Source organism: Drosophila hydei, unplaced genomic scaffold (assembly GCF_003285905.1).
Source record: "Drosophila hydei strain 15085-1641.00,03,60 unplaced genomic scaffold, DhydRS2 tig00000001-arrow-pilon, whole genome shotgun sequence".
Lineage (NCBI taxonomy): Eukaryota > Metazoa > Arthropoda > Insecta > Diptera > Drosophilidae > Drosophila > Drosophila hydei.
Window position 1 is genome coordinate 6,846,498 of NW_022045643.1, and position 108,368 is coordinate 6,954,865.

General features: G+C 38.4%; 10 protein-coding genes across 14 annotated transcripts in view; 5 read left to right on the plus strand and 5 right to left on the minus strand.

Moving 5' to 3' along the window:
* Positions 1-13,132: 13,132 nt before the first annotated feature.
* On the minus strand, positions 13,133-16,480 carry LOC111592263 (UDP-glucuronosyltransferase 1-1). Its single transcript, XM_023304356.2, has 5 exons — positions 15,725-16,480; positions 15,472-15,666; positions 15,202-15,415; positions 14,914-15,142; positions 13,133-14,839 (listed from the first exon to the last, which is right to left on the minus strand). Exons 1-5 carry the CDS (start codon positions 16,177-16,179, stop codon positions 14,025-14,027), a joined length of 1,908 nt encoding a protein of 635 aa, XP_023160124.2. The 5' UTR covers positions 16,180-16,480; the 3' UTR covers positions 13,133-14,024.
* Positions 16,481-16,595: 115 nt separating this feature from the next.
* On the plus strand, positions 16,596-19,179 carry LOC111592264 (sideroflexin-2). 4 transcript variants are annotated; one of them, XM_023304361.2, is made up of 5 exons: positions 16,596-16,676; positions 17,162-17,511; positions 17,574-17,839; positions 17,962-18,500; positions 18,566-19,179. In XM_023304361.2, the coding sequence occupies exons 2-5, from the start codon at positions 17,499-17,501 to the stop codon at positions 18,723-18,725; spliced, it is 978 nt and encodes a 325-aa protein (XP_023160129.2). In that variant the 5' UTR covers positions 16,596-16,676; positions 17,162-17,498; the 3' UTR covers positions 18,726-19,179. The 4 variants fall into 4 exon arrangements, with proteins under 4 accessions (XP_023160129.2, XP_023160125.2, XP_023160127.2 ...); XM_023304357.2 differs by lacking the exon at positions 16,596-16,676 and adding an exon at positions 16,962-17,071; XM_023304359.2 differs by lacking the exon at positions 16,596-16,676 and adding an exon at positions 16,962-17,065.
* A 2,804-nt stretch (positions 19,180-21,983) lies between these two features.
* Positions 21,984-39,263, minus strand: LOC111592290 (dual specificity protein phosphatase Mpk3). Its single transcript, XM_023304393.2, has 5 exons — positions 38,111-39,263; positions 23,863-23,980; positions 23,098-23,299; positions 22,894-23,029; positions 21,984-22,826 (listed from the first exon to the last, which is right to left on the minus strand). Exons 1-5 carry the CDS (start codon positions 38,547-38,549, stop codon positions 22,336-22,338), a joined length of 1,386 nt encoding a protein of 461 aa, XP_023160161.2. The 5' UTR covers positions 38,550-39,263; the 3' UTR covers positions 21,984-22,335.
* A 6,107-nt stretch (positions 39,264-45,370) lies between these two features.
* Positions 45,371-47,472, plus strand: LOC111592259 (UPF0489 protein C5orf22). The gene is made up of 2 exons (XM_023304347.2): positions 45,371-46,146; positions 46,207-47,472. Exons 1-2 carry the CDS (start codon positions 45,636-45,638, stop codon positions 47,106-47,108), a joined length of 1,413 nt encoding a protein of 470 aa, XP_023160115.2. The 5' UTR covers positions 45,371-45,635; the 3' UTR covers positions 47,109-47,472.
* A 554-nt stretch (positions 47,473-48,026) lies between these two features.
* LOC111592292 (protein canopy homolog 4) lies at positions 48,027-49,099 on the minus strand. Its single transcript, XM_023304395.2, has one exon. It carries the CDS (start codon positions 49,003-49,005, stop codon positions 48,349-48,351), a length of 657 nt encoding a protein of 218 aa, XP_023160163.2. The 5' UTR covers positions 49,006-49,099; the 3' UTR covers positions 48,027-48,348.
* A 274-nt stretch (positions 49,100-49,373) lies between these two features.
* On the plus strand, positions 49,374-50,375 carry LOC111592255. Its single transcript, XM_023304337.2, has 2 exons — positions 49,374-49,523; positions 49,576-50,375. The coding sequence occupies exons 1-2, from the start codon at positions 49,476-49,478 to the stop codon at positions 50,338-50,340; spliced, it is 813 nt and encodes a 270-aa protein (XP_023160105.2). The 5' UTR covers positions 49,374-49,475; the 3' UTR covers positions 50,341-50,375.
* On the minus strand, positions 50,361-51,334 carry LOC111592291 (protein Gemin2). The gene is made up of 2 exons (XM_023304394.2): positions 51,024-51,334; positions 50,361-50,965 (listed from the first exon to the last, which is right to left on the minus strand). The coding sequence occupies exons 1-2, from the start codon at positions 51,237-51,239 to the stop codon at positions 50,396-50,398; spliced, it is 786 nt and encodes a 261-aa protein (XP_023160162.2). The 5' UTR covers positions 51,240-51,334; the 3' UTR covers positions 50,361-50,395.
* Positions 51,335-60,240: 8,906 nt separating this feature from the next.
* On the minus strand, positions 60,241-84,800 carry LOC111592273 (endochitinase A). Its single transcript, XM_030222973.1, has 5 exons — positions 84,701-84,800; positions 74,435-74,493; positions 66,294-66,400; positions 63,734-64,018; positions 60,241-61,699 (listed from the first exon to the last, which is right to left on the minus strand). The coding sequence occupies exons 3-5, from the start codon at positions 66,297-66,299 to the stop codon at positions 60,512-60,514; spliced, it is 1,479 nt and encodes a 492-aa protein (XP_030078833.1). The 5' UTR covers positions 66,300-66,400; positions 74,435-74,493; positions 84,701-84,800; the 3' UTR covers positions 60,241-60,511.
* Positions 84,801-90,346: 5,546 nt separating this feature from the next.
* On the plus strand, positions 90,347-98,922 carry LOC111596875. Its single transcript, XM_023311323.2, has 4 exons — positions 90,347-90,914; positions 92,472-92,638; positions 92,726-92,975; positions 97,487-98,922. Exons 1-4 carry the CDS (start codon positions 90,860-90,862, stop codon positions 98,632-98,634), a joined length of 1,620 nt encoding a protein of 539 aa, XP_023167091.1. The 5' UTR covers positions 90,347-90,859; the 3' UTR covers positions 98,635-98,922.
* A 5,910-nt stretch (positions 98,923-104,832) lies between these two features.
* The window catches only part of LOC111596874, a 4,675-nt gene continuing 1,139 nt past the window's right edge, over positions 104,833-108,368 (plus strand). The window contains exons 1-6 of one of the 2 annotated variants that reach the window (XM_023311320.2): positions 104,833-104,911; positions 105,044-105,114; positions 106,662-106,761; positions 106,922-107,052; positions 107,855-108,004; positions 108,073-108,368. The exon at positions 108,073-108,368 is cut by the window's right edge and continues 1,139 nt beyond it. In XM_023311320.2, the coding sequence (XP_023167088.1) occupies positions 105,063-105,114; positions 106,662-106,761; positions 106,922-107,052; positions 107,855-108,004; positions 108,073-108,368 (729 nt within the window). In that variant the 5' untranslated portion in view covers positions 104,833-104,911; positions 105,044-105,062. Of the gene's footprint in view, positions 104,912-105,043; positions 105,115-106,661; positions 106,762-106,921; positions 107,053-107,463; positions 107,577-107,854; positions 108,005-108,072 lie in introns of both variants that reach the window. The other variant, XM_023311321.2, reaches the window with a different exon arrangement.

A 108,368-nucleotide genomic window follows, 5' to 3' on the forward strand; every position in this document is an offset into this window, starting at 1 on the left:
CCTCTCCCCCTGCCTCTATCCCTCGCTGTCGCTCCCTCTATCACCTCAGGGCATGCGGGCAATTTTCGATTGTTCCCCTACGCTCATTTAACCTACTACTGCCTTTTGATTGATGTCGGCCCAATGTCTGTCCTGTTGTTGCCCAAGCCCTGCCAGTTATTGATTTATGTTTTATGTGTTCTGTTAAATTTCGCACAATTTTCGCAATGCGTTTGACAACAGTTGATGAACGTTCCGTCCGTCCGTTCGTCTGTCCGTCTGGCCATTTGCTGTCCTCTGTCATATGTCGCTTTTGGACTCAGCCTCTGCAGCCTCACAAATGTAATTACCCAAAACGGGCGCAAAAAGTGGGCGTGTCTGCAGCTGGCTAGGTCATTGCAAGGCACAGAGTTTTAGCACTGCCTCAAACTCTCTATGCCTAGCCATGGCAACTGTCACTCTAATTGACATGGCCTGGACAGGGCCGGGAAGGGTTTCGACTGTCACACATATGCTGCCGTGGATGAGCCACTGAGCGCCTTACTTGTTGATGGCACTTCATTAGGCTAAATGACATTTTATAATTAGTTTTCGAAAGAAAATTTGCTCTGAGCAAAAACGATAAGAATTAACAATTAATTAATTTATATTTTAATAATTTATTATATATATATATATTATATGTGTATATATGTATATATATATTATATGTGTAGTTTAATGTGCATGGAGAGGGATGTATAGATAAGTAGATAATGTAGCGTGGAAGTCAATGAACTGAATTATTTAAAAAGTATATTAAATATGCAAATATTATATAAGCAATACAGACTTTTTGCTCTTGGTCTGAGGATCTTAGTTGAATTAATGGCTTTGAGAATCGCATAGAAAAGCGCTGTTCCGCAGGAAAAAAATGCAACAGAAACAAGAAAGGAGAGAGAGATTAAGTCAAAGTTAAAGCGAGTAAGAAATAAAGCATCATTCAAATTAAAAAAGAGAGAGAGCGCGAGAGAGAGTGAATCAGAGTGAAAGGGTAAACACTAAAGTATGTCAATAATAACAGAGAGGGAGAAAGAGATAGAGAGAGAAAGACAAAGAGTAGCCGAATAAAATGCGTTAAATTATAGCTTAAAAAGAGACAGCAAATTGAGAGCTTTACAAATTTCGGCTATATATTTATTTCAATTCAAAAAAATGATGAAAATCGCATAGAAGAGCGTTGTTCCAAAGAAGTAAAGAGAAGCAAAAAACGTGACAAGAGAGCTACAGAAATTATGTCATAGCCAGAGTAAGTAAAAATAAAGTAAAGCAAAATGACAGAAAAGAAGACTTGGAGAATCGCCTAGAAAGGCGATTTGCAATTAAAAATGTAGCCATGAAGTAAGTTGTTTAGCTTATAAAGTAAGCTCAGACTAAGCCAAAAATAATTCAAGCTATTTCTAAGAACTTCAAATGAAACTGAGGAAGCATCAGAGTCAATAGCTTAATTTAAGAACTTGTCCTGTTTTAATGCGTTGCTTGTTAAAAAAAATATCCCAGCGAACATTAAAATTATTTAGTGTCTACTTTAGCACTATCTACTACAGCCTACTAGAAGATATAGCTCTCAGATGTCGTTTCGAGGCTCTAATGATGCACATTTCTGCTGTTTGATTTTACGATGAGAAGTTTCCAGCGTTCAATTAGTTTTGGAAAACCCTGTAAGCTGTGCGGCTTAAGTATCGAATTAGCTTTTACAGAAAAGGAGAAAAATTAAATATATATTGCCTTCTTTTCAATACTTCGCTGGCTTATCTGGCTGGCATCGTGTTGTATTTTTTTTTTTTTGTTTTTGGCATCGTTAATCTCGCCATAAACTTGGCCAGACGCAATTTTGAAGGGCCTAATCGTTTGATGATAAACCTCTGGACACGAAACTCTCTTGTAACTGGGAATCGTAAAATCAAAGAAAGGCGGCCAAAAATCAGCCCAAAATAAAAAGCTCATAAAATGTGCCAGCAAATCGAATGGCTTCATTTTGTAGACAAGTTTGATGTGAGGCAGTCTCTGTGTGTGTGTGTGTTGTATAGACTTTGAACGATTTCAGCCTAATAAGCAACAATTGGTCGTTGCACACTCGAAGCTAGCAATCGATGGAACAACTCGACGAATAATTTTTATTTTTGTTTTCATTTCATCTCCGCTTGAGTAGGAGTTGCATTTGGTTAAATGCGCGAGGGGCGCGTTTATCAAAATTAATTGGAAATTTTTTCGTTGATATTTAACGACTTCTGCGTAAAAGTCATTTTGGAAAATGAGGCACGGACTTCAAACGGGGCACGAGTTGCACATGTTCAGCCCGAAGAGATCGTCTCTCTCCCTCTCTGCCTCTCTCATGCTTTTTGGATATATTTTGAATGTTTCTTCGGCTCGGCTGTCACTTTAATGGTCTTACAATATAATTTCCTGTCAAGTGCCAGCCGGATGACCCCAAACAGACAATTCATAATTGTTTTTCATCATTTGCTTATAAGCGCCTCCCTCCCCCACCCCCGCTCCGCTCCAGCGACAAGTTCATTTGAATTTTATGACAGCCACATAAATATTTATGAGCAGCACTTACAACAAAGTTAATTTATTTAATAGTTGCACTGTCTACAATGTTTCGGCTCAACATTTTTACGAGTATCAAAAGAAGCATATAATATTTTTTAATGAGCAACGCACACACACACACAGAGTCTGTGGCGCAATCTATATCTATATCTAATTTATGCCCCGCTCATAATTTATTGAAAATATTTTGTGCTTTTTAAGTTTTCTCGCTGTTATTTGTTTAATTTGTTGTTTCATTCGCTCGGCTGCACCCTTCAAAATATATAAATAAAATGCACGAATTGTTGCTCATTGAAAAACTTGAAGAAAAAGAAAATAGAAACAAAAAAAATATTATTGAAATTAACGAGAATTCGTTTGCTTGGCCAGAAAACCAATGAAGTGTGGAGCTGATTGGGAATTTTATTCTGATTTCCAATCGGGCATAAACATTAAATTTGGGAATTGATAATATTTTCAAGGCAATAAACGAATCATTTACGAGCCAAAGAAATATTTACACAAAAGAAATAAAGTTCTTTCTAAATAAATAAAAAGCAATTGATGCGTAAAATAATTATTTATTTATGAGCTGAGATATGAAGAAATGAAAAAATGAATAAATCTCAATCTCAATCTCAATCTCAATCTCTATCTCTATCTCTATCTCTATCTCTATCTCTATCTCTATCTCTATCTCTATCTCTATCTCTATCTCTATCTCTATCTCTATCTCTATCTCTATCTCTATCTCTATCTCTATCTCTATCTCTATCTCTATCTCTATCTCTATCTCTATCTCTATCTCTATCTCTATCTCTATCTCTATCTCTATCTCTATCTCTATCTCTATCTCTATCTCTATCTCTATCTCTATCTCTATCTCTATCTCTATCTCTATCTCTATCTCTATCTCTATCTCTATCTCTATCTCTATCTCTATCTCTATCTCTATCTCTATCTCTATCTCTATCTCTATCTCTATCTCTATCTCTATCTCTATCTCTATCTCTATCTCTATCTCTATCTCTATCTCTATCTCTATCTCTATCTCTATCTCTATCTCTATCTCTATCTCTATCTCTATCTCTATCTCTATCTCTATCTCTATCTCTATCTCTATCTCTATCTCTATCTCTATCTCTATCTCTATCTCTATCTCTATCTCTATCTCTATCTCTATCTCTATCTCTCTATCTCTATCTCTATCTCTATCTCTATCTCTATCTCTATCTCTATCTCTATCTCTATCTCTATCTCTATCTCTATCTCTATCTCTATCTCTATCTCTATCTCTATCTCTATCTCTATCTCTATCTCTATCTCTATCTCTATCTCTATCTCTATCTCTATCTCTATCTCTATCTCTATCTCTATCTCTATCTCTATCTCTATCTCTATCTCTATCTCTATCTCTATCTCTATCTCTATCTCTATCTCTATCTCTATCTCTATCTCTATCTCTATCTCTATCTCTATCTCTATCTCTATCTCTATCTCTATCTCTATCTCTATCTCTATCTCTATCTCTATCTCGATCTCTATCTCTATCTCTATCTCTATCTCTATCTCTATCTCTATCTCTATCTCTATCTCTATCTCTATCTCTATCTCTTCTCTATCTCTATCTCTATCTCTATCTCTATCTCTATCTCTATCTCTATCTATCTCTATCTCTATCTCTATCTCTATCTCTATCTCTATCTCTATCTCTATCTCTATCTCTATCTCTATCTCTATCTCTATCTCTATCTCTATCTCTATCTCTATCTCTATCTCTATCTCTATCTCTATCTCTATCTCTATCTCTATCTCTATCTCTATCTCTATCTCTATCTCTATCTCTATCTCTATCTCTATCTCTATCTCTATCTCTATCTCTATCTCTATCTCTATCTCTATCTCTATCTCTATCTCTATCTCTATCTCTATCTCTATCTCTATCTCTATCTCTATCTCTATCTCTATCTCTATCTCTATCTCTATCTCTATCTCTATCTCTATCTCTATCTCTATCTCTATCTCTATCTCTATCTCTATCTCTATCTATCTCTATCTCTATCTCTATCTCTATCTCTATCTCTATCTCTATCTCTATCTCTATCTCTATCTCTATCTCTATCTCTATCTCTATCTCTATCTCTATCTCTATCTCTATCTCTATCTCTATCTCTATCTCTATCTCTATCTCTATCTCTATCTCTATCTCTATCTCTATCTACTTGAGACCCGGCCAAAATATAAAGAAAAATAAAAATCATTTTTTAAAGTGCGGATACCAAACACTGCAAGGCGTTGCCACAGTCACAGCCAAGCAGCCAGCCAGTCAGTCAGTCAGTCAGCCAGGCCGAGTGGCCCAACCCAAAGCCAAACTGAAACTCGAATCCAGACTCAAGACTTCAAAACTGTGGCCCGCAGCCTCCAGTCGCCGGGGCATTATCTGACTGTCATGGATAATGATCAACCGTTGGCCACCGCCTTTGCCTTTTAATTAAACGCTGAAGCCGCAGCTGAAGCGGGAGTTGGAACAGGCCGTAGACGAGTCTTCCAATCGAGTTTGTGAGTCGTGCAGCGCGTCGGCTGCCTCTTTGACGCTTTTCATTTCGGTGTCATACTAACCGAACAGGCAGCCAAGCGAGCCAGCGAGTCAGCGAGGTAGGGATGATAAAGCGGGGGCATGCCACACAACACAGACTCATGCCGCTTGCCGCCTCTCATTCAGTCATTGCTTCATTGTCCATGCGCACATCACTCAACGGGCACGCAGCAGAGAACCCCCTAGTTGAGAGAGTGTGTGTGTGTGTGAGTGTATGTGTGCATCTGTGTATGTGCTTCTGCTTCGCCCATCCATATTCATCTATCCAACCATCTGTCTAGCTGTCCATGCCCAAAGTCTTGAAAATCAATTTTCTGCTGCGTTTCAAAAGTTTTTCTTTGTGGCCCATCTTTCGTCATTTTATTATTAAAAAAGAGAAACCAAAAAAAAAAACGCAAATGAATAAAAAAATGTTTAAATTTTTAAACGTAAAAATTGATTTGTTGTGCAATGCGAGACCAACAGACACACAGACAGACAGAAACTGCGAGACAATGCCAACACTTATATGACCATTCCCCACACATGACCCCGCATTGTTTATTAAGCTTATTTGTAATATTTCGTGAAGAGCCCCTTTTGAATGTGTGCAAATGAATAATGAATAACATTCAATGTATTCGCATTGGCTATGCATGGAACATAACTAGTTATAAGGTCTTTAAGTTCAATTTTATTTGAAATTTTCTTAATGAATATAAAAAAGTTTTGAAATAAATGAAAATAATTCCAATATATATAAATATACTTTATTTTAACATATATAAATATAACATTATATTAAAAATATATAAAATATATAAAAAAGTATTGAAATAATTGAAATATATTTAAATAATTCAAATATATATAAATAAAATATATAAATCAAATAATTTAATATTTAAATAAATATGAAATAAAAATTTGAAATAAGTCAAATATATATCAATAAATGTAAATATTAAATAATATAAAATAATGAATTTGGGTAATATATAACATAAATAAAAATATATAATAAAATATTAAATAACTATAAAACAACTTTAATAATTAAAATATATATAAATAAAATATAAAACCATAAAATATTTAATAATATAGAAAATATATGAAAAATATAAACTAAAAATATATTTAAAAAAAAATTAAAAATTAAAAATGAATAAAATGTTTATTAATAAATGGGTTATATAATAATTGAAACTATACGTATAAAATAATAATTAATCAATTTTATACTGAATCATAATTAATCAATTTATATATTTTAAAAAATATTTAGATACTACAAAATATAAAATATATATATTAAACATCAACATATAAATTCTTTTGCTCAATTTCAAAACTTGATATATTTTTTATATATTTAATTTGACAGAAAAATAATTGTTTAATCTAAATCATTTTTAATAAAGTATATCTAGAAACAAGTGCTCATATTTAACTAAATTTCTTTAGTATTTAATATCGAAATACATATAAAAAAAATACATATTTAACCCATATATTGTACCCAAGTAGAACCCCTTTAATTCTGTTTCGGGTCTACGAACTTCTCGCAGTTCTCATATTAATTATATTCACATTAAGCCTTAATTGCTTTAGCCACACACTTAGTTGCAACAGATCAGATGAGTCATTATCATATATGTTTGCATATTTAAATGAAATCATTAAAAGCCCCCTTTGACCCCTCTCGAGGGTGCCGCTTTTAGGCAGCCGCCTCTGGTTGCCTCTACACTTCGACTTTTCTGCTTTCGTATTAATTTTTTTTCGGTCTTTTGACTGGGCGTTAATGACTTTTGCGGCTGGTCGTGTTTTTTATTCATCTCGGCGAAAACCAGACAGATTTTTTTTCTCCTTGCCGACAACAGCAAGAAGACAAAGCTCGCTTTTTGTTGTGTGCTTGGGCAAGAGAGTCAAAAAAAGAACAGATATAAATAAAACACGCTGTGGGGCAAGCCCCAAGATATTTTTTAGTAAGTTTTAATAGCCGCTGCTACAGTTTGACTAATTTCAATTGTACAAAAATTAATTGATACCAGAGGGCAAGTCAACAGGGACCGCAACTGAGCAGCTCATCTCCACTGCAATTATTTGTCATTGCTGTAAATCTCAACTTGCTACACCCACGAATGCGTCTTCATGTGCCACACACCGGTTGCCGCCGCTGCCGCTGCCGCTGCCGCTGCCACTGCCTGCGCCCCTGCCTCATATGTTAATAGCCTTATGCGTCACTTGCATCCTGGCGCACTGCAATCCGCCAGACGTTTTCCTTGTCTGCGTGGGCGTGTCCCCCGGCTGGCCTGACTCTTGCCTTGCGGCTTTCTGATTTATAACATTGTTTACACGGCACGCCAAAAATTTGATTTACTAGCCTTCGGTGCCGGCCACACATGGGCCCATTTGATTGTCATAACTCAAGACTCACGCATGCGCAGAGCCCCTGCGAAACTCCGAGCTGATGATGAATAATGAAGACATATGCAGGCATCTGAACACACCAAGAGGTGTTTAAGGTAGCCTACGCTTTTCTGATGTACTGATGTACGTTGATGCCATGGCAAACTGTATTTTACTCAAGATACATAGTAGATAGATAGTAGATGGCTGTTCAGTATGCCTGCTTCTAGCTGAGTTCATTGCTCAATTTTACATTTATGTTCATGCAACTTTGCCTAGATTTTAAGCTTTGTTTTGAGTAGGGGCATATGCCACTGGTGGCATTATGAGTTTACTAAATTATAAAGTTGTCCAGGATATCATATGTTTTAAGCTCCATTTTGATATAAGAACTTTACTAGTTTTTTACTAAGGGCTTACAATTGTTTTTAATGTAATAAAAGTTAGTCTCTTATAATATGTGATTACTATAAAAATATATGATGTCATTTCACCTGATCAATCATGTATGTAAATACCCTCTTTCTGCCTGAATTCCCTTTGCTAAATTCCCATTTTAAGAACTTTCATTTCCAATATAAAAAATTTCCACTGAAAGCATCGGCTTAAGGCAGACTTTAGGCATGAATTACTTTGAGTTCATATAAAACTCAAACTTTGCGATCTTAACTATGATTTTAACATCTTTAGAAAGCTATAACTACTTAACTATAAACTACTACATTAAAACTGAAAAAAGTAGAAAGGTTTAGGCTATCTGTATATCTGTAATATAACAAAATTTCTGCTACTCTATATAGGCTTAAAATACTTTTAGAAGAGCAGAGTAAGTCTAAGAGTAAGTTATGCCAAAGCAATTCAGATTTCTTAGTTAGCAAACTGTAGTTAAAATAAAACAAATCTGAGTTTAAGCAACATTATCAGCTTACAGCCAAATTACATACGGCAGACCTTGTTTTTGGCCAACTGACTGACCAAAATGAAAGCCCTTTAGCTGCTCTTGCCTACGCCCACACACGCACACACACTTTTTGCAGAGCTGCATTTGGCTTGGCTAACGAAGGAAGGTTTTTCCCGTTGTTTGGCTGAGTGGAAAAGCAACTTGAAAGCTCACTCGAACTGCTATCGTTAGCTGGAGCAGAGCAGGAAATGTACGAGTTTCCGCAAGGAGCGCTCACCAGGCATTTCAAGTACGTGTGAGTGTGTGTGGGACTGGGTAGCTGTGTGGCTTGCATCCGTTGCACATATAGAGAGTGAGGCAGAGAGGCAGAGCCCGCACCCAGTTGCCGACTGCTAGATGCAGATAACAGGCATATACGTTGTCAAGATTTGCTTTGATGTCTTTTTCATGTACCGACTGAATCGAAACGAGCCCGAACCCTGCGCCGAGCGGTGCCGAGGGGCGGTCGCTTTTTGGGTGCGGCTGCTTTTTGTGTCCATCTCTGTGTGGGTCGACGACAACAATTAAAAAGTGACGGGCTGCATTGACGGGGCGGTGTCACGGTGCTAGCTGCGAACCTAAGTAGGCAGCAAATACATTTATGTACAACAACAGCAACAGCAACAGAAATAAGCTGGGCAAATCTTCGTTGCGCTGTCTCTATCTCCCTCTCTCTCCCTCTCTCCCTCTCTCTCTCTCTAAGCATTTCAATTGCCTTTGTTGTCGAACAAGAAATCCCCCCTGTTAAAACGCTTTGAAGTCGAGACCGTCTCTCTAACTGTACATTTATCTGTAGCTGTTGCTGTCTCTGTTATATTTTTGGACCAATTTTATTAGCAAAGGGTTGGCCGAACGCCCGCTTTGAAGTTCAAGTATAGCGACTGAGCATTATAATTTCGATATATATATATTTATTTGTATATATACATATATAAATACGCATGTGCACATCAAACATGAATACACGAAGCGTCGTCAAGCGTCACAAATTGAAATATCACATAAATTTGCCATGCGGCCGTCGCGCTTTGTAATAAAAGTAAATAATAATTTAATAAAAGCCGCAAAAAGCATTTAACGCTCGACGGCAAAGAACAAAGGCAAACACAGCCAACAGGCAACAACTAAGGCCAAAAGGCCGCCGACAACAGCTGGCGATTGGCGGATGGCGGATGGCGGATGGAGATGCCGATGCCGATGCCAATGCTGATACAGATGAAGCTTCAGATATAGACAGTGCAGCACCTCATGCCTTCCACATTCGAGGAGCGTGCGAGCGCCCTCTATGTGTCAGTCATTCAAGTGGCTTTTAAACGCCGCCGCGCATGCGCTCTGCTGGCCCAATGCCTGATCGCTGGCTTTGTGTGTGGCGGTGGCTGGAGACCGCTTCAAATTGATTTGAGCGAGCGCAAAGGCTATGGACAGTTGATAAGAGCGAGCCGACAGCGAAGTTTTCGCACGGGTGGCGCGGACATCCATAAAGACAGACGGACAGACAGAGACTCGGACCAGCCAGCTAGCCAGTCAACGGTTGTGGGTATGGCGGCACATCAAAAGCTGCAGACCAGAGACGCCTTCGGGCCAAGCTAAAATGAGCACATGCACATGAAACTGTGCGAAGAGGAGGCGGGGCACACACACACACACACAGATACTTTGCAGTGCGGGCGATCGAGCGATTCAGCGCGTCCAGCTGCTGGGCTAATCAAGCCAGCTCATCGCAAAGTCTTTAACAGTTAGCTGAGTCGACACGTGGCAAATGCATTAGTCGATCAACAAATGGCCATTTGATGGGCAACTGGAATGCGCCGAGTAAATAATTAAAAATCAATTACAATTGAATACATTTTTGTTATTTCATCACGTTGATTAGGGATATCAATGAATGAACGAATGAATATCTAATGAATGTTTGTTTTAGTCTGTTAATGAGTTTACAAATGGTAGGAAATGAAATTATGAAAATCAAATTAAGAGTAGAAAGCTTAAAAGATGATTTCTGGTATGGAAAACTGCTCAGATAACTGTCTATATATATATATATGTATGCTATGTATAAGGTAGCTTAGGATAATATTGAGATATAAATACACAAAGAAAATAATATTTAATATAAGCTCAAATATAACTTATTAAATACTTAACTTTATGAGAATCGCAGAGGGCGGCAAGAGTGAAAATAAAGCAATTTTCTTCAATGCTCAAGCAGCTGCAAGTTACAAACACATGTAAGCAAATGAATATGCAGAGACATTGATGTAGCTATATATATGCATGTCCTTACATACACACACATACATACACATGCATACATACATTCATACATCCATTCATACATAGATATATTTTGTATTTATTTTCATTTATTAAATTCCCCACAAAGAACGCCTGACACACTTTGCACTAGGAGTCACAGCACTTGACGCGCTTGAATTCATGAGAATCGCATAGTAGAGCGCTATTAAAGAATGCAATTTATTCATTACCAGAATAGTTTTCATGCATGTAGTTAAAGCAGACTTGGCTGATATTATACTGAAAAATAAGTAACGAAAAAAGTGTATACGACTAGATCATACCCTTTAATATTAACTTTTTACAGGGTAGCTGCACTTCGCACACTTCGATTTATTCTTAATTTGACTTTTCACATGTCCTCTGACTTTTTGCTATGTTGTGTTATTTTTGTCTGCTGCAACAGCTGCTGCGGCTGCTGCTGCTGCTGTTTTGTATATATTTTAATTCTGATTTCTTTTCTTTTTTTTGTAAACTGTGAACATTTATGCAAATTTTGTTGTTGTTTTTGTGTGTCAACAGCAATCTGTGGGCCTCGCAGTGGGCAGCGATCGATAATGCAAATGGGCAACAACAGCTGGCGATGTTTTTTTGTGATTGCTGTGAGAGAGGGCGAGAGCAACTGTATCTGATGGCTGGTCGCACAGGGCTCAAATTGTATGCAACATGAACTTTAATTTGTGTATTATGAATTTTGAATATGAAGCAAAGGCAACGACGAGAATGTGACTGCCTGCCACATGCTGCATGTGCGGCTTTCTGTTGTCCCGTCCAGGTCCTGTAAGCCCGGCTCGGGCAACTTTGTGCCGTTTGCTTGTTGCGTAACTCAAAAGTAATTAAATTGCAAACTGCACACAATGGGGCACACACACACACGCACACACACACGCACACACACACGCACACACACGCACACACACACAAGCACACACACAGAGAGAGACAGAGTTGGAGAGATTTGTAGCATGTGCGTGGGATTTGGCCAGGCAAAAGTCAAGTGTTGCAGCTACAAAGTGTTGAAAGGGAATGAAGCGAGCAGAGAGCAACGGGCAGCGGGCAACGGACAACTGGCAACATGTTGACAGCATTCCCCCTTGGCCAGTTCCTGTCTGGGGCAAAAAGTTATAGTTATGATGATTGTTGATTTACAGTTTAAAGTTCTAGTTGCCGTTGCCGTTGCCGTTGCAGTTGCCGCTGCCATGCTCCCTTTGTGGCCGCATGTAGCATGCAATTAATTTTGTAGCTTGTACTTCAAAGGCGCCACAAGCCGCTACGCATATTGCAACCGAAAAGGGCAGCTGCAGCAAGCGCGGGCCGGGGAGCCACTGTCAATGGGTCTTTGATGCTGCCACATGCCACCGCAGCCCTCTTTAACATTCAGCATTTGTCGCCCAGCGCTGACAGGCGCCCTAATGCTCGGAGCTGGCTAAGGGGCGCCGGGTTTTCGATCTCTGTTCCCAGCGGTAATCTGAGAACTTTGGTATGTCTGCGCTTCAATGCATTTGCTGCTGTCAAAGTCAAGACTTCTGCTGCGTCTTCTTCTGCTTCTTTTTGTGGTTGACAGCGTTGACATCCCTGCCGCAGCCAACCAACTCCTTGCAGCCCACCGTGCGACCTTCAACGAAGCCGTCGCCGTAGTTGCGATCTAAGCCAGATTTATATTGCTCCGTCTATTAATGAGATATGCTGCACATAGCGCTGGAGGTTGCGGTTGCCGTGCCACCTTGCCGAGCTGCATATCAAATTTCGCACAGATCTAACCAAAAATATGCGCATAAAAAGGCTTCGGGACTAAAAGCTGAATGGCAGTTGAGAAGTCAGTGGCTGCCTGTGCCCCTGCCACATAAGCGTGCAGCATAATTACACTTTTATTAACATGCAACAAGAAGGAAGCCAACTGAATAATTGCCCCAGCTGTGGGCGCTTTAGTTGGCTGTGCCACCCAAACCCCTAACGCACCAGCAACTGCCAAAACCCACTTCTGCCTGCCCCCTAACCTCGCGCTGCGCAGCTTTGTGTGCGCTGCTCTAGGCATGGCTTGAATGTTGAATGCAAACAGGTGCCAAGGCAGCTCCTCATTTGCACCCCAGCTATTCCCAGCTGCATCCGTACCGTCGCAACGCATCGCATCGCATCGCATTCACATCCTTTAGAGACACTTGAGGCGCACTCGGCTTAAATGAAGTGCACACGCCGTCATGCACATCAAAGCGCGCCGACAGACGACGCCGCCGCTGGGGCAGCTAATTAGACACGCCTCCATTGGCATCGCCGCCCGTAATTAACATTAACTGTTACTCACACTTGAATGCTACCCGAAATATATATAAAAAAAAACAACTCACTGTTTTTTTTGCTTTATCTTTTTTAATAATATCCGCTGGCTGTTGTTTTTATGCTTTGTTGCACAAGAGCAGGAAAAAATCGAGGGAAAAAGAAATCAAAGTAAATAAAAACAAGCGATCGCAAAATAATGTTCATTTCGACTTGTACGGCTAAATTAAGGTGCTACCAGCTAAAGTTAATGATTAGTTTGAATACCCTGTACTCTGAGCAAGAGCGGGAGTTTGAATCTGAATAGGAATTATGCAAGCCCGGCACACACCTTGATAATGATAGACGCATAATATATGGCAGCTAAAGTTATCCAACTTTCAGATTGAGATTATCTATTATAAATATCAGCTTCCCAGCTCCTTCGATCAATCGAACAAATTATTTAAATAAAACTGTCACAACACATTCATTTCACTTGCAATATACATATATATAATATTTCTTGAAGCTTGCTTAAACATTGAGATTAAAAAATATACAAATCAGCCGAACTAAATACAAATTGCAATATTTAGTTAAATTCCCTTTCACGCACTTGATTTCGTTAAACGAATTTAAATTACAGTGCGAAGTATGACAATAAACAAATAAGAAATAGTAAATAACAACCTTAGCTGCGTATTGGTTGCTATGTTGCATCGGACAGTACACTTAATGTCGTAACTACATAGAATATCGTTTCTGAACTCATATCACGGCTACTTTCTAAGCTAGATATAATATAAAATAACAGAAAAACATTTTCTGGGTGCACAACAACAAGAAATCATTCTTACATTAATAGATATATAAGAGATATTAGATACGACTAAATACATATCTTGCCTATACATATATGTATGTCTGTATAGCGATAAGGTTTGAGAAATCTAGAGATATATCGTTATGTCCTGCCAATAGCTATCCTTATGGCTATAAAAACGCGTGTTCCATCTTTTCTTCGTGCGATGCTTTCTGTGTTGTATAAACTCCCTGATTGACGTACAGATCCAGAGCAGGCGCTGCAGCAGTCGGTGGCGGCGGGGTCAGATCCAGCGGAGTTGTCGAGTTGCTAGAGGGCGTTGTCGGTGTTGTCGAACTGAAGCTGGAACAGCTGGAGCGTGCCGACAACGATTGTGCCGAACGCGTTCTCCTCAATGGCTCTGTGGAGCGGGCGCTTGCACAGCTGCTGGGATCCCCATAGCTGTGCACGCGTCCCACGGTCTTCAGCATAGTGCGATACGGTTGCTGTTGCTGATCCTGTGCTGCTTGACTGTAGTACGATCGACGCAGTATACACCAAGTGACCACAAATGGCACCGTCAAAATCCCAAAAATGCCCAGCGCTATAATCAGAAGCACGTCCAAGGCTTCAGAACGCCAAAAGTTGAGCGTGTTGGCATGAGACTTTAGGAAATTTGCACCACCTGTGCTCAATATCAGCTCAATGTGGCTAAGCGCTCTCGATGAAGCTTCTGAATTGGCAACACCTAGACGCTTCTTCAATTCACCCAAATTCTGTCCATAGCTTTCATTTAGCGTAAGCTGTCGTATGCTATGAAGCAGTGCATCATAGGCTAACGCATCGTAGGCGACTGTTAGTGCAGCGCCTTTCTGCTGCAGCCGCTTGGCCAGCACCTCCTGCTCGGCCAGTATGGGTATGGCAAGTATGGGCGTATCACCCGCAATGGACTCCCAAACGCTGAGCTGGCCGCAGCTGCTAATAAAAACTTTGACCTGCTGATGAGCTGTAAATCAAACAACTTTGGTTACTACAATTCAAGGAAAGGAAGCTGACGAACCATACTCGGCTATAACTTACCCAGTATGGCCTGCTGGGGCCACCAGCTGTTGATCATTATATTATCTGGCAGCGGCTGCACAAACTCCTCCACCTCCCATTTGAGCAGAAAATGAAATTCCTTGAGATGCGCAAAGACATCCAGCAATATGGACAGCTTTTCGCTGGGCAACTGAGCTGTTTGCACTTCCGCGCCAAGACTCATGTAAATTACACCACTAGACGCAGCCTCCATAAACGAAAGCACATGCTAATAAGCAAACAACCAACAATTAGTTTTCCAGTCATAATAAGAACAAATTAAATTACATTTGGCACTTGCAGCTCTTGTGGCTCTAGCAAATGTAGGCCGCCCACTTCCAGCATATTGGGTAAATAGGCGCGAGGGTAATCCATAGCAGGATGCGAGTTGATCAAAGCAAGACTCAAGTTTTTGCTCAAATCTCGATAGTTCGGCAGCTCACGCACCAGCAGCTCGAAGTGATTTGAGTAAACGGATTGCTGCGAGATCAGGTGGAAAAAGCTGCAAAACAGAATCAATCAGGCGGGCTATGAATGGAAAGTCTGTCTCCTACTCACTTGTAGGTCAAACGCTCGAATGTGCTCATTAGCATGTTTGCTACACGCTCCTTTGTAGTCATGCGCTCCGTGTAGGGTAGAAAGTTGCTCGGATCGAGAGAAGCTGATTGAGGATTGCCAAACATGTTGTTGAGCCATGAATTGGCACCGGTGGGACTAATTGCAACGGTGGGCACACCATAGTAATAAGCGAGGCTGTAAGAAAATTCAAAGTTTAGACAATTCCATATATCATTCTGCTCTCGCCACCTACCCAAGTAATGCGTCACTCAGAAACAAATCCACGATAAGTAAATCAAATTTTTCTCCGCTGGTTAGGAGCTTTTGCACCTGTGCATCCGAGAGTAGCAGGTCCACATTTGTGGTTCCCGCATAGATCATACGGGTGAAGCGTTCCATAACGCTCTGAGCGTGCATCTGTTCCGCCTCGAAGCTCATGCCCATGTCTAGCCAATTCTGCTTTAAATCCTGATCCTCAATGCGTATCTCACGTATTCTGTTGAGGGCTGCCCCAGCATCCATCTCTGCCAATGCATGCGGGCTTATCAGCGTAACCGAATGATTCTGTGGACCGGCCACCAGTTGCTGCAGCAACCGACGTCCAAATAGATAATGAGATCTCCAGACGCTGGGCAGCACGGCCAGGATGTTGGCTCCGGTTGCATGGCTGCAAAGCAGCCAAAGCGACAGCAACTGTAGCAGTCGCATCTTGCAGTGCAATGAACCTCGACGTGTCCTCGGCTACGGACCTGTTTTAATTTTCCGGTTTTTGCAACCAACTTCCTCCCTTTCGTAGAGCCGTTGCGGCCTTTCTATTATTATCTGCTGCTAGTGCTGCAACAAGACTTCATTGTCGCTACGGTTGCACTGAAGTCTTACACAATCCTACATTGCGCTTAAGCGCTTTGTTAATTAATGCAAATTGGTTAAAAATCGCGAAATTTGTGTACAAAATGCGCAACGAAAGTGAAAAGAACAACAACAACAATGGAAATACGAATGTGCGAGGGCTACAAAGACTCATGCTCACGTCACTAGTGAATGACAAATTTATACGTTATCGATGAGTAATAAGTAAGCAATGTATCGATACCATCATAGTATAAATCTACCTGATGTAGGTAGCTTGCTTTAAGCGTTTTACCTGAAGATAAAACCATTTCTGTAAGAGCTAAAAAAATTAGCTGCATCTGTATTTTAAATGTGTTAGTAAGTCACAAAAGTGACTCCGTAAATTTTTTAATTTGCACACAGTATGTCTCATTTGGTATAAATGCATCCATGGTATTCATTAAAAACACGTGAACAACACTCATTTTTATACAAAAACAATAGATACAAATTACCAATACATTATTCATGTGATTAATCAAATGACTGTCATATTGCCCAGCCTCTTACTAATATCATTAACCGTTATTATTTAAACTATGATTATGCGCACTTTACGCTGTGGTAAATAGTCTCTATCGATAGTTATCCGCCTAATCGGCTAATCGTTGGATAAAAAATAAATAAAAATAAGAGTGGGCCAAAAAACATGCGAATTAAGATACAATAGAATGTATTAAGACAGATTACTGCTTGTGTGAGTGTATGTGTGTGTGTCTTTTAGTATTAAAATGTATATATATATATATAAATTATATATATAACTTTGTCAATTACCCAATTGTTAAATCATCAACAGATGTATGTGCTAAGTAGGTAGCAGCCGGTGGGGTGTCTACAACAACACCTCTGAAATTTTATTGGAACTGCGCCAGCGAAAAAAAAAAACTGCAGCATTGAACCGCATTGAATGGCGGAATTTTAGCTGAGAACGAAACACCTGCTTGCAACTTATCAGAGTCAGCGAGCGTCGGCCCTAAGTACACACAACTCGAGTGTAATTGTAACTAAGTGGCGTACGGATAGGATACGAGGCAGAAATAGGGGCAATATATCACGCATAATTTAAAGCAGCGACGTCGACAGCGAACTTTACGTAATCGCAAATAACGGACTAAAGTTTAAATTCCAACGACATGGCGGAGAAATGTGAGTTGTCTCTCGAAATTGAAGTAGATATTTGGAATTCTGAACGCCATTTCATATCGTAGCGCTTACCGATGTGGAGAGTCTGTTTGATTTGAAGTCGTTTACGAGTCGCTTTCAGTACTATGCCTGGATGACGGACCCGCGCACGGTGCTGGTCTCCAGCGATCGTTTGCTGCAGGCCAAGCAAATAGTGGAGAGTTATCGTGCAGGCGAACAGTCGCCCAAGCTAACACCAGCTGACATGAAGTACAATTTAAAGCTATATAGCTCAGCATTTCATCCGGATTCGGGCGAGCTGCAGAACTTTGCCGGTCGCATGAGTTTTCAGGCAAGTCGCGTGACAGTCAGCTGCAGCCATGCTACCTATACATTTATATATAGCGAACTGCTGTCGTCATTTCTACTGATATGCACTTGCCAAATAATGCTCTGCATCGCTTCTTTGTTTAGGTGCCTGGGGGCATGTTGATCACGGGCGGCATGTTGGCATTCTACCGCACCGTGCCCGCTGTGGTGCTCTGGCAGTTTCTCAATCAATCCTTCAATGCGATCGTCAACTATACAAATCGTAATGCCAATTCACCCACCAGTGTTACGCAGCTGGGTCTGGCTTTTGTTTCGGCAACTGGTGCAGCGCTAGTTGCCGCAATTGGCTGCAAGAACTACTGGGCGAAAAGGGCAACGCCATTGTTGCAACGCTATGTGCCGTTTGCGGCTGTTGCAGCAGCGAACTGTGTCAACATTCCCTTTATGCGTCAGAACGAGATACTCAACGGCATTGATGTAAAGAATGCCGATGGCGAGATTGTTGGTCAGAGCCGCTTGGCCGCCATTAAGGGCATCAGCGAGGTAATCATATCGAGAATTACAATGGCAGCACCAGGCATGCTGTTGTTGCCCGTCGTCATGGAGCGACTGGAGAAACTGCCAGCCTACAAGCGCATCAAATGGATAAATGCACCCTTCCAAACAATCATGGTGGGCTGCTTGTGAGTAAAATACAGATGTTTTCCTAATTATGTGAATCAGACTAATTTGGCTTTGGTGTTTGCAGCCTCTGTTTCATGGTGCCCACGGCTTGCGCGATTTTCCCGCAACAGTGCAGCTTGGATAGCAAAACAATGAGCACCTTCGAGCCGGAACTCTACAAGGACATGGTCAAGCGCACTGGTGGCAATGTGCCTGAACGTGTCTACTTCAACAAGGGTCTATAAGGCGCTAAAGAGCTTCGAATCGTCTGCTAGACACTTAGACAATAAATGTGTTAATTGTTGCTTAGGCATTTATAGAAACGCGCAACGCAATTGTTCCTGGTTCCTTGTCACATGGGAGTAGTCAATGTTCCAAACTAAATGATATCGTAATTTGTGTTTACTGTGAACTTTTTAGCATAGTGAATATGTCTTGTAACGTATGGGGCTCTGTAAGCTAAAGTGAAAAATAATTTGATGCTAAATTTTAATTTAATATACAGTTTAACGGCTGAAAATGTGAACTAATCTAAGCTAAGTTTCTCAGCAAGATGCAGGTTGACTCGGAACATTTTATAATCTTCAAATAACTTCATTGACTTACTAATTCTAATCTGTTAATTGCGTGTTAAAACTAAGTCAGTAGGGCAGCACTTAAAATAAATAACAAAAAAATAAATTCACAAAAATAATATGAAAACAAAGGAGTTGCGGGCTTATAAACGGTTTTATTAGGTATATTGTTGTATCTTGTATATATGTATATATATATGTATATATATATATACCTATATATATATATATTTATATATATATATGTTGTAATTAGCAAATGTTTGCGGAATTTCTTCATTGGATTGTGTTGTAAAATTTACAAAATGTGCAAAACACAACTAGTTAGATTATTTGTTCACTTTAAATCTTGATTAATTACGTGGAGACTTTCGTATTTATTGTACGATTATTTATCGGGCATTTAAACATAGTTTGTGCTCTTGTACTACAACAAATGATCGCATTTATCTTTGCGTTTTTAAATGTACTTTTTGTGTCTTTTTTTTTTTTTGTTTTCTTGATTTTTTGGACATTTTTTAAGGTACAATTTGAATTGATTTTTTGTTTTTTTTTTTTATAGTTATTTGTTAAAAATGTTGGCACTGTCGCAAAATACTAAACATTGATGAAAAAATTCAACACTCAGATGTACAATATGTAAAATTGTGTGTTTCACTTAAGTGTAAAAACTAATTCACGCCCTCAAACGGTGCGAGGGCCGCTCTATAACAACTCTGCTGCCTGGCAGCCAATTTCGTTTTCAATATTTTTTCCATGCACAAGTTTTGTTTTCTCTGTGTGGAGTGCCATTGAATCAGCAAACATTTAATTATCATATATTTATTAATAATTAATAACTTTTGCAAAACTGTCGATACACACAAATATACATTTGTGGAACATTTAAAAATAGTATTTTTAAAATTATTTTTCGTTTTTTGTTTTCATTTATTTACTGACTGAGGCATTCAACAATTAAATCGCTTGGATTGCGCATAAAAATTATTGCAAATTTCATTATTCAATTGGTATATATGTTGGATTTATTTGTTTTATGTGTAATGGGGCTCGTCCGATCAGCTGGAAAAGCTTCGACCCAATATATATTTCATTTTGGTATACGTCCAATTGTGTGCACTTTGTCGACTTATAATGGAGGAACTCTTTCCGTTTTAGCTGCCTTTACAAACGTTGCACGAAAAATTCACTTAAATTTCAGACTGTTTTTTGTCATCAACATTTCAGGGAATATGCCATGAATAATAATCGATGCCCTTTGCAATTTGATAGGGTTTTAAATGAATTTAATATCTCGTCGCAATATTGCGTATACGCCCTGCTCTTTCAGAAGCCGTCTACCATAACAGAGAGTTAACAGCATCGCATATTGTTTAACATAATGTTAAAGAATTTATGCAGCAGCTATTTGAATATAAGTTTTATTTCGACAGATTCTTTTGCGTACTTCTTTGTATATCTCTTCTTCATTATAATCTTTACCTTACTCAAACTTTTTCTTCAGCTTCTGCACATTTCTCTAAGATATTCTGTACAAACATTATATATTACTTTTCTTTCAGCAATTCAAAAAATCTGTGCATTTTCGAAAAGTATGCAAAACTCTCTCTCTCTCTCTCTCTCTCTGGCTCCGTTTTAATTTTAATTTTTTTTAGTTAGTTTAATGGATTTTCATTCCTTTAAAAACCATTTAAGCTTGTTTTGTGTCTTGTTTTTTTTTTCTTTTATTTCTTTGCGCACAGCCTTTTTTTTCTCAAAATTTTTCTGGTTTTTCTTTGTTTGTGTGATTCATATGTATTGTATATTTATTGTTCATACATATATATATGAATATATATATATATATATTTCTATTATGTAGTTTATATATTTGTAAACCGTTTTTCGTGTTGACGACACCTGATCATTTTTTGTACCAACTTTGCCTGACTGCATATACATAAGTATACATATATATCTAGGTATATATATATATTTATTTAACAGTATATGTTCATGTACATAAGAATCCATATATTACTTCAAGCCTGCTCGCTTTGGAGTACTTCAAGCCTTTGCATATTTCAGCATTTTTAGAATATCATTTTCAAATTGTTTTCTTTTCATTTTTTTTTTTTTTTTGGTAAAAACTCTTAAAAACTAGACCAAAAATTAAACAAAGAGCAGCAGCCGCTTTAGTGGGCGTGCCTCTTAGATGTTTTTGAATCTATACTTCAACACCATTTCCCGGCGCTTCTAAAACCTTAGAAAAATAGCCAAACCCTGTTGCTGCTAACGACTTTTTGTTTGTTTCATTTTGTTCTTTGTATTCTTGGTTGAAATAGAAAAAATAATAATAATTCTTTTCTTTTCTTTGCTTTTAGTTTATTTCTCATTTTAGTGTTTAATATTTCATCGCCTCATTGCCAAATTGAAAATCTGTTTTCCTTTTACATTTAGATGACTTGGCTTTCAGTAGTTCGTATTATAGAATATATATTTTATAAATTGAATTCTTGTTTACGTGTATATAACAATCATACATTTAAAATTTATAAACGTTGGTTTTTTAGTAAAATTAAAAGAAGCCATGCGCATAAAAACAGATTTCTCATTTTTTTTAAGTTTAAACTTTATAAATAACGCGTTTCGTGTTTTTCATTTTATTAATATTAATTGTTTGTTTTTGTTTTCATATTGAACTTGCTTTTGACTTGGCTTACGAATTAAATACAAACATGTACATAAGGTTCATAGAAGTATGTATACAGTATATATAAATATATTTCATATATATATATTTCCATTTAGTTGTGTGAATAAATTTCAAATATTATTTTCATTTTTCATTCCCTTCAGATCTATTTCTTTTCTTTTTTTGTGTGTTAGACTTATAAATTTAACTAGAAATTATATTTTAATTTTATAATTATATTATTTTATATTCTTTATAAATGTATATGTATGTGTGTGTGCTTGTTTTGTCTGTGTGTGTATTCGACAACCAAAGTAGGAAAAGGAGTTTTGTCTTCTGCATAGTTCCCAGCTATTACGGCTCCTCACTTGCCGCATCCACCGCGTTGGCTGGCACCAGCTCCACCACTGAGACAGCCTCGGCCGTGGTCGTTGTGGAAGTGGATGAGCTGGTGGTGCTGGCCGGTGACATGTTGTCAGCATTGCTGCATGCCAGCCCCATCGGCGGCGGCGAACTGGTTGCTGTTGCTGTTGCCATTGCTGCTGTTGTTGTTGATTCCTGACTTTGACTGGGGGGCAGCACAAAACTCTTTCCCATACACTGGTCTCATTTAAGACCCGTATCCGACGATGGCGTCCAGCGATCAAACTCAATGCCCGAATCGGGTGAGACGCCAGTTGCTTTGGCCAGATGCGCGGCCATAAACCCGCCCGTTTGCATGCACTTGCAGTCGGGGGCAATGCAATTGCATGAGAATTTCGAGCCACGACCGCAGCGCGCAACCAGGCTGGGATTGCCAGAGAGCATAGTGGCCGAGGAGCAGCCAGCTGTGTTTCCAATGATATTAACGCTGTTGCCCTCATCCATGGCCTGCCCATCGCAGGGACTCAAACGGAGCTGGCTCTCAAAGGATTGCAGCTGCTGCATGAAATGGAAATTGGGCGAGACGTCCGATTTGCGAGCACGCACCAGCATGAAGGCATCATTCAGGCTGAGCGCCCGTGTGTGCATCAAATAGGCCAACGTCACCGTTACGGAGCGCGAGACACCTGCCAGGCAGTGGACCAGCACCGCCGAATTAGCAGAGCGCGCCTCCTCTGCAAGGCAAAGAGAGTGAACCAGTTGAGAATTACAAGCAAAATAATGATAATTTAGCATACGCACCTATAAAGTGTATGGCAGCTGGAAAATGCATCGCCAGATCCTGGGAATAATGATCGGTAATGGGTATTTGCAGATATTTAATAATGCCCAATTTCTCAAACTCATTCGGCAAATCGGGTGTCACATTCAGCACGTACTAAATGGGGAAATAGCAAAGATTTAGATCTGAACTCAAATGTAATGTATTGGGCCTATATATCATACCTTAATGTTGTACTTTTGCAAAGCATTCAAGTCGCTGCTGTGCGTGGAATTGCCCAGAAACAGGCCGGGCACTATCTCAACGGGCGCCTCATTGAAATTATGATGGTGATGGTGATGATGATGTGAGGTGCTCTCGCAGTCCGAGGACTCGGCGGAACTGCTGCACGCCGAATCGGAATGTGGCGTGGAAATGCGTAGCGACCTGTAAGTGAAATGTAAAGTTTATTAGATCAAAATTGTGGCTTTTGAAGTGTTAATAGATAGGACATATAAAATGTGTATATTAGATAAAGTATTGTCTCTATTTCCAAACTCTATCAAGGAATTTGCCACATAAAATATATATAAAAAAAACATAAAATTGTTTTCACATTAAAATTATTTATGCAAAACTTGTCTTAAATGTTTCCAAATTTACAAAATAAATTTTAATTAAATATATTTTAATCTGCTTTCATCGTACTTTGAGATCTTTTATTGCTCAAACTATCTTTGTTTATATTATCTCTATCTCTCTCTTTAGCGCCCTCTTATTGTATGAGATTCGCATAGAAAAGCTCTGCTTAATTCTTTATCTATTCAATTCTATATTTCTCTACGCTTCTATTTTTGGTTTACACTAAGCCAGGTCAGAATAAAGTTAGATTCTAAACAATCAATTAGACAAGACTCAAATTAAAGCTTCATCGCAATTGACTTAAAAAATAGTTATATTATTATAATTAATTATACACTTAGTTCCGCAAGTGGCTATGGTCTACTCACTTAAGACCCATTAACTGATCGGCCTGTGCATTGCGACTAGATTCCATTTCTTTGTTGTGCGCCTGGTTATCATCCTCACACCACTCCGGAAAGCTTTGGCGAAAACTGGAGAAGCCATCTGAAACCAAAGTGGAAGAGAGAGAGAGAGAGAGATGTTATAAATATGAAACTTTAGATACATATGCAAACTATAGATACAGATACAGATAAAGATATAAAAGAATCAACTTTTAAGTATGCTTTTGAACTATGCGCGTGTTTTGTTTGGCTTTTGTACGCTTGAAAAATATTTCGTTATGCTTAGCCAAGTGTGTCCTTTTGCTGTATGGGTAAGACAACACCTATTCAACACAAACACACACACACCCCAGCCACGCCTCTGCCACAACAACAGCACTTGCCCCATCTACCGGTGCGCTGAAGCGTGCGTGAAATTCTTGCCGTTTGCGTGGCTCATTCATAAAATACGACTTTCGTTGAACGTCGCTGTCGTAGATTCCAATTAGAAACGGAAGTGGCTGCCATACGAGACGCGACTCGCGACGCAAAGGAAAATGGGGCACAAACGGAAATGCTCTTTCTATATGTTTGCAAGCCGGCAACCGAACTGGCGCAGCTGAGCTGGGCGAGGGGCACAACATTATGATGACTGCGTTCACTCGCTGCGAATTGTCATAACACAAAACGGAAGCATACAATTTCCTAGATGGCGCATTATAAATGCGATTCCGCATTTGAAATTGAGCACCATCAACAGCAGCAGCAGCAGCAAGAGTAACTCTGCTATCAGCCAGTGGACCAACGGGTTGTATACGCGATCAAGTAGTCGTCGTTAGCTTAAGAGAGAAGCGCCGCGCTTTCAGCTAAAGGCCAATAGAGACTAGCGCACTAGAAGCAACCAAATGAGTCCAAACTCAAAACTGCATTTGATAGCAATTTCAGCAGCAAAGAGCTGACTAACTGAAGACAAAATTCTTTGAAATTCATCTGACTTGTCTGACTTGAAAATCGTTTTTTTTTTTACTAATACTTTAAATATATATCTCTGTCATTAAGATAATAATTCATTAAAATTGTATAGTTTGCTTAAGTCATCTTAAAAACTAAACAACTTTTTCATATAAGAGCTAAATTTTAGACCTATAATTCCTATGACAGCTATATGATATAGAAGTCGGCTGTTAGCCAAATTATTGTACTTATTAAAGAAATTCAGTTAAACTAATATATAGTCTGTTTCATTAAGCTATCTTGAAATTAACCAAAGTTATTCATATAAGAACTAAACTTTAGACCTATTATTTCTCGGGCAGCTATGTGATACAGGCAGAAGTTGCACCTATAAAGACTTTTAATAAATATAATGAATAAATAATCTATTTATATGTTCATAAAAGAACTAAATTTGAGAGCTATAAGTCCTATGGCTATCCGGCCTAGTATTCTGAGCAAATTCCCAAATCTATACAAAACTTTCAATGCTGTGATCTGAGTCACCATAGAACAGACACGCAAACAGATAGCGCAATATGACTATATAGACACTGATCAAGTATAAAGTATTTATTAAAAGCTAACAGAACACAAAGACTATATTTGGCCAGGCCAGGAAATTGAAGGCTTCTCAAACTTTTCACACAAAACTCTCGAAAGGTTAAGCTAAAATCGATTCGAGTTTGTCAAAATTAAAATCTAGTTGAGAAACTTGCAAACTTTTGCTATATATATATATATATATATATATATATATATATATATATATATATATATATATTTGTGTGTGTATTTATCTTTTTCTTTGGCCATCTTGAAGTGCTTTCTGGCCACTTCACATAAAATATATGCTGACAATAGAAATTTTATAAATAGAAATTTATTTGATATTCAATTGTTTCTTCATTGTTGTTTACTGTTTGTCGCTTTCCATATTTTTGCGCGTGTTGCGCTTCCTGTTTTTGACTCCACGAACGAACGACCGAACAATCGGACGGGCGTACGTACGTACGTGTCCGGTAGCACGGTTCAACGGATTGGCGTTCCACTAAAGGGCACACTTTAAGTGCAGTGCGTCATACGCCTGGGATGAGGGCGCCAAACGCAGAACCCAACCGCAGTTCCAAGCTAATTAGCCTAGCGCCCAAATTGTAAATAAGCTACCCAAAAGGGTAGTCCGCTAGCGAACGGCCATATTCCAGCGATACAAACTGGAAACCACCAAGTCGACCGCTTGTCTAACTGTTTACGCGACAAAAGCTCGCCTACGTCATTTCCGCTGGAACGGCGAGCAAGGGGTGGGCTAGAGGGATGGGCACGCTGGCATTGGGGAGTAATAACTAGGTAAATGTGAATGAAATGAATACAGCTCCAATGATTACGTGGGCGTGTATGTGAGCGAGTGCGTGTGTATGTGTGTGTGCGTGTGTGTGAGTCTGTTTTTGTATCTCAAGTCAAAGCGGCAGCTATGTTAGCAAAAAGTTACTTAACTCACGTTTTTATACCCTATAAAAAAGGGATAAGAAGGGATATGCTGAGCTTAAGGCCAGTCAAACTTGTTTTTAACATGCATAATTAAAATATATACATATATATAAATTAATTAATTGAATAAAATACAAATTTTAAATATTAAATATATAATAATTTAAAATAAATAATTTAAAAAAAAAATTTAAAAAAATAAATATTTGTCTTATTTGTATTTTAAAAATGTAAAATTTTCAATAATAAAATGTTATCATATATTTTTTTCATTTCAAATTTTTAAAGAGTATTTTCTTAGTCGTTACGATCTGCTTTTCATATTTTTGCTCACTTTTTTATATGTGAATATTTATTTTATAACTCACGCTCACAGCACACGACGGACGGTCAAACAAACAAACAACTGGAGAGAGACGCGGTAGATAAGCCTCACCAAGGCAGAAGACAAAACAAACAAATAAAATTAAATATTAAATAAAAGTAATAAAATAATAAAAAAAGCAATTCGCGGCGAAAAACAATGAATGAACAACAAGAAAAGGTGAGCGAGCAGAAGTCTAGATAATTGCACGACTCGCAGATACCCTGCACGCAAACAAGCTTAACAAGTTAACTCGCTGTGCGAGCCTACCCCGCTGCACACTCATTGCGCCCGCAGGGTATTTGGAAACGAGCAATTTTTTTGTCGTCCGCCAGTTGTAAAAACTTGCATGTATTATTTATAATGTTATTTCGGCTTTGTTGTTATTGCCTTAATAAATAAATAATCCAAATATTGCGCTTAGCATGACAAGCACATCCCGTGGGCGGTGGCTGCAAATATTCCAAAAAAAAACTCGCCATGGGTGGGTGTTTCTATATATATTTATATGTGTGTGCGTGTGTAGAACCAGGTGTTTGACAGAGCGGGAGAGTTGTAAGCGCAGACAGTTGAGGGGTTGGAGCTGCTCTAAGCTTTAGTTCAAATCCGGTTTTAAAGACCACAAAAGGAACGAGACAATAAATAGGCAATATGTATGTATTTTAAGTAGTTTCAGCTCACAAATTGTTAGTGTCATTTATTTATTTTTTGTTATTGTGTTATTTGTCGCTGTTTTTATGGTTTTTGTTTTGTTATTTTTTTCTACTTTTCAAGTTTTTTTTTTTTTTTTGTTAAGTTTACATTTTTCACGTTTTGAAGGTCGTTTCCACTGTGCGCGAATCTTGTCATTGTTGTTGCTGCTGCTGCTGTGATTATTGTGTGAACTCATCAATGAAACAATACAGAATTGTGGACAAATACACACACACACACAGTTACAGTCTGTTTTATATAAGGCTTGTGCACAGGTGTGGGGGGCTATGTGATAAGCACAGATATGCAATCACATATATGCATATAGTTATATATAATATATACCTACATATACTATGAATCTAGACAAAAGATATGAATGGTCGGCATTCGAGACAATTGCGAAGAGCGATAAGAGATAACGACCTTTGAGTTATTCGCAACAGTTACGTTTGAGCTACTGTGAGCACTCGAAAATGAAAATAGTTTGTTGACTTAAACTCATGAAAATCGCATAGAAAGGTCAAATTAAGTAAAGAAAGAGCTGCCAAGCACATAACCTAAATCTCGAGCGTTGAAAATAGAGACTGTATACATGAGAAGCGCATAGAAAGGTCATGTTTATTAAAGAATGCTGAACTCTGCGTACCCACAGTTTCCATTTGATTATATTTATGTCATATTAGATATAATATGATCTATATATGTTTCCACATCAACAATAACTCAATTTGATGCTATAAATTTGCTGAAGATTTATAGAGCATTCACTTTAAAAATAAGACGTAAGACAAAAGGAAACAGAAGATGCTCGAAAGGCATGGCAATAGGTCAGGCTTGACATTTCGCTGTGTGGGCAGTGGCTCGTGTTCGCGCTCAATCAATCATGTTGTAATCAATCAATCAACTCGAGCCCGAGTTGCACGAGTATTTAAAATGTCAACCGGCTGTGGGCTCTTTGCTTAATGGGAATTTCTTGCGACATTATTTTAACATGAATGAGAACCTTTTGAAACGAAACTAAAGTATGCTCAGCCCAGAAGAAAAGTTTCTTCTGCAATGCATTAAATAATTTCCCCATCACAAGCGGAAGTGGCAGTCATTAATATTTTCGCCTTTTAGCTGGCGCTCATTTCCATTTACCCCCAGTACTCTATTTGTTCTCGGTCTTTTTTTGTTTTGCTTTTTATTATTGCTTCCCCACAATTTTTCCCCTCGCACTTTGTTTATGCGAGCAGCTAAAAAAATGTTGCTCCAAAAATAAAGCAACAGAAGGCAAAACTGGAAAATTTGGGGCGTCTGTGGAAATGTAAACAAAATGGGGCCACATCGGTTTGGGATGGTTTTTTTCTCATTTTTTCTTTAACTTTTATATATTTTGATTCTTTTTTCTTTCTGTCTTTGTGAGTGTGTTTCTTTCGTAACTCACGAATACTACAAATGTGGGGTTGGCTCCTCTTTTTATATATATATATATATGTATAATGTCTGCCATTCCGTCAGAGTCTGACTCATTGACAAATAGCATTGAACTGCAGGCGATGTTCTCGTCGTTGTCTTTTCATTCATGGAGCTCGGAAACCAGACGTGCTATATACCCAGTTATATATAAATATATGTGTATACACATGCATGTGTATATGTGTGTATGCGTATGTATTTTTAGTACGCCATTGTGAAACACATGGTCGACTGCATTTCTAAAATGGTGGCTGGCGCAAGGGGAGAATGGGGGGCTGCTGCTGCTGTATGTTATAGACATGGCCACACACATGACGTATGCGTTATATTAAATTCTCTCCTTGTTTTATTTGAATGCCGCAGAACACAAATCCTTCTGACAAACACGTGAAATCCGCAGCCAAAACAGACACGCACTTTGGAAATACCAAAAAAAAAAAAACAAAACAAAAAACCATTTGGAATGTTATTTGAAATTTATTTTAGCGGAATTCGTGGTATGCGCACGGTTTTTATACACAAGGCATGTGCAGCTAAATCCCAACCAAATTCCACGTAAGGAAACTCATTTAAAATTCATTTAATTATAATGAGCGGAGAGAGGGAGAGAGAATTGAAGTAGAATAATTATTGAGTTCCTTATAGCAATTACTTCAAATTGAATATTAAATTTAGATAAAATTTATTTTATCAACTGTTTTATACCACTGTGCAACGGTGAGCACTTGACGTCGACAACGCAGTTACAACAGCAGCTTGCAGAAGCTGCCGACAACAACATCGCCCACGCTACCAACAACAACAATAGTAAAGAGAACAAGCACAGCCGCTTAAACCACCTACGGATATAAAACCAAAAATGAACGTTGCTTAAAATGAATGCAGCAACAACAACCAAAACAACAACAGTAAACCAAAATTCTAAATAAACCAACGCCCGCGCGTACTAAGTATTTTGTATCGAATGATGAGAGGAGAGAGACACCGAACGACAGTGAGAGAAGACAAAGGGACAATATGAGCTGAGCGCTGAGCTCGGAATTGAGCAAACTGTTAGCATAGACTAGAACCGGCTCACAGCTTTTTATGCTGCTGCCGCCGTTGCAGTTATTGGACTTTGGGCGTGTACACCTGTTATACACACACATACACACGCGCGCAAATAATTGCAGAAATGAAAGAAAGAGTTTGCCTTTACATAAGCCGCTTGCCTTCATAGTTGGGCGCCCAAAAGCCAAATGCTTTTATGAATGAATGCGCCACGAAAGTAGAAAAACTATGCGCACATGGTGAAAGAAAGAAAGAATGAAAAACACTAAAAAGAGAAATACAAAGATGGACAGACAGAGAGAGAGAATGAGAGATAAAGAGCGCAGGCTATGGTACATAGGAGCAGCGCTTAGCACGCAACTATTTGTTAAACAGCAATTTTGAATTGAAAACGTGACTAGCACACACACCCACACACACACACGCATATACACATGTATACAGTAACAAGCGAAATACATAGCTGTAATAAAACAAGTACGAAATTTGCGAAGACACGACTAAGAAATACTCTATGCGGAGCAGAAGAGTTCCACTTAGAGTAGTAGTCAATAGAGCTCGCAAAGTAACATTAGTGTATATATATATTTTAGTTTAACATGCATACACACTCTTCTCAAACTCACTATACCCTTTTTCGCCATTGGCATATTGGGCAATTCTTTCATTCCATTTTCATTCCGTTTCAATTCCACTCCATTCATGCATTGAATTAAATTCGCTTTTAGTCAATTTGATGCAATTTGCACAGCAAGTCTGCTGAGAGCATTGGAATGGGACTGGGAATGGAATTTAAATGGGGGAAGGGTAGCTATATAACTAAACACACAGTGAGCGGACGTGCGACATAATTTTTAGCTACTTTGTTGCTGCATCATCTTCCGCATAGCGAGCGGGTTGAACAAAGTAAGTGAAGCGTTCGTTCCACATTAATGCATATGCTAATCGGACCACTAAGTGGGCGAGTGTTAGGGGCGAGCGATCATTAAATAAACTCATTGAGTAGCACATTGTTTGAGGAAGTTGGAACCACTGTTATAATGTAGACCGCGTGCTTGGTAGAGAACGTTGCGGCTTTTTGTCCTGTCAAACTGTGGAAGCCATACAATCAAAATGTAAATAGGCACAGTCTCTATGAACCGTGGATCTGTCTGCCCAGCTTTCTAGGCCAGCTATAAATAACAAGAAGCCGAACCGCAGCTTTCAAGGTATTAGCCAAGTATCCTGAGGCAGCCTTTTGCCTTTTTTGTTCTGTCTAAAAGCTGCCGTACATTATTAATTAATTATGTATAATTTTGCCAAGCTACGCAATTACATGAAATTTGGCAACGTTGGTTGCGCCCCCAATCTAACCCCACAAAAAAAAAACGAAAGAAAAACATACTAGAAATTTTACAGTGGCTGTTAAAATTATATATAAATTGGAGAGAAGAGGAGCGGAATGGAGAGAAATTGCGTATAATTGAAATTGCGCTCGCTGAGAGAATTACAGTATCTTTGTATTTGTGACTGTAACTGTATCTACAGCTGTACAACTGTTGAATACACATACTGACAAATGTTCATACGTATCTGTATCTATAGCAGTAAATCTGTATCTGCAACATTTTGAGCATATTTTCGGCAGTGACAGGAGGAGCGGCATATTTCCTCCCTTCCTTTGACCGGGGAAGTTTTTGCAAATGGGGTCAAGTTTAATGTGCAGCTTCCTGTTGCTGCTGCGCCAGTAATTGCAGATGGATTTGCTCTCGGCGTGGAGCAAGCAACAAGTGCAGCAACTGACAAAGAGAAGCAAAGATTGTGAGCGTGGTAAGGGAGTAAAAGAGAGAGAGAGGAAGAGAGATAGAGATACCAACAGAATAGGAGTTACATTTTATATCAAATTTATTGATTTTCTGTTTGCATTGGACGCACTTGGACACTTCCGTTACAAAGAGAGCGCCACGCGCAACAGGAAATCATGGGCATTGATCGACTATGAGATATCCTATGTTCAACAATTATTGTAACTGGATACTTGAAACATGTTTAAAACATAAATAAATAAAACTGATGTAAAATGGCAGGCCTTCTGACTAAGAAATACCCTGCAATTTGAAATTAAACAAAATCTACCTCAATTTAGCTTTAATCAAAATTATTATATTTTTACTTAAGGAAATTTGTACAAAACTTATTACACTAAGAGCTGGGTATAAAAGTCGTATTGTTTACAGCTATAGCAGGATAATGGTCAATACATAACAAAGGGCCAAGCAACAATAATAACAACAACATTCAAACAGTAGCAGCTCCCCTATAACATTTAATCAGAATGCGCCGCCATTGGACAACGTGCTCAGAATTTCATTTCGAAATGAAATGCCACAAAAGACAGGTAACAAGCAGGTGGTGGGGCGGCGGGGTGACATGCCGCTGGGTCAGGGCATTTATAAATATTGCATGCAAGAAAGATGAAAAACACGAGAAATGGAAAAGTGAATGTGCAACAAAGGTCCTGGCAGCAGCTAAAAGAAAATGTCATCAGTAGAAAAATTTCAAGAATAAATATCAATTGCGTTATTGGATTTCCAATTATTAAGATTATGAAGCTCGGGGCAAAACGTAAGTAATTATTATTAAATGTTGCCTAGGCGCAAAAAGATTGATATTGCTTCTTTCTATTTCTCTTTCATCTGTCAAACGTAAAATATTTTGCTCTTTGAAGTTTAACTTTAATCTTCAATTCTAAAAGCTTAGACACCTTTTATTTTGCTGTACTGTGTGTATGCACAATGCTTTACATTTTTCAGCTCTTTCTCATTCTTGACTCTAGTTCCCGTTATATTTCTCACCCATCGCATTGCCTATTATTTCATTAATTTTATGTAGCGCATACAACAACAACATGAAAAACAGCTCAAAACTGCATTTACTGTTCGCATTAAGTGAAGACACGAACCTCATACACACACACACACACTCATGCATGGATAGAACTACTGACAAACAGAATTATTGTAGGAATTCAGCTCCTCTCTTGCGTTTATTCTGTCTGCCAGTCTCTCCTTGTCCGTTCTTCTTGCTCGCTGTCCGTTTGTCTGCTTCTTCTGGTAGCCGCTGCTGCTGTCTCGTTTGGAATACGCTGCTAATTTGCACTTTGATGAAATGCGTTCATGTTGTTGTAGTTGTTGCTATTACTGTAGATTTATGCATGCAGGCGCGCAAGGCGGACGTCGACAGCAGCCTTTAGCTCCATTTCATTTCGATGCCGACTTTACTTATGCACATATACATATGTATGTGTATGTATGTATGCACAAATGTGTACATATCTCTTATTCCTTTTCGCCCCATGGAATCAAAGCAAAAATTCAATCGTTGTTGTCTTCGTTTCTCTTCTTTTTTCTTTGTCGTTGTTTGATGTTGTTTTTGTTGCTTCTGTTGTTTGCTAATTCCAAGAATACAACAATTTACGCGTCCAGCTCCCCCGCCAAGGCAGGCGGCAGCAGTTGGGTAAAGAGAGCAAAGTATAAGACGAAGTCGTCGTCATCGTTTGTATTTCGCAATGCGCCACTGATTCTTCGACTCTTTGACTCTTTCCAGTCTTGCGCTTTTATGTTTATGTTATGTGCAACACACGCCCTGGAAACTTCCGCTGAATTCAAGTGAGGAACGCCGAGGTATGCAGCACAACAGACCCACGAATCGCCCTCGCAGCGCTTTGACCGGAAGTCGCTTGTCGGCTTTATCATTTTTAGTCTTCTTCTTCTGCTGTTGTTGTCGATCATCAATTCTTGCAAATATTTGCGCCATCTACACACACACAAGTGTGTGTTGGTCTCAACCTCCGCCATTGCAGGTGGCTCGCGAGACAGAGCTTCAATGTGGGTCTCGCCGTTAGGCGGCTGTTTAATTAAAACCCACACAAACTTTGACCCAAATCCGGTGACAACAACAAAAACAACAAAAATGTTTGTCTCTGTTTTCGAGCAGCCGTAGGCCGCGTCTAATTCGACCAAAAGAGCCAGCCAACTGTTCCGTTCCAGCTGTCCAACGTGTCTCCAAAACGTTGTCAAATGCTTTTTCGAGTGCTTGCTGGACTACCTTCATGTGTGTGTGTATGTGTTTGTGATTGCTTAATAAGACGCCAACGTAGCGATGCTGTCTGTCGTTTCGTTCGTCTGTCTGCGTCTGGACACGTTCACGTCCATTTTGCACGTGGGCAGTGTTTTTGTGGTTGTTTGGTGTCAACACAAACGAACAATAATCAAGCGCACAGTGTGACAATTAAGTGAAAATCTTGAAGATTCAATACACAAGGCAATGTTATGGTTCTGTTATATATGTGTGCAATGCGGGGTTGTAAGGACATACATTTATGTAAGTATGTATGTGTATGCATGTAGATGTTCCCTGCTGCAAGTTCACAGTTTCAAAATCTCAACAGCAAAATGAGGCAATGCCAAAGGCAGCTGCTTTGCTGGCAGTTTTTCGGTGAAGGCAGACCAGTTGAAAGCTGTTGTTGGGAGAAGAAGAAGATGAAGAGGAAGAAGTGAAGGAGATGTCGAATTTACTAGAAGGGGGCAGCGCAGTTTCTTCTGATGAACTATCATCAAATTGTAATGAGGCAGGCGACGGCCTTGGAAACAGATATGAATACGAATAAGAGTGTATGTGTGTGTGTGTGTATTGAGTTGTGAAATGCCACGTGTTGTTGTATGTGGAAAGCAAGTAGAAAACTTGTGAAAATTGCTTAGGCCCAAAAACAAAATTAAAGCAACTTGTTCACAAATGAGGCAAACAACTCTCCAATGAGCCGCAAGCAGATAAATACATATACATAAATACATATGTGCATTTGTCTAAGTATGTATGTATGTATGTATGTGTATGCATGCAGTGGATAGTTTGTTGGGGAAAATGCGAATGCGGCGGCGACGACGACGTTGACGACGACGCGTGGAAATGCATACCACAGAGTTGTTTTTATGGCAACGACGCGACGTCGCTGCGCTTGCGCAGCAGCCGAGTTCAATTTCTATAAAAGGGTCGACTCTGCAGCAGAGAGAAGTCGCTGCCAGACAGACGCAGCAGACTAGGCAGACTCTGAACAGTGGAGCAGCTTTGTATCCGCATGGCTATAAAAAATCAAGATGCAAGAAGAAGAGTCAGACAAGTTCTTCGACGTCGCCGCTGTCTATAATTTTAACTCAACTTCCAACTCCCCAATAAAAGTGGTGGCGGCGGCGTCAGCGTCGGCGGCTGCGAAGACGACCGCAACGCATCGTTCGTTGACTTTACGTTTGCTAGGGCCAGGGCGAGAGAGAGAGAAAGAGAAAGAGAACAGAAGTGAAAGAGTGAACGCAAAAGGAGCGTAAATGATGATGTTGATGAGCAGGGTTTGAAACTTTGCTAAATATAATTGAATTAAATTTCATGCAACGGAAGCGCTTAGTTTACGAAACTTGACTACTGATGTGCACAATTGCGCTCTCTCCCCCACACACATACACACAGACAGGCATTGGCTCTCTTCGCATAACTGTGACACTTGGCCCCTATCTTAATTGTTTTAATTCCGAGAAATGCATACAAAGTGGCATTTAATTAAAATGAATTTCGCAGCAGCAACAGCAGCATTAATGCACAGTGCATCCGGCTGCCATAATGAACTCGCCTCGCATACAATCCTGTCAAAAAGAGAGAGGAGGAACGAGAGAGCCGCATAATAGCCCGATTTAATTGCATTTCAAGGTCAATTAGCGGCATGAACTTTAAGGGAAACTAAACAATCGGTTTATTCCCCCTGGCAAACAGGACGCTAAACTGTTTGCCAACTTGGTCACAACTCAAAAGCTTCTATTGCCGTTGCTATGCTGCCGGATGTGTGCGAAAGAGACAAAAGCTTCAGTTTGTAGGTTATGTAAATGTTTCCAATGGACGTTGGAATACTAGAACTTCCTGTGATTGGAATTCGTTCGATTTTTCATTTATAACTCGATAAGGATCAGCAAAGTATATAATAATATAATTATAACTGTTTTTAATAATATAGTCTTTCCATTTCCCACTCTATAACTGTCCTATATATACACAAAATCTATTATATTCTGTTTTTAGCTAATCATTATTTTTGAAATTGCGACCCTTTCCGTTCCAGCATTTCATTATCACTTGCAATACATATATCCGACTGATATTTTAATCAAGCTCTAACTGTATATACCATTTGCCATTTGCATTCACCACGGAAGGGAACTCAAGCCCCTTGAGATAAGATAAGACCACATTTGGAACTGGGCCAAGTGGCATCGGGAATGATATTGGGGATGAGTATGAAAGCACTAAACGAAAAAGGTTTACAATACAAATTGCGCTTATCGGGGCATAAAATAAACTGAACACTTAGGCAATTCATAAGCATGACAAAATGCATACAAATGGCAGTAGAAATGGAAGTAGTTGTTGCCGCTATTGCCTGCTCTTCGCCGCACTGACAGCCATTCAAGAGGGCCAGAAATTCATTTAACATTTATTATTTAGCCAGCATCATTAGCAGAGCACGACAATGGGCGATACTTGAAGTGCCCTTTTTAATGAACAAAAAGGTGCCAGAATTTTACACAAAATGTCAAATGAGGATTTTCCAGCTCGAGGTATTTCCAGTCGTAAAACTGATCTGCTTAACACTCGCTGTCTGTCTGTGTCGCCTGTCCCAAACGCTATACAAAATTTACCTGCAGCACAGGTAGGCGCAGGATTCGACAGCAACAGCACAACTGACGTCACGGCTTCTTCCTCTTGATGACCTTATCTTATGCTAATTTAGCACCCGAGTGTTTCAAGTTCTATTTTCAAAATGAAACGAATAAACAATGGCACGAACAAGCAGACGGAGTTTTTTCTTTCTTTTTTTTTTTTGGAGGAGACGCCGACCGGTCCATTTATTGACGCCCTATTGTCAATTTGTGATATTAGCACACGCTGAATGGAACGTGCGTACGTCAGCTACGACAAGCTTTCTGCCACACACATAGACAGAGTAAGGGGGACGAGGGAATTCGAAACACAGAGACAGCCAGCAACGGAAGGAGAGCACACACACACACATTTGGGCACTTGTAACCGAACGGAAATTGCAGTGATAAAAATAAATATGAAGCCAGAGTCAGCAGCAGAAACAACAACTGATCATATAATAATATATTCCGACAAATCTATGACTGTATGTATAAATTAAAATAATATAAAAAGATTCTTCGGAAACTTAATTGTGTTTTTTCAGAATTTAAATTAAGCGATTTTAATAGATTTAATCATTAAGTGATAGTGATAAGGAATAAATATATACCATGTAAGAATCCAGTCAATTTTCTGTAAGCTGCTAATGATAATCAAGTCAAAATCAATCAAAAGTAGCAGACATCAAGCCAAGCCAGCCAAACAAGTTCAAAGCATCACACATTATTTTATAAAGGCGCCACATTAAGTATTTCAAAAGCTATTTGGCAGATCATTTAAAACTATATATATGTGTATATATATGCATGGCTCTCTGTCTGTTAAATCTATTCTTAGAAACGGCATTAAGCTTATCAACGTTTAGCACACCTTATAAACGCGATGCTATTCAATTCAAATATACAAATATATTGTAGATTTTCATATTTGGCCTCATAACACTTAAAATACAGTGCAGAATGTGAGGGAAGAGTATATTAGCTTTGTATTTATTTAAGAAGTAAAATACTTGATAATTTTGATATATTTATATAATCTAAAGTTTTGCAAAGGCTCGCAGTTATTTTCGAATCGCTAATCCATTTATTTATAAACCGCTTAGAGCCAGTTTTACATTTTATAAAGAGTATAGCGCACTCGAGCATTCCTTTTTTGTTATTTGTGTGCCTTCGGACTAATAATAACATTTTTAATAATACATAATGCCGAGCAGCAAATGTTTATTTATGGCTTGTTATATGCATTATTATGATTTGTTTTATATATTTATTTATGTTTTGCTTGGTTTTTTTTTGTAGCGTTTGTTTTGATTTTGCGTTTGTTTTTCGTGCTAAAAATGCCGCGCTACGAAAATAAAACAAATGAGTAAAATATTTGTATTTTTTTTTTGTATGTGTGCGTAACATTGCTGAAATATTTTTGCCTAGGCTGAGGAATGCAGCAATAATTTATTTTTCATGATTAACTTATGGAACTTACCTTGCAGCGAGAGCACGCGACATCCGTCCTGCTTGAGCCGGCGATAGAGCACGTTGATCGTGGCATCGTTGCCAGTTCCATACATTTCGAAAGCTCCAGCCACATCTTGAGGTGATTGCTGCTGCTGATGCTGTTGTTGCTGTGGGGGCACGCCCACATCGTTGTAGAGTATGAACGGGCTGAGTTTGTAGCCCGCCTGTATGCGCTCCTTGAGCTCCTGCGACTTGATTGTGGATGGTAAGTCGATCTTGCCAGCGGCTAGGCGACGCAACATTATGCTGGGTATGCTAAAGTTAACGGCGCTTCGGATATGCGAATCGCTGTACTCCTGAGAGCCGCGACAGTCGAGTATGATCAGCTTTTTGGCTGCGTCGCGGCTGGCTTTCAGCTCCGATTGGAGCCACTCCTTGCTGCAGAACTCGTACTCCGTTTCCGGCATCTTAAAAAGCTCTCACAAATGCACTCACTCTCACACTCTCAATAAAGCGTTGCTAGTTTGTTGTGTTTTGTTGTTTGTTTTTTCTTCACTTATTTCGTATCGTTTCTTTTTCGATAACTTTTTCACCAACTTTACAACAACAAAAAGTTTACATCATCTGCTGTTGCTGGTTAATTTGCCTGGCGCACATTTTTTTTGTATTTCTGCTGCTTCTGCTTTCCTTTTTGTGTTGTGCTTCACGCTCTCACAAAAAAAAACACACACGCACACACAACCACATACGCGCGCACGCAAGCAAGAAACGAAACACAATTTTTTACAATGAAATCTTTTTCCAGCTACGTTTTGTGTAGAATTTTCCAAACGCTTTTTTGTTGTTTCTCCTAAAAGCGTTTATTAATACTAAAATTGCAATTTCTTTTGTTTTGTTTTTAGTTGTTTGATATTTTTTTATTACACTGCGTTTTGTTTTGTGCTTTTATATCGCACTTCAATTCTTTTTTATGTTTTGTTGTAGGCCCCCATTCGCACGCACACAAGCCCGCCAAATCACTACCGTGTATGTATTACTGTAACTGTATGTGTATGTCGAAGTTGAGTGTTGAGCAAATGAAATAAACAGAGCCTAAAAAACGCGCACTGACCGAATACCGAACACCGTGCAAGCGGGCTACAAGCGACAAGATACAGATACGCTGAAGGAATGAAAAAGTAAACGAAAAAATTGTTTACAGTTTGCTTTGCGGCAAGCAGTATGTTAACCATTCCGCTACTGTTATGAAAATGTTGTTCTCCTGTTGCACTCTTCTGTACTGTTCGCTCACTCCCTCTCTCTCTTTCTCTCGAGTCGATTTCGTTGGTCATTCTGCCGCACATGTTACCTCAAGTTATACAAATGATTTCTTTATCTCTCTGTGAGGTGTTTTCTCTCCATTGTGCTCAGTGGTCGACTGTTATCTAACTGTTAAACTCAATTTTGTACTTGTCGAGACTGTTAAACAACGCTGAGCGCGATAAATTGTCTCCAATACCCAGCAGTTAAGGCATACACGAAAAACATACTGAAAATGACGTGATAAGAGAATGTAATTTTGAATCTTTGATTTAGATTTGACCATGCTGCAATATTGTTGTGAAATAAAGTTTTTGAATACACATGTCAGCATATTTTAATTTGAGTTCATAATTATAAAACTGTTTGATTATCCCAAATTTCTTACTGCGCTAACATTGAAACATACAGTGGTAGCATCGACAAGTGAGTGAACGATTGCAATAACAGCACCCACACACGCACATAACACAGAGAATAAGAGAGAGCATGGCAGAGAGTTGCAGAAGGTGACAGAAGGTGCACAGGGAGCCCGCTAGGAAATCGGATACAACTCCAGCATGTGTAATAAGTAAATTTAATCGGAGAGTACAAAAACATTTAAAATAAAATACCACTAATGCTTATTGCAGCTGCAGAAATCATATTTTTACTTATTGATGTCTTTCCTTTTGCGCTATTAAATCTATTCACTACAAATTTCTCACCTACCTCTTTACAGGTTCTGTTTTCCTCTCTTCGCATACTTTACAGCCTCTGTGAAGAACTCTCTCGCTCTCACTTATTTTGATTGCTCTGCTCTTGCTCTGACTCTCCCACAACACCAACAGAAACCTCGCATGTGCGCATAGCACACGCTCATAAGTTTGTGTAAAGTTCATTGATATTTTTGTGCATTGGTATGCGTTGAATGCGTGTGTTGATTCATTGAGTTCGCAGCAAACTAGCTGCCTAATATATGGCTCTGAGTATGCATTGCGACTGTGTGTACGTATGTATGTATGTATGTGTGTCCGCATGCTGTGATGTTATATAGAAACAATTTATATATGTTATATATGAATGTGGGTATATATACAATACATATGTATTGAGTCTACACTCCTGCGAGTGGTTATGAATGCGAACCCATTGGAGCAGCAAAAGGTGGGGGTGGGGTTGGCGAAGTGGCGTTGTAACTGGCTGAGTGAAGTGGAAGCTCAACTGCGTAAATGTTGAGCGCGGCGGTTAACAGACCTTCAAGTGGATAATAGACTATGAAGTTGAACAGCGCCCAAAACTCATCAATGAAGTTGAAATATTCAGTTAAGTCTCTCCCTCACAAGCACACACGCACTCATACACATGCACACACGCACACAATGTCCACAAGGACATGGGTTGCCAACAGGGTCGTTTTTGGAGACTAGCAGAATGTTTAAATTTATAACCGTGACCCTGATATTTGCAAAAAGGCAACAACAACAAACACGGCCCAAGCCTCAGAATTTCAAGGATATGCCTATGCGCGTGCAGAAAATTTCTCCAAAAGCGGCCCCAAGCAACATAACCCCCAACTCAACACACACACACAATCGAAAAGCTTGTCAAGGCGCAGGCGCTGCCTTGCTAAAGGGAGGCAGAGCGGCAGAGCGGCCATTCGAACTTGGGACCCAAGCTTATGTATATATATATATATATAGACACAGATACACAATCACACATACATACATATACAGCACAACGTGCTTTTTATGTACCCAACGGTAAAGGCAATGGCGACAGCTGCAAAAGTGTGACTCGAAGCAGATATTTTCATGAATGAAAATCCCACGCAAAAGGCAAATACAGCAAAGCGCCCCGAACAAACCCCCCTTGGCAAAGCAACCCTCTTCGCGCCCTGCTCAGCCCACTTGTGCTTCGCAGCCCACGCGCTTTCAAAGGAGGCCGGCTGGGGAGCTGGGGAGCCGAGGAGCAGGGCTTGCGAGCCTGCGACACGCCTGGAAATAGAAGCTGGGCAGGAAAAAAACGCGTGGGACTTGGAAACAAGTTGAGAGAAAATTGAAAATTAGGTAAGCCCTGCGGTATAAATTACGCGACCTGGCAACATCAAAGTGCAGTCTATGTCATGGCCTTGACGCTCCAAAAAATAAAAAAAAGGGAGAAGAAAAAGTTAAAAACAACGCCCACAAGGTCAGCCCGCACAGGGGTGCGTCCCTGGACGCGCCCCAAAGTAGCTCAGCGAACAACAGATAACGCCGATAGCAGCTATTTTTTTTTGTCTAATTTGTTCTGAAATATACCTGGTTATAGCTGATTTGGCTGACTAATGCCTGGCTGTGACTCACCTGTTCGATTTTGCGGGCCACCTGAAAAACTGAACTTTAATTGGGCGATATATTACAAATTGCGTATGTGCAAATTGATATTCAGTTGGTGCATATCAAGAGATTTCATTGATGTGACGTCATAACTAAACTACAACCAAATCCGATCTAGACAATGCGAACTAGTTTCTCAATGAATCAAGCTAAAATTCTATTCTCATTGTCATTGCCATTGAGGTATTCTAAAGGAAGACAAAGGCTGACTAAGCGCGTGCTGGCCTCTCTCGATTCTAAGTCTTAGTCAGCATCCTACTTGGTGGTATATAGTATAGGATCGGTCAATTGTATCGATACAAGTTGAAGGTGAATCGGTTTGATATACGCATTTCTTTTCGGGCAATAAAATTCTGGGAAGTCGAAATGCTTACAATAATTTTTCCTTGACTAAAGCGTGAATGATGCTGGTATGATCACATGCAGCTAAATATAGTTCCAAGTCTGACAAGGAATTCTAGGAAGCATATATATCTTATGCAAAAAATGAAAAGAGAATAATGAGTTGCCAAAAATAATATGCTAAATATCCAAATTTATTTAATTTTAATGGAATTCAAGTTGGAACAAAAAATAGTTAAAACTACTTATTAATTGACAAAAGATAAGCCCAAAAATACAGATGCAGGATCTTAGCAAAGGAAGTGAATGAAGTTCAAGATTCGAACTCAGCTGTGATAGATACAGTTATCTATATACTATATATATTCTACATTAATATATAGTCTTAAACTCATAAAATAATAGTTATTATAGTTCTTATAACTTATCACTTCGCTTTATACACATTACTCAATGTGTTAAATGATTAATTGAGACAACGATTACAACAATCTATAAAAATTGTTTAATGTGCTCATCCTTGACATTGCATGAGCAATATAAACTATATATTATTGATAAGTGTGCTTACAGTTTACTTTCAGTTTCTCGAGTCTAAAATTAGTCATAGTCGGGTGAAGTGCGCTATCTGGTTGCCACAGCAATTCATTTGCCCCTTTTGTGGCATTATCAGCTTCAGTAACTGACCTAAAGTAACGCCAAAGGGATTAAGAACTAAAAAGCACGATACATGCGCCGCTCTCTTTCTCACACACAGAAATATCAAGCACATTAAGCTGGCATACTTCCGGTCTGATCCGCAGCATACCAAGCCACATGTACAAGTGTGTGTGTGTGCATCTGTGGAGGCTGTCCAGCATTAGTGCTGCAGCTATATAGAATACTAAAACTGATTCATGCAGCGGATGTTTGTGGGCGCCAGTCGGCAATCGGCGATCAACGCTTTTGACGTTTTTTGTTTTTTTTTTTGACCAGAGCCGGCTGCTCCAGCTGTGGGGGCAGTGTTGCGGATTTGTTTAAAGTGTTGTTGTGTGAGCCAATGACGCCACTATTGGCTTGTCAGCTAAACTGGCGATTGATATAAAGCAAACCTACACCTGGCCAACTAACTGACTGCCTGACTGACTGACTCGCGCATCTGTGGGCTAAGCATTCTGGCTTCTTCAACTCGTTTCTGTTTGTGTGCGTGTGCGTATGAATGTTCTTGTGGCAAAGTCGCAGGGTGACTCAGTTTAACAAGTCAGTCGAACAATCGCAATCATCCAACAGCCCAGCAGCTTCTCCACGTGCTGTGCTTTAGACACCTACGCCAAAAATCCTTTTGACGTCATTCGGAGAGCTGTTACAGACGTACCAAGAATGTCAAAGGTTTATAATATTGTACATTATTTACGCAGTCCTTGAATTGTTAGCAAATATTGCTGTATGGAAATTCATTTGTAATTTGTTACTTAACTCGCATGCAAATTTTTATCGATATATTAGTTTAAGCTCATGTCATCATAGTCACATAAGCCATACTTGAAGTATCGATATATACATGCAGTCCTCCGCTCTAGCTGTACTGTATCGACTAGCACATATCGATGAATATCTGCAAATTGATTGCTGCACTTTTTCAATACTTTCATTTCTCATTTACATATTTATTTGTTAGTCAATAATTGGCTAAGCAAACCTCGCTGTATTCCTTTTAATTTTTAAAGGATTTTTTCATTTTGGCTGATGGTTGGCAGCTTTTCATTTTATGGGCATGTATTTTTAAACTAGAGCGTCAAGTAGAAAAATGTTGCTTTGCCCGTTTTGCTCAATTGGGCCGTAAGGGGCTAACGAAGGTTAATGCGGCTGTATTTGACCTTTGGGGTCAAGCTGGAGGCAAATTAATTGCGAGAATTGAAAGCGCAATATGAAATTCAGTTGATGACGATGACGACGACGACTTCAACAATGACGACGATCATTAAGTAAGTGTGTGTGTATGTATGTGGAGTTGAGCTTTGGGCTTCTTTGACTGTGTGTTTGTAATTAATACAAGCTACAATAACAAACAGCTGTAAGCCCGCATTGCCAATTGCGGCCAATTGAATCAATAAACCAAAATGTGAACTTTCCCAGTTGATTTTTCAATTGGAAATTGTTGCTGCTGCTGCTTTCTGTCACTTCCGTTGTTCACTTCATTGGGCACCGCCATTCGCATTCACATTCACAGTCGCAGTCGCATTCGGTTGGCAGGGCCGTTAATTATGTTGACCCACGTAATTTGTAAAAATCAAATGTGGAGCGTGCGGACGTGTAGGCGTCATATAAAAGTGCGCCGTCATCAACGGCCCAAAAAACTTGCCACTTGGATATTGTAATTTGCCGCACCGCGCAAGGCAGCGCGGCCCACGCAACGGCAGCCTCGCCCGTTGGCCTGGCCAAAATGTGTGCGTATATACACACGCATACACACACACATATATATATATATATATATACCCCAACAAAGTGCTTGTATATAAATGTGTGTACATTTTATTTTTGATAACGCGCTGCGGAATTGCGCGCCCACGCATGCCAGGCACGCAGGCAGAGTCGGCGACGTTGATGCTAACGCCGCTGCCGGCGTTTCTTCCAGCACGCCATTCATTTCCACCCACACTGAGCGGCACATTGTGTGTGAGTAACAGAAATGGCGACTGCGACGGCGGCAGCGGCAGCGGCAACGGCGGCAGAATTTTACGCATTCCAATCAGCCAACAAAAATGCCAACGTGGGCGATTTCCATTTCCCTTTTTTATTGGCATGTTTCTTGTATTTGTATGTAAATACAGTAACAGTTGTATATAAGCACGTGTGTGTTTGCGTATGTGTGTGTGCGAGTAGGGTGTGTAGTAAAACGGCAAAAACTTATGAATGAAAAGCTGCTCTGCTGCTGCTCCCGTGCTGCGCGTGGGCTGGCAGGGCTTTTGCGGATTGCCATATTATTGCTGCGTAATGATCATTAAATTTTATTACTAATATTAAAGTTGATGTTGGTATACAGAAAAAATATACACATTTGGGTGCACAAACACAATACGTATTTATGTTTCCCTCACAAAAAAATATTTATTTTAATTAAAAATTTTAATTTAATCATAGCCAATGCACAGTACAGCCATTAGCTGGTTTTAGAACCAATTAAAAGCTATATGCTGGGAAGCTGTCCACTTGTTGAATATTGTGTAGCCCTGGCATGTGGCAGCACCAATATCAGTTGACATTATCGATACATGGCAGCACTTCGATATTTTCCATCACTAATGGGTTCATTAGCTTTTTGTCTTGTCTCTCTGCCTCCCACTTGCACAATCCCACTTTTTCCCCCCAAAAAATCGTTTTCGACTGTATTTGTATTGTTTGCATTAAAACAAACGGCGTCGAACGCCGAGCGTCGAGGTCGTCTGCCTTACTGATATATACTTGATATATTTTTTTTGTGAAATATAGTCTGCGTCATTTCGCACGCGCCGTCAACTGCAGCAGCTGAAGTTGAAGTTGAAGTTGAAGATTTTAATTCAAATTGCAACGATGGAATCGGATACGACGGAAATAGAAAGTACGGCGTCGGCGGCGGCGGCGGAGTTGCAGACGCCGCTGCAAAGTGAAAGCGTTGTGGGTGGCAAGGGGGAAGCTAAAGTTGAAGGCGACGCAACACCTCCGCCAATCAAGCGACAGAAAATCGCTGAAGATGTTGCTGATGAGCCGCAGCAGGAACAGAAGGAGCAACAAGAAGAGGAATCTGAGGAACAGGTGCCTCAGCTGATTGCCGTAGAGCGGGCACAAAGCACGCAGAGCAGCTTGCGTAAATTTAATCGCATACCCGTCTTCATTGTCGACTATCACAACGATGTGCTTGAGTTCATCTACAGATGCCTGGCCACACGGCACTTGCCGCTGGAGCGGAATGTCCTGGTGCATTTTGACTCACATCCAGATTTGGTAGTGGCACGCGACATACCAGCCAGTGCCAGCTATGACAAGGACGTCATGCTCAACGAGCTGAGCATCGAGAACTGGATTATGCCCACCCTATATGCAGGTAAGACTCAGATTTCCAAACCCAAAGAGCTACTAAAGAGAGATCTCTAACTAACTCTAGGTCACTTCAATCGCGTGGTCTGGCTGAAGAATTCGTGGTGCCAGCAGATACCCACAGGCAAGCATGAGTTCAAAATCGGGCACAAGGAGGATCGCATTGGTGTGGATTGTCCGTTGGACTATTTCATAGCCGAGGGAAATTATTGCACAAGCGATGAACTGCAGGAGGCGCGCTGTGTGGAGCTGCAAGTGCACGATGCAGACAGTGAATCGCTGGATCCCACAGAGTTCCTATCGGAGAAGGATGCAGCGGGTTTTATACTGGACATTGACTTAGACTTCTTTAGTACATCGAATCCGTTTCTGGAAATCTACAAAGATGCCAATTGCTATGCTCAGCTAACGGAGATCTTTCACTTTGAGAGCGTGGAGCCGGCCAAGCAAGCTGGCACGGCCACCATTGCCGATTACTGTGCCACAGCGGAGACGCGACAGAAACAGCTGGACGCACTGAAGCGCATCTTTTGGCATCTGGAGGAGCAGCGCAGCTTCGAGGGCCTGGAGAAACCGGATGAGTCTGTCATAACGCCACAAATCTATGCCAAAATTCTACAATTGGCTGAGCAGCTGCAGGCAAAATATCCGGATGACGAAATCGATTGGTTGCTCATCTTCGACTCGGGCAGCACCACGGATAATAATGGACTGCCCCATCACATAAGCACCACCAAGGAGCTGGAGGATTACTTTGCGCACTTTAAGCGTTTTCTGCAGCGTCTGCCCGTGCCTCCAGTGGCCATTACGATGGCGCACTCGGCACAGGATGACTACTGCCCCCAGGATCAGGTGGCGTTCATTGAGGAACAGGTGCTACGGCTGCTGCGCGAGGTCTTTGGCGACAAACTGCACGAGAAAGCCATCTTACACTACATGGACGATCCGTGGGATGTGATGAAACTCTAAGCATACTCCAGATTATAATAATAATCAAAGAAAGATCTGCCAAATGTGGATCGACAACACCAAGTCGCAGCATACGAAGAAGAAACAAAGACTGGACTGCATCCTTTTCTTTCTTTTTTTACTCAATGACTGACGCTTGCAACGAAACTTCTAAGTGATTCCACACAACTGCAGCAAGAAAGATGAACTAACTACTAAACTACTAAAAAATTACTTATTTTTTTATTAATAATAATAAACATACGTAACGTATTTATTATACACAAAAAGCAAACGAAACGAAACAAAACACAGTTACAATGCATATGCTACATTTATATGAAGTCCTTTAAGCGTGATTATTATAAATTAAACGCAATAAAATCAAAGAATTACACTTGCAATGTGCTTGTAAACTGGCTGCTAAAGCACATGTTAAGCTGCGAGTTGAGCAAGCAGTTTATTAATTTCATTTCAGCTCAATGTAAATTAAGGAACGTTTTAAAAAATGGATATTTAATATGAATTGGAAAAAACTTGTAAGCTGAACTTAAAGCTTATGTTATATTTATCTATCAAGTTAGAACAGATCTTGGTATAATGGAATATGTTACATAGATTCAAAGTTTTGTCTTAACTTTAAAAAAATCAGAGACAGTTTTCACTTTCTTTCAGCTTATTTAGACAATTTAAATGGATTTAAACTTTCTTAGAAATTACAGCACAACAGTTTTTAAAATCTTTTAATTTATCTAACAGAATCTTTTTGATACATACCTTTTGACAGATCTTTCTAGCAAAGGCACATTTTATGTCATATAAAAGCTCTTGGAATCCTACAATTTAACAAAAAGAAACATATTTTCAATTGATTTTTAAAGAAACATACATTAAGAGACATTTAATTAAACATAAATGAACTTTTAACTTATTTATAAAGCAACACCAGAATTCATAGGGACTTCATGTCTTGTTTGCTTATTATCACGTTACAAAGATCATCGTATAAACGAAAGTAGTACGAAAATGTGGACACTATTTTGGAAACCTGCCCTCATGTCGATTGCCACCCATTTCTCAAGGGCTGCAAATGGAATTGCGCTGCCAATCGATAGTGGGTCAGTTACATTTCGTGTTTCAGTCAGCTTGGAAGCATACGGAATACAGAGAGTAAGTTTTCTATCTTAGCTTTAAACACTTTGTTCACTAAATGGCTATGCTTAGGATTAGCTACAATCTCTTTTTGACTTAACTAACGCAGCTACAACTCTTCCTTATCGCCTTTGGACTTGCGGTTTTTGCTCTTTGGTTTCTGTGTTAGCTGTTCCTTGAGGCACTCACGCTCCTCAGCCCGCTTTAACACATGATCCTCGCACAGGTGTTGCTGCAGAGTTTTCTGCTGCTGCTCCTGGAAATACCAATCGCTGATGGCATCTTCGTATTCCTCGAGCATGTTTTCGCACTGGTTCTTCATTTGGGTGACCTCGACGGGCGGCTTGTCCCACAGCTCGTAGGGTATGCCCAGATCAACCTTTACACCCTTGTCCACCAGACCGTGCAGCGTTTGGAAGGTCTGCGACATGCCCTTTGCGAATCTTGTGCTATCCGTGCGCTCCTTGTGCAAATTATACTCTAGCACGCGCTCGCACACGTTCTCCAAGGATTCGAGCAGACGCAGCTCGCTGCGCCTGTATTCGGTGCGTTTCTTTGGGCGCACGTCGTCCACGGAGTAACCAATTTCAATGACATCGTGCGATTTGCCGGTTTCGCCCAATCGAGCTTCCAATTCGGCGGCAAGAATTTTGCAGGCTTCGCAGCGATTGGCATAGCGCACCCCCTGTTCCTCCTCAGGTGTTTGCTCGCAGTTTGAGTCATTTAGAAGGACCAATAATACAAGTATAAATAATTGGCGCAACATTTCCCACAGCTGCCAGCAATGTAATCAAAGAAACTGACGTGTGATAATTGATTGTAGTAGATTATTTATCTGTACACTTCTTCATTACTTTTTGACATTCACACAGAAATATCAGGAGCTGGCAGGCGCACAATGTAATAGTGTTTATACCTAACTGGTTCTCTTTTCTTCCCCATTAATGTAGTTTGAAATATTTATAGTTTTCTTAAATCTGCCTAAGTTATTTACTGATATATTATTTTTGTCAGCCACGCAAATTTGGTGGCTGCACACTAGCTGTTATCATATAATCGTTGTTATCGATTATTATTCGAAGAATTTATCATCACTTAGGCGCGCAATATTTGAAATTAATTTTGGTGTCCTTGGCAACGTTCTTACTGTCAAAACAAATACAAATATGCCCCAAACCCCAATTGGATACAAAATGCTTGTGAAAATTTTTACACATACCAAGAGCAGAAACTACAATGTCACACAAGAGATTCTTTATGCGCCTTATACTGCAGCTACATGCGGTTTGTACTCTTCTATTTTGAAAGCTTAATAATAATTTGTTGACTCTTCTAGGTGACCTGTCCGGGAGTCTGGCTGTGCACCCATGGCTGTTTGGAGGCCACCATCAAGACCCTGGGCTACTATTTTCGCACTGGCGCCATGGAGCCGCGTTTCCCTATGCTTTGCCATGACCAGTTCACTATGGAAGGATATTTTAAGGGTGTTGCCTCTCTTGGTCAGATGCGAGACATGCTGAACTCCGAGCAACTTGAGATAACTATGTGGCAAAATGGACGTCGATTGGCCTACTATGTGGGCAAATTGTCGGACTTAATGCAGCCATCTATACCCCCTCTTAGTTGCGAACACTCAGGTAACGTCCAGTTGCTGATGAGGGCCACCTCTGCCTTTCCGGGCATACTGGCGCCCAAAGTGGAAATGTCAGCGAATTTGATCATGCGGGACAAACAACGCAAATGCTGCAAAGTAAATCTGGAGCGGAAGGTAAATAATCGCCATGTCGAGAGCCGTTGCCTGAACCGCGTGGACCTGCCTCGCAAGCAGAAAACTGTATGCCACTCAAAGGAATCGAAGTGTGGTTCCAACAACAGCCTCATCCACTCAACAGACAGCGAAATCTTGTATGAGCAGCAGTCACGTCGGTTGTCCACCTGCTCGAATACCACACGGCACAGCTCCCAATCACTTGCGAGCCTAAGTACAAGCTCAGACTCGACACATTGCAGCCAAACCCACACCTTGGTTAGTACAGGTGCAGTTGAGCATGAGAACAACTGCCATATCTGCCAAGAATACATCAAATACTTTCAGAGTTAAGAAATTAGAAATACATTGGCTGATATTTTAAGTGAATTGTGTATAGTTACTCTGCTTAGAGGTAGACGTTGAAGTCCGTTTGTGCAAAGCATAGGACAATCAACGTAATAATGAGATTATAAGGCACAGCACGCTCGAATTCCAGCGGCTGCAGCTGATTGCGTAGCAGCACACAGGATCGTCCTATACAGCGCAAAGTGCTAAAGACATGCGGTTCCAATGGGAGATGCAGGCAGACCAAGTTAGCATATAGCCAGCGCGCTAACCAAGAATCGTGCAATAAATCTATGGGTTTCGAGGCGTTGGCAGAAGTGCTTGGCTCATCGGTTTCAATCGATGTCTGATTGGGCTCCTGCAGCCACTTGCTAAGCAGCTCCAGCAACAGCTCCAAATCGCTTTGACTGAGGCGCAGCAATGTGCTCAACAGTGGCTGCTGTGTGCGACAGAATTCATACCATTTTTCAACGTCTGTAGTAAGCGGCGGCTCAATGTTCTGATCATATTGATGTGCTATCAGTTCCAGACGTAGTGCAGCAACGCGTTCACGTGCTTTATTGAAGTTTTTCACTTGGACATCCCGCCACTCAGACGTAGGCAGCAGGCATTTATGAGGCGGCAAGGGTGGCTGCAACAGTATTACTTGTTAAGGACTTAGGATAACATAGAAATGCCCCGACACTTACGCTACTCAACATTTCACACCCATTGCTTGTGACATTATTTTTTATTTTCATGGACCGCTTTGTGACCACTGCGGGGCAACGTTTGCGCTCGTAGAGCATGTGTGTCAGGTATTCCTCACCAGATTGTGGCGGTTTCTGCGGATCAAAGCTTTCATCTGGCTCGTGTATTTCTAGAGCCTGCATTTGAAATGTTTCCTCATCTGTTGGCTTTTGCATTTTAATGCTTTGTGTTACAGTTGGTCAATTTATTTAGCCGGCAAAAACTGTTTATCGAATCGAAGCTAAATTTGTTGGAGATGAGCGGCATAAACGTAGTGATGGTTCGTAAGTCACTGTTTTTGCTTGGCATTTTGAATGTAACAATAAGAAAATTTGCAATAATTAGAAAGTTACGGTAACATTAATATTTATCCTATCATTTATTTAATATTAGAAATTTAATATCTACATTTTGAACATGTCTAATAAAATCACTGCAAATTTTGCTCCTCCTTGGTGTATAGGGTATCGATGGCTATTGTTGCGATATTTTAAGTAAGCCGAAGACCGCCAAATATAGTTATCGATAGGCTGTTTGCCTTCATTTAAATGAGTGGGCAAGCTTTTTTGCTTTTGCTTCTGAATATCTGTAAAATGAAGCGGAAAAAAAATTTATGTTTATATTGTTTAATTTTTAATCAAATTATTATATTATATTATATATTATTATAATATATTTTTATATATTTCAAAATGCTTCATATGACAAATGCAAAATATTTGCTTGTGATAATAGTATAAGGTATAATATTTAATAATAATAATATGAAAAATGATTAAAGTGCTATAAGCTACCTAATATGATAAATGTAAGATATTTGCCTATAATAATAAAAGCAAGGAATTAAAATATTAAATATATTATATTATAAATATGTATATTATATTTTGTTTTTGCTTTTACATGCTTCTCAGTATCCTCACATTATATACTTAATTTATTGATTTTTTTGCTCACTTTCATTCCATTACTTGGCATTTCATATATAATATATATAAGCTCACAAAATTTGCGTACGCTACAGGAAAGCACTTGTGATATTGTCAAGCATAAAAATGTTGTCAGTTCTCTCAGTCCCTTTATGCTTGTGTGCCCGTTACAAACGCAATCACAATACCCCACTTGGGTAAAGCTAATAATAGGCTATAAAAAGGTCATTTCATAATTGTCTTACGACGAAGACTCAGGTGCCGACAAGGACCTCTTAATGTCCATGCGGACAGAGCCTTTTGTGTGGCAACCATAAAATAGTCGCAAGAAGGAGAGTTGGCCCCAATTAGCTGTCAGGCGGAGAGAACAAAAGCGCGTGCTGGGCAACCTGTGGATTGGCGACTATCCGAATAAGCGAGGGCGGAGTCCTCCTCCGTTGTCCTTGCCCGCAGCTCAGTGCGCTGGTCGTTGCCAGCCATTGAATCAGAAGCAGCTGCCGGCACAGTAGTTACATATCAAAATTGTATATTAAATTATTCTTACGACGCTGCATGCCAGCTTAAGTGAAATTTAAAATTCATTAAAAAATAAAAACAAGAACGCTTCCAGACATTTGCCAAGGGGCACGAAAAAACGAAAACAATAACACAATTGTCTGCACGAGATGCACACAAATAGTTGAGCTTAAACAAATTTAAAATGCAAATTGCAAATTAGTTGACTAAAAACACAGGAAACAAAATATGCAAATTAGTGTACATATATGTACACTAATTTATATATATATATATATATATATCAATATATTTTATATTTTAATCATATATTATCGAGATTTGTTTAACTTTAAACATCAATTATTGTTTGTTATATTCTTGGCCTGTTAATAAACCATTGTATTAGACTTTCTGTTGCTTTGCTACATTTTCTTACTGCAAAGTATGTAAAAGATATGAAATATATATGTATATAATTCCTGATCAGAGCGATAAGCTTATGCGATAAGCAAGCATAGCTAGATCATGCTTGTTTGCCTGACCTACCTCTTTGTTTGATTGTGTGAGTAGCTAGAGGCAGCAGAAATTACTTCAATTTGCCTTTTCATCGAGTAACAAATAGATTTTAGCTCAAGAAAGTTGAGCTCGACTTTGAGTGGGATCTTCGCTCTATATGAACGCTTCGCTGCGCCTCTTCAGTTGTGTGCCTGGGCTTTTGTTGATCAGTCGTGTAGTAGCTCCTCTAAATATTTTAATAGTTAAAGATTTTAATATATTAAGAACAATTGTAACAGTTAAATTAATTTAATTTTAATGAATTGTTTATATAATAAATATTAAATAATATTAATAAGTTAATGATCTATGTGTTAATGATCATTTTGATAATATTTATTATGTGCATAGTCAAAATATCCATAAATACGGATATCACTTTTAATAATTTATGGAAAATATTTAGCTGTTCATTGAAATAGTAGTGGCTGCAAAATAAGGAAAAATTATTATTTGTTAAATTAATGTTCAACTTTTTGTTTCTTCTTTTTCAGCAGATAACAACTTTTAATGTAATTAATGTTAAATAGTTTTGAATACTTTTTATTATTAGTTAAATAGCTTCTTTGTTTTTTTTTTAATAATCACTATTATTTTTATGAACAAATAAATTTTCTTAAATTTTCTTTAATTTTCTTTCTCAAGCCCTGCACTGCAAAAAACATCTAAGTTAATAAAACTATGTTCACTTTAATATTCGTCTCAAATTGCAGTCAAAATATTGTATTTTAAACTACATATTTTTTGTCCAACATTCAGTGCTCAGTTGCACTACTATTTTTATAAACAAAGCTGGTATATCTAGTTTCTTCTTTCTGCATTGAACAGCTATAAATGTATTTGCCATTATTATCATTAAAAACATATAATATATATTAAAACAGAATAATCACAGACATAGCTTAATTAATGCGTGTGGGATCATCTTCATATATAAACGCAAATAAAACCACTAGAATTTGATAGGGAATGCAGAGAACATATTATTGTTTAGGGTATTTGCTAGTCGTTGATTGCCGACTCAAGCGCACACGTTTTTGTTGCACTGTTGCATGAGTTTGTTTTGAAGCATGTTTTATGGTTCGCAGCATACATATTTCAGCAGTTAAAATGTATGAAACGAACTAATTTCCATTGCTGCAGGAGGCAGTTTTGTTGTTGTGACAACGCATGCATAAAAATATGAGTGTGCGGGTGGTGTGTGTGCTTCTACATGTGTCTCTAAGGCCCAAAACACACACGCAGACAGAGCAAAAAATGCTGTGTGTGTGTGTTTGTGTTAGCCAAAAGTTATTTACCCGCAACATTTTGTGCTGCGTGGCTCTTTTTAACCTTTTTGCTGTGTATCTTTAATCAATTTTAATTGAATTGCGTAAGGGTTAAGAGTTAGGAAAAACTCAAGATGTTAGTTATAAAGATAAAAGGAGTTCGGTCGTTGGAAACTTTAACTTAATTTTAAGTTATTTTTGTATTGTTTTTATTTGCTTATATTAATAAAGCAGGATCATCATCTTAGTATTTGACTTTTCAGACTATATCTAGCATACTAACTGATATAAATTGATAATAAATTTTTGTACTCAAAGGTAGCCTTAGGCTGCATTCATTTTGAAAAGGAATTTCCATAACGGCGCTCTTCACTTTGGCCTCGCCAAAAAAGCCCCAAAACAGATATATATATTTGGCTACACATATGCCGCGCAGTCTTCGTTGCTCGACAATTTTTCAATTTTTCAAGGCTTACAATACTCAAGGACACATGCTCAGAGTCAAGGTTGATTCGAGTGCAGAGTCCGTTTGGCAACAAGTTTCACAGTAAAAAAAAAACAAAAAAAAATTTGCAGCAACACCTGCGACGTGGCTGTATTTGCTTTGCTCTCAAGGCGCTTCATATGTATGTGTGTGTGTGTGTTTGTGTGTTTAACCTACGTCGTTGCCCGCCGCTTAACTGCTTGCCTACCCACTTTTCAAATCATCCACATCCGCAATCGCATCCGTCGCTTTTCCAACCTTGAGAGCTAAAAATATGGCCCGGCCCGAGCCATATCAAAAGGCAAAAATGTTGAGCATTTTTAATGCAAGTGCCGCGTCGGCTAACACAAACGGAGAGACCGCATAAAATGGACATTTATATTACGCTCACATACGCAGATATTTACATACGGTTCGGGGCATTCCCAAAATCACATTTGCATAGCCAAATAGACTTTTTTTTGTTTAATTTACAACTTATGAAGTGCTTTAATTCTTACTAATTTGTTTAACTTGTAGTTGCTTTTGTTACAGTTAAGTTGAGATCTTGTAATAAGCAAAGTTTGAAATTTTACTCTGTTTCCAAAACATATTTTGCTCAAATATAATTTGACTTGATATATGTAAAAGGTTTTCAGATGGACTTCGGCTCCAAGTCTTGAACATGAAAACATATTTTGTTAAGCAAATTATTGCTTCGATATTTAATATTAATTATATATATTACATTAATCAGAGGTAAACTGCTAATTAGGCTGCTATGCGGTTCGATTGGCAGCGCAGCCGAAGCAGTTCACAACGTGCCTGGCTAACAATAACAACAGATGAAGGCTGAACAGAATACAAGCTTTGCGCCGCAGGGCAATCTAAAGAACTCGAAATATTGTTGAATATAATAGAAAGGGAAACAAATAAGTCTAGAGTCTCTTTAGTTAAGGCTTAGAGCTAAGTGCGCTATAGAGTCTAAGACAATAAACAACAGAGGAGCAGCTCAGCTCTTGGCGGTTTATGCCTTGCTTGAGTTAACTAAGAGAGATTAGACCTGCAGTCTTCTAGTTTAATAAAATTTTTGAAAAATATATAGTATAAAAATATTAATATATTTATCAATCATATTCTCTATATTTCATGTGCAAATCGAATCTGGCGTTGATTGCAAGCATAAGAAACAGCATATGCGGCTTGCAAAAAGGCATGCCAAGTCAAAGCCGGTTTGATTTTTATTTAAATTATTATGACATTTATTATATATATATATATATTCGACTTTTATTATATTTTATATATATTTATATATACATATTTTAAATAAAAATTGCATTTGTTGGAAGTCTGGCTACAATGATATGCAGCTGCCCATGACATGCCTTAAAATTTGTCCACTTTTCTAATACACTTCCCAAATAATATGCTATATAAATTAAAGTAAAATAAAATATAAATTTCTTGCTTGTTAAACTGTGTTTGGGAACAGCGTCAATATTCATTTCTTTCGAGCTTTTGCGAAAAACATCGATATTCGCATTATACACATGTTCGTGTGAGTCAATACGGCAGCATGTATGTATGTGGTTATGTCTGTATGTGTGTGTTTGTGCATGTGTATATGCTCACACGTAAACTACTATTATATTCCGCAAAAGTCTCGTTTCCGGCCAGAGTATTGCCATTGAAATGTTGCCTCTGTTTGTTGCATATGCGCTCCATGGATATTTCCTTTGCTTTTCTTTTCTTTTTTTTGTGCCTTTAATTATGCACTAGACTCGCACAAAAGCCAAAAATGGCACCACAGAGGACACAAGCGGCAGTTATTTTTATGCTTTTGATATGCTAAGAATATGCTGAGCCGTTGCCATTCATTCAGTCAACTGTTCATACATCAGGCTGCGGAAATAAATTGAATATTTGCCTTTGGCAGTTGTCTAGTCTTGATAGATGTCTGTTAGATGTATATAGTCTATAGTCTATATAGTAACAATGGCAATCCGTTTCCGCTTGCTGTCTTTCAACGTAATCAAATCAACATAGAGCACAGCTTCCATGTCATTGACAACTCACAGTCGTCTCACACATATGTGAGCTCTGCGACTCTCTAATTTTCTGACACATCTAATTGAGTTTGTTTAATTATTTAGATTAGGATTGGAGCAGGAAATGTGATTTGGCAAGGACGAGCAATTTATCAGAGAAATCGTATTAAGCTGCTCAGCAAGCAGACACAGATAAGCATAATAGATGAGAATTGTTTTTGGCTAAAACTTCTTGCTGAGATTGGATGCTCACATATGTGCACACATGTATGTGTATATGTGTATGTATGTGCATTGGCTTAAATCGTTTCTGTTTATGTATTGCACCGCAAAATTTGCCAATTGCAATTTAAACTTTTCATTCTCTATAGAAATCGATTTTTTATATATATAAAGTGTGCAAAAGTTGTTATGCAAATGAGAATGCTCAGCTGTGATACCCTGTATATGCAGCTCTTGTCGGCAGCTGTGGCTGCAAGTCAGTTAAATTTTTATAGCTATGATGCATGAGTCTTTACTTTATCTCTAAATTTATATTTTGTTTTATTCACATTTCATTCGAGGATATTTTCATAGCACCTCTTATTTTGTTTTTTAAATTTACTTTAAACTGTTTCAGCTGCTGTTTGCATTTCAACAATTTATTATCGTTGAAATGTCATTTGAATTAAGTGTACGATAATTTATAATTTACACTTCAGTAAGTACTTACGGTAGATATATGAATTGGTCTTTTGCTAACGAAATTATCTGATTGCAATATACACTTGGTGTGCTGCAATTAGTGTTTTCCTTTGGGTATATTTTCCTTTGTCCTTGTTTGACAATTAAGTTGATTAATCGTCCTTAATTAAGCATTCATCATTCATTCATCTATCAATAATAAAATCTTCGTTGTATAGTGTCATATATAAAATCAAAAATCTTTGCTGATGAAAAAATGGAAAATTGGTAAAACCATTTAGACCCCAGTTATTAATCCAGTCAGCTGAACTCAACTCATTTCAACTCATTATCATTTGAATTAATAAAAAGTAATTAATATATAGATTAAATTTTGTTTGTTTTTTTTTTTTGAAAATATTTATTGTTGCACGTTTCAAACTTACTTCAGTTACAGTTGTTGCGGCTAATTAATTTTAAATTAATTTAATGTTTTTATTTATTTTTTGTTTTTGTTTTTCTTTTGGTAGCTTGGGCTTTGGCTTTGGCTGCTGTGGCAGCTCGCTATCGTGGACATTTAATATTTATTTGCATTTACATATTTGCCATAAATATTTTGTTATGCCAGCAGCCCAAACGCGAGGCCTTAATTAATCATGAATTAACGCGAGCTTTTGCAACAAGTTTTTCATTTCATTCCGTTTCTTAATTACGCTACATTTTCATTCATTATACAAATAATTTATGCATTTATATATATACATATATATGTATGCACATATAAAAAAGAGAAAAACTTAATAATATGCCAGCATTTAAATTTGTATAGAATATTTTTGTTTCAATTTAAACATTTAATTTAACATTTTGTTTATGTTTATGTTTTTTGGTATTTTATTTTTCTATAAAAACATTTGCGTAACATTTAAGCCAAGCTCATAGAAAGTGGAAAATGGAAAAAGGCTCTGAGATTTTAAGAGGTGTGTGCTTTTATTTATTTCATTTTTTTTGGTAAAGTTTCCTTTTATTTTGTTTTTTTCTTTTTTTTTGTAAAATTGTTAGGAAAGTAAGGCAGCAAGTTATAAATGAATTTCGAGTTGGGTTTGTCATTTGGATAGAGTAAGGCAGCAAGTTAAGATTAGAGAGAGTTCTTGTTTCCATCTGTATTTCAGCAAGTGCTTTGTCACAATTAAGCCGCTTAAATATACATTTATAAACATTCATATGTACTAGATATATTTGTATATATATATTTATATTTATATATATATATATATATATATATATATATTTATATATATATATATTTATATATATATATATTTATATATATTTATGTATATAGCTATATAAATAACTACTGTAATTATTGAAATTTTATATGCCTTGCGCGTTTATTTTTATTAATTAAATTTAATATATTTAGCCATCTATCAACTCAGTACAAATTTTAAATAGCCTTTATATGCACATCTAATTTACTTTAGTTTAATACAAATATAATTGTTATATCATTATATGCTTAATGCTTAATGCTAAAATAAATAATTGGATTTAGGCTAAAATTGGGTTTTCAAATTGGAAGGGACTATTTATATTTAGTAATTTTTTGTTAAAAACTTTTAGAGGAATAAAAAGTTCCTTATTATGGTGGCAAATATAAAAAAAATGATTTAAATAAATAATGTGTATTAATAGCATAAAAATATTTAAAAAAAATCTAAAAACAATATTTAAAAATATTTTTAAAGTAATTTATATAATACGTTAAAAATAATTTATGATGAAGGAAGAATTTATAAATATATTCTATATCTTATAAAAGATATTTATGATATGGAATCAATATTTTTAAAATGGTTAAATATGAAATAATATTTAAAAAAAAGATTATGCTATATTTTTGCTAAATATTATATAAATTATATATGATATGAAATGAATATTTATAAAATATATGTTAAGTATATTTTGATAAAACAAAATGTTTTAGAAATATGTTTCATATGATATGATCTCTTAAAATTATAGTATAAATATATAAAAAAAATTTATTATATGAACAGAATATTTTAATATATTATTTAAATATATCTAAAATATATCTATATCTTGGCAAATCATAAATTTTATAATAAATAATATTTTTATAATTTTATAAATTGAAATTTTCCTATTCCTAAATTTAATTTAATTTAAATTAATTTTCCCTTCCAACTGTCAACCACATTAATACGTAGAGCATTAAAAAACGTTTGTAAACATAACAAAACTTCTAAAATATTTGAAATAGAATTATGAAATTTTATTAAAATTTTTTTTCGACTAGAAAAGTTGACTAAAAATGTTTTTTTTTCTATTTATTTATGGAACCTGCTGCCAATTTAAAAATGGGATTTTGCTAATTGTTAAATTCGTATTTCAAATAAAAAAATACATTTGATAGCTCAACAGTTAGTTAGTTAGGCACTTTAAATAATGAAATGAATTTCCTTTGCTATAAAAGTAGTTTTACTACACTAAGAAATGCGAGAAGAAACACGCGCGTTTTGCTAGCGACTTTGCGATGCGCGCGTTTTGCTAGCGATTTGGTTGGCGCGCGCACAACGAGCTGAAGCACTTAGAATTTGATATTGTTATACAAAATATTGAAATGTAAAATGCTTAACTATGATAATGCTATTTATTACTGCAATTGAAACACTTGCAAGCGATTAACCATTAATAGTTTTAAGCCTTGATGTTGTCTGTGTGTGTGTGTGTGGAAATTTGTTTATCATCTGAAAAGTTTATCACAAATTTTTCGTTACTGCATTTACAATTTCCGTCTGCCTGTTACTACTCAAAGTCAAAGTCTGCCTGCTTGAGGCCCAACTGGCTCCTGAACCCCGACAAATGTTTGCCCAGACTGCGGCCCGCCGTTGACGTGGACAGCAGGAAAGAGGTGGAGGCATCCACTTCGTCCCTGGTGGTCGTCTGATATGTGACGGAGAAGTCTGGCGTCGGGGCCAGGAGCAAACCTCACGTGCGCACAAATTTGTACACTATGAGAAAGACCATGAAGGAGATGGCAACCAGGACGACAGCGGTAACAACCTTTGCGCACGTATTCAAGCCCGATTCGTGCGGATTTAGCGGCCTGGAACTGGTGTGCGTAGCCGATCTCCGGCGCTTGGTGGCCAGACCGCGCGCCAGCGCTGGAAATGCCAGCGACTGTGTGAAGGTCAATTTGTGTATGGACTCGCTCAGCGAGTAGGGACCCACAGAGCCGCGCGCCGCCGCCCGGAGCAGCACGTACTCCAGATCGAGTGCATCGAAGAGCGAATAGCGGGCGGTCATTGTCGATGAACGCCGTCGGCCATCGTGTTGGTGGCCGTGTCGCGAGTCACGATCGGATTGTGGCTGCAGCCAAGGATCGGAGACTCGCTGCTGTGCGCCCGCCGCGCCGACAGCAAAAGCGGAGGAGGAGCAGGCGCCGCTGCTGGCGGTGGCAATGCCGCCACTGCTGCCACCACCACTGCCGCCCCCACAACCGGCAACTGCCACACCCCCGCCCAGGCTGACCGCTGCCACGGATGTCAGCGACGACGTCGTCGACGACGAGGCAGAGCACAAACGCATATTGGTGGCCAGTCCATTATCATGAAACTCATTCGCATCCTCAATCGATGTCTGATCCGGCGATGTTTGCGCCCGCTCCAATGCAGCCGCATGCTTCATCCTTAGGGCAAATAAGCGCGCATGATCCGGATGCAGTAGCGCACTTGATTTGCGTCTATAATTGGCCGCACCGCCACTGGGCACCACACAGATGCTGTTTCGCATGTGCCGACGACCCAGCGATAGATTCGGCGAGCCCTGTGTGGGCGTGCTGGTGGGCGACACATGACATGACCTGCCGCCCGAATGGCCACCGGGCAGTCCATGTACGCCCGGAGGAGCAATGAATGCATTGGGCGAGGGCGATGCCTGTACTGAGTCTATGCCAGAGTCGCCGGCGTGCAGGGTATCACAGTACAGGGAGCTGCGACGCTCCGTTCTCAGTGTCAGGTGATTGTTGCTGCGTCTGGTGGCGATGGAGTTGTTGCTGTCGTTGTTGTCATTGTTGCTGCTGCTGCTGGTGGATGCCACGTTGGTGCTGCCGACGCTCGTCTCCACAATGGCGGGAAAGATGAAGGATTGGCCATCCGCTTCGCCGCGCGGTGAGTCCTGTAAATGGCAAAAGAGTTGAGCCAAGCGACAAATGAAATTTGCTCCTTGAGGTGCACTGGATGGATTTTCGGGGATTCTTAAGCCATTTGTGCGGGGAGCAGCTGTGGGAGGCAGTTCTCTGCTTCGTTTTTTTGTTTTTGTTTTTTAATGTGTTCAACAATTGTTGATGGTTTGTTCATGTGATTTACTTAAGTTTAATATATACAGGGTGTCTAGTATTTACGGGTTAAGTCTTTAGTTAAGTTTAGACTGTTTATGTGCCAGGTTTAATCGATAGGTCTATTAATAAAAATTACAAAGCTTATATAATTCTCTTTTACTCAGTAGTTGAAATTAATTGACGAAAAAAAAGAATTTTTGATTAAATTTAAAATATAATAAGGTTGACAAGAGGATGTCTTCCTTTTTTAGTTTTACTAGATTTTGTTGATAATAAATTTCAGTTTGAAACTGTGTTTAATAAAAGTTTAATATTAAAACTTGATTGTAGTAAAACAAAGTATACAGTTTCAGTATGTCTGCTGTTTATTAAATTAAAATATATAAAATAAATTAAAAAATATTGAAAATAAATTTTAGTAAAAAAATACACTTTTTGACAGCTTTGTTTTTGTTTATATTGAGTTAAAATTTGTTATGGAACAAAATTGTATAAGTAAATAAAGTGCAATTCGATTTTGTCGCGTTAACTAAACTAAGCAAAATATTCTGTATATAAATTTGGCTGATAAAAAAATTAAAAATCAATAGAATTTTTATTTGGCAGTGAAATCGAAGCAAATGAAATCTAAAAAAAAAAATTTCAGTAATAATATTCTAGCAAAGTAACAGAAAAATAATAAGAATAAAAATAAAAAATGTTTTTTTTTTATTTTAAGAAAAAAATTAAAGGATTATACAAAATATTTATTTATCTTTTTTTTTTTTGTAATTTAAACCAATTATCTAAAAATATTGAAAACAATAAAAAGAATATTTTTTTTTATTATTTTAATTAAATAATTTAAATAGTTTTTAAAAATAATAATTAACCTTGATTAGATTCGAATAGAATAATATTTAAATAATTAAAAACATGCTTTAAAAATAAATATATATATACATAAAATATATTTAAAATAAATTCTATATACACAAACGCTGCTCTATGGTCAAAAATCAACTGAAAGCTATATACAAAAGTTTATTATTTGAAGCAAATCCCCGATGTTTTGTGCATGGAGTTAGAAAAAAGGTAATTCGACAAAAATGGGCCACAAAAATCGTAGTCTATTTAACAAACGTGTTTTAAGTACGCAAAAAACCTCAAGTAATATGGATGGTTTTATATATATACTTGATTTTTATTTTTTTTTACAAAATTCGGTCAATATAATTGGGTTTTGGGGAAAAGCGAGCCAGAAGCTCGTTGCTTTTTGAATATTTATATATGTTAATCGAGGCATGCAAAAAAATCTACGAATTTAATTGTAGGTTTGGAGTAAACGTATTAGTAATAGTTAGTATTAAAAACAGAAGACTAGAGCGAGAGAGAGAAAGAGAGATGGTGTGTGAGAAAGAGAGAGAGAGAGATAGAGACTTGATGTATTATAGGAACGAAAGCATACCCGCTGGCCCTCGGGGCCACTGTTACGGCGCAACTGTACGAAGCCCTCCTGTCGCAAAAGCGGCTACCAAACCAGAAACAAACCAGCAAAACCAGGAATCAAAACCAAACCAAACACGCAACGCACACACAGAAACATATTGTATAGTTTTTGTTGCACAAGTGGCACATTGGTTGTGGGTGGGGCCGAGGGGGTTAGGTAAAAGAGAAAAGTTTGAAAACAAATTAACACAAAACGCACAACATAACCTCAATAGGAAAATGAACAAAAAAGGAACAAAGAACAAAAAAGAACAAATACCAAATGTGAAAAAGAAATCATTTTTCGTTATACGAACTGACACTTTTACAGTTCACACAAACACACACACACACGCAAACAGATAGAAGCGACAACAGCGAGCGTGTGTGTTGGTTGTGCCTACCTGGCTGGGCCACACCTGCAACAGCGGCAGCGAACAGGATGGCTTGTTGCTGCTGCTGCTTGATGCCCCATTGGCAGCTGCTGCTGCCGCCGCCGTCGTCGAGGACGAGGTGGTGCCCGACCCCTGGGAGAGGCTCGTGTAGTGCAGATGATTGAAACGCTGTGCATCGCTGCTGGCTGGCTTCGTCCTCGTCGGACTCTCATAGCCCGTTGACTCCTCCGATGATGTTGTTTTTGGCGAGCGCCAGAATCGCTTTAAGCGCAATTCGCGCCTTTTTTCTTGTTTCTGAAATATCAAAATGTAAAAAGCAAAATAAATAATTCGAAATCGATTAGTTTCATGTTGTTATTGCAACAAAAATAGACGGATGGCAATTAAATGCAGTTGTTGTTTAGAATGTCAGTAAATGTTAACGTAATCTATTTTACCTTGAAAACGATAAAAATCGATCATAAAAATTTACTTTAGTACTGTATATTCTTCTATATACATAGTCATACTCTGTTACATAAAATCCATTTGAAGTATATACTTCTAATATTGATTCTTTTCGCGCCTTAATGAATTGAACGATAAATATCGATAAGTTAGATTTACTTAAAAACTTTATTCATACGTTAGTAACTCATATGTAAGCTATTTTTAAATATCTATCATACAATAATAACAAATACAATAAATGTATTACATTATATAAGAAATTGTTTTGAGCTTCTAATTCCAGGAACCGATAAATATCGTTCACTTCAATTTAGGTTTGTGTATTTAATATGCATATTTATATATTTATATGTTTATGTATATATGTATATATATGTATGTATAACTATTATTATATTACTATATTATTTTGAGCTAATCTACTTAGGTTACGATAAATATCAATAACTGAAGGTTTTTCAACCAATTCAGTGAAAAAGGATTATTTGAATTTGTTATATATTCTAAATATCATATATTTTTCTTGTTATATTAGAAATTTGTATCGATAATTATCGATAATTCAAATTTTCCAAGTTTTTTATAAATTTTAATTATACCCTGTAAATTTAAACGCCATTTAATACGATACACTCAGTTAAGTTTCAACTACAGCTTTTACATAAATTCAATCTGAATGTCCTTTATACTTTATAATTGTTTGTTCAAGTGTGACCCTGCGCGTGTTAAAGTGTGACCGTGTACATGTTAAACAAACCAAAATGCATTTGCGCTCAGCGCCAATAAATATTTGCGTTAGCCCTGTTGCACACACACACATATATATACATATACACCCACATCCCTACACATGTGTGTATGAGCACACCTGTCGGCACTTTTTCATTTGGGATTTCGCTGTCCTTTGCGCTGTGTGTTATTATTTTCAATTTATAGAGCGCTGTATTATTTCGTTTGCCCGACTTCTTATTGCAATTTATGTGCCTGGTATTCGGTCAAAGCTACTCGCGGTGGAATAACAACAACAACAACAAAAACGTACGAAAAACATTTTTAAAAAATTAAGTTTCGTCTGTCGACGTAGTCAAGCGAGCGCAGACAGAGATAGAAACAACTTACGATTAATGAACTTTAATGACAGCATTTATCGCATATTTTTCTAGCTAAACAAAATTAGTTGTTTGCAATAGAAATAATACTTAATTTGCTTTAATTTTCCATATTTGCTTACTTCATTTTTATTTTATATGTACTTAAACATGTACTCACATGTTTGTCAAGTTTTATATACTTATATTTGTATACATATTCCCCCATTTGTCTAGCTTAATTTATATATGCATATATATATATATATATATATATATATATATATATATATATTTATATATATATATATATATATTATAGTCTCACTGCTTTAGTATTAATAAGAAATCTAATTAATTAAACCGTCATGCACGAGTTGTCGGCACATGCAAATACTTCATGGCTAAATAATGCCTCTTGTCCTCTCTCTCTCTTTATATATATGTATATATATGAATAAAGAAAAAATAAACAAGTCATTTGAAACGTTGTTGATTTAAAAAAAATGCTGTATAATTACTATGCTCCACTGCACCAACGCTCATTAAGTTCTTAAAATAACTTCAGCACCCTTCTTTAGTATAAAATTACGTGCAAAGTTAACTTGCGGTTTTTAAAGTAAATGAAACTTAAAGCGAGAAATATGCTGTAGACATATATATTTATAAAAATTAAATATTCCTTTTAATATTATTTGCGTATTTTGTTTCATCAAATACTATGAATAATATAAAAACTAAATATAAATTTATTTTACAATTTTTTGAGTATTTTATTTCATCAAATACTATAAAAACTAAATATAAATGCCATTTAATATTGTTTGAGTATTTTATTCAATCAACTACTATGGGTCGAGCCAGTTAGAGTTGTAGTAACTCTGTGACAGAAGACCTTATGTAGTTAGGTTTATAGTGCATATCTCTATGTCTGGCATCACATTCGATAGCAAAGCATATTTCATCAGATAAGTCTGTTTGTTTCCTGCTTTGGTTTTGTATACCAAGTCTTGTTGCTGCACATATTTTACCTGCATATTTGGTTAATATCAAATCCGTTTCATATGTTTGGTTTTTCATCCCCAGTCTGTTGTTGGCGCAAGATGAAAATCGATGGAAAACTGCACAGGCATAAATTCTGAAAATAAAACCAGAGAGAGAAAAATGAGATGAGCGTTAAGCAAGCAAGCGAAATCCCAAAAAAAAAAAAATTCCAACATCATTTGTCTGTAGCCATTCGAAGCATCATGTTGTCTCCTAGGAGCTGCGCTACACATGCCATCCCAATGGAATGCATACACAGAGAGAGAGAGAGATAGATACATGCACCCATGATGAAATACATTTCAATTACTCGCCAGAATACAAGCAAACTTTTGACATGTTTTATTCGATTTGAGCAACTAGCATGGGGCATAAATGGAAAGGAGCTCGTCGGCGTCATTATTGCCGTTGCAGGAAATGCGCCTTGACTGTGCCACATTAACACATGGGACAAGGACAATGGAGAACGGAGAATGGAAAATGGCGACGATGCCATTAGGGCTTGACAAGGACATTTGACTCAAACAAAATGCAAACGCACGGCCATAGACTTATGTGTAGCCCCCTGCCACCCCCTTAGCCCCTTTGCCAGGCAACCAGCCATTCAGCCAGGCAGCCAACCAACCAACCAGCCAGCCTTGTAGTTAGCCATTGGTCAAGTTGAAGGACATCGTCTGCAACATGGATGAACGCAACTGCAATGACAGAAAAAAATAAATCAGCCCCAGCTGTTCCAGCAGTGTGCGGCTTAAGGGACTTGGACGGGGCTTTGCCTTCGATTGGTCTGATTAGTGCTCGAGCTCGTACTTGCAGCTTATTATTAGTTTGGCAAATGCGTAGGCAGTGTCCTTCGGTTCGAATGCATCTCTGGCTAATTGAAATCGGCAGTAGGAATTGCCACTTCAAACCAACAATGCGTGTGTAAATGTTACGAGAGTCAATAAAGAGGGGATACCAAGGGCAGCGGCGGCTATCAGGCCTTGAGAACTTTCAAAAGAGTAAAAAGTTTTTGTTAAGCTATTAAAATTTAAGAACTTCAAGTTTTTTACTTGATAAGGTAGCTACAAGCCTCAAACATATATGAAATAAGTTCACAAACTTCAACTCAACTTAAGTAAACTTACATTATGTGAGGGCATATATATGTAGCTGCTTTAAATTTTTAATATTTAAGTGTAATATTTGTTAATCTCATTTAAGTTTTTGAAAATTGCATAGAAAGGCGTTTGCTAGGGAGTGAACGATAGAGAACGATAGAAAAACAAGACAGCTAGAGAGATAAAGAGGCAAGTAAGAGATGTTGAGAGAGAGAGAGTGAGAGAGGCAGAGGAAGGAGTGAGAGAGAGCGAAAGAAAGAGAAATAGTGAAAGATAGATTGAGAGAAATGGATATAAATAAGTATATAGAGTATAGGAGAAAGCAGTGAAAAAGAGATAGAAAGCAGCAAAAAGATAGAGCGGGAAAGTATTAGAGAAAGATAGTGACAGAGAAAAAAACAGAGGGAGACAGATAGAGAGAGAGATAGTCGGAGTGAAAGAGAGAAATTGAGATGGAAATATAGATGGAAAAAATATAAGCAAGGAAACAGAGACAGTAAGGGAGGGAGAGAGAGAGAGAGAGAGAGAGAGAGGGATAGAGATAGTCATAGATATATTTAGAGAGATATATATATATATATAGAGAAAGAGAGGGAGAGAGAGAAAGGCATACAGATAGTCATAGATGTAGATATAGAAAGAGAGACATATATATATGTATATATTTATATATATATAGAGAGAGAGAGAAAGGCGAGAGAGTGAGAGAGAGCGTATCATCATATCAACTTGCACTTCTCATTTCTCCTAATATCATTTAAGTTGATGAAATATCATAAAAGGCAAGTATATCGACCTAGGTTATTGCTCCGATCAAGTACATATGCGCACATATAACATTCTCAAGGCTGTCTAATCAAGTTCAATCAAGTCGAATCAAGTTAATTTAGTGAAAAACCCCACACGCTTGGTGACAGAATTATTAGATTCCTTTCAAGGGTATATTTGAAATTCTAATAAATTCTAGTCCAGCTGTGGCTGGTTGGCCTGGGCCCCATGCAAATGGCAACGATAGCCACAACAAACCAAGTTGACAGTTCCCACACAAAAGGCAAGTTTCACCTGACTTGGCCCCGTGCTCGGCTTGATTCGTTCCCATTCAGTGGCTGGCAGCGATTGTTTGTTGCATTTCATGCCGATTGAAGGACAACACGTGGTTCTCCCGGCCATGGCCTCGTCCCCGAGCCCCCGGCTATAAAAGCATGCACGTTTTTGCGCCCGCTTGTAGCTGGTCGCGGACTTGGGGGTCCTTCATGGTACGCGCCATTGTATTGTGCGCCATGTCAATCGATGTCAACAAGCGTTTACAGTGCCATGGTCAAGGATTCGTCTGCAGGAGTTGTGCTGTGAGTTACTCTGTGTGTGGGTGTGTGGCTCGGGCGGCATATCAATGATGTACAGCCATAAATCGTGGATATACTTTCAATTACGGCAGCGCCGCGGCTAGCGCCATAAACTTTTTAGCCCAATGCCTGTCACGATAATGTCCTTTTTCTTTTGCGACGCGTCCTTGGAGCGTGTCGAGGCATAAACTAAACTAAATGTCTGATCCAGCCGGCTGTCTCCCGACTCGCTCTGTTCCTTAAGCCCAGGCACGACAGCAATTATACAAATGGCCACGCCCCCGCACCGTCTGTTCGGGGAGCAGAAGACTAGGCGGGGCTCGGGGGCGTTAAGGGGGTTCGAGCTTTTAACTCGCTTTTTGTGCTGCGCGTGACGAATATTTTTAAATTGAAATAAATTTTCTGTGTGTTCCTTGTTGTGTGTGTGTGTGCGCGCCTTGTCGCCTGTTGTCCTCGTTGTCCTCGCTGTCCTTGTTCACACACACACACATTATGTATATAGTATCGTTATCGTGTTTGCTTAACGTGTTTTTCTTGCCGGTCTCGTTATACATCTTTTTTAATTTGCTTTCTCTTATTTTTTATTTGTTGTTTGTGTCTTATGTATTTGTGTTTGTTGCCTGTTCTTCGGCTTGTTCTTATTTTTCGGCATGTTTTCGAATCATAAGCAAATTTGCTGCTCGAGGCCAATACAGTTCTGGTTTCGGCTCCACAGTTAGCTAATGTCAAAGGTCAGGGCCATGGCTAAACCAAGTGTGAGTATGCGTCCATGTGAGTGCAAGGACATCGCTGTAGCAGCGCTATCACGTTGTCCTGTTACTCCTGCACACACGCTGCCACAATATTGACAACGACGCCCTTGTCTGTCGGAATTCCCAAATTATATTTAATAAGCAGCAATTATGAATAATTTGCATTTGGATGAGGACATTTGCCTCAACTGCTCAGCACCGCTTGTCGAAACGTTGCTTCCTAATTGAATGGCACACGTGATAAGGCTTTGAGTATATCTTTTTCTTCCCCAGCTCTAGCAAAGAGCCAAACAAAGGCCAAGCAGACAAAGCAATTGAAATTTTATTACACGCCATTTAGTCAAAGTGCCCACAGCAAATACACACACACACACACACACAGACAGACAGATAGAGAGACAGTCAGCCAGGCAGGCGCACACGTGTTATTGTAAATTATTTATGTGGCTCGTGTGGGCAAAATGCGCTTTATATACTCAATGTGCTAGCTATACGTAGGGTATATGCAGCTTATGAAAAATGTAACTATTTGAGACTAAGTTATGTATTAATGAAGAAATATATATATATATTTATTTAACTCTCTATAGAGTGACCTAAAGCGATCACTAGCTGTTAGCAGCTGTTTGAGTTATCACCAACGCCTAGCTGTTCAGTTATTCAATAAGTTTCGCCTTTTCGTCAGGCAACGTCTTGCGCTTGTTGAATATGTGAAGCTCATAAAAAATTCAATTGGAATTGCTGCTCAGTTGTTAATACGTGACAATAGAAGCGATGCAGCGCTGCAAATTGTGAAGAAGAAATTTTATCGACTCAGTCAGCTCACGCTTGTGATAAACGATTTGATATTTCCTTATTGTTATTAAGCTTTAACTTTATGCTACTTTAAAGCAGCTCGAGGCCAACATTCCAGATATGACATGGCATATCTTGAATGGAGTCAGCCAAATTGCGTTTTACACCTGAAGCACTGTTCGAAAAGTCAAGCTGACTGCTTATTTGATATATATTTCAAACATAAAGGCACAAATGTAGTTTGAAAATAAAGCCGAAAGCAACGCCGTTTTTTGGTCAACCTATGCCAAATAAAGTTTTTTGTATTTTTAAATGCTCTCCTCTAGGATATTATCTAGTTTATCAATTCCCTCCATTTCGTTTATTCTCTGACCGCACTGCGTTTTCCTGTGTAAATTATTGTTGCATACCTTTGTGGGCTTTCAGAATTGTTTACCTGCCATCAAATAGTTGACGGCTCGTTCGTTTGTTCGTTAAGAAAGTGTGTGTACTGTACGATACGTACTTGCATGCGACTGTTGTGGAGCAAGTGTTCAGTAAATGCGTACACTGAACCTGCTAATAAATTTGAGTCAGCCATTAAAGTCTCCTCTGGGAGTCGGTTTGTTGGCCTGCTCCTACCCTAATTTGTCAAATTAAGTTGGGTAAACCTAATCAAATCGTACGTTGACCCAAGTGTGTAGTTTGCCTAGTCTTAGGGCTCCCCAATTGATGTCCTATTAGTTAGCATAATCCTACCCAGGCCCCAAAAAATACGTTTGTCAACCCCAGCCACAAATTAATTCAACACTTTTAAGACTCTTAGGTCTTGTAAGCCAAGCGTTAAGCCCCACACACACTGCCACACTCACACACTCGTTTGTAAAATGTCCAATGGAAACCGCTTATTTGCCGAGACATTTTAAAAGCACTTAAATATGTTTATCTTTGCTCTGGCTCCAGCTCGTTTCGGTCTGTCAGCGAAAGCTGTAACATCAAACAGATTAGTCGCTGATTAGCTGGCATAAGTATGGCAAAATCTTTTTGTGTGCTGCTAAGCTGACATTGCCTAATCTCTAATTATGTTCCATTAAGTGGGTGCAGCGTTCTGCTGTTGCAGCTCAGCATCGACTCTATAACACTTAGGCACAAAATATACCCAAGTTTCAGCTTAAATCTGGCACGCTTTAAGCTCAATGCGTCTCAGTTTCAGGCACTTTGAAAAGGACTTCAGCTGCCAGGCTTTACTTTCGACTGCATTTCATCTTTTAGCCGTGCAAATCAGCCAATGGAAATATTTTTTCCGCACAATTGAGCGCCAATTCAACTGGCAGCAGCAGTAGCAGCAGCAGCAAACACAGTTTTCCTTTTCTTTTCTTTCCTTTCTTTTCTTTTTCTTTTATTTTTTTTTTTACTTTTCACCTGCGCACTTGTTTCGACTTTGCTCGCCTTCGACGCCCGCGCTGGACTGGCAAATGGCGCAGCTGCTTTTTGACGGCTGCTTTATGCAAAAGCAATTAAGTTAACTTTTCTTTCTTTTTATATTATTTTTTTTTTTCAGCCTGGCCATTGCCCACCTTTTTTGCCACGTTTACCTTATAGCGAAAAGCGTTCACTTACAAGTAAGTAAGAACTCAATACATAGGCACATTTTTGCCGGCTTAAAATTTGCATGGCATACGGGAAATGGAGGCTTCGTCACGGACCAGCTTGAGAGTAAAGCAATGAAAGGAGGACAACCAATACAAGTAGTTGACCCGTTTGCGGCTTTTCTGAGTTTCCATTTTCATTTTCATTTTAGGGCTTCTGCGGTTGCTGTTCTTGCCGTTGCTACTGTTACTGTATGTTGTCCTGTATTAACATTTTAACACATTTTATGGACGAAACGTGACATTTGTTGCAACTGGCCAGAACGTTTGCTCTGGGTCAAAAAGCGTGTCTGAATAAAAACGTGTCCAATATTGCACGCAGGGTATTTCCTGGCTTCGTTTTAATATAGGGTATAACATATATAAAATACATATTTTTCCAAAAAAATATATATTTTGTTTTACATAAATCAATGTATAAAAAAAAATGATGCGTAAAATCTATTGGAAGTTTTTAATGTTGTTTAAATGTTTATAGTAGCTAAAAGAAATGAATGCTTAAGAAAATTCGCATTGGTAGATGGATAATTTAGCAGCTTTAGTTGGAGTCTAATCATAGATTATGTTTTAAATAATACCTCAATTTTGAACTTCTCTATATTATTTCTTTGAAGTACATAGAAATATATATATAATAAATAAAATATATATATAATAAAATATATATATAATAAATAAATAAATATATATATATATAGGTTTTTTAACCCTACTCGCTGTGAACTTATCCTTTCTATTATATATTAAATTTGTCTTAATCATAGTTTAGCATACTAAAATCTCTAGGATATTCTTCAGCTAAAAATTATTATTATTATTTATTTTATTTTATTCTGATTGATAAAAATTTTTTTGCTAATTTTTGTAGTATGTACTAAATTTTTATTAATTAAAAGAAAATCAAAAATGAAAAAAATATTTATATTTGTTCATTCTCTCTTTCTCTCTCTCTCTCTATATATATAAAAAAAAAATCCTTATATAATTTATATTATAATTAAATTCAAATAAAATAAAAAATACAAAATTATATATTCTACCTAATTTCTCTATCTATAAACTTAGCAACCTAACTTAATTTATTTCTCAGATATAATAATTAAAAATATTTAAAATCAATTTTAATTTAAAACAGCCTAAAAGTATGCTACAATTTTGAATAAATCCTTAATAAATTTGTTAACTAACTTATTATATATATATATATATATATTGTTAAGGTACTAAATTTGATTGTACAGGTTCTACACTTTTATAAATATAATCAAAAAAAAAAATTATATATATATATATAGTACTCCATTATAGCAAGCAATTTAATGATGTCAAATTACTTTAAGCAGATATCTTAAGTAAAGTTTACGGCTTTTAAGTTTAAAATGTTATTGACAAAGTTCTGGCCATGGAGTTTTTACGACGGGTCAGAGTATTATTGTGTCGCGTTAAGCTTTTGTTACTCAAATTTCCTGTGGCACAAACACGTGCAGCATTTGTGGCACTTGCCAGCTTGCTGCTGCTGCTACAGTTGTTGTGGTCGTAGTCTACGCGGCAAACTTCCGTCGACTGCTGCCGCCAGTTGTTGGCAGTGCCACAACTCATTCGGCTGGCGGCTGCGTCAACCGGAAACGCCAAACACTTTCCGGTCACGCAGTTTGGCGACTCAGCCGCCACCGCCGCCTCCATTCAGCCACAGCCTCAGTTGTTGCTGCCGCCATTGTGTGCGCTCTCCAAAAGTCTCGAGTAGTCACTTAAACTTAAGTGTTGTTGTGTGCCAACCATTTTGTGGCCACAACACTAACAACAACGCTTTCAATTGGGGGCAACTCAATTTCTATGCGTGGCACGACGCGCCTTTTTGAGCTCTGCCCTAAACTTATGCCCACAACAACAAAATAACTAATACAACAAATACAGCCTGTTGCCGAACAAAACGTTGCTCCTTGCCGACTTTTAAGGCTTTTCCACTGTTCAATTTTGCATGGCAAATGCGATAAATTGGCTTTTAATTGATAATACAGAACGACGTGCAAAAAGGGTTATCATACGGCTTATCGATAATCAAAGCTGATTGCTTTTAACATGCATATTAAATTTATTGCAGAGCTCATTTGCCTATTAAACTTGACCGTATCTCTAGCTCCTTGTCAAGCCGTCAGACCGTATCTTAATAAGCCAAATGTCAACGTGTTTAAGTTGCCACGACTACGCTCAACTGGGGAACGAGCAACGGGAAAACCCGGAGCCAGACGCTATTTGACAGTCTCGTGTGGAAAGGTAATAAAAACAAAGGCCAAATTCTTGGCCAGGCTGTCAACAGTTGCCGAGGGTTGCCCATAAAAATTGCTATCATAAATCAAGTAAGCAAAATCTTTAAAATTTGACTACAGCACTAACTCCATACAGGCTGTATTTTATTAAAGTATTAAATTTCTTTTGAATAGTTTATATGCATAAAATAATGTATATATATTTTATATATTTATTTATTTTTTGTGTATTTAAATATTACTTACCCAAAAATTCACAAACACACCCAGTACTATTTTATTGCCATCTATAAGAAGTCACATAACTAAAATGAACAGAAAAGAATAGAGCGGGTAAGAATTAGCGTAAGAGAAAGAGAGACAGAGCTGGAGAGAGATAGAGAGAGAGACTACCAGATAGTATATAAAATGTCGTTCAAATATATAAAAAGAATTTTTGTTTCATTTACAATGTAGTAAAACACAAACATAAACTTTAGCTGCGTTTGGAATAAGCAAACACATACAAATAGTAATATACAAATATGAATTGTAGGGCTTATACAAATAAATATGTATACATACATACATACATACAATCATTCATACATATATATATATATATATATATATATATATATATATAATTATATGTATTATATATAAGACATGGCATCATTTCATGGGCTTGCCGGAGCTATAGATTGTCTATATATTCAATATACTAGACATTTAGTTAAAGACTGTCAAGTGAAGCTCTAGAAAATTAATTTATAATATCACAGTCATATAAAGATCTAATCACATTTACTTACAAAAGTAAATACAAATTTGAGTAATGATGAAACGCCCTTCCCTGAGAGTCAGTAAAAAAGTTAAAGTGAATTCAAAGTCAAGTTTCAAAAGTTACGCACAAGTTTCTTTGGTGGAAATTTGTTTGACTGTGAATGCGAGTGCCTCGAGGTTTCTTCAGTTATAGCCGAGCAGAAGCATAAAGTAAACCACCCGCGCACCTTTCTGCTGCAATTGTCTACAGACATTTGGCTTCAGGTTTGGTGGCGTTGTCGTTCTCGTTATCGTTTAATGCCATGTCTATGGCACAAACAATGGGCAAAAGTTGATTTAAGTTGATGTCATTTTGACACGCTAATATGGCGTGGTAACCAGGTCATAATCTAAGCACACACACACACACACACATATGTACAGTCGTACGCCCACACTAACAGACACAATTCATTTGCCATATTGTTGAGCTCAGCGCCTTGCAGTTGACTGCGCTTTGGCATCATCCAGAAACATCATTTGACATTCAATTCAATTAAGTGAGTTTAACTTGTTCGAGTGTGTTTGCGCTTGCCACGCCCCACAGCCTTGACTATCTATCTTCCACTTGGAATTGTTTTCATCAGCTCGAAAATTTGTTTTTTTCCTTTTGTCTTTTTGCTCAGATTCACAAATGCAATAGCAAATGTGTATGTGTGTGTCTTTGTGAGTGTATGAGTGTGTGTGTGTGTATGTGTGCTTGTGTGTATTCGAGTCCTCGAGCCTGTGGTAACACTTTAAGTGTTAAATTCCACGCCTAAGGTTAATTGGAAATAGCAGTTTATGTGGCCGCATCGCTTGCTCAACATTTTCACCCGCTTTCTTCAGCTGCCCGCTTCGAAATTCAATTTGCGCATACTTAGTTGACAGTGTCAGAATCAGCCCGAATGCCCATGCATGCCACGGACGCCTGACAGTCTGCAGCATGCTACAATGTCGTTTACATGGTCATGACATCGCCAGCCGATGCTCCAGAACAGCTTCTAACAGCTCTCGCATCGCATTCAAGCCATTTGCCTTTTATTTAAGCTAATGAAATGAATTGACAGCGTATCTGATAAATTGTGCCTGGTATAGCTTTTAACGTTTATGAGAATGCTCTCAAATATACTTTATGGTTGTTGAATTATTAACTTGTTAACTTGAGGCTAAAATTGATAAATGATAATATCTATTTGGAGTTTTCGGTGAATCATGTGTACAATTTATGCTATGATTTTAATGATTTATTCAAGCAATAATGCACACGACCTTTCCTTTATTTTTTGGGGCAAATATAATTAGTTAGAATCAGAAAATCGATTGCTTTTATGTTAAGAATAGAGTTTCAAGGTTTAAGTTTACTTCAGCTTCGGTGTAAAATTTTGCCTGAATTCTAAAATATACCTAAAATATATTTGCTAATAATATTTTGATTAAATAAATATTTGATTAAAATTTTAAAATACATTTCCAATATATTTCCCTGAATTTACGTATTTATTACTAAATTCTAAAATATATTTACAATATATTTACCTGAATCGAAGTAGTTATTAATTATTTTTAAAATATTCCCATGACTATTTTCAGCTGCAATTGAGATAGATATACTTTCATTCAACTAGAGTGCAGCTGGTCTGCAACAGTTACAGCTCATCTGCAATTCGAGTTCTCGGTTTAAGCCAACTGTCATCCGGCTGCCTTTGAATTATTAATGCAATTGCAGTTGTCAGCGTCGATGCGGCATTTGCACCGCAAATTAATTGTGTACCAAAAAGAGGTTACGATAAACAAAGAAGGGAAGCAAATGCGGCTTTAATTTACGTAAACAGGCAATTAATATGCGCGGCAACGCTGCCGTCGACCGTCGGCCGTCGGCCAATTTGTGAGTTCCTCTTGCTGACATCGCGAGCGCCAACCGAGTCCCTACGCATGTGCCCATTCATTAAGCTAATGACGCGAGCAAAAGCACATTTTTCTTGTCACTTGTTTGTCTTTTAGTTTTTGGCCCTGCGTCACAGTCATGACGTTACGCATACGCCACGTAGCCCCGCTCACTCCTTCAATGTCTGTCAAACGCCCACTCTGCATTTATTGTAAATTAATTTAATTACTTTTTGTTAGCGTAATTTCGAAATTTAAGTGCACACGTGCGCAGCTGAAATTGCTGTGGTTGCCGGCCAGGATAATTATATGCCAAACTAAATTGTTTCGAAAAGTTGTTTAATGAAATAAAATGAGTAACACAAATAGATAGAGCACTTTAGTGCGTTTAAATGCGCTCAGTTAAAGGTCAATATATATTTGTAAATATATAAATATGCGCTTGAATAAATATGTACTTTATATATTTAACTGCGTTTTTTATAGCAAATTTGTGCTGCTTCTTAAAGAAAGGGGCTAAATCATATGCAAAAATCATATTTAAGAATCGATCAATTACAAAAATTGATAAATTATAAAATCAAAATATTGTAAAATAATATCCAAAATGTTTTTATTGATTTTCAATATATTCTCTTTGGTTGTGTTTACATTTCTCCATTTGCTTGACTCAATTTTTAAAGTTCTTTTGCCACTGAATTGGCTACAGATCAAAATTAATAATTTACCAACTTCTGCATACCTTAAAACAAGACAAGACACAATACTCGGGGACTAGCCAACACATAGACTCTAAAAAAAAAAGGAAAAAACTGTCTTAAAATTTTATATATTTATATCTTTTTATCTATACATCTATATCAACTAATTTGTGTGTTTTATGAAGATACCATTGCTACACTGTATAAGCTTATTTGCCTTTTATTGAAGTCTACTTCAAGTGAAGCTGAAAATCAGTTGCCTTTATTATTATATAAAAATAATATTATTTTATTTAGCACTTCATTAGAAACAATATTTTTTTATAACTCGATTACAGCGCACATATCGTACTTTTCCCATCCACAAGCAACAGCTGCTCATGTTTACGATAAAGTAACTTACTCAATTTCAAATAAAAAACAGCTTAAAGAGTCAAGTGGAATATTAATATATATATTATATATATATTACAGAATATATATTATAGAATAAGTACTTCGCCGATTGTCGAAGCCATAAATTGTGGCACGTAATGTTTGCATATTGAGTATGTTGATTATCCGCATCATAAATTGCGCTAACTTCTATAATATATTGTGTATATAGTATACACATATGCATATATATTTATATATATTCCAACGACTTTTTAAATCTGCTCACAGCTAGTGGCAAAAAGGTTTTATGCGCTTATTGCATTTTAATGGCTACAGCAGCCAGAGATGCAGCAACCACACACTGACTTAACATGCAGGATATGCACTTATGCACACCCACACACCCACACATCCACACACACACACTCAGTCAGGCAGCATTAGTTTAAGCATTTGCCACTTTATTTTGCCATCGTCTGTTTATCTTTGTCGTAGCTGCTGCTCACCTTGGAGGCGAGTGCCTGCTGCCAGCTGCGAGCTGCAAGCTGCCTGGCAGTTGGCCGTCTGTTCGCACATGGTGTGGCATGTCAGTGAGCACTTACACTAATTTCCAGCTATTTGCATGCAAAATTACCCAGCGGCAAGCCAGCTAACAGCAAACACAGTCAGCATTGAGCTGCTCGTCGCATGGCGGGCAATTATAAGGGCAAATTATGTTAATTTTTATTTTTTTTCTTTCTGCCTCTTAGAGAAAGAGGCCTCGCTGTTTGACCGCAATTGCCGGGCAATATCATTTATCATATGACCCCGATTGCTGGACACAGTTGCGCACCAGCTAAATCCTGGCCCACACTAACGCAACTCAACTGAACTCACGTGGCTATCGGAACGTGGGCGTCAACACATGGCATACATACACACACACACACATACACATACGCCCACAGAGCACAGACCACACAGATGGCGAGGCGTTCATAATGTCTGTCTTCTGGCTAAGTGCATTAAATATTTATGTATATTTATATCAGGACATTTGATCAATTATTTCCTTTGACAGCTACGTTCTAGCACGTGGGCCAACAGGCTGCTCAGCAAATTAATCACATGCGCCAGCAACTGAGCTTGACATAAGGTTGCGCTGCCTGAAAGTAACCTTAGTCCTACTTCAATTGCTTAATAACAGCTCCTAATTATGATAGAGCCAATGAACGTTGCAGGGAATAAATAGAGTTATTAACAGTTGGCTAGATTAAATGCGAGGGTGTGAATGTGTGACTGTTAATGCCTGAGGTATGTGCGCGTATGTATGTGTATGCATGTGTGTATGTATTTATTATGTATTTTTATAGGCAAGTGACTATTATCTATGATGTATGTCATTTATATATATATGTATATATGAATGTATGTAAGTATAAATATATGCATGCTTGTATGTATAAATATATATATATCTTAGTAATATATATGCATGTATGTATGTATTTATGTATGTATACATGCATATGTATGTTAACATATATATCTGTGTGCATATATGTGTATATGCATGTATGTATGTAATCTATATGTGTGTAAATATTTATGTTTAGATACAATTATATGTATGCATCTAATTCCTTTGCTACCAAGCACAGACCCAGCTCAAGAGTTCACAGACCGTCATACATGCACAGAAATATACTGATATACATATACATACTCACACTTACGTATATGTATATGTATATCAGTATATTTCTGTGCATATATGACTATGCATGTGGATATATGGCTATGCTCTCTGGCCAAACACACGCAAAATTTTAATCAATTTTCAAAAAATTTTACCCAAAGCTATGGAAATTAAAATTATTCTTATGCAGCGCCCTGCTATGCGATTCTCATAAATGCAAGTAAGCTCTGCAGGCTATTTTCTTTGGACTCTAAATGAAAATTTCTTTTCGAATTGACCAATGCAAATTGTTTTGTATGTAAGAATGTGGGTATGTTGCATGGGCATGTGCATACGTATGCATTTATGCATAGATATGTATGTATGTATGTAGGTTTTTTTGGTTTTTTAATAAAAAATGATTCTATAAATTGCAGTTCTCGTTCAACTAAGAGTTCAACTAAGCCCTGACCCTGACCGAACTGCTTTGAAATGATCAAAATTTTTGAATTCTTTTAATTGGCCAATATCTATATCTAATAAATGCAATAAAAATATTTTTTGTGTGCATGATTTGTGCATGAAAGAATGCAGGTATGCGCATATGTACATAATTTTTAAAATTGGAAAATTCTTAATACATTTAGTGTGAGCGCTAGCTGGTTGTATTTGGCAACCAAAAAGTGCTGTAAGCCACAACATATATTGATTGGTTTATACACAAAGTAGGCAAATGAAGCATACTTGCATATCGGATATATATATATATATATACATATATATATATATATAAATTGCTCGAAGGCACGATACTTTAATTCACGGGCAATGTGTAGTCAATAGTAAATATTTAATATGGTTTCACTGGATTGAGTAACTCGCTGCCTCGAGGGCTACTCAATTGCAAGTTAAACAACTCAATTTACCCTCGGGGCAGACGGCAAACAAATCGCAGCAATTGCACGACAACCTAACTGTATATGTGTGTGTGTGTCAGCTACAGCTAAGGCAGCGCACATACATGCACGTGCATGGGTATACGCTGCCAGATAGACAGGCAATCAGTGCGTTTTCCTGTGCATTGTCACTGGCACAAAATAAAAGAGAGAATGAGAGAGAAGCAAAGAGTGTGAGAGAGCGAGAGAAAAACAATTTAATTAAAAATTTATGAGCGTGTCGTTGTTGTGCCGTGTTGTTGCCGTTGTCGTTGTCGTTGTCGTTGCTGTTGGGCTGGCAAACAGATAAGCAAGGCAACAAACTGTTGCTGCACCCCCTCCCACACACACACAGACAGACATAAAGCGAGCACAGTGACGCCCCCTGGCGACTGCTGCGCGCACACATGCCTACCGGAAATGGCCTGCTGCCATTGTTGTTCCCCTTTCATTGTTCAGTTGTGGCGCAGCCCCTCAGCGCGTTATTGTTATGTTGGCTTTGGCTCATTTGTTTTGACTTTTTGCTGGCTTTGCTTAGACTTTTGCCAGCTAATTGCCAATGAGCTCTTGCACTTGCCATCTCTTACGAGCGAGAGAGCTGGAGCGAGAAGGAGGCTTAATTATCAAAGTTTTTGAAACACCCGCCGCAAAAAGTTTACTCACAGCAACATAATTGAAATGTTTTCTTTTTTGCCTAAAGGTGCTTGCTTGTGTGTGTTGTGTGTTTGTTCACTTTGTTGTTGAGCCTACAAGGTTCTTTATTTATTTCAATTAATTTGCAATTTTTGTTCATAATTTCATGCGTTCAATTTGTTGAGCCGACGCCGCAGAAAGTTTATACAACTGCCGCCAGTTGATACCCTGTAAACATAAAAAGCGCGCAGTAAACTTTTACGTATGTGAGTGAAAAGTGAGCTCAACAAAGTATTTGTCTTTTAAGTTAAGTGTGGATAACTTTTAACAACGTTAAGCATGAAAATATATTGCCAGCCAAATTCTTTTCTTTATCACATTCTCACTTTAAGTCGCTTTCTTTTTCATACACCATCAAACACTTGTCTTACAGCATATCAGCTAGCCGAGCACTCTCTGTTGTGCTCTCCTCTGTATTGTAATCTGCATGCTAATTATACACCTAACTAATTACTGATGCTCTCACCCATTTGCCGTGCTTCTTTCACCGCGCTGGGTGCGTAATTTATGAAGCTGCTTATCTATTAAGGAGCAACGCTTCAAGTGTTAGCTATTTATAAGCATGAAAGCTTCTTGGCTGGGCCTTTGTTTGGTGAAGGAACAAAAGGATATGTTGAGCTAGGCACGTGCGTGACATTGAATAACCGAAAGACAGTTGGCCAACTCAGCGAATTCGGTTTATGGCCGCTTTGCTTCGCATCCGGTTCGTACATTGTGTGCCCTCAGCACAATGAAAACACCACGCCATTTGGGGTTGCGTAAACTCTTTAAAAAGTGGTTTAAAGGCCGGACGCCTTGAAAGACTGTTTAAGCAAAATTATAAAAATTAAAACAAAAAACTAACTGAAATTTACGTTCGCTCCAAAGCCTAATTTGCCTGTCTTATGCCATCTCGATTTCAAGTAATATTTCCACAAAATTCAATCAGACGTGCTTCGCACTGTGGCACGGTTGACGGACAAAGTTTTGCGTGGGCGCAAGTTTCGTGGGCGGAAAATTGTTTGGAAAATTGTTGCTTTCAACTTTTTGCTTTCATTCGATTGACTTTCAGTTTGCCTTCAAACGTCGCTCTGATATTGCTTTTTAAATTGTGATTTGTGATTTGTCAATTGCGGAATTTCAACCTGAACGACTGCAACTTGTGGCTGAAAGTACGCGCAGCAGTTTCCACTAAGCGGGCAATGAGTGAATTGTTTGAGCACTGAAATTCGATAGAATCTAGTCGAGGCTTTGCCAGCTCAAGCGGAACAAGTTTTTGTTAGCAAAGTTTCTTGATTTGCATTTTGTCAAAGGCACTTTTGCAATTTATGGTAAACACGCACTTTATGCAGAAGCTGTCAGATGTATTTCTTGGCAAATCCGTTATATGACTATCGCATAAGTAGCGCCCACAGCTTCTTGCCCATTGTTGCCACACAGCACAATTTGATCTTTGCTTTGCTTATATTATATGCGTTCTTTTCGCTTTATTTGTTGCACGCGTTTCGCCGTGGCCCACGCACAACAGCAACACCAAAGTGCGATTACTTCATATGAAAAGTTTCTCTCTGTGTGTGCGTGTGTGTGTGTGTGTGTAGCATACGTTTTGGTGTCTGGCGCCACATATGTATAAAGACGAGCTCATATAGCGTGTTTCCTATGGAGCTGCCTGTGTCTGTTGCTGGCTTATGAAACGGGTAGCTCAAGGGGTCTTAAAAGCTTTTTCAATTGTTGAATATTTTACAATTTTTTTATTAGCTTTGTGCTGGCGATTACCGCAATTTTATCCCTTTAACATTTCAAGTGATGCCTGCTGGCAGCACACAGTTGTCGTTGTTGTTGTTGTTATTGCTGTCAGTGTTGCTGTAACATTTCTTTTTTATGTTTATTTCTCATTAACAACAAGCGAGCTGCGCATTTTGTTGGCCCCGTTTTAATGGCCCACGGACCGTTGATTTTAACGTCTCGTGCCAGTTAGTGTTGCTGTTGCTACAGTTGTTGCTATAGTTGATTTTTTTTCACAAATTAGTCGCACGAACATTTTGCTGTGGTGGCACTAAATGGCAGGAAAAAGTCGACCACGACGTAAAGCTGCCAGCCGGGCGAGCTCGGCGCAACGGCGCAACAGCAGCAAATTGTTCGCAACATGCAAAGTGAAGGCTCGCAAATAGGCCGACATAGTCGGTGCCCGAAAAGAGCGAGGCACTCAAACCCCGAGCAATGGCAACGACACTGACACCGAGCTGCCGCACCAGGCTTCAGTTCTTGCGGCTAAGCAAACATGCTGGCACACACAGCGCTGGCAGTCAGACACAGTTGCTTATCTGCTGTTCAGCCAGCGTTGTCCTTTCTGTCCTCACAATACAAACACACACACACACACACACACATATACAAAGAGTGAGAGAGAGTGTTTCTGCACCTGATTTTCAGTGCCTTCAACAGTCGTGTGCAATTTCCTACTGTTGTATCCAGTGTCTGTCTTTTTTGTATACTTTTCCATAGCATACTTACGTGCGCGCAGGCACGAAATGAATATGGATTTGCTTTTAATTACTGACTGAGCACCGAAATAACAATAATGAAACCATTTTTCGGTTGCTATTTTTGTGCCTGCGGCTTCTGGCTGGAATTTGTGCTAAGAATTTCGTTGCAGTTATTTTTGGGGCATATTTTATACAGAATTTACTGCGTGCTAATTTGCGCAGCAAGGATTGCATAGACTACATTGAGAGTTGTGCACATTGATGGATGGCAGCTATTCAAGATTATCGCTGTCATAGCATGCATTAAAAAATAATTTATTTATGCTTTTGTTTATGCTGCCTTCTGGCTGGTTTGAGTCACATTTTGCTTACTTTACAATATTTTTTTTGTTTGCTTTTTTATGTTTAAAAGCATTTCAGCGTAGCTGTCTGTCATGTGGCTGTTGCCACATGACTTCAATTAGTGTGTGCCTGATCCCACTGGAGGCCCCTTTTTTATCGAGTCGTAAGGATATTGCCTGTCATTGCTGTCGAATCAGGTCAAGTAAGGCCCAACCCAAAAGCCTGGGCAGGGCTCATACTCAGCTCGCTTTAACGCAAAGTCTTTCACACACATAAGGCTTTATGTAAAAAATGCGCCTAAAAGGTATGCAGCACTTGCCTACCTACCCATACACACACACACACACACACACACAAGCGCAGATAAAAGCGCTGCCCGCTGGCGTTGCAAATTTTCTCCAAGCTTTGCGCTGAAACGCGCGTTCGCTTCCTCTTCTTCCGCTGCTTCTTCTTCTTCTGCAGTGTGTGTAACTGTTTAAATATGTATTGGCCTGCATATTTAATAAGCTACACGTGCTTTTCAGTCTACCTGTACACACACACACACACACCCAGATTTACGTTTAATTTGGCAACTTGTTAATGTTCATTGGTTTATCAAAGTAGGCGCGTCCATCACATTTTTTAGGGCTTGCTCTAATTATTGTCTGTGGCAGGGTTAGGGTACTTACACATTTAATATGCTGCGCGCCTTAATCCTTTGTCTGCATACATTATTTAAGCACGAGCGTTAAAAAGCGCGCGCGTTTTTTAGATGCACACACAAAAACGCGCGCGCGCGCACCTGAAGAACTGCTAAGCGCGTGTGTCTATGTGTGTGTGTGTGCCGTTTGACAAATTACACGCGTGTGCCTTTCTTGTTATTACAATTGTTGTTGCTGTTGCTGTTATTGTGGTTGTTGTTTTTCACACATTTCGTAGCACACTTCTGGGATGCTGATAAATTGCTCTTTTGTTGAGCATTTTATATATGGCACGCAAAAGATGATGTGATTTTTCTTGCATTAGATGAATATTTAATATTTCAATTTCATTACGTGACAGCGGCAGCGAGACAGATGCAGAGAGCGAGAGCGAAAGAGATGGAAAAGTAATAGGTAAGTTAGAGGCGAGTGTTAGAGTGTGAGTCTCGCATGTCCATTTAATTGTTGCCCCTCAGCATGCTCATTATCAGCTTGGCTAACACTACACAAACACATGTGAATAGTACCCGTTGTTGTTCGTGTCTCGAGTGCGTCATTAGGCGTTTGTTAATGGCTTTTCAGTGTCGCCATTTGCCAGCAGCAGCAGCGGCAATAGCAGCGGCAGCAGCAGCAGCAGCAGCGGCGGCAACTCACATGCCTCAAAGTATGCAGTGCAGCGCGCGTGTAAACTCATTTAATATGCTTTATGACGTCATTCATTCGCTCTACTGGCCTGCATGGGCTGCCTTAACAATTTCCCAACTAGGGCCCAGACCAGCCCCGCCCAGCCCAGCCAAGCCCAACCCAACCCAGTGCCACATGCGACAATTCTTCTGTTTCACTGCTGTTTTCTTTTTTTTTTGGCTCTTCTGTTGTTGCCTTTTTTGCCACTATTGTTGCTGTTGTTGGACACGCCTCTTTTGTTTACTTTTGCCTTCATTGTGGCGCAAGCGTTGGCCATTTCAAATGCACATAGCCTTGGCTCACGAGCACAGAATATCCCCGGGCAATACGCTTAAAACGCGTACGAGCCTAGACCTGAAATATATCACGCGAATATATTCTATATTCTCTACAATATGCCATTTCATAACTAGCCAGAGCTCGCAGCTAATATGTGAATAGCCTTCATTCTTAGGCTAACAAACTAGATTTTAAATCAATTTCAATTTAATACTCATTTTTGCTGAATATGAACTAGACATTCCAAATAATTAAAATATAATAAAATAAATAAAAATATAACTAAAATAAAATTATTACAAAATTATTACAAATTCTGCATATAAATTTAAGCTTTACCTATATTATACCAAAGTTATTTTCCCTTCTAGTTTTTAGATCTTCTCTTGACATACCTTATCTTTCGAGAATTCTTTCTCATTAAAAAATTTGATTTACATTTCATACTCTTCTCTTCGCTGGTTTGTCTTTTGATGTCCTGCCACACAGAATTCAATCTGCTTTAAGCTCATTTATGCCATGACCGCAGCCAGAATCTAAATTGGAGCTGTGTATTCAACTGGGCGCAGGTCAGTTAGGTGCTGACCTTGTGCGCCTGCTGACATGCCCTTATATGAGCCTAAACTTAGTCACGATATACGACATACGCTGGTAGCGCCGAAATTGTTGATGGCCCCGTTGATTACATGTCTCAGCTGGTGACTGTCACTGCCTGCTAGTCCAACCACTTAGCAATTGGTTAACACGATTTTGGCCTGAGCCAATCCGGCTGTCCGGCGAGAGCCCAGAAAGCAGCCTACTTGGTACTCAGCGCGGAGTGACTGAAGTCACGTTTTAGCCGCTTGTTTACCGAACCGTTGGGAAAACTCTGCACTTAGGGAAGGCCTTGACAATCAGCTGACCACAAGTAAACTACCTGCTATAGCTTTTCGTGTTCCACAAAAATAAAAAATATGACTTGGCCATATTTGAAAATTGAATGTAACTTTTCAAATTAAAAACTTAAAACTTCAAAAAGAAATAATAATAAATCTAAATCTAAGAGCTTTAGCGGTGGTTATGAAGAATTATTATTTTTACAGTTCTAATTCCCAAGACTCTGCGAACTTTCTCTGCTCAGTCTCCTTTTCTCTCTCTCTCTCTCCCCTTCTCAAAAGTCTTGTTGGAATCTTTCTTTTAGGCTGTGCCTGGCATTAACATTATATTCACTGGACGATCGAATTCTTTTGCTACTTCGCATTTACTTTACTTAGTGTAACTTCACTTTACTTCACGCAACAGAAATTCCAAGAAACTCCATTTTGTTTTCACTATTGTTGTTGTTGCTATTGCTGTGTTTTCTCTGTTTCTGTTTGTTGTTGTTGTAGTTTGCTAACTACCAGTGGCGTCCCGTCCCGTCTCGTCTCGTCTCGTTCCGCGACTGACCGTTGCTTAAAGAGCTGACGAAGCGGTAAACGGAAATGGAAACATGAACTGAAACGAAACGAATACCGTTACTCTGTCTGCATCGGCTCCGTTTTGTTTGGACGTCCGTTGGTGTTCAGGCTAAGCAACAAACTGTTGTCGCCAGCTCAAATTCAAGTGCGTGTTCGAGGCTCGTGCAAAGCTTCGTAGCTGGCGAGGAGCTCGTGTTTGTGTTTGTTGTGCTTTCACACATACGCACACACACACAGACACACACATACATTCGCATATAGCACGTGCTAAGCTTGAGCTTTCCTTTTGCTTGGCGTAGCACGTGAGGCCGAGACAATTCAATTGGTTTTCTCAACAAGTGGAAAGCTTTCAATGCGCCATCAATTAGCAGCACAGGCGCTAATTGAATTTTCATGGCTACCGAAAAGAAGAAAAAAGCTCGCTACAAACGTTTGTACCTCAACCTGTTGACCACCACAGTGTCGCTTAACTGTGACGCTTAACAGGGGCAGATACAAGAGGAGAAGGAAGCTTTTATTGCATGCTGGCTTTTGTCCTTACAGTTTGCAAATAGTTTTCTGCCACATCAAGGACCCTGCCTTGCTCTTGAAACTGGCAACTAGCTAGAGCCAGAGCAGTTGAAATATTTATGCATACATAAGGTCATCGAAGCAATTTGTCCGCTCCGCTCAGCTGGCACTAAAACTACTTATATACATTCACACTGTATATGCTTGAGCTCTTGTCGGCAAGTCTGCAAGTCGGCAAGTACGTACATGCTCTATAGATATATATATATATACACACATTTGCCAGGCTGTATAATTTTATGTTTTAATACTTTGCCAAGGACAAGGTGGCAGGCATAAAACTTTTCAGTTTTCGACACAAAAAGTCTATAATTGAAATTTAATTGAAGTATAATTGAATGCGGTATATTTAGGTGTTGGCAAGGAGCTATAAATTTGGGGCAAGAGCTACTGCTGCAGTACCAAAAAATATATAACAAATTATAGATATTTTCTTGCTCATTTCGACCATTTTCAGTTTGGATATCTGTCATTATTTTAAGCCGTCAAGCGAGCTTTGCCTATTAGCGCCATCTATCGTGTTTTAATGTAGTTAGTTCGTACAGCTTTCGTTAAAATTCAAAATGCAAATAATTTAGAGTTTTTTTAACTAGTGTCGAGGCCAAAATCAGTTAAGCACTTGTTTTTATATTTTTACCACGAGTTAATTTATGCATTTGTTGATATATGTATCAGTTTTTATTTATAATTCATCATCTCTTTGACAAGGCTAAGTCTGTTTGATCTTGAACGCTGTAAGAGCTTAACTGAGCCAGTGGAAACTTAATTTCAAATTTATGTTTGATCAAAGACGATATTTAGTGCATTTCTAGCTACTTACTAGAGACTTAATCTGACTTACGTATACTTAATGGCGTTGCTTTAGGAGCAGCAGGTTTATAACTTACTCTTAATGAAGTTTGCTAAGGATGATGACAAAAATTCATTAGCAATTGAGTTAAATTTACAAGCTGACCAACAACAATAATAATATAAGGTGTTTGTGTGTATATATACACTCTTATTTAAAATAAAATATTTACACTATCGATTTGCGGTTTCGTTGAAGACAAAGCAACAGACCACCAGACTAACAGCTTATGACAACAAAGCATCCTGGTACGGACTAGTACTTTACTTTTTATTTATATTTGTATATATATATTCATATATAAATGTAAATGTATATTTAAGCACAGGCACATCATGACTAGGCACGACAGAGCTGCATGATAGATGCTTGAAAGTGCCTCAAGGAGCAATTTAGTGTTAAATGTTTTTTGTTTCTAGTTAATTGCATGCGGCTTTTCGTTTGAATTGAAAGAGTTTTTGTAGGTGTTCTGTTGAAACAGTTTATCACATATTTATATGAAGAACGTAAACTGGTTCCACGATTGACGTAAACTTCTTAAAGCTAGAAGCGGAAACCGGGCAAACTTAAAAAATATTTTATTTCGTATGCATGTTTATGTATTTCATATGTATAAATATATATATATATGTAAATCTGATTGCTGCTCAACTAAGTTGCTGACTTTATACTCCTCTTCTGCAAATGTCAAGTGTGGCAAAAAGAAGCAGAAGAAAAAACATAGAGACTCGAAATAGACAATGACAGCTCAGAAAGGTCTCGGAGTCGAGTCGTATGCGAATGACAAAAAGCAAAAAAAAAAAACAGCGAAAAAAAGAATAACGAAAAAAAAAACACTTTGGCACACTTTAAAGTTGAAGCGACGACGTTGGCAGTTCGTCACGCCTTTAGACGCCTCTCTGTCATTTAGCAACCGCCGTCTATGGACCATTATTGTTTTTAATTTGGCTTTAAACTGATCAAGGTCGCCGCGACAAAAAGCGGATTTAAATTGGAACGACAAGATGCCAGACACGATAGTTGGCCATATGGAAGGAAATGCTGCCATTGGCTACCTGGCAATAAATACCTGCACTTAACAATTTTATTCGCTTGGACATTGTTCATTATTGAAGTACTTATCACAATGGATTTACCATTCGGCAAACCTGTTTTCACAGCATTTTACAAAAATACCAAACATAAATGCACTAAAAATCAACTTTTAATTCAATATAAATTAGCTAGCGAAATGGCATGGTTTCTAGAGACTCTAGAGTAGATACAAATTGTCTCGTAATAAGTTTAAAATTATTATTAAAGGAAGGCGGCTATGTGCTCATATCTATCTTCATCAAATTTATAAAAATCTCTAAGCTTAGCTTTTTATAACGCTTTACACTGAGTACGATAAAATTACAGTTAACCTTTGATTTGATCAGCTAGGGTATGCACACTGCCATAACCTCAAAGTAACGGTTAAGTATGATTGTTGTTTATGTACGTATGCATAACGTACGTATACTTATTTTAATGAGGGTACGCCCAGATTTGAGTTTCTGGAATTTGCCAGCGAAGCGCTAAAAAAGCTTAAGACAAAAAGTCAAGAATTGAATTTTGCAGCCGCAAGTGGGCAGCAGCAGCACTAGCAGTAGCAGCAGCAGCGAATGCCATCCACACAGAAAAATGCAGTCCACAGCGGTGCGGCCAGCACGCTGCAGGCTGTTACTCACCACGACGAGGGCAGCGCGCGCAACCAATACCAAGCCACTGCTGCCATTTTGCATATAAAAGAGTGTCGCGTACGTGCCGCACTTCTCTCTTTCTTGGCGACAGTCAAGTCACGAGCGTATTTCGAACGGCACTTGTGCAACCGAGCAACGAAAGTCGTCGAAAAAGCTCACAGTCAGACTGTGTGTGCGAGTGCGTGTGCGTGTGTATTTGTGTGGAACGTGTTGCTGCCCCTTCAGCCAGCTGGGCATTGTGTTGAATAAAAGCTTGCGCACGAACTTTCCAAAACTCACCACGGCGCCAACGACTACAGATCGACGGCCAGAGAGTTGTCGACGTCGCCGCGTGTAATAAAAGAAGCAAATTTGAGTTGGTTTTTGGGCTTTGGCGTCGGCTTCGAGAAATTGTGCGCGACAACGTAGCAAACAGTGTAAATGGAGCTTTGATAGCGAACGGAAGGACAAAAAACTCTGCTGCCGCTGCTCAAAGCCGATCTCGATTCGAGTGTTTTCTTAACATTGTGTTTGATTAATCAGTAAGAAAAACATATATAAAGCCAACTGCTGACAAGCTAAAGACAAACTGTGCGCGTGCTATCAACTCTAGAGGGTAAACAAAATGGCAAAACTTTTTGTTGTTTTTGCCGTTTTGGCTTTGGCGGCCATTGGCTCAGGTAAGCATTCAACAAATATTTTAAAATAATCATAGACTAATCTTAAGCACATATATTTAAAAAAATAATAATACCTGCCTATAGTGTGGGCCTTGTTTAATTGCTCTGTCTGGCAATTTGCATTTGTTCAGCGGAAGTTGTCAATCAATTAAATATAATTAAAAAAAAAAAAAATAATTAATGGCCTTCAAAATTTAAGAGCAAAAAACGTATATTGAAAGCTGACTTCAGCCTGTTTGTAACCTTGATTATGCAAAAAGGACGCGTAACCAACTACCATAACAACAACAACAACGAGCACTTGTTGCACTGGCAAAACAACTTTCATTTCTGTAGGGCTCCACAACGGATCCTGAGATTCAACTTGAGAAAAATAACATAAGCATTCAGCTTAACCTAAAAATGTTGCTTGAAATCGAACTCGAGTTCGAATCGGAGTCAAGTCGAGTTGCTCTTTTGACATTTGCGGAATGCATTTGTTGACTCTGACAGGCCATCGATCAATTTATGTATGCGTTAATAAAGTACAAGCCGACGACGCATGTTGGGCAGCGGCCAGCCGTTAGCCGTTAACAGTTATGCAGATATGGCAACTGTTTCTCTTTCACTGTTGCCAACTGTGACTGCAAAATGTCAAAGTTATAGCCAAGCGCAACAAGTATTTCATTATTTTCTGCTCAGTTGCTGTTGTTGTTGTTGTTGCCGTGTTATTTTTGGATTGCGGGTTCTTTGCATTGGTATTGGTGACATCGTATTTCATAATGGCAAACGTGTTTCTTTTTGGCCAACCCCAAGAGACCCAACCAGCTAGACGACATGCCGTTAGCCCCAGTCTGCATCAACATATGTCTATGTCTATATATTCATGTCGGTGTTCATTTTGTTTTCGTTGCTGTTGCTGTTGTTGTATTATCTATTTTGTATATATATATATATAACAGGAAGTGCCACATTTGCAATTTCAAACTCCATGGCAATATCGAACTCAAAATTCTTCCGGTTTTGCAACAACACAAATAGCAAAACGTTTAAATATTTTTCAAAGTTTTGCTTTGACGAAATTCTGCAAATAGAAATGTTTTTCCTAAATTAAAAAAGCTTTATTTGAGCTTAACAAAATATATAAAAAGTACAAATTGTATTTATATATATTAAAGTTTTTTTTATAATAAAAAATATATTTAAAAATAATTTTTAATTTAGTTTAGTATTAATTTTTCTAACTGATTTTTTTAAATGTACAAAAATTGAAGTTTTTCTTAGTTTTTCTCTAATAGATAATAATAAAATATTTTTCCTAAATTAAATACAGCTTTAGTTGAGCTTGACAAAATATATAAAAAATATAAATTGTTTTTATATTTATTAAAGTTTTTTTTTTATAATTCAAAATATTTTTAATATATTTAAAAATAATTTTTAATTTAGTTTAGTATTAATTTTTCAAACTAATTTTTTAAATTTACAAAAACTGAAGTTTTTCTTAGTTTTTTCTCTAATATTTTCTATAATTTTATTCAATTATCCAAACTGAATTTTCTTTAATTTCCCTTACAGCCAGTGCTGCGGAGGTGCGTGTTAAACGTCAGGCCACCACCGAGGAGCCCAAGAAGGAGGAGTCCTTTGAAAAGGAGCTGTGCAAGGACAAAGATGCCGGCGAATGGTTCCGTCTGGTAGCTGGCGAAGGCGACAATTGCCGCGATGTCATTCAGTGCACCTCATCGGTAGGCAACACTCACCTGCTCTCACCTGCTTTCAATATTACTTGAATTTTGTGGCTTTTCCTTTGCTTTTCCGCCTTTGATTTGCAGGGCCTGCAAGCTATTCGTTGTCCCGCTGGCCTCTTCTTCGATATTGAGAAGCAGACCTGCGACTGGAAGGAGTCGGTGAAGAACTGCAAGAGCAAGAACAAGGAGCGCCGTGTGAAGCCACTGCTGCACACCGACGAGCCACTCTGCCAGGATGGCTTCCTGGCCTGCGGCGATGGCAACTGCATTGAGCGTGGTCTGTTCTGCAACGGCGAGAAGGATTGCTCAGACGGCTCCGATGAGAACACTTGCGGTAAGTGCACAAACGTCAATTTACTAAAGTTAAGCGAAGGCCATTGGCTGAGGCGATATTGCTACACTTAAAATATCTTTAATTGAGTGCCAAGAAATATGTAATTTATTGCATCATAAATTATAAATAATTCCCTTTTTTTATGCGACTAGCAACGAGAGTGAAAGGCTTTGCATATATATATCATACTCGAACTAGTATACAAAGCAGATAAAAAAGACTCTTTTACAACTCTTGAGTTTATAAATGTTAAGTGTTTTTAATGAGGCCGGTGCCACATGCAGATTGACTGCTCAATGATTCAGCAAGAGTCGAGCAGTGAGCTTACATAGGATTGGCTGCAAATCCGATATTACCCCATCAGAAAAAGAAGAAGAAGAAGAAGCAGCAGAAAACACAAACATTTCTAGCGGCTCACATTTGTGTGCCGCGTCAATTTCTTTGAGCTGTGCGCCGTGGGCTTTAAGCCTGCCCCAGTCAGACGGAGTCGCACCTTAAAACCGGTCGACGGCATTTAACATTACTTTTGCAGTTGCTCGCTCTTTGGAACAGCTCTCAAAATCTTTGAATATAAAGAAAAACAACAGCTATGCAACACACAAGTGTCTGACAGGTGGGGGGATGAGGGATGAGGCTGGGGGTCGGCGGCCGCCTACGTGCCATGCAGGTGTTGCAGCAAGCTGAGACCGGTTTCGTAAGGCCCTTCAGAGCTGGCAAAGCCCATAGAAAACAGCTTGATTTCAGTACAACTTTTCATATATATATTTAATTATTTAATTTGGGTGGAAATGTCAAGTGTGAAATGCTAGCTAAAATGCCAAAAGAAACTATTTGCGAGCTGAGCTCATCTTAACTGGGTTGCGCCAGGCGATTTGCATCAGCTGGATCGATACAATTTAATTCATTATTTAGCTGGAGTCAACTGTTGAGCCATGCTTAAGTCACACACATCTCGCATGCAACATCTAAATGTTAAATAAATCAATAATTAATTTTAACCTTGGACTTAAAAGAAATAAAACCAAAGCAAACGTTCGCCTAGTTGGCGCCCTCTCCCCCCTCTGTGAGCTCTTGGCATGTGGGGAGCAGCTACCGAAAGGCGTTTCGAAGCCCGCTCGATTCATGTGTAAATTAGCCTTACATAATCAGCTTAAAGCGCTGTATTTTTAGCAATTGCAAAAAGCCGACTAACCAAAAAAAAAATAATAATAACAACAAAGAGCCAGCAACTTGTTATTTATTTATTATAACTTTTTTTTATAATGGCAGCCAGCGTAAAAACCGCAACTAATTTTAAATAACAACAATGTTGGCGTCTTTCTTTTGTGGCTTTCGGCTTCACTTTTTTTTTTTTGCTTCGATTTTATTTTCATTTCGCTTTGGCTGGGTTTACATTAATAATTTGCAAAACACGCCGCGAACATTTCTCAAGAGGCGACCGCATATAAATGCGCATTAATGAGCAAATCAAATGCCAAACAATAGACGAGCAGCAAATGGCCATTGCCAGTTCTAAGACCTCCAACTCCAACGCCGCCTCCTGCCATAGATCATAGATCTGATCGCTGATCGTGTCTTGGCTAATGCGATTCAGCCTCTGGCTGTGGCGGCAACATTTCAAATGCTCAGCGAGCCATCAAGTTGTAAACAATTGTATTTAAAATTGAATAATCCACGTTGAAGGCAATGAGGAAGCCACACTCTGAGCCACACTATGCGAGCCGCAATGTTAGCCAACTTAAATGGCAGCCACATCTCAGCTGGGCTGCAATTTAAAAGCCACAAATCATTAATGTGCAGCAAAGCGTCGAAGCGCAGGTAATTAGCTGTATAAAGTGACGATTGTTACGCTTAGATAGAGACTCGAATAAAAAACAACAAACAAACTAAGGAGTGCCTGAAGAAATTTATTGTAGGAAAAAATAGATTTATGTGAATTTCGATTCAATTACAAATTAAGAAATCACAGTTATAGCTGGTTATTTAATATATATATCAATATATATGTCGATATGTATGCCTTCTGATTATGGTTTATAGATATACATTTTTTTATATATAAATCAATATTTTCGTTAGCTAAAAATATTTTAAAAATATAGCAATCTTTAAATATAAAGCTCTTATACAAATTATGCAATATTTTTATTGCATACATTTCAAATTAAATATTTTTACTCCATCAAATAAATTCATGAAAAGGAAAAAGCTTATAAAGCTGTGTTCACAAAAATAGTAGTGCTTTTTCAGTTGAAAAATAAAAGAACATAAGTCTGTAAATAAAATAAGTTTGTAACAAGAAAACAGCAAAAAAAATAACTAAATATGTTAAGCTGTATATTCCCTTCAAATTGTTCTCAAAATATTGTGTTTATTACAAAATTTTGTTGTGCAACATTTTGTGCTCGGTCGCACTACTATTTTAATGAACAAAGCTGTCTCTTGCAGCTGTCGCTTGTGTAAGCCAAGTGAGCTTGAGTGGCATTTCCATAGAATCCTTCAGTGTTATCTCAACAGTTGCATCGCTATCGATTTCATAACCGAACACTACAAAGAGATCCGTGATGGCTCACTTGTAATTCCATATGGCACTTTGGTTGACTTATCACGTAATCGGTCTGCAGCTACGAACATCCTCTTGAAGCTAAACAGCAAAAGAAAGAAGTAAGACAATCAATAAGCCAGCTCGCATTTAGCTCACAGTTGGCCAAAAACAATGTGTGTACACAAATAGCGGGGCAAAGCGAGAGGCGGACAGAGAAATGGCATGCAAACTGAAAGACAAACCCTAAAGTCGTTTAAATGCCAGGGAATATTCAGAGGCTGAGCTGCACAACCGGTTCGATGCTCGATGACATAACACTTGGCTATAACGACAGATTATTGGCAACAAGAAATGCCAACAGCTGGCACGCAAAGTGAAAGAAGGAGACAGAGAGAAAGAGAGAGAGAGAGAGAGAGAGAGAGGCAGAGGCAGAGGGAGAGATTGAATGACAGACAAAGTGATAAAAGGTCAAGCGGAGACAAAAGCCGGGTGCGACCTACTTGCAGCAACTGACTTGAAAACCAAAAAAAAAAAAAACAAAAACCAAAAAAATGGCAACGTAAAACTAAAAGTGAAAAACAGAAGAGAGGAAAAAAATACAAGTGTTTTCTTTTTCTTTTATTATTATTTGATTTGCTTGGCCTTTGCGTGCCTCGCTGGCATTTCACTTTGGCAAGTGCCAAAGCAGCAAAGCAGCAAACAACAATAACAAATTACGTCAATGAGTTTCTTTTATTGCAAACTTTCGCAGCTGATTTATGATGATGAGCTACTACTCGAAGCTCAAAAGCGCCAATGCTTCACGATCCATGCTCCATGCTCCATGCTCCATGCGCCGTGCAAGTGCAAGGCTTACAAATGACGCTGGCAAATAACGTTCATACATATATCATTTGCATATGACCGCTAATGAATGGCAAACACGTGGGCGTGTACTGAGGCTGACCGACAGCCAAAGATACCGACGCATAGATTAAGCACACAACTGCGGCCCTCTGCCCCGGCCCAGGTGAACGTTGACTGCATGCCAAAGCAGCCACCGAGTCGGCGCTCTTCGCCTGATTGACGAAGAGCCAACTTAAAAAGTAGATTCCAAATAATGTTAAAAAAAACTTGTATGAGATACTGAAATTGTGCAGACATTTTCCATTCACTTTGCGTTTTGGCGACGGCGGTTTTCCCGACGCCCGGCTGATTTGTGATTGGTTTTCCAGCGCCCGATGCAGTTCATTGAACTGCCCATGCGCTCGCCCATGTACAGTTAGCTAATTGTTTGAATTCATTTTCCATAAAGTTGATTGAACTTTGTTGTAACGCTCCGCACAGAATACAAATGATTAGCCAACATTTAAATACACTGAAAAAAATCATATATAAAGGTGGGCGTTGATTGTGTCTTGGGTCTTGCTCAAGTATATCAGGTGTAATATTCACGTTAACATCTACAAGGCTTTTAACATTCTAAAACTCAAGCGGTGGCTTCAGAGTGAAGTGTTAGTAGTTCTTATACTTTATGTTAAGTAGCTCAGCTTAACAGCTAACATTCTACAAATCAAACCGTGGCTTAACAGTGAACTGTTATTAGTCCTTATGCTTTATGCTAAGCAGCTAAACTTAGCAGCTAACATTCTAGAATGCAAGCAGTGGGTTAACAGGGAAATGTTATTAGTTCTTATACTTTATGCTAAGCTGCTGATCTTAACAGCTAACATTCTAGAATGCAAGCAGTGGGTTAACAGAGAAATGTTATATGTTGTAACTTTATATGTTAAGCAGCTGAACTCAACAGCTAACAGATTTGCTTTAAAAGCTTTATGTTATAAGTCAAGAACTTGACTAAATGCCCAAAAACAATTGATATCTATTTAAATTCCATGGTATTTCTGTTCAAGCTTCTTTCATTAATCTATATATTCCGTTAACATTTAGTTTTACACTTGTCTTTTTTTTATTCTTTCATTTACAGACATTGATAACGATCCCAATCGCGCTCCACCCTGCGATCCCGCTGTTTGCGTGCTGCCCGATTGCTTCTGCTCAGAAGATGGCACCTCGATTCCCGGCGATTTGCCCGCCAAGGATGTGCCCATGATGATCACGATCACGTTCGACGATGCCATCAACAACAACAACATTGAGCTCTACAAGGAGATGTTCAAGGGCCGCAAGAATCCCAATGGCTGCGACATCAAGGCCACCTACTTCGTCTCCCACAAGTACACCAACTACTCGGCAGTCCAGGAGACTTCGCGCAAGGGCCATGAGATCGCCGTGCACTCGATCACCCACAATGACGAGGAGCGCTTCTGGTCGAATGCCACAGTCGATGACTGGGCCAAGGAAATGGCTGGCATGAGAATCATTATTGAGAAATACGCCAACATTACGGACAATTCGGTTGTGGGTGTGCGTGCTCCTTATCTGCGCGTGGGCGGCAACAATCAGTTCACCATGATGGAGGAGCAGGCGTTCCTCTATGACTCGACCATCACCGCGCCCCTGTCCAATCCTCCACTGTGGCCCTATACCATGTACTTCCGTATGCCCCATCGCTGTCACGGCAATCTGCAGAGTTGCCCCACCAGATCCCATGCCGTGTGGGAGATGGTGATGAATGAACTGGATCGTCGTGAGGATCCTGCCAATGATGAATATCTGCCTGGCTGCGCTATGGTCGACTCCTGCTCGAACATTCTGACTGGCGATCAGTTCTACAATTTCCTGAATCATAATTTCGATCGCCATTACGATCAGAATCGTGCTCCACTCGGCTTGTATTTCCATGCTGCCTGGCTGAAGAACAATCCCGAGTTCCTCGACGCCTTCCTCTACTGGATCGATGAGATCCTGGCAAATCACAACGATGTCTACTTTGTGACCATGACACAGGTGATACAGTGGATGCAGAATCCACGCACCGTCAGCGAGGTCAAGAACTTCGAGCCCTGGAGGGAGAAGTGCGTGGTCGAAGGCAAGCCCGCCTGCTGGGTGCCCAACACCTGCAAGCTCACCTCCAAGGAGGTTCCCGGGGAGACTATCAATCTGCAGACCTGCGTCCGCTGCCCCAATAACTACCCATGGGTCAACGATCCCACCGGCGATGGTTTCTTCTAAGTCAGAGTGAGAGAGTGAGAGAGCGAGAGAGAGAAGAGCGAAAGAGTTAGTGCGTTAGCATTCAAGCAGCCCCAATCCAAATTCCTACAGTCACCCAAACAACTCGACTTTTATTATTTCAATATACTCAAGACTTTTTTATATATTGTACATTTTATTTTGACTGTGCCGCGTTTTCTCAGAACGCTACAAAAACGCGCACGGCTAAGTCTGCTGTGTTACGTTATTAAAAGAAAATGAAAATGAAAAGAAAGAAAAACAACAACAAACAAAAAGAACAACAAAAATTGACAAAAGACAACACAACAACAAAAAAAGCAAAACCTGTGTGTTTTTTTTTATATACTCATTTTTGTAGTTTTACGTTAATTTGTATGTGTATATTTAAAAAACAAAAAATTACCTAATAAAAAATAAAGTAAAACAAAATAAGAAATTAAAAAAGAAAAAAATACAAAAACAAACTTAAAACGAAACAAATGAAAAGTATATTTCATCATTTTGATTATTGTGATGCTAATCTTGGCTAGGCAGCAGCCATAAAAATGCTATTATAATGCACAAGATGAGTCGAGTCGAGTTGACTTTAGTTGAGTTTGGCAAGAGTTTCTTCTACCTGGCAACAGAGAGCTCTATGGCTGGCCAACAAGCAACCCAATTTGTGTGCGCTACCCACTGACTTACTAACCAGTTTTTCGTATTATCCCAACAACAACAACATCAAATTTGAATAACAAAACGCGTTTCTGATTTCGGTTTTCAGTTTCGATTTCAGTTTCATATGTAAATTTTCCTTCTTCTTCTTCTTTTTCTTTGATTAGTATATTTCGAGTGTTTCCTCGACTGGTTTGGATCGAACCGGTCTAGAATTAGGCATACTTAGCATAGAGTATATATTTATATGCATAATTTGTAGCCGAGCATATGAATATTAAGTTTAAGCTTATTAAAGATACTCTGCTTATTGTAGATTAGTTTAGTTTCTTTTAACCTTTTTTTTTTGTATCTTGTGCACTTTGCTTGCCGGCTATGGGTATGAAGCGGTTTTTTGGTCTGGCAACAGGTTCTTAATTCATATAGGGAATCTGGCGACAGGCTCCGCCGGCGCTTTGCGCAATCACAACAAATCACACAGTCGATAATTAATTTCAAGCATTGCGAATTTCGACTCTTGTCATGGAAATACCAAAGTTATATGCGTCTCCGCGCAAATTTATGTGGCTTACAAATGTTGCTAAATTGACTTTATGCGGTTATTCATATATATATATATATATAAATATATATTTGTGGTTTTTTTTTGTGATCTTTGATGCATGCATAAATTTTATCACCAGCCAAGGTGAGCCGCTTGCATTGAACGGCGGCGGGATTAACCGAAAAGACAACTCTAAAGATGAGCCACTTTTGACATGCTAATAATAATAAAATCTATACGAACTATACACTAATATAATTCAATATCTTTAGCTATATAATACAGGTCTTCAGCGCAAATATGGCATTGCCATACCTTACGCTGCGATAATCCTTAGATATTCCATCAACGTTTTGTTGCCTTACGAACAGCTCAGCTCAGCTCACTTATGCTCAGACACAGCTCTGTACTCGTACCTCTGTGTGTGTGTGTGTTTGCAAACTTTTACTCTTGTTAAGGTGAACTAGTTGTAAAGTGGAAGATTTGCATAAATCGTGCATGAAAAGCGAGCGCACAGTGGGACAAAATGCAAGACTTTTGCTCCATATGTAGCAGCTACATTTTAAGCTGTTAAGCTGGAATGCTTAGCGGCAGTATATGAATTAATAATATAAATATAATATATAATATAATATAAATATATAATAATATAAATATATAATATAAATAATAATATCAAAATAAAGTGTGTTAAAACGCGCACAGTGGGTCAAAGTGTAAGATTATTGAAAAAAAAAAAAATTTAAAAATTATTTATATATTCCAAAAAAGGCATTTTAAAATGCGCACAGTGATTCCAGAATTTTCAGTAATAATCTCGAAATTATTTATATATTCAAAAACAAACCATGTTAAAACGCGCACAGTGGTTCAAAGTGTAAAATTATTCACTGATATTCAGCAGAAACAAACTTAATTTAACTAGAATGTTTAGTAGTCAGCTCAAAATGATGTATATATTTAAAATAATGCATATTAAAACAAGCGCACAGTGGGTCAAAGTGCAAGACTATAGCCTTAGTATTCCTGATTCCTTTTGACATTCCAATACAAAATTGGAGTAGACTCTCGTTTATATGCTTACATATTCAGCCAAGGCAAGTCATAAGCTAGAAAACTGACTAAGAAATTCCACATAATTTATGTTTTTTTTAATGCTAAAAACAAGAATCGAGTAAAAATTAACATTTTATTTGTTGAAGCCACACATAAATCAATCTTTTCTAATCATTATTCAATGCATTTGCATTGGCTTTCAATCACTGTGCGTCCGCCTCCGATTGACATGGACGCCCTTGCCTGGCCGCAGATTCTTGAATCTGCTTCCTACTTCTGGGTGTGAGATTCGAGCTGGTCTGGTTAACCGGTCATCAAGTCGACAAACGTATGTCAGATGCCAGGCATCCAGTTAACTGAATTTAAATTTTACTGGCCAGACATGTTTTTTTTTCTGTTCAAGAAACGGAACACGGAGTCTGTGTTTAAGTGCCAATTTGAATTTTATGCATATCAAAAATTCGTAAAACGAAAAAAAAAGCAAACACAAATCGGAAATTAGAGTTGACAACTTATAAATTGACAGGTGCTACGGAAAGTTCAACGATTGCATAACAAAGAGAGCACTTTGTAGATCAAAGCAGCTGCACAAATGGAAATTGAAAAATAAACATTTAAATATTTCAGACATATTAAGCAGCGGCAACAGAAAGCGCCAGGCTGATCGCTATAGGGCCTTCGCTGGTCTTCACTTGCCATAAATTAAGCCAAGTTTGCTTTGGGAAGAGCATCGGCGAGAAAGGGAGTCCGCATTATGCAACTCATGTGGGTTTAATGGTTATGCATTTCTTTTACAGTCCAGAGTCTATAGTCTACAGTCTTCGGTTTACAGTTTACAGCTTACTTTTTACTGTTTACAGGCTCATCTTCATCTGGCCGAACATTTCCTTCATTAACAATTCCGTTTTGGTACAGTTTTCTTGATTCCGAATTTCTCTTTTGCCCATTTTCTCTCGATCAGCTTACGTCTTGCAGTTGCTGAAACTTTCGACCAGATTTGTGCGTAATTTGTACTTTTATTGATTTCACAAAAATTTACATTAAATTCAATTAAGTAAAAGCCGAAAATCATCTGCGATTTTTGCTAATTTTTTAATTTGCAACTTATATATGCAACTATAGCGACGACCATACGGTTCAAACCCAAATTAAAATAATAAAAAAAACACACACACACAAAAATCGAGGGCAAATAATTATGTAAATCCGTAAAAAAAGGTTTTCACTCGTCGAAAAATATTAATTTCAATGCCGAACGAGCGCTGGAGGTGCCATCATCAACATTTTCACTCTAATTGAAAAACCAGTTTAACAGTTGATTAAAAAAGAGTAATAATAATAATCAGCATGCTCGAATATGCTGGCGATTATGTGAACAAAGCTTCAAAAACCGTTGCCAGTTCAAATTGATTGTAACTATCAAAAGCGAAAAGAAAAGAAATGATGCAGAAGGCAAAAACTGCAATCAACATTTGCCAAAGAAGGTGAACAAGTTTTTTTGTGGCATCCTCCAACTGAGAGACACATACATATGTATATAGTATATATATCTAGACTGAATCACAGCTGTCGCACCCTTCACTGACGTTAATTGACAATGGCAATTAAAATGCAATTGAAATGTATCGCAATCTCAAGAATTATCCAGCAACAAATCACGCATACGCCATGCTGGCCGGCTTACATTTTGTATTTTATAAGTCTACCGTATTCTAGTGCCAGACAAACTTGTTTTCAAGTTCAGGAAATAGCTGTGCAGCAAGGCACACATATATATGTAGCCATTCTTTTCCAGATCAAGCCTGAGGCAGCTACATGTTCTAGAACAGAAAGGTGTTCAGGAAAAATGTCTTGAAAAATAAAATCAATTACAAAAAAAAATATATATATAAATATATATATATATATATAAATATTTATATATATCTATATGCTGTTTTTCTAACAGCATTTATAGTATTTGTGGCTACCTTCAATTTAAATTATTTATATTTTGCCAATCCGTCATCAGTTTCTATTTTGTTCCTTCCCAGCCTGAGATTTGCAAGTCAAATATTTGCCGAATGCCAAAAGAGTTATCGAGCAGAATCCAGTATGCAGATATTCAGCTTAGCTTACTTACTTAAAAAAATGCGTAAACAAAAGGAATAAATATTTGCTACAAATATGTATTTTTGTCAGCGAATTCGGGTGTTTACTAATTGCCTGCTGAAAAAATTAACTTCAACAAAAGGCTTTTGAGTTGGGCCAATGCAAATATGAGATCATGCAAATTAAATGGATTATATATATGTTATGCATGCATAAGTCAATAATAAATATGAATGAAAATATGTATAAAAATATCCAGTCTAATCGGACAATAGCAAAATAAATAATTTAAACTAACAAGAATCCCATCAAACAAGATAATAAAATATGAAAAATGAATTTGTTTGGTAAAACCAAAAATACAAAATCTAAATACATAATTCAATATTTTCTTCTTGTTTCATTATAATAATCCCTAAATTACATAACATCAATTGACATTAAAATGAGCGCAATCTTTGGGTTTGGCTGTATCAATTTCAGATCCGTTTGGACTTTTATTTTACTTTATTTTTTGCGCATGAACAGACCAAGCACATCTCAGCGTATCAGCGTCATCTGGTACGAGCTCTTAACTTATTGAATAACAGGCTGGTTCCAGCCAGCACACTTGGCCCTCTGCATATCTTTACATAACCAGACGGGACTGCGAGGCTGGGGCTGAACGAGCGCATAATCAATTTGCCATTAATTAAAAATTTCGTGATCTGCAGCGCAAGAAGACAAAAATAAATAAATAAATAAATGAAAACAAACAAGAAAAAATAAAAAATAAAACTATTTAAAGGTAAGTCGAAGGCGCGTGAGTCAGCGACAGTTAAAGTGTCTCCACTTAGTGCTGGAAGTTACTGGACGGACGGTGGAGTCAACAGGCGGTTTATTAACCTTTTTTTTTTCTTTCATTTATTTTTTTTTGGTCGCCTGCTGTCTTAGCCACGTTAACAAGAATTTAATGTGCTGTTTGTGAGCCGAATGCGCAATTCATGGGCAAAGCGGCTCAAGCGAGCCGTTAAAATGCAGATGGTGTGACAATGTCTAACCACTTGCCATGCCACACGAGTGTGGGTGAAAATAAAAAGTAACTCAAGCAGCAGCAGCGGCATCAACAAAACGCACGTTCAGCCATTCAACAGTTCAACCGAAGCCATTAAGAACACAGCTGTCGACTCTCAGTTGCTCTGCTCCTAGATAAAGCATAGATCAAGATCTTTGGGAACACATTGAACAGGAATAAAAAATCTATAAAATTAATTAAGGAATTTAAATTTAGAGTTTCAATTTTTCTCATTTGCATTCCTTGCTCGCATGCCAATATACCCTGTTCAGCTGCGTTTACAGTGTATGCAAACAGTTACGAAATCGAGATTTAGAGTTGTGCGCGTCACTTCTTAGAATCATAAGATGACAGCGTAGCCGAAGGCACAATTTCAGGGTCAGTCTATGATGGATGTGATTGCTGTGATTGATTTGATTTATGCAGCTGAGTTGGCAGCTTTGGCAAAGGTGTAAGCGCAGCGCAATGTGAGGTGCAGCAGCAGACACTGGCACCCACATATGCCACACCAAAAGCAACTCACACCTGCGGCCAAGCTAATTAACCTTTCTTCAAACACGCACACACACACAGACACATCGACACGCCGACTGCGACAGCGCTTAAGCTGCCTTGGCATTTTCGAAATGGATTCCACAAACTGTTGTCTTTTTTACCCCTTCAAAAGCTCTGCAAGCGGCTGCGCCGGCGCCGTCGCTGTCGTCGGCTCGAAACTCACCACACCGCCTAAAATGGCGACACACACCACAGCTTAATAAATAGAACTCGTTGCGCATGGACAACACCTAGTGTAAGCGTGGCTGTGTATTGGAAGAGTGCCCTCTGTTCACTCGACTACCTCAGTCCAACGTCGTATCAATATTTGCTGAGCACTAAAAGTAATACCAAGTTTCCAATACAGACAGACGAGCACATACCTATCTCCGCACCCTATATAATTATTCAAGTGCCCATTTGAAGTGTGTTGTTTGCTAATTTATGGTTTTTTGTTCGATTTCTTCGATTTGCAGCCAGCGCTGGTTTCCGAACATGGCGCGTTGGTGGCCATTTGTGAGCATTTTGCTCGTCTGCTATGTAGCTGGTAAGTAGCAAAGATCTCTCTTTATTTATCATACATAAATACATGTTTAAGTTAGAGTTGGCCACGTTGGCTGACCTTTACCAGCTGAATGAGCAGCGAATAAATGATTTTTTTTATATAAATTTGCAACTCAAACGACAAAACAAAAGAAATATTTGCCAGCCTCGGTCGTTGGCCAAGGCAAATAAACTTGAAAAAAAAGAGAAGTGTTAACTATTAACCACATGCAACGGCCAGCTGCCGAGGATAGTGGATCAGTTGTTATAGCGAGCTAATGTAATTTCCTGAGTGCAAAAGAGGAAAACCAGAAATCAAAAACAAAATGTAAAAGAAAAGAAACTGTGGCAAGAGACCAAGAGCTGGAGCCGGAGCTGGCCATAAAATAAAAATTAGCATAAGCAACTTTTAATACGATCGCGTTTGGTTTCGTTTTTGTTGTTTTTTGGAGGCGACAACTCCAATGTTGTTTATGCAATACCTTTTTTAAGTTGAACTGCAAACGTGTTTTCGCCTGCTGCCGCCACAGCAGCAAAAGCCATTAGCCAATACATAAACCAGTTTTACGACAGCAGCAGCAGCAGTAGCTACACCTTACGATGTAAACAACAGGCTCCATTAGTGGACGTCACTCACTTACACTTGCGGCTATCGCCATTTCGCTTGCCCTTTCGTTTGCCCGAGAGCTGCAAGATAAATCTAAAAACTAGCTAAGCGAAACAAAAACGAGAGTTGTTTGACTTTTAGAAGTCGTTGAGACTAAACCGGTTAGCCGGAGACTCAAAAAAAAAAAAAATAAGAAATAATAAAAGAAAACGAAAACAAGTGCGAACAGGCTATAAATGCTAAGAGCTGTCGATTAGCTGTAATTATGCACATAATTAAATAATGACAAGATAACAGCTGCCAAATTAATAAAACAAAAGCAACAACAAAATCCATGTATTTACCAAGAAATCTTTGAAAACAATTTAACACAGAATTAGCATAGTAAAATCAATTAAAATAGAAATTCTGAGAATTCAAAAAACTTAGTTAGCCTTAAAAAAAAATGTAAATTAAATTAAAAATAGCATAAAAAATAATTTTAATAAATTCATATTTCTGATAGATTCTTGGAAATTTAAATAACTTTTGAAAATATTTTAGTTAATTAATTATATATTCTAATAATTATTAATTTTTTTTTAATATTATTATTAATATATTTTTATTTTTATCAAAATATATGATTCAATTTTAAAAAATTGTTCACTTTATACTTAAACTAAATATAAATAAAAATAAAAATAAATAAAAAGAAATAAAAAAATTATTTTAAAATAATTATAAATGCTTCAAAATAATAAAAAAAATTCGATAGAAGTATAAAAAAATATAAGAAATCTATAGGATATCTTATACAATTATCATATTAATTATAAAATAAATAACTCAAAAATAAAAAATTTAATTAATAATAAAAACAATTCAAATAAAATTGAAATTTCTTTAAGAAAATTATATTTTGTCAGCATTTAGTAATTCGTATCTTTCTTTCGCCCACTTAGCACAAGACGATAGTGTAGATGTCGAAAGGGAATGTTCCGATCGTCCCGCTGATGAGTACTTCCGTCTGAACACGGAAGGCGATTGCCGTGAAGTGTACAGGTAAGCGTTTAGGCTAAGACGCTCAGAATGAAACATGTTGTTAAACACTCTTTCACGTTGAATGATATTTTGTTTGGGGATATTGTTTTGTTTTCACACGAACAAAAATTGAATATGATATATATAAAAATAATAAATATGAAAAATAATAAAAATAAAGGTGCGATAATGGCCGCGAAGATGGCAGCAAACGCTTGGCACCGATCCGCTGTGCCGCCGGCTTGGCGTTCGATGTGTTGCGTCAGCTCTGCGACTGGAAGTCGAACGTTAAGAATTGTGATGTCAAAGAAAGTAAGTGGGGTGTGTCCGCGCCAGCCATTGAGCTCAGTGCCCAAAAGTATACTTCAAAGAGCTCGCCTCTGTGCCACCCAAAAACTCTCTCCTACACACTCTCTAACACTCTGTTCTCTATCTGTGTATCTGTCTCTCTGTCTCTCTATCTATCTATGTGTGTTGCGCAGCTCATTTTGTGTTATTCTGTAACTAAAAAAGCCGAAAGTCATTGCATTTGTTCAAACCAAACAATAAATAAACAAACCCAATCCAAGCCCCACTCCAATAAACAAAAAAAAAGAAACAAATGAAAAAACATTGCCAAAGTTCTGTTAGCTAGCAAAGGGGCAATATAGCTGAGGGAATTGCAAAGCAAAGAACCACAAGCAAAGAGTCAAGTCAAAACCAAAAACCAACTTTATTTTTTAGATGTACTAAGTCGGGCCTTAAAGAAATTCAGTGCCCCTCCGGCTTGGCCTTTGATTTGTATAAGCAGACCTGCGACTGGAAGGCCAAGGTGACTAACTGCGATGAGAAAGAGAGTAAGTGCCCTGACACACAGCCAAACAACACACTTGTATATAGCACTTGGACAGCAACATACATATAAGTGTATATATGTGCGATCTCGCATCTATATATACGTAGATATAGTGAACTTTGGAACAACAACAATAACAACACTCCTAACCGCCCTCACACAGTCACGTGCATACTTCTCACTTCAAAATTTAGACATTTGTTGTCACTAACACGCCACAACCGCCGCAACTGTGTCATTTGCCGAGCTCTAACTGTGCTTTGTATTTGATCAATTTAGGGCCACGCAAGGCGAAGCCCATACTGAAGACAGATGAGCCCATCTGCCCCGATGGCAAGCTGTCCTGCGGCGATGGCGAGTGCCTCGACAAGGAGCTCTTCTGCAACGGCAAGCCCGACTGCAAGGATGAGTCCGATGAGAATGCTTGCTGTAAGTGTTCACGTGTCCGTGCTCCCACTCTGACTTGTGGCTAACTGTTGTTGGTCTCCACTTTACAGCTGTCGATGAGGATCCCAATCGTGCGCCAGAGTGCGACCCCACGCAGTGCGCTCTGCCCGATTGCTTCTGCTCGGCTGATGGCACACGCATTCCCGGCGGCATTGAGCCCCAGCAGGTGCCGCAGATGATCACGATCACGTTCAACGGCGCCGTCAATGTGGACAACATCGACTTGTACGAGGACATCTTCAATGGCCAGCACCAGAATCCCAATGGCTGCTCCATCAAGGGCACCTTCTTCATCTCGCACAAGTATACAAACTATTCGGCCGTTCAGGACTTGCATCGTCGCGGC

Coding starts and splice junctions, on each gene's coding strand:
- LOC111592263 (XM_023304356.2), bottom strand. CDS start 16,179: ATGCGACTGCTACAGTTGCTGTCGCTTTGGCTGCTTTGCAGCCATGCA. Junction 15,667..15,724: donor CTGAGTGACGCATTACTTGG/GTAGGTGGCGAG, acceptor ATTTTCTTACAG/CCTCGCTTATTACTATGGTG. Junction 15,143..15,201: donor AAGAGCTGCAAGTGCCAAAT/GTAATTTAATTT, acceptor TTTGCTTATTAG/CATGTGCTTTCGTTTATGGA.
- LOC111592264 (XM_023304361.2), top strand. Junction 17,840..17,961: donor CCGGTCGCATGAGTTTTCAG/GCAAGTCGCGTG, acceptor TTCTTTGTTTAG/GTGCCTGGGGGCATGTTGAT. Junction 18,501..18,565: donor ACAATCATGGTGGGCTGCTT/GTGAGTAAAATA, acceptor TGGTGTTTGCAG/CCTCTGTTTCATGGTGCCCA.
- LOC111592290 (XM_023304393.2), bottom strand. CDS start 38,549: ATGCCGGAAACGGAGTACGAGTTCTGCAGCAAGGAGTGGCTCCAATCG. Junction 23,300..23,862: donor GATCAGTTAATGGGTCTTAA/GTGAGTAGACCA, acceptor TTTCACTTACAG/GTCGCTACGCATTTCCACGC. Junction 23,030..23,097: donor TGCAAAAGTACAACATTAAG/GTATGATATATA, acceptor TTCCCCATTTAG/TACGTGCTGAATGTGACACC.
- LOC111592259 (XM_023304347.2), top strand. CDS start 45,636: ATGGAATCGGATACGACGGAAATAGAAAGTACGGCGTCGGCGGCGGCG. Junction 46,147..46,206: donor TATGCCCACCCTATATGCAG/GTAAGACTCAGA, acceptor AACTAACTCTAG/GTCACTTCAATCGCGTGGTC.
- LOC111592292 (XM_023304395.2), bottom strand. CDS start 49,005: ATGTTGCGCCAATTATTTATACTTGTATTATTGGTCCTTCTAAATGAC.
- LOC111592255 (XM_023304337.2), top strand. CDS start 49,476: ATGTCACACAAGAGATTCTTTATGCGCCTTATACTGCAGCTACATGCG. Junction 49,524..49,575: donor TTATACTGCAGCTACATGCG/GTTTGTACTCTT, acceptor TGACTCTTCTAG/GTGACCTGTCCGGGAGTCTG.
- LOC111592291 (XM_023304394.2), bottom strand. CDS start 51,239: ATGCAAAAGCCAACAGATGAGGAAACATTTCAAATGCAGGCTCTAGAA. Junction 50,966..51,023: donor GGTGTGAAATGTTGAGTAGC/GTAAGTGTCGGG, acceptor ATACTGTTGCAG/CCACCCTTGCCGCCTCATAA.
- LOC111592273 (XM_030222973.1), bottom strand. Junction 61,700..63,733: donor TGCAGGTGTGGCCCAGCCAG/GTAGGCACAACC, acceptor TGCCATTTACAG/GACTCACCGCGCGGCGAAGC.
- LOC111596875 (XM_023311323.2), top strand. CDS start 90,860: ATGGCAAAACTTTTTGTTGTTTTTGCCGTTTTGGCTTTGGCGGCCATT. Junction 90,915..92,471: donor TTTGGCGGCCATTGGCTCAG/GTAAGCATTCAA, acceptor TTTCCCTTACAG/CCAGTGCTGCGGAGGTGCGT. Junction 92,639..92,725: donor TCATTCAGTGCACCTCATCG/GTAGGCAACACT, acceptor TTTGATTTGCAG/GGCCTGCAAGCTATTCGTTG.